General features: G+C 44.1%; 2 protein-coding genes and 1 non-coding gene across 6 annotated transcripts; 2 read left to right on the top strand and 1 right to left on the bottom strand.

Moving 5' to 3' along the window:
- Positions 1-44,894: 44,894 nt before the first annotated feature.
- Positions 44,895-44,965, bottom strand: trnag-gcc (transfer RNA glycine (anticodon GCC)). The gene has a single exon. It is a non-coding gene; the product is annotated as a tRNA-Gly (tRNA).
- Positions 44,966-45,209: 244 nt separating this feature from the next.
- Positions 45,210-49,702, top strand: LOC139247834 (dolichyl-diphosphooligosaccharide--protein glycosyltransferase subunit 4). Of its 2 annotated transcripts, XM_070871809.1 has the most exons (4): positions 45,250-45,316; positions 48,545-48,641; positions 49,176-49,322; positions 49,524-49,702. In XM_070871809.1, exon 3 carries the CDS (start codon positions 49,177-49,179, stop codon positions 49,288-49,290), a length of 114 nt encoding a protein of 37 aa, XP_070727910.1. In that variant the 5' UTR covers positions 45,250-45,316; positions 48,545-48,641; position 49,176; the 3' UTR covers positions 49,291-49,322; positions 49,524-49,702. The 2 variants fall into 2 exon arrangements, with proteins under 2 accessions (XP_070727907.1, XP_070727910.1); XM_070871806.1 differs by lacking the exon at positions 48,545-48,641 and having other exon boundaries at positions 45,210-45,316.
- Positions 49,703-66,277: 16,575 nt separating this feature from the next.
- bbs7 (Bardet-Biedl syndrome 7) lies at positions 66,278-135,186 on the top strand. 3 transcript variants are annotated; one of them, XM_070871797.1, is made up of 20 exons: positions 66,278-66,534; positions 68,165-68,352; positions 68,705-68,770; positions 69,090-69,152; positions 70,666-70,841; positions 71,276-71,462; positions 78,843-78,915; positions 79,656-79,772; positions 80,885-81,015; positions 85,200-85,284; positions 89,644-89,746; positions 97,472-97,664; positions 101,025-101,099; positions 112,314-112,379; positions 113,572-113,711; positions 119,470-119,634; positions 124,522-124,631; positions 124,732-124,835; positions 130,540-130,663; positions 133,805-135,186. In XM_070871797.1, exons 3-20 carry the CDS (start codon positions 68,729-68,731, stop codon positions 133,936-133,938), a joined length of 2,088 nt encoding a protein of 695 aa, XP_070727898.1. In that variant the 5' UTR covers positions 66,278-66,534; positions 68,165-68,352; positions 68,705-68,728; the 3' UTR covers positions 133,939-135,186. The 3 variants fall into 3 exon arrangements, with proteins under 3 accessions (XP_070727898.1, XP_070727891.1, XP_070727888.1); XM_070871790.1 differs by lacking the exon at positions 68,165-68,352 and having other exon boundaries at positions 112,317-112,379; XM_070871787.1 differs by lacking the exon at positions 68,165-68,352.
- Positions 135,187-144,179: the final 8,993 nt, after the last annotated feature.

Below are 144,179 nucleotides of genomic sequence, written 5' to 3'. Positions count from 1 at the left end.
GGCGGAGCAGAAGATTTTGGCCATCTATTGTATGTGTTTCCAAATGCCATACAGTCAAACATGAGGTAGGAAGCTCTAATCCACCTGGTGAAAGGCCTTTTCTGTGACTGAGTGGGTGTGTTTGTGCTATTGTGAAGGTGTACAACATTAAACAATTCTCCAGTGCTGGTGGCTAGGAAGTATTAGTGAATGAACCCAGTTGATTCTGGGTGAGCTAATCCAGTGGTGACTGAGTCCAGTCGTTTGGCCAGGGTCACCAGAAAATATTTCCATTTCTCACCCTAGTCACCCTTATGGCATCTCTGATTGATTTAAGGAAAGAACTTGCATTTATATAGCACCTTTCACGAGTGTAGGTTGTCCCAAAGTGCTTCACAGCCAATGAAGTACCAGTGTAAATAATATGCGTAAAAACAACTGTACTTTTAATTTCTTGGAGAGTGCCAATTCATGTAAATTGGTACAGAACTATAAGCTGTTTTGTACTTTGGAACTGTACTGTGACTGCCCAAATTCATTTTACGAAGAACCCTGACATTTAGCAGAGATGCGCTGAAATCCTGCCAGACTGATGAGTACCTAAATTCCAAAGGTGAACAGACACAATGGGGGGAATTTTAACCCCAAAAAACAGGAAGGTTTGGGTCAGGTGGGTGGTTGAAGTGTTAAAAATGTTAATCCCACCCTAACCCAGCTCCTACCTACCCACTTCTGGGTTGAACGAAGGCGGGACGGGGGTGCGGGGCGCAGCCAACGTGCTTCCAGGAGGCGGGTTGGCACTTTAAATATTATAATGTGGCTGGAAGCCTTGGATTTAACCTGCTATGCAGGTTTAATTGTGGTCGGCCAGCCGGGGTCCCCGGGCCTCGGGATTCCCGGCTGCTGCAGCAAGGAGAGGATAGTCTCGGGGTGCAATCGGCTCCCCCCCAAGCTCTCCCACCACCATCAGCCCACACTCCCCCGGGAATAGACCCCCTTCCCCAGGGGTTGGTGATCGGACTCCTCACTCTGGGGTCGGACTGCCCCCCCATCTCCGGGTTGGGGATCGGACCCCCACACCAGGATCAGAACCCCTGGGGTCTGGGATCGGGCTCCCCCTTCCCCGTAAAGTCAACCTGTAAATCAGACTGACTTCTGGATGGGGAATCTAACTGTGACATCCGGGATTCCCACGCTCTACCAGGCCCTCCTGTTCCCAGCGGGTCAAAAACGTAAAATTCAGGCCAATGTGACCCACTGTGCCACCTAAAATACTGGTACAGTCAACCCTGACATTTTTCAATTTGGTTTGTTTATTCAGTGAATGCTGTGGACATCTGAAGTGAACAAATAAGGCATTATAGTAGCTTATTTCTGGCTACTATATAAGCCCTATAGTAGTTGACTTTGTCAATTGCTGACAGGCTTTTGTCTGTTGAATTGTGCCATTTTATAAATAGAATTTGTCTATGTTTAACAGTTAAATAAGACAAACTTTTTAAACATTTTTACATTAATATTATCCTATTATATAAGTTGTTTTGAACAAAATTTCTGTTCATTTTTTAAAACCCAGCTATACCACAGTTCTTGTCGCATAGCAAGGCATCCAAAGATGGTACAGAGGAAAGCAATGAGATAATATGAGGAATAACTAGATAAATTATAGCTCTTCTACATTATTAAAAAGATGTTTCAGTGGGATACTTCAGATGATAAAGAAAGTTAACCCAGAACAATACGTTTAAGTACAAGAGAGTACACATTCAGGGTTGTGAGGAGAAAGCTTATTACAGAAATCAGGACGTATTCCTTCACAGAGATTGATCACCAGCTCGAAGAGATTGTCAGGAAAAGTGGTTGAAGCCAGGACTCGTTAAGAAACAGTTCATGTAATGGGAAAATAGTAGAGTTGGTGTCCTGGAAGGATGAAATCAAATAAATTGAAGGGTCTTCTTCATCCAAACCTATTTCACAATCAATAGCTATCTGTCATGGATGAAAACAATCAATAAAAACATTTTGATCCTATAACTTATTTTTGGAGCTCTTGTCCCATTTCATTGAATAGATTGTGTCAGATGTTGACTTCAGCTTTGTCACTTCATTATGTCTTCGCTGTAGGTGATTTTCAAATTCAGAATCCAAAACACATTTCAAAGTCTCACCAACCTAATGATTGTTTCAGTGCAATACCATTGCTGGCACACCTTGTCGTGTGTCTGTGTTGTGGGTGTTGTAATTTTAAAACAGCAAATGCACAATATTTTGTGGGACTTCAGATCCTTGATGTTAATGGCCCAATGGACAGTCACTAGTTGATTCGCAGCCCCGACCTGGACGCCCGTTTTTCGCGCCACAAAGTGCGCCTAAAAATAATTTACAGATTCTCCGGCTCCCGGCAGGTCGTTTGCAGCTCGGCGCAGCACGAGCTGTGGGGGGCAGAGCTAGGTCCCTGCGCTGAAAACAGTGTTGGGACCTCTGCACATGCGCGCTACATTGGGCGCGCATGTACAGTAGCTCTAGGCGCCCAAAACTGTGTGGGAGGGGCCCGAAGCCCGCAGCCCCTAGCCCTGGCCGAATGGCCTCACTGGGGCTGCGTGCATAAGGCTGCCTCCCACAGCCAGCTCCTGCTTCCTCCCGACCCGACCCGACCCGACTCCCGCTCTCCCCCCCACCCCCGCACTGGACCCGACCCACACCGAACCGACCTCCCTCCCACCACCCCCCCGACCCGAGCTCCCGCCCCCCCACCCCCGTCACCCGGACCCGACCCAACCTGACCTCCCTCCCCCCGCCCCCGACACGAACTGACCCGAACCGACCCCCCCACCCCCCCCCCTCCTGCCACGGACCGGACCTGACCCGATCCGATCCGACCCGCGCTCCCGGCCCCGGACCCGATCCGACCCAACGCCACCTACCTGTAAATCTGGTGCTGGGGACGGGCCCTGCCCAAAGTCTTGGGCCCGGTCGCCAGGCCCGGCCCGTTCAGCCTCCCTCCCCCTTCTCCTTTCCCCCCCACCGCTTCTCCTTTCCCCCTTCTCCTCCTCCCCCCCTTCTCCTCTCTCCCCTTCTCCTCCTCCCCCCTTCCCCTCTCTCCCCTTCTCCTCCTCCCCCCTTCCCCTTCTCCTCCCCCCCTTCCCCTTCTCCTCTCCCCCCCCTTCCTTTTCCTCCTCTCCCTTCCCCTTCTCCTCTCCCCCCTCTCCCCCTCCCCCTTCTCCTCTTCCCCCTTCTCCTCCTCCCCCCCTTCCCCTCTCCCCCCCTTTCCCCTTCTCCTCCTCCCCCCCTTCTCCCCCATCGCTCCCCCTTCCCTCCCTTCCCCTCTGCCTCCCTCCCTCCCTCCCCTCCCCCCTCCACCCCCTCCCCTCACTGTCAGAAACACAGACACAGACAGAGAGTAAGAGACACACACAGACAGACAGAGAGATAGAGACACTGACAGAGACACAATGTGGGGGGGGGCATGCCAGCACGCTGTTGGAGGGCTCCTGGTACTGCAGTCGGTAAGTAGAAAATGTTTTATTTATTGATTTAAAAAAAATTTATTTCTTATTAATTTTTTTTGATTCATTTATTGGTTGATTTATTGATGTTTTTATCATTTATTATTGATGATGGCTCTTTATTTGTAAAACTGAAGTGTTTAATGTTTGTAAACTTCCCTTTAAACCCCCCCCATTCCCTACGCCTGATTTGTAACCTACGCCTGATTTTCAAAAGTGTAGACAAGGTTTTTTCGAGCGTACAAAAATCTTCACTTACTCCATTCTAAGTTAGTTTGGAGTAAGGAGTAAGTTGTCACTGCCGAAACTTTGAAAACAGGCGTAAGTGGCCGGACACGCCCCCTTTTGAAAAAAAAATTCTGTTCCAAAGTGAAACTGTTCTAACTGACTAGAACTGGAGCAAACTAAATGTCGAGAATTTGAATTTCTAAGATACTCCGTTCTACACCAGTTGCTCCAAAAAATCAGGAGCAACTGAGGCCGAAACTTGGGCCCATACAAACTATCACTACTACTCTTTTGAAGAATTTTGTACAGTTCCTAGCCAATTCATATAGTTGGTGGTAATTTTTCAAGGCTTTTAGGGAAGTTCCTCAATATAGTGGGTGGCATTCTTAAATCTAAAAAAGCAAGAGATGCTTGGTGATGGACAAGGTGGCAAAGAAGGGTAGAAAGCCAACACAAGCTGTTGAGTAATTAATAGTAGTCTCACGTTTAAAGAAAAAGCAAGACCTTGCATTATATATCAGAAGATGTCCCAAAGTACCTCACAGCCAATTAAGTATTTTTGAAGGGTAGTCACCATTGTAATGTTGGGAACCGCAACAGCTAAGACCAGATAATCATATTTATTTTGATGGTGTCGGTTGAGGAACAAATATGACCAGGACACCTCCCCTGTTCTTCTTCATCTGGTGCTGTGGAATATTTCACCTCCGCTGAGTGGGAAATGGGGGCCTTGGTTTAATGTCTCATCCAAAAGATAGCACTTCCAACAGAGCACTCACCCAGTACTGTACTGAAGTGTGAGCCTAGATTATGCACTCAAAGGCTCTGGAGTGGGGCTTAAAACTCACAACCTTCTGACTCAGAGGCAAAAGTGCTACCATGACCCAAGACTGATACAAGTTGGACCTTCCTTACCCAGAACTCCCTTATCTGGAACCACCCCTCGTCCAGAACCATTACCGGCCACTCTGACATGACCAAATTGAAGCCCTTCCTCACTGCCGACTCCCGCAATCGCTGGCCTGACCCCACGATCCACCACCCCCACCCCATGATCTCTCTGATGCACTCCCAGCCCCAAGCCAGCCAGTCCTGATATCCTCTTGCTCAGTACCTGTACCATCCAATTTAACGTAACCACCCCTCGTCCGGAAAAATCCCTTATCCAGAAATGGCCAGTTCCCGAGGGTTCTAGATAAGGGAGGTTCAACCTGTATTATTAAACAACAAAAAACTGTCAATTTAAGACAACTATTATTAAGAAATGAGGGCACAGAGATGGCCATGACAAAGACTACTGAACATGAAATAGTGTCACAAATATTTCAAATGATGTTCCTTTAAATTCCCTAGTTTATGCTTGTGTTTAGTACAAACACAAACATTGGAATACAATAAGACACATCAGTAATATCACCTATTAGTATCTATGTGATAAACATCACTTGAACAATCATTGCTGTTCAGTAATATTTAGTTTGTTTCCTTTGTCCCAACATATTAAACTCAAATAATAACAACTCATTCATTTAATGAGTCTCAGCGCAGTCGACTTTATTAATCAGACAGCTATCTGCCCTACACAGTTTGGTGTAGAAATTCCATATTGGCCCGTTTGGGGGCGGTAACATCTGGGAGGCGTGAAACTTTGTGGCAGACACGGAAGTCGTGCTCCGCTCGATAAATTCGGGTTACCGCTCTGGAAGGAAGTGGAACGCTAAATCAAGCGCTCCACTTCCTTCCTGAGGCGGTAACGGGCGGACGCCTCAGCAGCGCTACGCACTTGGTAGCGTTGCCATGTCCGAGAGGCTCTTCCCTCAATTAAATGGAAGGGCCCACGCTGCCGACTCTGTAAAATAATGCGGTACCTACTTGGACCACCAGGGAGCGGGAGTGCTGTGCAATCAGCAGAGTGCAGGGCTAAGCGATCGCGGCCATGACCCCGCGAAGAAACCGCATCAGCAGCGGCAATGAAAAGGTGAGGTTTTTTTCAGCACTTGGCCGCCTCCCCTTTAATTTTCGCCCTGGTAGCAGCCGGCTGCCCGATACACGTTTACTAAAGCTGCCGCTGGTATCGCCCGGGGGGAGCGGGGTGAAAGCCAATTTCAGGGTGATGTGCACGGCGATGATGTCATGATCTCCGGGCGCAGGAGATTGGAGTGCAACGCCACCGCTAAACTCCTGCCCAATATGGGGGAAGTCGTTAACAGCACCGCACCCAGTCGCAAACACATTTGCCAAAGTAGCCCAATTTCTCCCCCTATGGCTCTAAAAGGTTATACTGGGATACAAACCAGTTAAATAATAGGGTTAACATCTCCACTCAACAAGCAGAGACATAAATTTCTAACAAATGCATTAAGCATTTTTACATTAGTATCCCAGGTGCAACTTATTATGGATCTGATATTTAAGTGTGGTGGGGAGGGATTAATATAGAGGCCTATAAGTAATTCTAGAAAAATTATTTGATTAAAATTTGCCATACCAATTAAACATCCTCCAGAATTTAGATATTGAGATACTGAAATTAATGGAAAAGAAAATCAGGCGGGGTGCCTAAGGGCTAGCCGATCCGCTACCTTCCGTTTTCCGCCACCCTATATAATCCACGTTATTTATCTGTGAACCTTTTTCCCTTTGGAAATGGATAATTTAGTCAGACAATTGAGATGATAGTGAATGTAATAAAAGAACAATTTTCAGAAAACAAATATTAAGGCACAATAGCATAAAATACAGAAGTACAGTAATTATTTTAAAATTTGCCAGGAACTAACCTATTACCCCCCATGTGGTAAACGATAACTCCATCACTAGGCCATTAAATAAAGTAACTTTATTTATTAAATACTGATTATGTTTCAGAATTCCTAAGATGGAAATGTCTAATTTAAATTGCGTTGGAATGGTTATTTACTGAAATGCACCTTTACATTTTGTGAATTTTACATTTTCAGGCACCGACTGCCATATGATAGAGTTAATTATGTTACTCTGTGCAATGTTGATAACTGCTTGAAGTCTAAGTTATTACTACAGCATTGGTACAGTATCTGTGTTTGTTTTGTAATATGAAACTGACTATTTCTAAAAGTCTGTATTCATGTACCTTCATAATATCCGACTGTTATATGACACAGGTCGCAGCATTAAATTTTAGAACACATGCCCTGGAGATAAGTTTTCAATAACTTTTGCATTCTCTTGCCTTTGAGAATTATGGAGTTGACACGATTCGCTACTTTTTGTTTTTCCTAATTAATTAAATCCATGGATTAAATCCTGCCTCCTTTTACAATGCCTTCTAATATACATAAAGCTTAACCATTTACATTCAAATCCAGTATTTGTGAAAAATGTTATTTTACTTTCGAGTTACTGCACATACCAGGTCCACGTTCATGTTATTCAGAACCATCATATATGTTTTTTCAGGATAGTGGTGCAATATGAGGTTGTACTTAAAGTGGATTTAAGTTCAATGATATAATTTCTATATAATTTCCTTGAAGAAATGAAATATAATAAGTAACTACTGTGTCTCCTGCAGTGAAATGGTAGGTCGTAGGTAGATATCAAAGATGCTAACAGAGCTAGTGGGTTGAATTGTTTTGTGTATTTTTTTAATGTTCCCCAGCGAGCTGTAGTCCGAAGCTGAAGTTAGTTTGGTAGTCCCATGGCTTTCTTCTCGTTTTGCTTTTCCAATTTGATTGCTTGCTGCTAGCCACATGACTGCTCGTACTGCATGGTTAGCACGGAACAATCAAAAAGGAAATAGAAGAAAAAAAGAGACTCTCATTTATAAAGCAGCCCATCACATCTCTCAGACATGTCTCAAAATGCTTCACTAAGAATAAATTGCTTTCCATGCTCTCCCAGGTAGGGTAGTTGAGGCACATACCTCAGATTCATTCAAAATACAGTAAGCTGATGGAGGAATGGCCAGATCTTGCAGAGTACAGTGTTAAGACCTTTTCCTGCACCTTTCAGCTCAAACTTTTTTTGCCTCGTAACTTGCCGGAATTGCGAGCTGATAATGGCATGGTGAGAGCAACGGGGCATCTGGGACCTTAGTGAATGGTGCAACCGACAGTGTATCTCCTTAACCAATGAGATGTAAGGATTGAGAATTCAGTCGAATCAGGTACAGGAAGAGAAATAAAGAGAGGGAAAGAAAGATTGGATTAAGTGAGAGAGAAAAAGAGACAGGAAAAATAAGAACAAATTTTAAATAAAAAATGTGACATTTTTAAAATCTCTAATAATTATTTGCTACTTGCAAGGATAAGATTGAACAGTAATACAATAACTCACTGATAGTTTACATGTAATGGGTGCTCTTATGCAGTATTCTTAGACAGTCTCTCGGAGTCGAGGATGACTTGCTTCCACACGACTATGAGTTCTCAGGTGACTGATGAGACCAATGCGGGATCTACAGTCTCTGTCACAGGTGAGGCAGGTGGGTAGAAGGGATGGGTGGGTGGGGTGCTTGGGTTGTCGAGTGCTCCTTCCGCTGTTTGCATTTGGCTTCTGCGTGCCCCTTCCCGAATGCTTCTCCTCCACTTTGAGCGGTCTTGGGCCAGGGATTCCCAGGTGTCGGTGAGGATGTTGCACTTTTTCAAGGAGGCTTTGAAACATAGAAACATAGCAAATAGGTGCAGGAGTAAGCCATTCGGCCCTTCGAGCTTGCACCACCATTCAATAAGATTATTGCTCATCATTCCTTCAGTACCCCTTTCCTGCTTTCTCTCCATACCCGTTGATCCCTTTAGCCGTAAGGGCCATATCTAACTCCCTCTTGAATATATCCAATGAACTGGCATCAACAACTCTCTGCGGTAGGTAATTCCAGAGGTTAACAACTCTCTGAGTGAAGAAGTTTCTCCTCATCTCAGTCCTAAATGGCCTACCCCTTATCCTTAGACTGTATCCCCTGGTTCTGGACTTCCCCAACATCGGGAACATTCTTCCCGCATCTAACCTGTCCAGTCCCATCAGAATCTTATAAGTTTCTATGAGATCCCCTCTCATCCTTCTAAACTCCAGTCGATCCAGTCTCTCCTCATATGTCAGTCCAGCCATCCCGGTGAACCTTCGCTGCACTCCCTCAATAGCAAGAACGTCCTTCCTCAGATTAGGAGACCAAAACTCAGCACACTATTCCAGGTGAGGCCTCACCAAGGCCCTGTACAGCTGCAGTAAGACCTCCCTGCTCCTATACTCAAATCCCCTAGCTATGAAGGCCAACATAACATTTGCCTTCTTCACTGCCTGCTGTACCTGTATGCCAACTTTCAATGACTGATGAACCATGACACCCAGCTCTTGTTGCACCTCCCCTTTTCCTAATCTGCCGCCATTCAGATAATATTCTGCCTTCGTGTTTTTGCCCCCAAAGTGGATAATCTCACATTTATCCACATTATACTGCATCTGCCATGCATTTGTCCACTCACCTAACCTGTCCAAGTCACCCTGCAGCCTCTTAGCGTCCTCCTTACAACTCACACCGCCACCCAGTTTAGTGTCATCTGTAAACTTCATCTAAATCATTAATGTATATTGTAAAGAGCTGGGGTCCCAGCACTGAGCCCTGCGGCACCCCACTAGTCACTGTCTGCCATACTGAAAAGGACCCGTTTATCCCGACTCTCTGCTTCCTGTCTGCCAACCAGTTCTCTATCCACGTCAGTAAATTACCCCCAATACCATGTGCTTTGATTTTGCACACCAATCTCTTGTGTGGGACCTTGTCAAAAGCCTTTTGAAAGTCCAAATATACCATATCGACTGGTTCTCCCTTGTCCACTCTACTAGTTACATCCTCAAAAAATTCCAGAAGATTTGACAAGAATGATTTCCCTTTCATAAATCCATGCTGACTTGGACCGATCCTGTCACTGCTTTCTATATGTGCTGTTATTTCATCTTTAATAATTGATTCCAACATTTTCCCCACTACTGATGTCAGGCTAACCGGTCTATAATTACCAATTTTCTCTCTCCCTCCTTTTTTAAAAAGTGGTGTTACATTAGCTACCCTCCAGTCCATAGGAACTGATCCAGAGTCGATAGACTGTTGGAAAATGATCACCAATGCATTCACTATTTCTATGGCCACTTCCTTAAGTACTCTGGGATGCAGACTATCAGGCCCCGGGGATTTATCGGCCTTCAATCCCATCAATTTCCTTAACATAATTTCCCGCCTAATAAAGATATCTTTTCAGTTCCACCTTCTCACTAGACCCTCGATCCCCTAGTACTTCCGGAAGGTTATTTGTGTCTTCCTTAGTGAAGACAGAACCAAAGTATTTGTTCAACTGGTCTGCCATTTCTTTGTTCCCCATTATAAATTCACCTGAATCTGTCTGCAAGGGACCTATGTTTGTCTTCACTAATCTTTTTCTCTTTACATATCTATAGAAGCTTTTGCAGTTAGTTTTTATATTTCCGGCAAGCTTCCTCTCATACTCTATTTTCCCCCTCCTAATTAAACCCTTTGTCCTCCTCCTGCGAATTCTAAATTTCTCCCAGTCCTCAGGTTTGCTGCTTTTTCTGGCTAATTTATATGCCTCTTCCTTGGATTTAACACTATCCTTAATTTTCCTTGTTAGCCACAGTTGAGCCACCTTCCCCGTTTTATTCTTACTCCAGACAGGGATGTACAATTGTTGAAGTTCATCCATGTGATCTTTAAATGTTTTCCATTGCCTATCCACCGTCAACCCTTTAAGTATCATTTGCCAGTCTATTCTAGCCAATTCACACCTCATTCCATCGAAGTTACCTTTCCTTAAGTTCAGGATCCTAGCCTCTGAATTAACTGTGTCACTCTCCATCTTAATAAAGAATTCTACCATATTATGGTCACTCTTCCCCAAGGGGCCTCGCACAAGATTGCTAATTAGTCCTTTCTCGTTACACATCACCCAGTCTAGGATGGCCAGCCTTCTAGTTAGTTCCTCGACATATTGGTCTAGAAAACCATACCTAATACAATCCAGGAAATCCTCCTCCACCGTATTGCTACCAGTTTGGTTAGCCCAATCTCTATGTAGATGAAAGTCGCCCATGATAACTGCTGAACCTTTATTGCACGCATCCCTAACTTCTTGTTTGATGCTGTCCCCAACCTCACTATTACTGTTTGGTGATTTGTACACAACTCCCACTAGCGTTTTCTGCCCTTTGGTATTCCACAGCTCCACCCATACAGATTCCACATCATCCAAGCTAATGTCCTTCCTTACTATTGAGTTAATTTCCTCTTTAACCAGCAACGCTACCCCGTCTCCTTTTCCTTTCTGTCTATCCTTCCTGAATGTTGAATACCTCTGGATGTTGAGTCCCCAGCCTTGGTCACCCTGGAGCCATGTCTCCGTAATCCCAATTATATCATGTTCGTTAATAGCTGCCTGTGCAGTTAATTCGTCCACCTTATTACGAATACTCCTCAAATTGAGGCACAGAGCCTTCAGGCTTGTCTTTTTAACACACTTTGCCCTTTTGGAATTTTGCTGTAATGTGGTCCTTTTTGATTTTTGCCTTGGGTTTCTCTGCCCTCCACTTTTGCTTTTCTTCTTTCTATCTTTTGCTTCTGCCCCCATTCTACTTCCCTCTGTCTTCCTGCATCGGTTCCCATCCCGCTGCCATATTAGTTTAACCCCTCCCCAAAAGCACTAGCAAACTAGGACATTGGTTCCGCTCCTGCCCAGGTGCAGACCGTCCGGTTTGTATGGTCCCACCTCCCCCAGAACCAGTTCCAATGTCCCAGGAATTTGAATCCCTCCCTTTTGCACCACTCCTCAAGCCACGTATTCATCTGAGCTATCCTGCGATTCCTATTTGAGGGTGTCCTTGAAGCGTTTCCTCTGCCCAACTGGGACGCTTGCCGTGTCGGAGCTCGATGTAGAGCGCTTGTTTTGGGAGTCTAGTATCGGGCATTCGGACGATGTGGCCTGTCGATCGGAGCTGATTGAGCGTGGTCAATGCTTCAATGCTGGGGAAGTTTGTGAGAACACTGACGTTGGTGCGCCTATCCTGCCAATGGATTGGTAGGATTTTACAGAGGCAGCATTGGTGGTACTTCTCTAATGCTTTGAGGTGCCTGCTGTACATAATCAATGTCTCTGAAGTGGGTATCATTACTGCTCTGTGGACCATGAGTTTGGTGCCGGGTTTGAGATCCTGGTCTTCACTCTCTTCCTCAGGTGACTGAAGGCTGCACTGGCACACTGAAGGCAGTGTTGGACTTCATCATCGATGTCTGCCCTTGTTGACATTAGGCTCTCAAGGTATGGAAAGTGGTCCTCGCTGTCCAAGGCCTCATCATGGATCTTGATAATCGGGGAGCAGTACTGTGTGGCGGGGGCAAGATGGCAGAGAACCTTTGTCTTACGGATGTTTAATGTAAGGCCCATACTCTCGTATGCTTTGGTGAAGGTGTTGACGATGGTTTGGAGTTCGTCTTCCAAGTGTGTGCAAACGCAAGCGTCGTCTGCATACTGTAATTCAATGACAGAGGATGGGACGACCTTGGATCTGACCTGGAGGTTACGGAGGTTGAACAATTTCACGTTTGTTCTTTAGATTAGCTCCACTCCAGCGGGGAGCTTATTGAGGGTGAGATGGAGCATTGCAGCAAGGAAGATTGAGAAGAGCTTTTGGTGCGATGCTTGCAAGACTCCGATCCACACGTGTATTGGGTCTGTGGTGGATTTGTTGGTCAGGATCATGGCTTGCATATCATTGTGAAGCAGGCAGAGGATAGTGACAAACTTTTGAGGGCAGCCAAATTTGAGAAGGACACTCCATAATTCCTCTCGGTTGAGTGTCAAAGGCCTTTGTGAGGTTTTTTTGTAATGGGTGTAACACCCCAATATCCTACCGATAACTAGCAGTGATCTTATAATATGCTGATCTCCTGAAACTATAAGCCAGATTTCCCCAGTTGATGCCACTCTTAATAGGCCCTATCGGTCTCCTCATCAACTAGACTTGGGTTGTATGTGAAGGTGACAAATCTGAACTGAGAGCCTCAATGAGAGCTGATCTGCACTTGAGCTTCACATATCAAAACCAGATAGCACAGACCAACCTGAACCAAACTGAGAGATCGCACAAAGAGCAGTGGCTTGGGGCACTTCTCACAGAGCACGCTGTCCTAAACTCAGCTCAGCACCAACATTTCTAAACCACTAACTGGGCTCAGACACACTAAAGGAGTTTTCATAGAATGATAGAAATTAGAGAACAGGGGAGGCCATTCAGCCTTTTCTCCTATAACTTCATTTCCCTCCAGATCCTTTCATATTTCTCCTTTTCAAATATTTATCCTATGCCCTTTTAAATTACGTTCTCAGCTCTACCCCAATAACTGCAACTCAAATAAATCTCAATTCAAGAACCTTCCTTCTCCCTTGGTTCTTCCAGTGAGAATCTTCAGTCTCCATCCCCTTGTTCCCCATTCAACCATCAGTGGGAACAAATCTTTCACTATTTATTCACAGTGAGGTTCCAGGTATCACTCACCTCTTTACTGGCTGCTCCTCTCTCGGTGCCGCTCCTACTCACCAAGTTGCTGGGGAGGGAGGGAAGGGGAGGAAAGTTTGTCAGAAAAGTGAAGAAAGGGTGGGAGAACATGTAGAAGAATAAACAGGGAGAAGAGAGCAAGGAGTAGAGGCAATAGGGGAAGATTGGCATTTGAAAGAGAAGGGCAGAGGGAGGGGAGAGATGTGGAAGGGAATTGAGGAGGGAAGAAGGAGGGAAAGGTGAGAAGGTGAAGCAGTAGGAGAGTGGAGGGAAGAGCAGGGGAGAAGAGGTAAATGAGAAAGAGGGTTGAAGGGAAGACCAGCATGAAAGAAGATTTTTCCTGTAATATTATTCAGGATTTTTTTGTATGGATTTTATCTATTTTATAGATTTGTTTGTAGTTTTGCAGATTAGAACATGGAAGACAGTAGCCAAACTATTGGGGGTTCATTTTAACCTCTTTTTGGGTTGCTGCATATGCCGGAGAAGGAAGAGCTTCTGGATGAAATATTAAAATACTTTTAACATTGTGAAAGATGCTTTGTGGTAACTTTGTGGTAGTCTTTTGCATTTCTGATGAAGAAATGAAAGATGAGCAAATGAACAAGGAGTGGGTATGCATTTGCAGTGATATGCATTGTCTAGCATCTGCAGTATTTTGCTTTTGTAGAAGTGGTATGTATTTGCTTGATTATAAACCAGATATGCTGTTTATAATCAGTCCAATGCTCTTGGAAATGGCATTTAAAAGACAATGGGAGGAAACTGTAAACCAGGATGTTTGTGAATTGCCAACAGAGCAGGGAAAATGTTTCTCAATTTTCAAAGCATTTGTCAGATTAATGTTTTGTATTTATTTCAGCCATAATTCCTATTTGCAGCATGCTTTGCATTTGCAGTGAACTCTACGACTGAAGTTTATCACATGAATACAGCATTAGTGACAGGGAAAGCATCAAAAAAATGTTGATGGTAAGCAGCAGGTTTCATTTTTCCACTGTATGTCTTCGCCTGTTATTTAACCATCTTAATTGAGTATTAAATTAAAGTTAATGCTGAACAGATGGTGGAAAAAAAACAAAAGTCCAGTGAGAGTCATTATTGTAATGACCGTAAATTGGATGAAAATAACCTTGCCAAGAATGATGGGCTAGAAAGTGGGGAGGCCTACATAAATAAAGCTCCTCCAGCATATTTTATCAAATTATTGATTGAAAAGGTGGACAAATACAGGATACATTTGATAGCCTTACAAAAAATTATCAAGAAACAACAGAAAATAGAGGAAGATAAAATAAATAAATGTAAAGATACAACCTAGAGATGAAGGCCTGATGATTTAACAACTGTCTAGAAAATACAGCAAGACAAAATTACCTTAGATTTAAGGGATTTATGGAGAAGAACTTAGAGATAATATTAATGCATGTTACAGTAGACTTTCAGATTATAGTATACAAAATTACAAAGAAGATGAAGATTGAGCCATTCACAGACAAATCAAACAATGCAAGTTTAAAGTCATAATTGTATATTCTCTACTGGACAAGTAAAACATAATGAAAGCAACAGATGTGGAAAAATTGTTTCAATGAAACACCATTTGGATAAACAAGTGTTTCTCTGCAGAAGTACAGCATCCCTATGGCCCCAAGTTTCCACATGATTTGCTCCTGATTTTTAGGAGCAACTGGTGGAGAACGGAGTATCTTAGAAATCGGAATTCTCCACATTTAGTTTTCTGCAGTTCTAGTCAGGTAGAACAGTTTCACTTTTGAACAGAATTTTTTTTTCAAAAGGGGGCGTGTCCGGCCACTGACGCCTGATTTGAAAGTTTCCACAGTGAAAACGTACTCCAAACTAACTTAGAATGGAGCAAGTGAAGATTTTTGTACGCTTGAAAATATCTTGCCTACACAGTAAAAAATCAGGCGCAGGTTACAAATTAGGCGTCCAGAACGAGGTTGGGGGGAAGGGAAGTCATTAAATTCTACAATAAATCCTTAGTTATACTTATACAAATATTATACAAATGAATGCAACCTGAATAAAAATTTATAAGCAAAGAAAAGATTAAATAAACTATGTTCCTACCTGTGTGAAAGTGCTTCAGGCAGGCCTTTCAGGCAGCGGTTTGCCGTCGGGCCCGACGGACGGCAGGGGGTGAAAGCTGTAAGAAGCCTCAGTGCTGATCATGGAAGGGCAATGTGGTTTTATTAAAAATGTAAAAAATTGAACAGCTACAAAGAATTTGAATAGTCTCAAACAAGTGCATGTGTCCCGTTTATCACAGTCTATCTTTAATTACAGAATGCACTCCCTCACCCTCACACACAGAAATATCAAGAAAATTAAAATGCAAGCCTTTGCAAGGGTTCAATAAACAAATTTTTACTTTTTCTGCAGCACTTTTTAAAATGGCCGAGTGCCAATGTTTACTTCAGACTGCGCGTGCGCGAACGCTCCAATGCGCACACGCAGGGTTGCCGGCACGAAAAAAACTCATTTAAATTGTACCCGCCCCCTCCTACTTACAAAATCGGGGCGAGTGGTAGGCACCGTCCCCTGTGCGCCGCGCCAAGCAGCCATCGAGCTGCAAAGCGCTCGAGAATAGCGCGTTTTTTTTCAGGTGCCGTTTTCGGCGCGAAAAACGGGCGCCCAGCTCGGAGGGGCGCGTGTTTTGCCGCGTGTGGAAACTTGGGGCCTTAGAGTGTAGTTATCAATCTCAGACCTGTACTAATCCAAGATAGACCAACAGTAAAACGATTCTAAACTAAGTCTGTAAAGTGTTCAGGAATGAATGAGCACTTTATAAAACAGTATTTTGCTCCTGATTGTAGCTTTCTGCACAACATCACACTGTTGCAAGACACCAAATATGAACTGGCCGAGAAGTGGAGCACGAGGCACGTGTGCAAAGAGACATATACCAAGCACCCTCCTCACTGAGCAGAGTGCAAGGTGGAAACGTTTGGATTGTACTACAACTGATACAAAGCACAAGTGATGTAAGGCATCCTCCAAGAAGTGATCCCACAATTCTTGGCTTCATTGCACTTGGAAATCAGGTTTGGGTGTGACGCACAATTTTATTTTTGATGTGCACCCTAAACTATCATGAAAGTAATAGTATGATAGCACTGATAAAAAAGTATCAGCAAAGATTTTTTTAAATCTGCCTCAATAGTAATACCCGCACGTTGGGTGGGAGAAGGTTGGGGCGGGGAGTTAAAGACTTAAATATGGTGAACAGGTTCCCAACATCCTGCTTACATGCTCACCGACTTTTTTACAGCAGCGGATATCATGACATCTGAGTTGCGGCGTGGTGAGGCAGGACACTTCATTAACATATTTAAATCGGGCTCCCACAGTGCAATTGGCAGCTCATTTTAAAATTCACAGCTGCTGCATGGGTTTCCCAGCGGTTGGAAAGCCAGGCCAGTGAAAGGGAGGTGGCAGCTACCGGCTCCACAAGGTGAATGTGCCAGGAGGGGCAGGAGTACTCCCCCACAGCCCATCGAGGTGGCCTCTGGCCTCCCCCCGCCGCAATAGCCATTCTCTCCCTCCAGCTACCTTTTGCCGTAATGGTCAATCTCCTTGCTCCTCAACCCACCTCCCCGCTGCGATGCCTGAAATGACCCATCCCCAAGGTGCCCAGGCTGTGGCCTTCTGCTGCTGGTTTTCCATCCCGGCATCGGCTAGGCTGTCGATGTGGTCGGCTGCCGGGCAGGAAATAGATCAGAAAAATGCTAATGAGGTCCTATCATTAAGTTCGGCAGGACCTCAGCATCTCCGGCGTTGCGGAGTTCTTCAGCCATTTTCGGACGTTCCTGCATTCTCCCCGTAAATATCCTGGCTATAATTTAAATACAGTTCCCAACATCCAGAATGCTTTAATATAATTTGGGAAAGGAGGACACATACTCTTTCTTCACTAAAAAATTTACCAAGCCTTGAAACTCCTTCAGAGATGACAAAAAGGTGAGCTTTCAGGAGTAGAACAAGGAACAAAACTGGCAAGGAAATCTACTCAATTCCTTTGCACAATAAATTCCCGATCACTGTTGTTGGTCCCCAAATTATTGTAAGTTGAGGCAATGTGGTATTGAGATTTTGTAGACCCTCTTACTCTATCATATCTATTACAAATCTTTTGTTTCCATTGATTCTGAAGATAAGATCGGGCCATAGAATCTTACAGCACAAAAGGAGGCCATTCTTTGCAAGTACTATCCAATTAGTCCCACTCCCCTCCTCTTCCTCCATAGCCTTGCAAATGCTCTATTACTTCAAAGTGTTTAACACCTCTATCAAATCACCCCAGGTATGCTTGTGTGTTCCAGAGTAGGGAGTTTTTCTACACGGAAAAAAAAATCTCCACTTTTCTAATGTCAACAGCCCCAATTTTTCCAAGTCTTTCTTTGTATCTGTATTTCATCATACCAGCAGCATTCTAGTGAATCTGTGCTGTAAACTCCCTATTGCCTCAACATCCTTCCTATAGCATGGAGCCCAGAACTGCACACAGTATTCCAACTGTGGTTTTACTAAGGTTTTATAATAGGTTCGCCATTGTGTCTTAACTTTTATATTCTATACTTCTTGCCATAAAACCTCATTCCATTAGCTTTCTTGGTGGCCTTATCCACTTGAGTTCCTGCTTTGAATATCTTGTGAACCTGAACCCCAAATGCCTCTGCTCTTCCACATCACCCAGCTTTTCCCTATCCAAAGTATATTTATCGCTTTAAAAGAAAATTGGACCAAAGGCGACATGAGGAAAAACAATTTTATGCAATGAGTGGTTAGGATTTGGAAATGCACAGCCTGATAGTGTGGTGGAAATAGATTCAATAGTAGCTTTCAAAAGGAAATTGGATAAATACTTGAAGGAGGAAAATTGCAGGGATATGAGGAAAGAGCCGGGAAATGGGACTAACTGGATTGCTCTTCGAAAGAACCAGCGCAGATTCAATGGGCCAAATGCCTCCTTCTGTGCTGTATTATTCTAAGAACCTCATATTTACAGACATTGTGGGTGAAATTCCCCTGTTGTGAGCCTTTGGGGGGCGCTAACAGGGCACAAAAGTGTTTTCGCTGGGGGCGGGGAAGAAAGAACGCTATCTGCAAAATCGGGCAGGAGTTAGCAGAAGCACGAATGCAGTAGTGCCACGCCCCGCTGGTAGCACCCTGGGCCACCGCACCTCTGGCAATGACGTCGTCACAGTGCGCGGCTATCCCTTTTCGCCCTGCGACAGATTATTTCAGCCCCACGCCGGAAATTGGGCAGCGCCCCATCTGGCTGCCGTGGGCAATGCCAGTGCCAGCCTAGTGTACCATTTTTTTTTTCTTCTCCGACTCACCAGTCAGGCCATTGTCCAAGGATGTCGTGGGGTCCGGGCCACGATCGTGCAGCCCAGCACTCCGTTTTGCCAGGCATAGAATGTCCGGCCTCGGAAAGCTTACTGCCTCCAAACGGGACGATAGCCATTTTCGGCTCCGTTGAATCCAATCTGCCACGTTTTTGCCCATTTCACCATCTTATCCATATCCCCTTGCAGCTTTCTTTCATCCTCTGCATTATTTACTATGCTTCCTATTTTAGTATCATCTACAAATTTGGATGTGGCTCCCTCTAGCCTTATATCCAAATCATTGATGTACACAGTGAAGAGCAGCGGTTCCAGAACAGAAGGATGGGTCAAGGAGACTCTGTAGCTAACCGTGCAGAGGCAGGAAGAAAAACGATTGCTGAAGGTGCTTTGGCTACAATTGGACAGGCAAAAGTGGAATCAATGATCTGGACAACAGCGAAGGACGTTGGAGGAGGATGGTGTGGTTGACCATTGCAGTTGTAGAGATCAAGGAGGAATAAAGCCCCATGGTCACAATTGCATTCGGAATATGGACAAACCCGTTTTCAGTTGTTTAAAAACATACATCGTAAAGATGCAAATTAAGCTAAAACACTTCACGTATTTCAGCATGTAGTTTTATGATGTTCTTTATGTAACATTATAGCATTGTTTTAATTTTGTATCCTTGAACAGCTGGCAATATAACTATTCCCCAGTTGCCATATTTATGACATGGTTACGTTGAGGACAATTTAAAGCATGGAGGTTTAAAGTATCATTACTTCAAGGTGAAAAACTTGTCAGAAATTAATCAGAACTCCCCAATGGCGCAACAGTTTTATCCAGTGTTGCAGAGTTATACAGACTAGGAAATTCCCAGGTTTGATCGCCAGTCTGTGTTACGTTAGCTCATGTTAGTTGGGGCAGCAGTATAATTGGCCTCAGCACACCTGGATTAGGAAGGAGAGATGATCAGACCAGATTTCCACTCCTAACCAGATTAGAAAGTGCGTATATACGGCGTAGGGCAAGGGCAGGATTGGGCTAGGCTGTGATGTGCCCTCACTATCAAAGCAAATGCATAAATAGGCCACTTGGAGGAGGTAGTAGAGGGTAACCACTGCATGTAGAACCTATCCCCAGATTTTACAATATTTTATAGCACACGCATACACTTTAGTCACTTTTTGATCGCCATTTTTTCAGCATTTGTATATTCCAAAAACAGGGAAAATGGAGAAAGTTACTTGGAAAAGAAGAAGGGGAAACTACTTTGGTCTATATAGCTGTATGGCTACATATCGTTATATCTAGCTATGCATATATTATACACAACACACAAACCGGTCAGGAAGTTGTAACTCTAGCAGCACTTCATAGGCAGGAAGTGAGTCACTGCACCAAATCAGATTCCAAAGTCAGAATATGATTTAAACTTACATTGTTTATTCGGCAAAATAAAATGTTATTAGAGTTTCTCATCTGGTATTATTTGCCAGCCGTGTGTGAGTTGTATTTAAGTCCACCACAGAAAGTTGTTGAGTCCAGTACGTGTGGCCCTTACGGCTAAGGGGATCAGTGGGTATGGAGAGAAGGCGGGAGTGGGGTACTGAAGTTGCATGATTAGCTATGATCATATTGAATGGCGGTGCAGGCTCGAAGGGCCGAATGGCCTACTCCTGCACCTATTTTCTTTGTTTCTATGTTTCTAGTTCCAGTGTTGTTGCTGTATGGGTGATACATGACAGATACCCTCTGAATGAAGGTATGTACTTTTGGGATCACTAGCCACTAGATGGCGTCACTGTTGGAGCCCAAGTATGAAAGGCCAGCCATTTTGTATATTAGTCACTTTGGGCCTTAATAAGCAGAGCCAAGGTCATACCTCTTGGAGTTAAACAGTACTCAGTCTAACAGTTATTGCATAGTATCAATGTCAAACTGAGTGAGTAACAGCAACCTAAAGAGAAGTAGAAATTACCTTATAGACAGTGACAGACTTTTTTTTTTAAACTGAAATATATGTGTGCTCAAGAACTTCCTCCACAGAACTCACAACACTTTGAACCCTTTGGTATCAGAATAGTTTTTCATACTAACAATTTTTCCTGGCCAGTCCAGTTTTATTGAAGAGTGCCTGTTGCAGGAATTCCTTTCAAAAAGTCTAAATAAATCATTTTCTATCTAATGTGTTACATTTGTACAGGCTTCTTGGCCATATAGAAGGAGGCCATTCGGCCCATCATATCTGTGCCAAGTCTTTGAAAGAATTGTCCAATATAGGCGTTTTCCCCATAACCATGCAAATTTGTTCTCTTCAAATACATGTCCAATTGCCTTTTGAAATATCAATAGAATCTGATTCCACCACTCTTTCAGGTAGAGTGCTCCACACCTTAACAACTCTCTGTGTAAAGAAATGTCTCCTAATTCCCCTCTATTTCTTTTGACAATTATTTTAAAATCTATGATCTCTGGTAACCAACCCATTTGCCAGGGGAAGTCGTTTCTCCCTACTTGCTCGATCAAAACTCCTCATAATTTTGAATACTTCTATTAGATCTTCCCTTAACCTCTCTGCTCTAAGGAGAACAATCCCAACTTCTTCAATCTCTTCACATAACTGAAGTCCCTCATTCCTGCTTTCATCCTGGTAAACCTTCTCTGTACCCTCACCAAGGCCTTGACATCCTTCCTAAAAAGTATGGTGTCCAGAATTGTATACAATTCTCTAGCTAAAGCCTAACCAGAGTTTTATAAAGGTTTAGCATGACTTCCGTGTATTTGTCTGCAATGCCCTATTTACAAAGGCAAATATACCATACGCTTTCTTCGCCGCCTTATTAGCTTGCCCTGCCACCTTCAATTATTTGTGAATATGCACCCCCAGGTCCCTCTGCTCTTGCCCCCCCTCAAAATTGTATCATTTAGATTATACTGCCTCTTCAGATTGTTCCTCCCGAAGTGCAGCACTTCACTTATCTGCATTAAATTGCATGTGTCTGGCTATTTCACCAGTTTGTCTATATCCTCCTGAAGTGTGTTACTGTCCTCCTCACTATTTGATACGTTGTGAAGTTTTGTATCATCTGCACACGTTGAAATTGTAGTCACTATACCCAAGTCCAGGTTATTTATAAGAAAAGCCATGCTTCTAATCCCCATCCCATGCCACGAAAAGCTGGCTCAGCAGCTGCGCAGCTTAAAGGGAACATCGGTCCCAATACTGATCCCTGGGGGGGCCCCACCGCATACTTCTCTCCAGTCAGAAGAACATCCATTCACCACTACTCTCTGCCTCCTAACACTTAGTCAATTACGCACCCAAGTTACCACCATCCCTTTAATCCCATGTGCTTCCATTTTCCGATCAAGTCTATTAAAGTGGTACTTTATCAAATGGTTTTTGAAATTCAATATATACATCTATTGCACTACCTTCATAAACCCTCGCTGTTACTTCCTCAAGAACTTGACTATCATTTTTGTTCCATCGCAGAAATTCCCTGCTTTAGTGTGTTATATTTCCCACAAACTCGTGGATCACCAACATCGGCAAATTGCACCAGAAGCCAACCTGGATTTTGTATTCCAGATGAGCGATGGGAGACTGCATATCTGGTGACTTTAATATGACTGTATCCAATGTAGGATGAACTGATTTTTTTTTTGCAGGTCCAATTGTATCTCACATTGCTTACGTAAGTGAAATTCATAAATATCTAATGCCTCCTCTACCTCTTCTGGAGCTGTCCCACCTTATTGTCCAACCATAATAGAATGCTATTGCAAGGATGGTTAAGTCCATTACTGGGGCCTTAATTGATTTACATCTGTAATGACACTGTCTCCCGGGCTCCAGCTCCAGCACGCTGCTCTCCTGTGCTTTTCCGCTCTCTCTCCAGCCGCTCACGCTTTGGTCATTGGTTCTTGACTAGTGACCACACGTATTCTGGCCTAGGGTCCTGACCTCGCTGCTGGTCCCTGCATTACCTTCTCTGGGTCCCGACCTCGCTGCAGTTCTTGACCTTCCGACCTTGCTGTTGGTCTCGACCTCCCGACCTCGCTGCTGGTCCGTACTGTACCTTCCCTGGGTCCAGGCCTCGCTGCTGGTCCGTACTGTACCTTCTCTGGGTCCAGGCCTCGCTGCTGGTCCATGCTGTACCTTCCCTAGGTCCAGGCCTCGCTGCTGGCCCATGCTGTACCTTTCCTGTGTCCTCGCCGCCCACCGATCCTCCAATCCTTGTCGCCTGCCGATTCCCGCCACCTGCCGATTCTCGCCGCCTGCGGTGCCGCATTTTTTACCGGTTTCCTCATCCCCCGCTGCCCGATGTCACCGGATTGGAGATTCTCAGTGATTGGGCTGCCGCCATCTTGGCAGCTGTAATTTATATCTATTTTATGGCCTCTTCAGGTTCCATAAGATCCTTCTTGATCCTGAAATAGATTATTTAATCTCTTGCTGTTCATTGCTCATCATGTAACGTTCGGAGGGCTTTACCACGATATGCAGGTAGCTCCATATACTAATGATAATGGCAGTTTGAGGAAATTATGCTCAGAGTCTGTCTCCAGCAAGTTTGTACGTATGACTTTTGCATCTACATTAGACTCTCATCTCTGACTTTTGTATTGGAGTTTATGTACTTATTTCTGTTGATTCACATGATATAAATTATATTCCCGGTGTACAGACAACTCAGGTCTCTCATTGTTATCTTCAATCTTGTTCACTTATAATTAACTCTGTACTCCTCTCTTCCACACAGTTTTGTATTACATCACATCTGTTTTTTTGTGCTTATCATTATGATCAAGGTAAGGGGCATTAATGCTGGGGAATGAAACAGTTTATTTTTCAGCCGCCCAGTGTATCAGCATCAAACACTCCCAAGTCAGATTTATAGGAGTGAGACTTCTTCTATCCAGCCCAATAATGTGCCTCAGCCCCAAACTTTGAAGGGGGAGCACCTAGCAAACTAGTATGCCATTATTTTCTCTATCTCTCTGAGCTGATTTCTGGGGTGCACTAGCCCCCCTGCTCTTGCTCCTGTGGTTGGTGAATCTCCCAGTACAGACTTGTCTAACTGACCCTGTAAACTACCCAGTGTGCAGACTTTCAGAGCAGTGTCTGAAAATCGGGGCACCCTTGTGGAACTTGTTCCAGTTGCTATCTTCACTTTACAGTAACGATTGAGAGCAATGATTTAAAATAGGCAAAGTGCATCTCCTCTTTAAGAGGTGCAGACTGCCTTTAAATGGCGTAATTGTTGTCTGATTTCTGCCCTCCTGCACCCCACTCCCCTGTCAGCACACTGCTAATAAACAGCGATGCTCGCAGCTCGGCAATCATAAGCAAATGAGGCACGAGCACCAATTTGGCTCGCACCTCCCGCCAACGTCATCAGGCGCATGTTGCAGTCACTATGCCCATTTTGTGTCTGTTTTCTTTGCAAGTTGAATTTATCCCCAATTATTTTGTCAAGCAAACAGACAGACAGCACAAACATCAGTTGGAACCTTTGTCTGCTTTGAGGAAAAATATTCTACTTTAAAGTACAGAGTTTATGTTAAAACTACATGAAAAATAGCAAGATACCCAAGAGTATGCAATGAGTAAGCGACAGATTAAGGATTTGAATTTATAGTATAGGTTGCACATGCAGCTTTAACAGCTGATCAGTGTCATCTGAACTGGTATGCTTACTATTGTAAAACCCATTCTTATGCATTTGCTATGTTGTGCAATGTATTTTGTCTCTCGACCTTCTCATTTCTCTCAAACCTCTGTATATAATGGAATAGTGGTAAGACATGCAGTTAACCTGCTCCAAGGCTTTTACCAATGTAATTGAAGGAATTCCATGAGATTGGTGTAGGCTGAACCTTCCAGATTTCATTCATTCCCTGAAGGAAATACTTGCCCATTGATCTGCACCTCCCCTAATGACACTACTGAGATTGAGAACTCACTATGGGAGGGTGCAAGAGCATGAACTCACATCGTATCACTCTGTGACACTGCTCACCCAAATACTTATATATAGTACATATAAAAGAACATAAGAAATAGGAACAGGAGTAGGCCATACGGCCCCTCGAGCCTGCTCCGCCATTCAATAAGATCATAGCTAATCTGATCATGGACTCAGCTCCACTTTGCTGCCCGCTCCCCATAACCCCTTATCGTTTAAGAAACTGTCTAGTTCTGTCTTAAATTTATTCAATGTCCCAGCTTCCACAGCTCTCTGAGGCAGCGAATATCACAGATTTACAACCCTCTGAGAGAAGAAATGTCTCCTCATCTCTGTTTTAAATGGGCGGCCTCATATTCTAAGAGCATGCCCTCTAGTTCTAGTCTCCCCTATCAGTGGAAACATCCTCTCTGCATCCACCTTCTCAAGCCCCCTCATAATCTTGTACGTTTCAATAAAGTCACCTCTCATTCTTCTGAATTCCAATGAGTAGAGGCCCAACCTACTCAACCATTCCTCATAAGTCAACCCCCTCATCCCCGGAATCAACCTAGTGAACCTTCTCTGAACTGCCTCCAAAGTAAGTATATCCTTTCGCAAATATGGAAACCAAAACTGCACGCAGTATTCCAGGTGTGGCCTCACCAAAACCTTGTATAGCTGTAGCAAGACTTCCCTGCTTTCATACTCCATCCCCTTTGCAATAAAGGCCAAGATGCCATTGGCTTTCCTGACTGATCACTTGCTGTATCTGCATACTGTCATTTTGTGTTTCATGCACAAGTACTCCCAGGTCCCGCTGTACTGTGGCACTTGGCAATCTTTCTCCATTTAAATAATAACTCGCTCTTTGATTTTTTTTCTGTCAAAGTGCATGACCTCACACTTTCCAACATTATACTCCATCTACCAAATTTTTGCCCACTCACTTAGCTTGTCTATGTCCTTTTGCAGATTGTTTGTGTCCTCCTCACACATTGCTTTTCCTCCCATCTTTGTATCATCAGCAAACTTGGCTACGTTACACTCAGTCCCTTCTTCCACATCGTTAATATAGATTGTAAATAATTGGGGTCCCAGCACTGATCTCTGCGATACCCCACTAGTTACTGGTTCCCAACCAGAGAATGAATCATTTATACCGACTCTATGTTCTCTGTTAGTTAGCCAATCCTCTATCCATGCTAATATATTACTGTTAGGTATGTAAACCTGTAAATACCATGTCTAACCACCAGAGGGCTTATCCCCTGGTGTCCCAAGGGATCCCACAATCCCGTGGGAGCATCTGTATATAAGGAGGCCTCACAGGCTGGAGAGGCACTCTGAGATCTGTAATAAAGGACTATGGTCACACCTTACTTTGAGCTTGCAGTATCTAGTCTGACTCTTTATTCAAGATATAACAACTGGCGATGAGATACAAATGACGAACCCCATCGCAACAATGCAGAGAACCGTGGGCATCCTGGAGAAATTTTCAGAGGGAGATAATTGGGAAACCTTCGTGGAGCGACTCGACCAATACTTCGTTGCCAACGAACTGGAAGCAGAAGCGAACGCTGCCAAACGAAGGGCGATCCTCCTCACCGTTTGCGGGGCACCAACGTATTGCCTTATGAAAAATCTGCTCACTCCAGCGAAACCCACAGACAAGTCGTACGATGAGTTGTGTACACTGGTCCGGGAGCATCTAAACTGGAAGGAAAGCGTTCTGATGGCGAGGTATCGGTTCTATATGTACAAAAGGTCTGAAGGCCAGGATGTGGCGAGCTATGTCGCCGAGCTAAGGTGCCTTTCAGGACATTGCGAATGTGAAGGACACTTGGAGCACATGTTCAGGGACTTCTTTGTATTTGGCATTGGCCATGAAGTAATACTTCGCAAACTTTTGACTGTCGAGACCCCAACCTTGGCTAAAGCCATAGCGATAGCCCAGTGACAATACTAAACAAATTTCTCAGCACACGAGTGCTGCAGCAAGTACTATGCACAAAGTAACATTGTTTTCGAATCGAAATGTATAGTGTCATGTATGTAACCATCATGCAGCGATAATCTTCATGTAACTGTAACCTTCATGCAACTCCTGTATACTGTACTTATACCCTAGAAATGCACACCCTGACCACAGGGGGTGAACTTGTGGGAGACACTCCTCACCTGGGTTTCCAGGTATAAAAGGGGAGGTTCCACCCAGGGTCAGCACTCCTTGGTCCTGGGAATAAAGGTTAAGGTCACAGAGTGACTGTGTCTGCAGTACTTGCCTCGTGTGAGTTTGTAGTACGGTGCAGGGACACCATAGTTGGCGATGAGAAACGGGAATCACCGAACCACGAGGATGGCCACCGGTAGCACAGAGGAACGTTAGTGTGGGTGAGGACTGGGACAACTTCGTGGAAAGACTCCAGCAGAGCTTTGTCACGAAGGACTGGCTGGGAGCAACTGCGGCTGTCAAGCGGAGGGCTCATCTACTGACCAGCTGCGGACCACAGACGTATGTGCTGATGAAAGACCTGCTCGCACCCCAAAAGCCAGCGGACAAGTCCTTTGAAGAGCTCAGCCAGCTGATCAGTGAGCATCTCAAGCCGGCAAGTAGCATACACATGGCCCGGCACCGGTTCTACACACACCGGCGTCGGGAGGGACAATTCATCTCGGACTTCATTGCGGACCTGCGCCGCTTGGCCAGTCTCGAAGTTCACAGATGCCTGCAGGGGGAGATGTTAAGGGAAGCTCATAGAGGCCAAGGACTTGACTTTAGAAGGGGCGGCGTTGATAGCTCAGGCCTTCATGGCAGGGGAAGAGGAGACCAAGCGAATTTATGAGCGCAGCCCTGGTCCCAACGTGGCGAGGGACCAGGGAGTTAACATTGTGAACGCGACTAGGGACCCCGCAGGCAGGCAAGGGCATTTCGAAACTGTCCAGGCAGCAACAGACTCTAGGGTGGGCCCGCAACAGGGACAATGGAAAGGGGATCGGGAATTCACGCCATCACGAGGAACAATGCGTCCCGCGATGGGACCATTAACACCCACCATCAGAGTGCTTAGAAACAACCAAATGGGCAATCAGAGAGGAATGCCTGGGAACAGTCCCTTTGTTAACAACAATCTCAGCTCATGCTGGAGATGCGGGGGTAGACATTCTGCGAAAAGCTGCAGGTTCCAGCAATATACCTGTAGGATTTGTAACGTCAGTGGACATTTAGCCAGGATGTGCAAAAAGGCTGTGGCGAGGCTAATCTGCAAGACAGAGGAACCAGACGAGGGGTCTGCAATGCAGGATGATGTCTGGGGAAAAGCTATGGATGCTGAAGTTCAGCGGGTTCATGTGGCTGACGTCCACAGCTCATACACTAAAACGCCACCCATGATGATGAAAGTTTTATTGAATGGCATCCCGGTGCGCATGGAGCTGGATACGGGAGCTAGCCAGTCACTTATGAGCGCCCAACAATTTGAGAGTCTATGGCCACACAGAGCTAGCAGCCCAAACTGGAATGCATTGACACGCAGCTACGGACATACATCAAAGAGATCATCCCAGTGCTAGGCAGTGCAAACTTGGTGGTAACACATAATGGATCACAGAACCGGCTGCCACTCTGGATCGTCCCGGGAAATGGCCCCGCGCTCTTGGGGAGGAGTTGGCTAGCCGAGATGAATTGGAAATGGGGGTGGGGGGGGGGGGGGGGGGGCGGATGTGCACGCCATTTCATCCGTGGAGCGAAGTTCATGCTCACAGGTCCTACAAAAATTCGGGTCACTGTTTCAACCCAGTGTCGGAACATTCAAGGGCACTAAAGTAGTGATACGCATCACTCCGGACGCCAGACCAGTGCACCACAAAGTCAGAGCGGTGCCTATGTGATGCGTGAGAAAATTGAAAGTGAATTGGACAGGTTGCACAGAAAGGGCATAATTTCGGCCGTTGAATTCAGCGACTGGGCAAGTCCCATCGTTCCTGTCCTTAAAGCAGATGGCTCGGTCAGGATTTGTGGCGACTACAAAGCCACCATCAACTGAGTGTCGCTGCAAGACCAATACCCACTCCCGAGAGCAGAGGACCTTTTTGCCGCGCTGGCAGGTGGCAAGCTGTTCACGAAGCTGGACCTCACTTCGGCCTACATGACTCAGGAACTGGCTGAAGAATCCAAGCTTCTGACCACCATCACGACGCACAAGGGATTATTTATCTACAACAGGTGTCCATTTAGCATTCATTCGGCGGCAGCTATCTTTCAGCGGAACATGGAAATCTTGCTCAAATCCATTCCTGGAACAATCGTATACCAAGACGACATCCTCCACAACCGAGGAACACCTCCACAACCTTGAGGAAGTGCTACGCCGACTGGACCGGGTAGGCTTGCGGCTGAAAAAGGCCAAGTGTGTGTTTTTGGCCCCAGAGGTTGAGTTTTTGGGCAGGAGGGTTGCCACAGACGGGATCCGGCCCACTGAATCAAAAATGGAGGCGATCCGCCAGGTGCCCAGGCCCGTCAACACGTCGGAGTTGCGATCGTTCCTGGGACTTTTGATCTATTTCAGGAACTTTCTGCCGAACTTAAGCACATTGTTGGAGCCGTTACACATGCTCCTGCATAAAGGTTGTAAATGGCTTTGGGGGGGACTGTCAAGAACGGGCTTTCAATAAGGCGAGGAACCTGCTGTGTTCTAACAAACTGTTGACTTTGTATGACCCCTGTAAAAAAACTGGTTTTAACGTGCGATGCATCGTCCTACGGGGTTGAATGTGTGTTGCAGCAGGGTAACGACGACGGCCAACTCCAACCGGTGGCTTATGCGTCTAGGTCACTCTCCTAGGCAGAGCGTGGATACGGCATGGTCGAGAAGGAAGCACTCACTTGTGTTTACAGTGTGAAAAAGATGCACCAGTATCTTTTCGGTAGACGGTTCAAGCTAGAGACGGACCACAAGCCGTTAACATCCCTGTTGTCCGACAGCAAGGCTGTCAATGCCAATGCGTCAGCTCGCATATAGCGATGGGCTCTCACGCTGGCTGCGTATGACTACACCATACGGCACCGGCCAGGCATCGAAAACTGCGCTGACGCGCTCAGCAGGCTCCCACTGGCCACCACCAAGGGGGCAGCGGAGCAAAGCGCTGAGATGGTCATGGCCGTTGAGGCTTTTGACACCGCAGGCTCCCCCATCACAGCCCGCCAGATCAAACTCTGGACCAACAGAGACCCCCTCCTATCCATGAAAAAGAAATGTGTCCTGACTGGGGATTGGGCTCCCGCACACAGGGCGTGCCCCGAGGAGGTCAGACCGTTTCACAGGCGGATGGATGAGCTCTCCATCCAAGCCGACTGCCTGCTATGGGGCAGCCAGGTAGTCATGCCCCAGAAAGACAGGGAAGCGTTCATCAGGGAACTCCATAGCGAGCATCGTGTTAATGAAGGCCATTGCCCAGTCACATGTATGGTGGCTGGGGATTGACTCAGACCTGGAACACTGGGTTCGCAGGTGCACGACGTGTGCCCAGCTGGGCAATGCCCCCAGGGAGGCCCCACTCAGCCCGTGGCCCTGGCCCACCAGGCTATGTTCACGTATTCACGTAGACTATGCAGGCCCGTTCATGGGGAAAATGTTCCTGATTGTTGTCGATGCATACTTGAAATGGATCGAGTGCATCATATTAAACTCGTGCACGACATCCATCACCTTGGAGAGTCTGCGTACGGTTTTCGCGACCCACGGCTTGCCGATCATCCTGGTCAGCGACAATGGCCCGTGTTTCACCAGCCATGAATTCCAGGAGTTTATGTTGGGCAATGGTATCAAACACGTCCGGACAGCGCCGTTCAAGCCGGCTTCCAATGGCCAGGCGGATCGTGCGGTCCAAGTCATAAAACAGAGCATGCTACGCATCCTAAGACCCTCCCTTCAGTACCGCCTATCGTGCCTCCTGCTGGCCTACAGGTCCCGCCTGCACTCGCCTAAAATGCGGCTGTCCCTCATTCACCCAGCCCTAGCAGACATTGTTGAGGGCAAGCGCCAGTCCCAAACCGAGTTTCAAGATCGAAACTCAAGGGGGAAGTGTATAGAAATGGATGATCCGGTATTTGTTCTTAACCATGCTTTGGGACCCAAGTGGCTTGAGGGCACAGTAATTCAGTAATTGGCAAAGGGAATAGGGTCATAGTGGTCAGACTAAACAATGGGCAGATATGCCGCAAACACTTGGACCAAGTAAAGAAATGGTTCAGCATAGACACGGAGGAACCTGAAGAAGAGCATGAGATGTCACCCACACCAGTGCCAGTGGACGAGCAACAAGGACATTCACCAGCATGCACAGTCCCTGCGGCCAGCCTGGACAGGACGGAATCACCTCAGGTGACAGAGACGTATGCCGAGGCTCAGCCACCAGAGCCACAACTGCGGCGCTCCACGAGAGAGTGTCGACCACCTGAAATACTTAACCTTTGACACAAAAAGACGTAAGGGGGGAGGTGATGTCATGTATGTAACCATCATGCAACGGTAATCTTCATGTAACTGTAACCTTCATGCAACTCCTGTATACTGTACTTATACCCTAGAAATGCACACCCAGACCACAGGGGGTGAACTTGTGGAAGACACTCCTCACCTGGGTTTCCAAGTATAAAAGGGGAGGTCCCACCCAGGGTCAGCACTCCTTGGTCCTGGGAATAAAGGTTAAGGTCACAGAGTGACTGTGTCTGCAGTACATGCCTCATGTGAGTTTGTAGTACGGTGCAGGGACACCACATATAGGGCAGGACTCACATGCCTGCAGCTGCTTGTCCGCAGATGACTCAGAGTCCACCATCAAGGGTGGTGAATACAAGGCCATCAACACCTTGTTGGCGCTGCGCGGGGCGATCATCGTTTCCATTCATGCCGCTTCAAAGGATACGTTTGCAAGGGCTATGGAACAATGGGACACCTCCAACGTATGTTCAGGTGAGCTGCAAACCCTGCTAATCCTGAAAACCACCATGTTGCAGAGGAGGTCAGATCCACGATGGATCACGACGAACCAGAGCCTCAGACCGAGGAGGCAGAGCTATATGGGGTGCACACATTTACCACAAAGTGTCCCCCGATAATGCTGAAGGTTGAATTAAATGGACTCCCGGTGTCCATGGAGCTGGACATGGGCGCAAGCCAGTCCATAATGAGCAAAAAGACTTTCGATAAATTGTGGTGCAGCAAGGCCTCAAGGTCAGTCCTGACTCCCATTGGCACTAAACTGAGAACGTACACAAAGGAACTGATTTCCGTAAACGGCAGTGCTACCATAAAGATCTCCTACGATGGAGTGGTGCACAAGTTACTCTGGGTGGTACCGGGCGATGGCCCCACACTGTTCGGCAGGAGCTGGCTGGGGAAAAATACGCTGGAACTGGGACAACGTCCGAGCGCTTTCGTCCGTCGACGACACCTCATGTGTCCAGGTACTAAAGAAGTTCCTCTCGCTGTTCAAATCAGGCATCGGGAACTTCCAAGGAGCAAAAGTGCAGATCCATTTGATTCCGGTGGCGCGACCCATCCATCACAAGGCGAGAGCGGTACCTTACATGATGAGAGAGAGCGTGGAGATCGATCTGGACAGGCTGCAACGAGAGGGCATAATTTCACCGAATGGGACAGTCCGATTGTTCCAGTCCTCAAGGGAGACGGCACTGTCAGAATCTGTGGTGATTACAAAGTAACTATCAATCGTTTCTCACTGCTAGATCAATACCCACAACCGAAGGCAGACGACCTATGTGCGACGCTGGCAGGAGGGAAAACGTTCACGAAGCTGAACTTGACCTCGGCCTACATGACGCAGGAGTTGGAGGAATCATCGAACGGCCTCACCTGCATCAATACGCACAAAGGTCTCTTCATTTAAAACAGATTCCCGTTTGGGATTCGATCGGCCGCGGCGATATTCCAGAGGAACATGGGGAGCTTGCTGAAGTCGGCCCCGTGCACCGTGGTCTTCCAGGACGACATTTGGTTACAGGTCGGGACACCGCCGAGCACCTGCAGAACCTGGAGGAGGTTCTTAGTCGGCTTAATCGTGTGGGGCTCAGGCTAAAACACTCAAAGTGTGTTTTCCTGGCGCCTGAAGTGGAGTTCCTGGGGAGAAGAATCGCGGCGGACGGCATCAGGCCCACCGATTCGAAGACGGAGGCAATCAAAAACGCACCAAGACCACAGAATGTGACGGAGCTGCAGTTGTTTCTAGGACTCCTGAACTACTTTGGTAACTTCTTACCGGGTCTTAGCACATTGTTAGAACCCCTGCACTCCTTACTGCATAAAGGAAATGAATGGGTGTGGGGTAAAAGCCAAGAAAGCTAGGAAGCTGTTATGTTCAAACAAATTGCTTATGTTGTACGATCCATGTAAGCGTTTGGTACTAGCATGTGTTGCATCGTCGTACGGGGTCAGGTGTGTATTGCAACAAGCTAATGAATTTTGTTGCTTATGCATCCAGAAGTCTGGCCGAGAGGGTCTACAGCATTTTCGAAAAAGAAGCGTTAGCATATGTTTATGGGGTAAAGAAAATGCATCAATATCTGTTCGGGCTCAAATTTGAATTGGAAACCGACCATAAGCCGCTTATATCCCTCTTTTCTGAAAGCAAGGGGGATAAATACGAATGCAACGGCTCGCATCCAGAGATGGGCGCTCACGTTGTCCGCATACAACTACGCCATCCGCCACAGGCCAGGCACAGAAAACTGTGCCGATGCTCTCAGCAGGCTGCCATTGCCCACCACAGGGATGGAGATGGCACAGCCTTCAGATTTAGTTATGATAATGGAAGCATTCGAGAATGAGCAAACACCTGTTACCGCCTGACAGACGAACCAGGACCCCTTACTGTCCTTAGTAAAAAACTGTGTGCTCCACGGGAGTTGGTCTAGTGTCCCGTTAGAGATGCAGGAAGAAATAAAGCCATACCAGTGGCGCAAAGATGAAATATCTACACAGGCAGACTATCTCCTATGGGGTAATCGGGTAGTGGTGTCAAAAAAGGGCAGGGACACTTTAATTAGTGATCTCCATAGCACCCATCCAGGCATCGTAATGATGAAAGCGATAGCCAGATCCCACGTGTGGTGGCCCGGTATTGATGCAGACTTAGAGTCCTGTGTGCACAAATGTAATGCATGTTCACAGTTAAGCTATGCACCCAGGGAGGCGCCACTAAGTTTATGGTCCTGGCCCTCCAAACCGTGGTCCAGGGTCCATTTCGACTGGGAAAAATGTTTTTAGTGGTTATATATGCATACTCTAAATGGATTGAATGTGTGATAATGTCGGCAAGCACGTCCACTGCCACCATTGAAAGCCTACGGGCCATGTTTGTCACGCACGGCCTGCCTGATGTCCTTGTAAGTGACAATGGGCCGTGCTTTACCAGTGCCGAGTTCAAGGAGTTCATGAGCCGCAATGGGATCAAACATGTCACGTTTAAACCAGCTTCCAATGGTCAGGCAGAATGAGCAGTTCAAACAATCAAGCAGAGCTTGAAAAGGGTAACTGAAGGCTCACTGCAGACTTGCTTATCCCGAGTCCTGCTCAGTTACCGCTCAAGACCCCACTCTCTCACTTGGGTCCCTCCCGCTGAATTGCTCATGAAAAGGGCACTTAAGACAAGGCTCTCGTTAGTCCACCCTGATCTACACGAACAGGTAGAGAGCAGGCGGCTTCAACAGACTACATATCATGATCGCGCAAATGTGCCACGCAAAATTGAGATAAACGATCCTGTATTTGTGTTGAACTATGGACAAGGTCCCAAGTGGCTTGCTGGCACTGTTTTGGCCAAAGAAGGGAGTAGGGTGTTTCTGGTCAAACTCTCAAATAGACTCACCTGCAGGAAACACTTGGACCAAACCAAACTCAGATTTACGGACTATCCAGAACAACCCACAATAGACTCCACCTTTTTCGACCCTCCAACACATACACAAGTGGCAACCGACCTCGCGGTTGACCACGAAGCAGCCCAGCAGGACTTACCACCCCCAGCAGCCCAGCAAGGCCAGCTGCGCAGCAGCCCAGCGAAGGCCCAACAAACGACTCACCAAAACCAGCATTTGTACCGAGACGATCAACCAGGGAAAGGAAGGCCCCAGATCGACTCACATTGTAAACAGTTACACTATTGACTTTGGCGGTGAGTGTTGTTGTGTATGTAAACCTGTAAATACCATGTCTAACCACTAGAGGGCTTGTCCCCTGGAGTCCCAAGGGATCCCACAATACCTTGGGAGCACCTGTATAGAAGGAGGCCACACAGGCTGGAGAGGCACTCTGAGATCTGTAATAAAGGACTACGGTCACACCTTACTTTGAGCTTGTAGTATCTAGACTGACTCTTTATTCAAGATATAACAATTACCCCCAATCCAGTGAACTTTTATCTTGTGCAGTAACCTTTTATGTGACACCTTGTCAAATGCCTTCTGGAAGTCCAAATACACCACATCCACTGGTTCCCCTTTATCCACCCTGTTCGTTACATCCTCAAAGAACTCCAGCAAATTTGCCAAACATGACTTCCCTTCATAAATCCATGCTGACTCTGCCTGACCGAATTTTGCTTATCCAAATGTCCTGTGACTGCTTCTTTAATAATGGACTCCAACATTTTCCCAACCACAGATGTTAGGCTAACTGGTCTATAGTTTCCTGCTTTTTAAAAATAGTGGCATTACATTTGCAGTTTTCCAACCTGGTGGGACCTCCCCAGAATCCAGGGGATTTTAGTAAATTAAAACCAATGCACCCACAATCCCTGCCGCTACTTCTCTTACGACCCTAGGATGCAAGCCATCAGGTCCAGGGAATTTATCCACCTTTTGTCCCATTATCTTACTGAGTACCACCTCCTTAGTGATTGTGATTGTGTTAAGTTCCTTTCCCCCTATAGCCCCTTGACTATCCACTGTTGGAATATTGTTAGTGTCCTCTACCGTAAAGATTGATACAAAATATTTGTTCAGAGTTTCTGCCCTCTCCATGTTCCCCATTACTAATTCCCCGGTCTCGTCCTCTAAGGGACCAACATTTACTTTAGCCACTTTTTTCCTTTTTATATGCCTATTATATACATAATTAGATAGAGTGGGTATTTCTTATTTGAGAGAGAAATTAATGAGTGTAATCGAACACTAAATTTGTATAAATATCACAAAATTCCAACTAAAGTGGTACAAAGTTTTACTTCATAGTTCCATACTGCAAAATACAATGCTTTGCATATCATAGGCAGCAATATTTAATGGAGATTTCTGAATGTGTAAAATTGTAAAATAAGATGCTAGTTTAATTTAATTATGCATCTACTGCTAAATCTGCAAATGTCACAAATCCCAATATTCTTTTTGTAAATCAAAAATTAATCTGTTCACTTGTACAGCCATTTCCAATTCATGTGTACCAGTTTTACTACCTAGGAAACATACTTTTAAAAATGTATTGGTGTTGTTGTTTTTCTCTTTACATATGGTAAATTTAACACTTTTTAGCGCAACATTGTTATATAACCCACAGGTAGAAGGTAAGAAGTGTCCCATTAAAAATGTTCCTCGTAAAACCATCCACTATAGAAATACTGAAATTTTGAAAGTAAAAGTGAATTTGTCTACACAAGCAGAGCTGTTCTAGAGCCCTTATTTATTAGGGACAAGTGCTATCACCCTGTCTTGCACTGCATAATTTAGTGTTCCCAAGTAAATTTTAAAATGGATATGTGTTGGAGTAAAGTCTAACCACTGCCCCTTGACTTTGAACAGCATGACTATCACCGAATCTGCCATCATCAACATCTTGAAGGTCGTCACTGACCAGAAACTTAACTGGACCAGCTATATACTGTGGGTCAGAGGCTAGGTATTCTGCGACAAGTGCCTCACCTCTGACTCCCCAAAATCTTTCCACCATCTACAATGCACAATTCAGGAGTGTGATGGAATACTCTCCACTTGCTTGGATGAGTGCAGCTCGAACAGCACTCAAAAAGCTCAACACCATCCAGGACAAAGCAGCCCACTTGAATGGCACCACATTCATCACTTTAAACATTCACTCCCTCCACCATCGCACACCATGGCTGCAGTGTGTACCATCTACAAGATGCACTGGCCAAGGCTTCTCCGACAACATCTCCCAAACCCACAACCTCTACCACCTGGAAGGAAAAGGGCAGCAGGCACATGGGAACACAACCAGAGAGGGAATGGATGACCAACAGGAAGAGCAGTGCAAGGAAGGTAGTGCAGGGGTCTCCTGCGGTCATCCCCTTGCAAAACAGATACAACGCTTTGGATAGTGTTGAGGAGGATGACTCATCAGGGGAGGGCAGCAGCAACCAAGTTCATGGCACCGTTGGTGGCTCTGCTGCACAGGAGAACAAAAGTGATAGGGGATTCAGTTGTAAGGGGAATAGATAGACGTTTCTGCGGCCGCAACCGAGACTCCAGGATGGTATGTTGCCTCCCTGGTGCAAGGGTCAAGGATGTCTTGGAGCGGGTGCAGGGCATTCTGAAAAGGGAGGGTGAACAGCCAGTTGTCGTGGTACATATAGGTACCAACGATATAGGTAAAAAACGGGGATGAGGTCCTACAAGATGAATTTAAGGAGCTAGGAGCTAAATTAAAAAGTAGGACCTCAAAAGTAGTAATCTCAGGATTGCTACCAGTGCCACGTGCTAGTCAGAGTAGGAATCGCAGGATAGCTCAGATGAATACGTGGCTTGAGGAGTGGTGCAGAAGGGAGGGATTCAAATTTTTAGGACATTGGAACCAGTTCTGGGGGAGGTGGGACCAGTACAAACCAGACGGTCTGCACCTGGGCAGGACCAGAACCAATGTCCTAGGGGGAGTGTTTTCTAGTGCTGTTGTGGAGGAGTTAAACTAATATGGCAGGGGGATGGGAACCTATGCAGGGAGACAGAGGGAAGTAGAATGGGGGCAGAAGCAATAGATAGAAAGAAGAAAAGTAAAAGTGGAGGGCAGAGAAACTTAAGGCAAAAAGCAAAAAGGGCCACATTACACCAAAATTCTAAAAGGGCAAAGTGTGTTAGAAAAACAAGCCTGAAGGCTCTGTGCCTCAATGCGAAGAGTATTCGGAATAAGGTGGACGAATTAACTGCGCAGATAGCAGTTAACGGGTATGATTTAATTGGCATCACGGAGACATGGCTCCAGGGTGACCAAGGCTGGGAACTCAACATCCAGGGGTATTCAACATTTAGGAAGGATAGACAGAAAGGAAATGGAGGCGGGGTGGCATTGCTGGTTAAAGAGGAAATGAATGCAATAGTAAGAAAGGACATTAGCTTGGATGATGTGGAATCGGTATGGGTGGAGCTACGGAATACCAAGGGGCAAAAACGCTCGTGGGAGTTGTGTCCCGACCACCAAACAGTAGTAGTAAGGCTGGAGACAGCATCAAACAAGAAATTAGGAATGCATGCACTAAAGGTACAGCAGTTATCATGGGTGACTTTAATCTACATATTGATTGGGCTAACCAAACTGGTAGCAATGCGGTGGAGGAGGATTTCCTGCAGTGTATTAGGGATCGTTTTCTAGGCCAGTATGTCGAGGAACCAACCAGGGAGCTGGCCATCCTAGACTGGGTGATGTGTAATGAGAAAGGACTAATTAGCAATCTTGTTGTGTGAGGCCCCTTGGGGAAGAGTGACCATAACATGGTAGAATTCTTTATTAAGATGGAGAGTGACACCATTAATTCAGAAACTAGGGTCCTGAACTTAAGGAAAGGTAACTTTGATGGTTTGAGGCGTGAATTAGCTAGAATAGACTGGCAAATGTTACTTAAAGGGTTGACGGTGGATAGGCAAACATTTAAAGATCATATGGATGAACTTCAGCAATTGTACATCCCTGTCTGGAGTAAAACTAAAACGGAAAAGGTGGCTCAACCGTGGCTAACAAGGGAAATTAAGGATAGTGTTAAATTCAAGGAAGAGGCATGTAAATTGGCCAGAAAAAAGCAACAAACCTGAGGACTGGGGGAAATTTAGAATTCAGCAGAGGAGGACAAAGGGTTTAATTAAGAGGGGAAAATAGAGTACGAGAAGAAGCTTGCCGAGAACATAAAAACTGACTGCAAAAGCTTCTATAGATATGTGAAGAGAAAAAGATTAGTGAAGACAAACATAGGTCCCTTACAGTCGGATTCAGGTGAAATTATAATGAAGAACAAGAAATGGCAGACCAATTGAACAAATACTTTGGTTCTGTCTTCACGAAGGAAGACACAAATGACCTTCCAGAAGTACCAGGGGACCAAGGGTCTGGTGAGAAGGAGGAACTGAAGGATATCCTTATTAGGCGGGAAATTGTGTTCGGGAAATTGATGGGATTGAAGGCCGCTAAATCCCCGGGGCCTGATAATCTGCATCCCAGAGTACATAAGGAAGTGGCCCTGGAAATAGTGGATGCATTGGTGATCATTTTCAATAGTCTATCGACTCTGGATCAGTTCCTATGGACTGGAGGGTAGCTAATGTAACACCACTTTTTAAAAAGGGAGGGAGAGAGAAAGCGGGTAATTATAGTCCGGTTAGCCTGACATCAGTAGTGGGGAAAATGTTGGAATCAATTATTAAAGATGAAATAGCAGTGCATTTGGAAACCAGTGACAGGTTCGGTCCAAGTCATCTTCTGGAATTTTTTGAGGATGTAACTAGTAGAGTGGACAAGGGTGAACCAGTGGATGTGATGTATTTGGACTTTCAAAAGGCTTTTGACAAGGTCCCACACAAGAGACTGGTGTGCAAAATTAAAACACATGTTATTGGGGGTAATATACTGACGTGGATAGGGAACTGGTTGGCAAACAGGAAGCAGAGAGTCGGGATAAACGGGTCCTTTTCAGAATGGCAGGCAGTGACTAGTGGAGTGCCGCAGGGCTCAGTGCTGGGACCCCAGCTCTTTAAAATATACATTAATGATTTGGATGAATGAATTGAGTGTAATATCTCCAAGTTTGCAGATGACACTAAACTGGGTGACGGCGTGAGCTGTGAGGGGGACGCTAAGAGGCTGCAGGGTGACTTGGACAGGTTAGGTGAGTGGGAAAATGCATGGCAGATGCAGTATAATGTGGATAAATGTGAGATTATCCACTTTGGGGGCAAAAACGCGAAGACAGATTTTTATCTGAATGGCGGCAGATTAGGAAAAGGGGAGGTGTAACGAGACCTGGGTGTCATGGTTCATCAGTCATTGAAAGGTGGCATACAGGTACAGCAGGCAGTGAAGAAGACAAATGGTACGTTGGCCTTCATAGCTAGGGGATGTGAGTATAGGAGCAGTTATACAGGGCCTTGGTGAGCCTCATCTGGAACATTGTGCTCAGTTTTGGTCTCCTAATCTGAGGAAGGATGTTCTTCCTATTGAGGGAGTGCAGCGAAGGTTCACCAGACTGATTCCCGGGATGGCAGGACTGCCATATGAGGAGAGACTGGATCAACTGGGCCTTTATACACTGGAGTTTAGAAGGATGAGAGGGGATCTCATAGAAACATATAAGATTCTGACGGGACGGGACAGGTTAGATGCGGGTAGAATATTCCCAATGCTGGGGAAGTTCAGAACCAGGGGACACAGTCTTAGGATAAGGGGTAGGCCATTTAGGACTGAGATAAGGAGAAACTTCTTCACTCAGAGAGTTGTTAACCTGTGGAATTCCCTGCCGCAGAGAGTTGTTGATGCCAGTTCATTGGATATATTCAAGAGGGAGTTAGATGTAGCCCTTGCGGCTAAGGGGATCAAGGTGCATGGAGAGTGTCATGTGTGTAACCTTCATGTAACTGTAACCTTCGTGTAACAACACTGCATACTATATACACCTAAGAAATGCACACCTTGACCACAGGGGGTGAACTTGTGAGAGACACTCCTAGCCTGGTCTTTCAGGTACAAAAAGGGGAAGCTCCACCCACCTTCATCACTTCTTGGTCCTGTGAATAAAGGTTACGTCACACAGTGACTTTGTCTGCAGAATGTTCCTCGTGTGAATTTATAGTAGTGTGTAAGGACACAACATTTGGCGACAAGAATCAACGACCCACGAGAATGGCCACCGGTAGCACAGAGGAACGGTACTGTGTTGGTGAGGACTGGGACGATTTCGTTGAGGGGCTCCAGCAGAGCTTTGTCACGAAGGACTGGCTGGGAGAGGCAGTGGCTGACAAGCGAAGGGCGCATCTACTGACCAGCTGTGGACCTAAGACGCACGCGCTGATGAAAGACCTGCTCGCACCCGAGAAGCCGGCGGACAAAATCTTCAAGGAGCTCAGCAAACTGATCGGTGAGCACCTCAAACCGGCGAGCAGTATACACATGACCCGACACAGATTCTATACACACTGACGTCAGGAAGGACAGAGCATACCGGACTTTGTTGCGGACGTTCGCCGCTTGGCCAGCCTCTGTAAGTTCACAGTCGTTTGCAGTGGGGAGATGTTGCAGAATATCTTCATTGAGGGATTTGGGCATGCCGGGATTTTCAGAAAGCTAATTGAGACCAAGGACTTGACCTTGGAAGCGGCGGCGTTGATGGCTCAGACCTTCATGGCGGGGGAGAAGGAAACCAAGATAATATACGCGCACAACTCTGCTCCCAACGTTGTGATGGAGCAGGGAGTTAACATTGTAAACGTGACTCAGAATCCCGCAGGCAGGCAAGGGCAATTCGACACCACCCAGGCAGTAACAGATTCTAGAGTGGGTCATCAACACAGACAATGGCAGGTTGAACGGACATTTACACCATCACAAGGGACAATACGTCCTGGGATGGGGCCATTGACACCCACTAACAGAGTGCTCAAGAGTAATTAAAGAGACAATCAGAGAGGAATGCCAGGTAACAGCCCTTTTGTTCACAACAATCTCAGCTCATGCTGAAGGTCTGGGGGCAGACATGCTGCAAAAACCTGCAGGTTCCAACAATTCATCTGTAGAAATTGTAACTTCAGTGGACATTTAGCCAGAATGTGCAGGAACCCTCAGCGAGGCTAATTTACGAGGCAGATGAACCACAAGAGGGGTCTGCGAGGCAGGGTGATGCTTGGGACACAGCAAAGGACGCTGAGGTTCAGCGGGTTCAGGTGGCAAACATCCACAGCTCATATACAAAAACGCCACCTATGATGATGAAAGTCCTATTAAACGCATGGAGCTGGACACAGGGGCCAGCCAGCCACTTATGAGTGTCCAACAATTCGAGAAACTATGGCCACTCAGAGCTAGCAGACCCAAACTAGAATGCATTGACACGCAATTACGGACGTACACCAAAGAGATCATCCCAGTGCCAGGAAGTGCAATGTTGGTGGTCACACACAATGGATCAGAGAACCGGCTGCCACTCTGGATTGTCCCGGGAAATGATCCCGCGCTTTTGGGGAGGAGCTGGCTAGTCGAGATGAACTGGAAATGGGGGGATGTGCACGCCATTTCATCTGTGGAGCAAAGTTCATGTTCATAGGTTCTACAGAAATTTGAGTCACTATTTCAACCAGGTGTCGGGACTTTCAAAGGTACCAAAGTTGTGATACACATCACCCGGACGCCAGACCAGTGCACCATAAAGCCAGAGCTGTGCCGTATGTGATGCGGGAGAAAATTGAGAGGAAGTTGGACAGGTTGCTAAGCGAGGGCATAATTTCACCCGTTGAATTCAGCGACTGAGCAAGCTCCATCGTCCCTGTCCTAAAAACGGATGGCTCAGTCAGGATCTGTGGCGACTACAAGGCCACGATCAACCGACTGTCACTACAAGACCAATACTCGCTTCTGAGAGCGGAGGATCTTTTTGCCACGCTGGCAGGCGGCAAGCTGTTCACCAAGTTGGACCTCACTTCAGCCTACATGACCCAGGAACTGGCCAAAGCATCAAAGCTACTGACCACCATCACCACGCACAAGGGGCTGTTTGTCTACAACAGGTGTCCGTTTGGCATTCGTTCAGCAGCCGCTACCTTTCAAAGGAACATGGAAAGCCTGCTCAAATCCATCCCTGGAACAATCATATTTCAGGACGACATCTTTATCACGGGTCGAGACACCGAGGAACACCTCCACAACCTGGAGGAGGTGCTACACTGATTGGACCGGGTAGGCCTGCGACTAAAGAAGTCCAAGTGTGTGTTTTTGGACCTAGAGGTCGAGTTTTTGGGCAGGAGGGTTGCCGCAGATGGGATCCGGCCTACCGAATCCAAAACGGAGGCGATCCGTCGTGCGCCCAGGCCTGGCAACACATCGGAGTTGCGTTCATTTCTGGGACTCTTGAACTATTTCGGGAACTTTCTGCCGAACATAAGCACATTGTTGGAGCCGCTACACATGCTCCTGCATAAGGGTTGCGATTGTTTTTGGGGGGACTGTCAGGAACGGCCGTTCAATCGGACGTGGAACCTACTTTGTTCTAATAAGCTATTGACTCTGTACAACCCCTGTAAGAAATTGGTTTTGACATGTGATGCATCATCCTATGGGGTTGGGTGCGTGTTGCAGCAGAGTAATGGTGAGGGCCAACTCCAACCTGTGGCTTATGCCTCCAGGTCGCTCTCCCAAGCAGAAAGGGGATATGGGATGGTTGAAAAGGAAGCACTCGCATGTGTCTACGGGGTGAAAAAGATGCACCGGTACCTTTTTGGCAGAGGTTCGAGTTCGAAACGGACCACAAGTCGTTAACATCCCTGTTGTCAGACAGCAAAGCTGTCAATGCCAATGCGTCAGCTCGCATACAGCGATGGGTTCTCACGCTGGCACGCTGGCTGCGTATGACTACACCATATGGCACCGGCCAGGCACCGAAAATTGCGCTGACATGCTCAGCAGGCTCCCACTGCCCACCACTGAGGGGGCAGCGGAGCAAAGCGCTGAGATGGCTGTCGATGCTTTTCACAGCGCAGGCTCCCCCATCACAGCCCGCCAGATCAAAACCTGGACCAACAGAGATCCCCTCCTATCCCTGATTAAGATGTGTCCTGACTGGGGATTGGGCACCCGCACACGAAGCATGCCCTGAGGAGGTCAGACCGTTTCACAGACGGATGGATGAGCTCTCCATCCACGCCGACTGCCTACTATGGGGCAGCCGAATAGTCATGCCCCAGAAGGGAAGGGAAGCATTCATCAGGGAATTCCACAGCGAGCACCCAGGCATCGTGCTAATGAAGGATATTGCCCGGTCACATATATGGTGGCCGGGAATTGACTCAGACCTGGAACACTGTGTTCGCAGGCGCACAACGTGTGCCCAGCTGGGCAATGCCCCCAGGGAGGCCCCACTCAGTCCGTGGCCCACCAAGCCATGGTCACATATTCATGTAGACTACGTGGGCCCGTTCATGGGAAAAATGTTCCTCATCGTTGTTGATGCGTACTCGAAATGGATTGAGTGCATCATATTGAATTCGTGCACGACATCCACCATTGTGGAGAGTCTGCGTGCGGTCTTTGCGACCCACGGCTTGCCGGACATCCTGGTTAGCGACAACGGCCCATGTTTCACTAGCTATGAATTCCGGGAGTTCATGTCAGATAATGGCATCAAACATGTCAGGACAGCACTGTTCAAGCCGGCTTCCAATGGCCAGGCGGAACGTGCGGTCCAAATCATAAAACAAGGCATGCTCCGGATTCAAGGACCCTCCCTTCAATGCCGCCTATCGCGCCTCCTGCTGGCCTATATGTCCCGACCGAATTCGCTCACGAGAGTCCCGCCCGCGGAACTACTAATGAAACGTACACTAAAAATTCGACTGCCCCTCATTCATCCAGTCATGTCAGACATTGTTGAGGGCAAGCGCCAGTCCCAAAATGAGTGTCATGACCGTAACTCAAAGGAGAGATGTATAGAAATCGATGACCCTGTATTTGTTCTTAATCACGCTTTGGGGCCCAAGTGGCTGACTGTAATTGGCAAAGAGGGGAATAGGGTCATAGTGGTCAGACTTAATAATGGACAGATATGCCGCAAGCATCTGGACAAAATATCTGAAAACTTTTCTCGGACAAGAGAAGCAAAAAGCAAAAAAATTGATTTTTTTTAGTAAGTGCATTTTTCTGTTTTATTCTTTGATATGTTTAAATTTAAAATGTTTTAATTAAAAAAACTTACATTCATTCCCAGTTATACTTTCCTGTGCACAAAATATGTTGTTAAAATTCGAATCTATTGTTCTTTTGATTACTTCAGGCTTTGATGTGCATATTTGATGTGTATAAAATGATTAAAACTATGAAAAAGGTTAGCTTTGCATTGGCCGGGAATCGAACCCGGGCCTCCCGCGTGGCAGGCGAGAATTCTACCACTGAACCACCAATGCATCTGATAAAATGTAGAGCAATTATATTCATAAGCGTTAGATTGAAACAGTATCACTCAGATGTATTATATTATTCACTGTTTACATCAATGATATCAAACATGATCCGTTTAGATTCACAGGAACTCGGGGCCGGACTTGGGTCTGTCTTTTTATAAGTGGCGCAGTAGTTGGGGATTAACAACTGGGTCCTGGACCACCCTCCTGACACGTGATCAGGGCCGCGGGCTCTTCGAACAGGTGCCCGAACGTGTTGACGTAATCACGTCGAATCCCACAGTGCCCCTGTTGCAGAGACGTGGCCTGAAGTCAGGGTTGGGGTGGAGTGCTGTTTACAGGCCCCTCAGTCAGGTGAGTGCGTTATTTGGGCGGGGGTAGCATTTTGTCTTTTAAGGTAGTAGCTAATCACCGAGATGCGTGTCGCCTCCTGGCACCCCCCAGAAACGCTAAAGTAGGCCATTTCTGGAGGACTGCGAGCAGAGTAATTTCCCTGCGCATCTTGGTAAAGAAAGACTTGCATTTATGTAGCGCCTTTCACGACCACTCGGCGTCTCAAAGTGCTTTACAGTCAATGAAGTACTTTTGGAGTGCAGTCACTGGGTGTTGTAATGATTAACCAATAGAATGACGAAAGGGGGCATTGAAAGGGCTACTGATTTACTGGATAACACATGTTATTGTATAACATCCTGTGATATTTTTATTGGTGTTTTTTTGTGGGTATAAGGTCCCTATTCTGTCCATCAGTCCGTGGAAAGTGTAAATCTGTGGCCATGATACCTAATGAAAAGAGTTGGAGTGAGATTCTTGTTTGATTTGAGGTATTAAGTTTGCAATAATCAAGCACAGACATTGAGTCTTGATAACTGTGCTGGGTTGTTCATTTTTTTGCCTGCATTATATGAATCACTAAAAGCTAATGGAATAATTGTACGAAAGCAAAATACTGTGGAGCTGGAAATTAGAAATAAAACACAAAATATTGGAAGTACTCAGCAGGTCAGGCAGCATCTGTGGAGAGAGAAACCAAGTTAAAGTTTCAGGTCGATTAGCTTTTGTCAGAACTGCCAGTTGATGATTCTGCTATTCCCGTGATCGGGGCCCAGGAGAGGCGTGTGTTTGGGGCTCAGAAGAGCCGAGGGCCCAGGGGCAACATAGGCCAGTCCCTACTGCGATATGTGTGCGCGAGGTCTATGCAGCAGAGCAGGTCTACAGTACTGGTTAATCCTTGCCACTGGATAAAGACCTAGCTCTGTCTAGGCATTGTGGTGGCTGATGTGCAACGATCACCACACGTTTAAAAAAAATCCACGCACAGACATCTTCCACCCTTAAATTGGAGTTCAGGACTGGAATATCGGGTCCTTCATTGAAACATCTGTGAACCCATGTGGAAGCAAGTCATCCTCATTTGAGGGACTGCCTATGATGATGATATTCCCATTTGCACATCTAGACCTGTCTTTTGTTTCTTTACTTGTCCTATTATGATCTCCTTTTGCTTTGTAGAATCATACCTTTTTTGTTGTTTAATCACTCTTGCCTTCCAGCCTAGCATGGACCTTCCCTTTTGTTCTTTTCTCATGTCCCCCTTTCCCTGCCTCTGTACTTGCTTAAAATCTGTTGCATCTCTAATTCTAACTTTTTCCAGTTCTGACAAAAGGTCATAGACCTGAAATGTTAACTATGTTTCTCTCTCCACAGGTACTGCCTGATCTGAGTATTTCCAGCATTTTTTGTTTTATTTTAATGGAATGTTGGCCTTTATCTCAAGGTCATTGGAATACAAAAGGGTGGTGGGTGGTTATTCAGTTGTATGCAGCCTTGGTCAGACCTCATCTGGAGTACTATGTTCAGTGTTGGGCATAGTATCTCAGGAAATATGTATTGGCCTTGGAGGTGGCATGGCACAGATTCACCAGAATAATACCAGACATAAGTGTTAAATTATGAGGTCAGGTTTGCATAAACATGTTGTATTCCCTGGCACTCAGATATTAGAGGGATGATCGAGGTGTTTAAAATGATGATAAAAGGATTTGATGGGGTAGATATAGAGTAATTATTTCCTCTGGTGGGGGAATCCAGAACGGGTGGCATCATTTTAAAATTAGAGCTAGCCCATTCAGGAGTGGAAATAGGAAAGGTAATGGAAATCTGGAACTCTCCCCAAAAGGCTGTGGATGCTCAGGCAATCCCACCGCAGTCAACCCTACAATGCCCTCCTTGCTTGTATCTGGGAACTGGTGCCCAAGTCAGAAGAGCTGTCCCATGGACTATTCAAGCAATACAGTACTCTTATCATATCTATCAGTCAGCAACCTAACTTCTCTGTCACTGTTCTTGGGTCTCGCCTGTCCACTGGCAGGTAGATCAAAAAGAGATGAGGGTACGGTGGTATATAGTTGAATAGGGATTCCCTGACGTTGACTTAGTCAGGACCCTATAATGTCTCATTGCTTTAATAAAACAAGACTAAGGAAACCTCATTTACATTACCACCTGACTGACAAATTAGTACTGCTCCCTGTTGAACATACTTGAAGGAAGCACAGAGGAAAGCAGGGACACAAGTGAGGGACTTTATTGTTCATCACAAATGGCTTGATATCGCTACTAACTGAGCTGGCCAAATACTTAAGGCTACCAGACTCGGCCTGCATCAGATGGTGAGAGAGCTAATGCGATTAAGTGATCTACCTGTTCCAGATATGCCTATCTGTGATAGCATTGGTAGAAGTGATTAATGCGTAGTTATTGTGAAGACATAGTGACAACATCCTCCAACGTGTAGTGTGGCAATACCGCCATGCTAAATGGAACAGATCAAAGGCAGATCTACAACCCAAGGCCGCAGCAGCATAATATCAACACATTATGTAACCTCGTGGATCTGACATGTTCCTCATTCCTCCTTCATCAAGCCAGGCGACAACCGTGGGAGGTATAGATGGGTGTGCAGGAGCAGCACCGGGTGTACCTTAGAATGTGTCCTTGCTTCCTTCTACTTGCTTCAGCTGCATACTAAACACCAAAAGGAGCAAGTGATCTCACTACCTGCACATACGATCAAGAATGGCGGACAATCAGGCAGCTAACGGAGGGAGGAGGCTCCATCAACTTCAAGATGTATGTGAGTGATGGAGACAACATGCCAAGCGAGTTCAGCCAAAAGTGTCAAATGAACAACTTAACTCTGCGTCCACCAGCAGTTCCCACCATCATAAATGCCAGTGTCCAGCTAATTTGTTTCACACCACATATTAAGTGGTTGAGTAAGCTAGGCACAGAAAAGGCTTTGACAATATTCAGATGTGCTGAAGACCCATACAACTGAATTGGACTGCCCCCACTAGGTTAAAATCCTGGAATTCCTGACCAATACCATTGTGGGAGCACCATCAACATCAGCGCTGCTGTAGTTCAAGAAGGCGGCTACCATTGTTTTAATGAGAAGCATAATACTGCAGATACTTTCTGATGCAAGGTCATCGACCTGAAAGCGTTAACTTTATTTCTCTCTCAACAGATGCTGCCTGACTGCTAAATATTTACAACATTTTCTGTTTCCTTTTAAAGGCAACTAGGGATGTGCAATAAATATGGCCTTGGCCATGTCCTGAGAACAATTTAAAAAAAATAAAAAGTCCTGGTCTGTCCTTAAGGCAGTTTGAAGGTGAGAAGCATCGCCTTCATTTGGAAAAGATGGGTGAGGGGATGCAACTGTATCAATGACAATTTGAATTGACTGTTTCTTTAGGATTTCAGGATGGTGAAATAGTGATCGCGTAATCTTGTGAAGCTAAGATTTTAGTACAGCATAATGATAGGCATATGAATGTTTTAACAATATTCACTTCACCTGTAAAAATACTCAATTGTAGATTTTTGTGAATAATATGAGTTGTATCTAAAACATGGATGAAGCTGGTGTTTACCTATATGTCTAATGGTGGTGGTAATTTGAAGCAATTAATTAATGGTATCTCACGAGGCATATTGTGTATCATTAAAACATACTGGTTTAAGTGCAATTTACTAGTGACAATACTGATTTGAACCTGGAACAAACTGCTTCTGAGGTGACCACTCTTTTTTGTTTTTATCTGCCCAACTTTGGCACCCATATATAAAAATCCCCAAATAACAGATATTTTGCTTAAGATGCACAAATATTTCTAACGTGATGTTGGTCTTATTTATCTTGCAGGATGATCACAGATGTACAGTTGGCGATCTTTGCCAACATGCTGGGAGTATCCCTTTTCCTCCTTGTTGTCCTATATCACTATGTTGCTGTTAACAACCCCAAGAAACTAGAATAATGGAATAGCACATGAGCATAATACTGGGACAGGTATTGAACCACATGTATCGAATAACCACGGGATCTTGTAAATTTGTTATGGTAATATAGGCATGAGTATGTAATGTATAGCTTCATAGGTTTTAAAATATTGGTTTGTGAATTCTTAGTATGAAATGCAACAAATCTCCAACAAGAGGCTTGCCACATTCTGTAGTACACAGGAATTATTTTAAACTTCTTGTTTTACAGTATGAAGATTAGGACCAATAACAAATTGATTACTTGAAAGATGGAAGCTAGCTTAGCAGATGAAACATGTTGCACATTGGACTTTGCAAATACCACAATAAAGAACAACTGCAATGAGTGTGTTTTGTACTGAAGAAATGTGGATTGTCAATAAATATTTGACTTGTTAAAATTGCAAACTGCATTTCTTTGTGATTCCTTTAAAATAATCTGTAGCACAAAATTGCCATAAACACTATGTAAATAGTGATGTTTGCTATCCTGCCTCCAATCAAAAGTAATAAAGTAACGGGGGTAATTTGATATGTAGTAATAACTTGCAATGTGATGGAAGATGTCACCTAAAGGCCAAGGGGGTTTTGTGCCTTCTTGCAGCTCTGATATCCAAGGTTCTGTAATATCAGTTTATGATCAGATAGCATGGTAGCATAACCCATTGCTGTAGCAATAATATTCTGGAAAAGGGATATTTACTGCTACACTTGAAATTATAGAAATTTACAGCACAGAAGGAGGCCATTCGGCCCATCGTGTCTGCCTGTCTGTAGCCTTGTAGGTTACAACACTTCCAAGTACTTATTAAATGCAATGAGAGTTTCTGCCTCTCTCATCCTTTCAGGCAGTGAGTTCCAGACCCTCACCACCCTCTGGGTGAAAAATGTTCTCAACTCCCTTCTAATCCTACCAATTACGTTAAATCTATGCCCCCTGGTTATTGACTGCTCTGCTATGGGAAATAGGTCCTTCCTATCCATTCTAACTAGGCCCCTCATAATTTTATACATCACAATTAAGTCTCCCCTCAGCCTCCTCTGTTCCAAAGAAAACAATCCCAGCCTATCCAATCTTTCCTAATAGCTAAAATTCTCAGTTCTGGCAACATCCTCGTAAATCTCCTCCTGTACCCTCTCGTGCAATCACATATTTCCTGTAATGGGGTGACCAGAATTGTACGCAGTATTCTCGCTGTGGCATAGTGTTTTATACAGTTCAAGCATAACCTCCCTGCTCTTGTATTCTATGCCTCGGCAAATAAAAGAAAGTATTCCATATGTCTCCTTAACCACTCACCTTCAGAGATCTGTGGATGTGCACTACAAAGAACCTCTGTTCCTCTACATGTCTCAGTATCCTGCCATTTATTGTGCATTCTCTTGCCTTGTTAGCCATCCCCAAATGCATTACCTCACACTTCACCGGATTGAAGTCCATTCACCACTTTCCTGCCCACCTGACCAATCCATTGATATTTTCCTGCAGTCTACAGCTTTCTTTCTCATTATCAACCACACGGTCATTTTTGTATCATCTGCAAACTTAATCATGCCCCCTACATTGAAGTCTAAATCCTAGAATTGTTACAGCACACTAGGAAGCCATTCAGCCTGTTGAGCCCGTGCCGGCATACCTCAAAAAGCAAGGGACCTAGTACTGAGCCTGTGGAACCCCACTGGAAACAGCCTTCCAGTCACAAAAACACCTATTGACATTACCCTTTGCTTCCTGCCGCTGAGCCAATTTTGGGTCCAACTTGCCACTTTCCCTTGGTTACCATGGGCTTTTACTTTACTGACCAGTCTGCCATGTGGGACCTTGTCAAAAGCTGTGCTAAAATCCATGTAGACTACATCAAATGTGCTACCCGCATCGACTCTCCTTGTTACCTCAAAAAATTCAATCAAGTTAGTCACACTCAACCTGCCCTTAATAAATCCACGCTGACTGTCCTTGATTAATCCATGCCTTTCTAAATGATGATTAATACTGTCCCTCAAAATTTTTTCAAATGATTTTCCCAGCACCGAGGTTAGGCTGACTGGCTGTAATTTCTCGGTCTATCCATTTCTCCCTTTTTTAAACAATGGTACATCGTTAGCAGTCCTCTGGCACTACACCTGTAGCTAAAGAGGATAGGAAAATGATGGTCAGAGCCTCTGCTATTGCCTCTCTTACTTCTCTTAACAGCCTGGGATACATTTCATCTGGGCCTGCTGCTTTACCTACTTTCAAAGATGCTAAACCCCTTAATACTTCCTGTCTCACTAAATCTAATATTTCACAATCTTCCTCAACTACAATGCCTGCATCATTGCTTTCTTGTGAAGACAGGTGCAAAATATTCATTTAGAACCATACCCACGTCTTCTACCTCCACACACAGGTCACCTTTTTGGTCTAATAGACCCTAATCTTAATTATCCTCTTGCTCTTTCTGTATTTATAAAACATCTTTGGGGTTTTCTTTGATATTTGCCCATATTTTTTCGTACTCTTTGCTTTCCTAATATTTTTAATTTCACCTCTGCACTTTCTATACTCCTAGGCTTTCTGTAGTATTTAACTCTCGGTACTGACATAAGCTTCCCTTTTTTTTTGCCTTGTCTTACCTTGTATGCCTCTTGACCTGCAGGGGGCTCAAGATTTGGGAGTCTCATTATTTTTCTTTGTGGGAGCATATTTGCTCTGAACCCTCAAATGCCTCCAACTACTCTTGACACAGATTTACCTTCAGATTTTCTCTGTTAGACTAGGTTATGCAATCCCATAATTGTGTGCAAACTGTTAACTGTGGTTCATAAACCTTACTCTTTACAAATGGCACAAAAAATTAATCTTTGACACATGAAATTTAAATAGTTACCTATTTTCCTTCCCTCCCCAAGGATGTTAAATTCTCCTGATTTCTTTGTGCCACTTTTCCTGCACATTTTTAGGTACATGTAAGCAAACCTGGTTTCAATCATATGATAAACCTTGTGTACATACTGGTGAAAGTAGTAAGGGAAAAATGAAACTGGATTTTTGTTTTTTCACTTGTGCATGCAAGATTTAAAAAAAATATTTGTAACTTACTGGTTGCCTTTGTCTGTCTTTCCAGTACAGGTACTTTGCTTCTCTTTGTTTCTTTTTCTGTTTTTTTTCCTTCCTTCTGTTTTGATCCTCAATCTTATTTCCCTTGGCAGCTACAATAATTGCACTTCGTGGAACCTTAATCTATATCACACACTTATTTTTCTCTGTGGCTGTTGTACGTCCCATGTGCTTTTTACCTCAATTTGTTTTTTGCAGATTGCCATCTCCACTAATATTGGGCTAAATTTTCCCCAGTGATTTGCGCCATTTTTTTGGATTAGGCTGTTTTTTTTGGCGTATTGAGTTAAATTTTTGGCCTATTTTTTTTCAAACTTTCCCCCTGCGATCTGTGCCAGCGTAACGGACTTAGTTACGATTTTTTTAGGCCAGTTTTTTTTTTCCCCTCATGTCTGCGCCGGTTTTTACAATTGTTCGCAGTTTGGCCAACATTTTTCTCCATTACATTGGCATATCTGACCACTCCCAAAAAACCTTCTGGTAAGTTAAGAAACCAGCGCACATTCACAAATCTGCGCTGAAAAGACGCCATTGTTTTTAAATCGAAGATTTTGGAGGGAGTCAAGAATATTGTCAAAATCAATAATAAAGTTCAACTTTGTTTTACCTGTCAATGTAGAAGTGTAAATTTGTTGGATTTCATAAGTTTTCTCACGCCACCACCGAACGTCTTGAAGAAGGCCTGGAGGGTTGTAGGTTTGGCCGGCAGAATTGGCTTCGTGTCTGGCCACAGCGGCTCGGGGTTCAGCTACAAAACAAGCCGGGGAGAGGAGGGCGGCGAGAGGAGAGGAGAGGAGAGGTAGCCGATCTTACGGTTTGTAGCCCGGAGAGGGAGAGGGAGCTGATCTTGCGCTTGTAGCCCGGGGAGGGAGAGAGATAGTCCATCTTGCGGCTTATAGCCTGGAGAGGGGGCGAGAGATAGCCGCTCTTACGGCTTGTAGCTCGTGGAGAGTGAGAGTGCCTGATGATAATGATGTGGAAGATGCAGGTAACGAGCAGGAGGATGATGATGACGAGGATGAGGAAGCCATGCAAGTGCCTGAGGCCAGAGCATGACTGCGGAGGAGAGTGGGCCATCGTGCTCCTTTTAACAATTGCTCAAGTCTTGCACCAGCAGCTCATCTGTGATCGCTTTACTGATGTCTGAGGGCTCAGCGACAACTATTCCACATGGTCATGTTTATTGTTTGGAGCTGTTCAGTAATTGTGTTTATGGAACATGATTCAGTTTTAATGTAAATTATATTTTATTCAGAAGTTTACAATGTACTTAGCTTTAATAAAATTATTCTTTTATCAAACTTTACTTTAATATCACTCTTTAAGATCACTTATAAACTTGTAAATTTACACAACTTACAAAAAACTTTTAATTTGAGAACAGTTACAACAGTAACAATAATAATAACAATAACAACAGCAAAGAAAGGCTGCACCCATTTCTCATCTCCCTTAGTCTAAGACCGCCTGCTGCACTTGGTCTTGGACTCTCCACCACCCCTGCCCGTATAGTAACATAGAAAATAGGGTCAGGAGTAGGCCATTCAGCCCTTCAAGCCTGCACCACCATTCAATAAGATCATGGCTGATTATTCCCTCAGTACCCCTCTCCTGCTTTTTCTCCATACCCCTTGATCCCCTTAGCTGTAAGAGCCATATCTAATTCCCTCTCTATTATATCCAATGAACTGGCATCAACAACTCTCTGCAGCAGGGAATTCCACAGATTAACAATTCTCTGAGTGAAGAAGTTTCTCCTCATCTCAATCCTAAATGGCCCACCCCTTATCTTAAGACTGTGTCCCCTGGTTCCCTAACATTGGGAACAATCTACCCACATCTAACCTGTCCCGTCCTGTCAGAATCTTGTATGTTTCTATGAGATCCCCTCTCATCCTTCTAAACTCCAATGTATAAAGGCCCAGTTGATCCAGTCTCTCCTCATATGTCAGTCCAGCCATCCCATGAATCAGTCTGGTGAACCTTCGCTGCACTCCCTCAATAGCAAGAACGTCCTTCCTCAGATTAGGAGACCAAAACTGAACACAATATTCCAGGTGAGGCCTCACCAAGGCCCTGTACAACTGCAGTAAGACCTCCCTGCTCCTATACTCAAATCCCCTAACTATGATGGCCAACATACCATTTGCCTTCCTCACCGCCTGCTGTACCTGTATGCTGACTTTCAATGACTGATGAACCATGACACCCAGGTCTCGTTGCACCTCCCCTTTTCCTATTCTGCCACCATTCAGATAATATTCTGTCTTTGCATTTTTGCCCCAAAGTGGATAACCTCATTTATCCACATTATACTGCATCTGCCATGCACTTGCCCACTCACCTAAACTGTCCAAGTCACCCTGCAGCCTCTTAGCGTCCCCCTCACAGCTCACACCGCCACCCAGTTTAGTGTCATCTGCAAACTTGGAGAGATTACACTCAATTCCTTCATCCAAATCATTAATGTATATTTTAAAGAGCTGGGGTCCCAGCACAGCCCTGCGGCACTCCACTAGTCACTGCCTGCCATTCTGAAAAGGACCCGTTTATCCCGACTCTCTGCTTCCTGTCTGCCAACCAGTTTTCTATCCACGTCAGTATATTAACCCCAATACCATGTGCTTTGATTTTGCACACCAATCTCTTGTGTGGGACCTTGTCAAAAGCCTTTTGAAAGCCCAAATACACCACATCCACTGGTTCTCCCTTGTTCACTCTACTAGTTACATCCTCAAAAAACTCCAGAAGATTTGTCAAGCATGATTTCCCCTTCATAAATCCATGCTGACTTGGACCGATCCTGTCACTGCTTTCCAAATGCGCTACTATTTCATCTTTAATAATTGATTCCAACATTTTCCCCACTACTGATGTCAGGCTAACCGGTCTATAATTACCCGCTTTCTCTCTCCCTCCCTTTTTAAAAAGTGGTGTTACATTACATTCCAGTCGATAGGAACTGATCCAGTGTCGATAGACTGTTGGAAAACGATCACCAATGCATCCACTATTTCTAGGGCCATTTCCTTAAGTACTCTGGGATGCAGATTATCAGGCCCCAGGGATTTATCGGCCTTCAATCCCATAAATTTCACGCCTAATAAGGATATCCTTCAGTTCCTCCTCCTCACTAGACCCTCGGTCCCCTAGTACTTCTGGAAGGTTATTTGTGTCTTCCTTCGTGAAGACAGAACCAAAGTATTTGTTCAACTGGTCTGCCTTTTCTTTGTTTCCCATTATAAATCCACCTGAATCCGACTGCAAGGGACCTACGTTTGTCTTCACTACTAATCTTTTTCCCTTCACATATCTATAGAAGCTTTTGCAGTCAGTTTTTATGTTCCCGGCAAGCTTCTACTCGTACTCTATTTTCCCCCTCTTAATTAAACCCTTTGTCCTCCTCTGCTGAATTCTAAATTTCTCAGTCCTCAGGTTTGCTGCTTTTTCTGGTCAATTTATATGCCTCTTCCTTGGATTTAACACTATCCTTAATTTCCCTTGTTAGCCACGGTTGAGCCACCTTCCCCGTTTTATTTTTACTCCAGACAGGGATGTACAATTGCTGAAGTTCATCCATGTGATCTTTAAATGTTTGCCATTGCCTATCCACCGTCAACCCTTGGTGGTGGCGCAGTATTTTTGGGCTTGGTACCAAGCTTATTCCTTCTAACATCTCGGGTACTGCGCACCTCTTGAGGGTCGGGGGGGCCTCAGCATCAGGCCACAAGTTGGAGGGCCCGGCTTGGGGTTCTTCAGAGGCTGGTGTGAGGATTGCAGTGAGAGTGGCAGGTGATTCTATCAATGGGTGCGGGGTCTGTGCGTGTTCCCTTGCAGCAGCTAACTCACACATGGCGTCCCTCATGCACCCTGACAGTATCTCTGCTGACTGCAACAATCCCTCCCTGATGGCCAGTACTACCTCTGACATTCCTTCACTCAATGCCAGTGTCGTGGTTTGCACTACCCCTGACATTCCCTCCCTCATGGCCAGTGATATGGTTTGCACTATCTCTGACATTCCCTCCCTCAAGGCCACTATTCCCTCACTGATGGTCCCGGTGAGTGCTGTTACTTCTCCCGACAGTCCCGCTACCTCATCACTCACCCCACTGATGGTGTCCAGGAGTGATCGGGTAAGGTCAATGCTCTCCGCACTCAATGACATCATTTGAGCCAAATCTGTTACGTCCTGCATCTCAGGAGAGCGTGGTCAAGCTCTCCTTTTCCCTCCCCACCCTGAGTGTGGCTCGTTGCATCCCACTGGGACCCGCAGCCTGGGATAGTGGTGTCCTGGGTGTGCCTCGCTGCACCCCACTACTGGGACCCACAACCTCGGAAGGTGTGAAACCATGGAATGTCCCACTAACACTCAAACCACTAGTCATGGAAGGGTCTGGCACCTCCATGAGCGGCACATACTCCATATTTACAACAGTGGGAGCTTCATCCAGCTCAGTTCACTTGCCCCCCCCTCCCCCATGTTCTTGGCCCGGAGGGTTGGATTGTAAGATGTTCTCTTCAGGCTCCTCCTCATCTGAATCTTCCGCATCATCAGGGTTGGTCTCCAGTTCTGCAAAATATAACAGAACAAGCAAATGGTTAGCAGCAGAGGAGGGGGCAGGGTGAGTGGCATGAGTAGGCTCACACATCGCAGGCCAGGCAGCGGGTTGATTTGAAGGGCCACAATGAATTTGCAGGACTTACCCTCTCCCTCGCATGTGGGCCCAGCTTGTGCAGTACTGATTTCTCCAGGCAGGACCCATCAAAGCAGTGACCCTCTCTTCCAAGGGTGCCAGTGGGTGCAGATTTGCCTGGTCTTTTCCTGTTCGAGTTCTTTCCCCTTTGTTTGTGCCACTTTCCTCTGCAAAGATGAAAATGCAACTTTTTAGAGAGGGTATCTTTCTGCTGGGTGGGACATATACAGCTGGTCACATTTACAATTGCATTGAATAAATGAAAATATTACTTACACTAACTACTTGACCAAGGTCCTGCCATTTCTTTTTACACTGGCCTCCAGATCTTGTGGTGTTCACCATTGCACAATAATCTTCTGCAAGTTGGTTCCAGCATTTCTTCATTTCTTTGGGTGGAACTTTTATGTGACCTCTGCTGGTATCCAGCTCCTGCCATCTGTTCTCAATCACAGTAACTAGTAACTAACTTCTTCCAGCAAGAAATTCTTGGTCCTTGGTCCGCGTTGCATCTTGTATTGCTCCAGCTGTGATTTTTCCAATGCTCTCACACAGCACTCCTCTCACACACACACACAACTGCCTCTTTAAAAATGGCCGATTGCCAAATCCGAGCTGTACTGGGCATGCGTGTCCATTGGAACGATGTCAAAAACGTAATTTTTTTTTCCGCGCATGTGCAGAAGGTGCGATATTATTTTTTGGCGCAGACAGCAGGCTCCACCCCTCGAGGAGACTGGACACGCTGCACGGCACCAAATTCGAATGATACATCGGGGAAACTTTGGCAAAATATTTCTGCCGCATTTCTGGCCTAGAAAACACGGTGTAACTCTGGCAATACACCAGAAAACGGGCTTGGGGAAAATTGAGCCCATCAGTTCCACGACGAGACAACTGGAAGACTGGAAGGGAAAAGAATGGGTGAAACACAGTTTCTGGAATGAGTTAGTGCTACAAGTAGCTGCAAATGACTACAACAGAGAGGAATTAAATTCCATATGTTTCATATTCTCCTATCATCTAGGCCTGATATTAAAACTATCGTATGCATTACCAAGCTATTATACACCGACGCTATCCATAATTCCAATGTAGTGATTTGCAAGGTATAACCATCAATGTTGTTACACATTATCATTATCGCCGATGTGACTGCACTTCAAAGAAAAACAATTTATTGCATGGGAAGTGATTTGACATTTCTGGGAAATTTGATGAGCTGCTCTATAATGTAAGAATATGAGTGTGTTTAGAAGGATTAGACATTGCAGGAGTTAAATGACCCTAAGCTTTTGCTAGAACAGCTATGCTGCAAAATCCACTGCTTTTGAATCCTCAGGATGATGTATAATAATTATTATTGTAAAAACTAATTGTTATTACTAGAAGAGAGGGAAAGGACAGTGAGACTTGAAGCTGCCCACACCCTTATCTCTCTTGTGGGAATGCTTTTGTAATTTGTTGAAATATGACCAAGTGATTTTACTATTTTTTGGTATTGGGCTTTCCTAGATTGCAGCTTAACAAGTTTGCTAGTCTATAGTTTTAGTACTTCAGTTTTATTTCACCCCTGTTAAAATTAGGGAAAAGGAGATGTCTAAATCGATGTTTTATTTACAATTAGAATTCTTGTCTTCAAGGTCGTGGGGTCAGTCATCAACAGAAGAAACAGAAAACAAGAACAGAAAAAGCTTATGCTACGGCTAAAAGGCAAATAAGGGAGGCCCAAGGTCTGTGCCTGGACACACAACTTGCCAGGCGCATGATTGGGTGGAATGGGGACTATGGAAGATACACGATTGGATGGATTTTTCTGCAGTTCCAGTTTTTGGGGTACATCTTCAGGGGTTGGGTCATTGGTAGCACCTTTGCCTCTGAGTCAGAAGGTTGTGGGTTCAAGTCCCACTCCAGAAACTTGAGTACAATAATATAAGCTGACACTCCAGTGCAGTACTGAGGGAGGGATATGCTGTCAGAGGTGCCGTCTTTCGAATAAGATGTCTGCTCTCTCAGATGGACATAAAAGATTCCGTGACATTATTTCGAAGAAGAGCAGGGGAGTTATACCTGGTGTCCTCGCCAATATTTATCCCTCAACCAACATCAGTATAACAAATTACCTGAGTTTGTGGAAACTTGCTGTGCACAAATTGGCTGCCGCGTTTCCTACATTACAATAGTGACTACACTTCAAAAAGTACTTTATTGGCTGTAAAGTACTTTTGGAGGTAAGGTGGTCATGAAAGATGCTATTTAAATGCAAGTGATTTTAAATTATGAAAACCAGACTCTTTTTCTGGCCACAGTGAAATTCTGGCTATTTTAAATTATGTGAGGGTCTCTAATTCTGCATGTGAGACTTCCACAAATAAAAGTTGGCAGTTTTGAATTTCCTAAATGTTTAATGATTTGAATTGGAATGTTGGGTCATTTGAGGTGATTCTGCTTGATTGTACTGGAAAATTTTGGGGTTGGAAACTTTAAAAAAAAATGCTAAAAAAGCTTAAAAATATTTGAAATTTAACTAAAATGCTGTCTTCTCTGATGAGATTTTTTTTAAAGATAATGATGTTACTAAAGATTTCTGTTGTTTTAACAGATTTTCAATTCCTAAGGATAAAAACATTTTATGCAAGTTTTAAAAGGTACAAAGACTTAGAAAAAGTTTAGTTCTTTATTGATCAGGAAAGTTTTTTTTTTAAGTTCATGTGAAATTACAGAATTGCGTCTGATGACATCTTTTAAACATATAAAGAAGTTAACCCTTTCCACTAACAGCTTTTTAAAAAAGTTCACCACTTAACTTTTGTATTGCTGAACGTAAATTTATATATTGGCATTATATTTTAAGTTTCTAAATTGACAGAAGGAAATTATGATTTGACAAATTAACCCATTGGGCTCTTAAGCACAGTCAAAATAGATTCTCGTTTTTTCTTTTAAACAGGTGACATGGTTTTCCAGACAGCATGGATGTTGATGGCGTAGCAAGAGGAACAGCAGATTTAAGAATTTATATGCAGACATCAAATATCACAGCAGGATAACGATTTGGAATTAAGACTTTAACTTTTAAATGCTTGGACTTAATGCATTCAGGGTAATTTGTTATCTTCTGAGACAGAATGTTCGAGAATGGGGGATATGGATGATACATGATTGGAGCATTTTTCCGCAGTTCCGGTTTTTGAGGTATATCCTAGGCGGTTTGGGTCATTCTCAGTGTAGAAGAACCAAGGAGGACAGATGTACAAACGTATTTGAGCGGGAGGTATGAGGAAAGGGTTATGCCTTCTACCCAAGGAGTAACAGAATAATGTAATTCTCAATTGTTCCTTGTAAACTGCTGCTTAAATACAGCATTAAGTCTCACTCGTGCTTAATTAAACATCATTAACTGTTAGCAATATGGAGTCAGCTTCGAATTATTGAATACAGTCTAAATGGACTTCAAATTTATTACAGTAAATACAAGTTCTTTCTTGCTTTACTAGCAGAAAATAAATTGTGTTGCAAACATATTTACAGAACTGTTAACAGGGAAAAGTAGTAGGGGCATTTATGATGAAAAGGAGACCCTGTGCATGATGGGCCAGAATTTCCTGAAACGATGTAACTGGCAAGTTACCTTAAATTTATGCCGTTCTTGCTATTGGCAATTTATACCAACATTTCCTGATATTTTAGTTTGCATACGACAGAACATAAAAACCAGCATAAAGCAAGTAGAAATCAGCGTAAAACAATTTGGGTCTGAGGAAAGAACGGAATTTATGCTATACTTCTTTAATTCCCTACTTGTGTTTGAAAATTAAAGTCTGATACCATCATTTAAAACTGCACAAGAGCTCACGGGGTTGGGGGTAATATATTCACATGGATAGAGGATTGGCTAACTAACAGAAAACAGGGAGTCGGGATAAATGGGTCATTTTCAGCTTGGCAAACTGTAACTAGTGGGGTGCCACAGGATTCAGTGCTGGGGCCTCAACATTATATTGATGGCTTGAATGAAAGGACCGAGTGTAATGTTGCCAAATTTGCTGATGATACAAAGATAGGTAGTAAAGCAAGTTGTGAGGAGGCCATAAAGAATCTACAAAGAGATATAGATAGGCTCAGTGAGTGGGCAAAAATTTGGCAGATGGGGTATAATGTGGGAAAATGTGAGGTTAACATCTTTGGTAGGAAAAATAAAAAAGCAAATTAGCTGCAGTACAGAGGGATCTGGGGGTTCTTGTACATGAAACACAAAAAGTTAGCATGCAGGTACAGCAAGTAATCAGGAAGGCAAATTGAATGTTGGCCTTTATTGCAAGAGGGATGGAGTATAAAAGCAGGGAAGTCCTGCTCCAACTGTACAGGGTGTTTGTAAGATCACACCTGGAATACTGCATACAGCTTTGGTCTCCTTATTTAAGGAAGGATATTCTTGCATTGGAGGCAGTTCAAATTCACTAATTTGATTCCTGAGATTAAGGGGTTGTCATATGAAGAAAGGTTGATCACGTTGGGGATATACTTATTGGAGTTTAGAAGAATGAGAGGTGATCTTATTGAAACATATGATTTGACAGGGTAGATGCAGAGAGGATGTTTCCCCTCATGGGGGAATCTAGAACTGGGGGCATAGTTTCAGAATAAGGGGTCGCCCATTTAAGACAGAAATGAAGAGGAATTTCTTCTCTAGAGGGTCGGGAATCTTTGGAATTCTCTACCCCAGGGAGCTATGGAGGCTGGGTCATTGAATATATTTAAGGTGTAGACAAATTTTTGAATGATAAGGGAATCAAAGGTTATGGGGAACATAAGAAATAGGAGCAGGAGTAGGCCATTTGGCCCCTCGAGTCTGCTCCGCCATTCAATAAGATCATGGCTGATCTGATCGTGGACTCAGCTCCACTTCCCTGCCCACTCCCCATAATCCTTTACTCCCTTACTGCTCAAAAATCTGTCCATCGCCGCCTTAATTATATTTTTTCTGTCAAAGTGGATAACCTCACATTATACTCCATCTGCCAAATTTTTGCCCATTAATATAGATTATAAATAGTTGAGGACCCAGCACCGATCCCTGCGGCACCCCACTGGTCAGTTTGCCAACCAGAAAATTACCCATTTATCCCGACTCTCTGTTTTCAATCCTCTATCCATGTTAATACATTACCCCCAACCCCGTTATTGAATGCCTTCTGGAAATCCAAATACACTACATCCACTGGTTCCTCCTTATCCACCCTGCTTGTTACATCCTCAAAGAACTCCAGCAAATTTGTCAAACATGATTTCCCTTTCATTGAAACCATGCTTACGCTGCTTGATTGAATTATGCTTTTCCAAATGTCCCGCTACTGCTTCCTTAATAATGGACTCCGGCATTTTCCCAACGACAGATGTTAGGCTAACTGGTCTATAGTTTCCTGCTTTTTGTTTGCCTTCTTTTTTAAATAGGGGAATTACATTTGCGGTTTTCCAATCCGCTGGGACCGCCCCAGAATCCAGGAAATTTTGGTAGATTACAACCAATTACAACAATGAGGGGTGGAGAAGTGAAGTTGAGGCCAGAATCAGATCAGCCATGATTTATTGAATGGCGAAGCAGGCTCGAGGGGCCAAATGGCCTACTTCTGCTCCTATTTCTTATATTCTTATGTTATGTTCTTTATTTATGCACATTAGGCACAGCAGATATAAGAAAATGCAATCATGGAAGCTTTTCAATTTTAATGTAACGTATTTGATGCCATAAAAAGGCATTCTAAGATACAGAAAATACATTGTAGGTCTCAGGAGAGAGAATTAGATATAAATTCACAACATGTTCATAATTGCAGGAAACTCCATGTCGGGCGGCTGGGGAACATAGCTATGTAGACTATTTCGGCAGATTTCTCTGTACAGAACATCAAGGAAATCTAGAAAGCGAATCTGTAAGACAGAGGAAACAGGGCTTAGTATGTAGTAAGCAAGGAGGTCTTCCTGTGCTGAATGGTATATACTTTAATGCAAGGAGTAAGAGGGGCAGGTTTGGCAGATCAATATTCCTGGCTACAGAATTTTTAGACAAGATAGAGAGGGGGCTAAAAAAGGTGTGGGGTGGGGGGGGGGTTGCAGTACTGATTAAATAAACTATTACAGCGGTGAGGAGGGATGATATGTTAGAGGGATCATCAAATGAGGCCATATGGGTCGAATTGAAAAATAAAAAGCGGGCGATAACACTGCTGGACGTGTATTATAGACTCCCAAACAGTGGGAGGGAGATAGAGGAGCAAATATGTAGACAAATTGCTGTGAAGTCCAAAAACCATAGGGTAGTAATAGTAGTGGATTTTAACTATCCAAGTATTGATTGGGACAAATTTAGTGTGAAGGGTATAGAGGGTGCGGAATTCTTAAATGCATTCAAGAGAACTTTTTTAGTCAGTATGTAGCAGGCCCAACACGAGAGGGGGCGGTCTTGGATTTAGTTTTGGGGAATGAAGCTGGGCAGGTTGAAGGGGTATTAGTGGGAGAGCACTTGGGTGCCAGTGACTATAATTCAGTCAGATTCAAGTTGGTTATGGATAAGGACAAGAATAGGCCTGAAATAAAAGTTCCGAATTGTGGAAGAACTAATTTTTCTAAGTTAAGGAATGATTTGGACTGGAAACAGCTACTTGTGGGTAAATCAGTGTTGGAACAGTGGGAGGCATTCAAGGAGGAGATCCGGAAGGCTCAGGCCAAACATGTGCCCTTAAAGAAAAGGCTGGAAAAATAATTTTAGAGCCCCCTGGATGTCTAGGGACTTACAGGGGAGGATTAAGAAAAAAAGGGACGCTTATGTCATATACCAACAGCTAAATATTTTAGAAACTTTAGGAGGAATATAGAAAATTAAGAGGCAAAATTAGAAACATACAAAACATAGAAAATAGGTGCAGGAGTAGGCCATTCGGCCCTTCGAGCCTGCACTACCATTCAATATGATCATGGCTGATCATGCAACTTCAGTACCCCATTCCTGCTTTCTTTCCATACCCCTTGATCCCTTGAGCAGTAAGGGCCACATCTAACTCCCTTTTGAATATATCTAACGAACTGGCCTCAACAACTTTCTGTGGTAGAGAATTCCACAGGTTCACAATTCTGAGTGAAGAAGTTTCTCTTCATCTCGGTCCTAAATGGCCTACCCCTTATCCTTAGACTGTGACCCTTGGTTCTGGACTTTCCCAACATTGGGAACATTCTTCCTGCATCTAACCTGTCCAATCCCGTCAGAATTTTATATGTTTCTATGAGATCCCCTTTCATTCTTCTAAATTCCAGTGAATATAAGCCTAGTCGAGCCAGTCTTTCTTCATATGTCAGTCCTGCCATCCCGGAAATCAGTCTGATGAACCTTCGCTGCACTCCCTCAATAGCAAGAATGTCCTTCCTCAGATTAGGTGTCCAAAACTGTACACAATATTCAAGATGTGGCTACACCAAGGCCCTGTACAACTGCAGTAAGACCTCCCTGCTCCTATACTCAAATCCTCTCGCTATGAAGGCCAACATGCCATTTGCCTTCTTCACCGCCTGTTGTACTTGCATGCCAACTTTCAATGACTGGTGTCCCATGACACCCAGGTCTCGTTGCACCTCCCCTTTTCCTAATCTGTCACCATTCAGATAATATTCTGCCTTCCTGTTTTTGCCACCAAAGTGGATAACCTCACATTTATCTACATTATACTGCCTATGCCATGTATTTGCCCACTCATTTAACCTGTCCAAGTCACCCTGTAGCCTCTTAGCATCCTCCTCACAGTTCACACTGCCACCCAGCTTAGTGTCATCTGCAAACTTGGAGATACTACATTCAATTCCTTTGTCTAAATCATTAATGTATATTGTAAATAGCTGGGGTCCCAGCACTGAACCTTGCAGTACCCCACTAGTCACTGACTGCCATTCTGAAAAGTACCTGTTTATTCCTACTCTTTGCTTCCTGTTTGCCAACCAGTTCTCTATCCACGTCAATACATTACCCCCAATACCATGTGCTTTAATTTTGCACACTAATCTCTTGTGTGGGACTTCGTCAAAAGTCTTTTGAAAGTCCAAATACACCATATCCACTGGTTCTCCCTTGTCCACTCTACTAGTTACATCCTCAAAAAATTCCAGAAGATTTGTCAAGCACGATATCCCTTTCATAAATCTGTGCTGATTTGGACCGATCCTGTAACTGCTTTCCAAATGTGCTGCTATTACATCTTTAATAATTGATTCCAACATTTTCCCCACTACCGATGTCAGGCTAACTAGTCTATAATTCCATGATTTCTTTCTCTCCCTCCTTTTTTAAAAAGTGGGGTTACATTAGCTACCCTCCAATCCATAGGAATTGATCTAGAGTCTATAGAATGTTGGAAAATGAGCACTAATGCATCCACTATTTCTAGGGCCACTTCCTTATGTACTCTGGGATGCAGACTATCAGGCCCAGGGGATTTATTGGCCTTCAATCCCATTAATTTCCCTAACACAATTTCCTGACTAATGAGGATTTCCTTCATTTCCTCCTTCTCGCTAGGCCTTCAGTCCCCTAGTATCTCCAGAAGGTTATTTGTGTCTTCCTTAGTGAAGACAGAACCAAAGTATTTCTTCAATTGGTCTGCCATTTCTTTGTTCCCCATTATAAATTCATCTGATTCTGACTGCAAGGGACCTACATTTGTCTTCACTAATCTTTTTCTCTTCACATATCTATAGAAGTTTTTGCGGTCAGTTTTTATGTTCCCAGCAAGCTTCCTCTCGTATTCTATTTCCCCCCTCCTAATTACACCCTTTGTCCTCCTCTGCTGAATTCTAAATTTCTCCCAGTCCTCAGATTTGCTGCTTTTTCTGGCCAATTTATATGCTTCTTCCTTGGATTTAACACTATCCCTAATTTCCCTTACGCCCGCATTTCCTCGATCTTTTGCGTTGAACCCTATTTGTTTTGATGCACGTTTCCAGGAAAATCAGGGTATTAAGGCCAGCACTTAGCTGAGACTTCAACCTCCAGCTGGAAACGCTGTAAGTGTGGGACTACCGAATCGCCCTAGTCACCTCCAGCTACCAATGAGGGGCGAGATTAAATGCCGGTGCGGCTATCCGAAGCCAATGGAATGTGGCTTTTGGAGCCGCCAAAAATCACCATAGAAACAGGATTAACGCCCTGCTGTGGATTTGATCAGAAATAGTGGTCGTTACAACGCTGTTTGTTGACTGCTCGTTTTCCCCGTTTGATGCAGCGAATGTCCAGCGGCTTCTGGGATGAGTTTTCTCTGCGGCGGTGGCTGTTTGCTGGCGCTTGGTCCCTGACATTGTTTTAAACCGGACTCGTCGTTTGATCCGCCCGATTCTGGCATTTTTCAGAAGAGACGGGCCCGGACATGGAGTTAAACTTGAATCGCGTCGACTACTTGCAGGTGGGAGACTTGACTCAGTTGTCATTGGGCTTGTGTCTGCCGGCCGGCAGGCGGGCCTACGTATAAATCCTGTGGGTGGAAACTCTGCGATCTTTAAATTAAAAAAAACACACAATCAGCGAACAACAAGCATAGCATTCCTGCGTTTCAATAAAAGGACAGAGTCTCGTAAACAACCTGATTCCAACTTGTGGATCTTCAGTTATGCCATTATTAAAAAGGCTGTGTGAAGCTATCCACCTCCTCCCCGGGCTCAGTGGGTAAATGAATTCTACAATGTACTGGTCCCAAATTTGATCCCTAGTTTGTGCCGATGTCAGCCAGGGTGATGACAAGGTCACTATAACTGGCTTCATTGACTCTGGACTTCGGAAGGAGGGAGAAGTTCCTGCTCCCGAGCAATATTCATTGGCTATTACTCAAAAATATGTGGATGAATGTTGAATGAGGGCATGAGTGGGCTCAGGCTCAATTATGAATTTCTCTATGAGTTGCTAATGTTCGCTGCTTAAGCTCAGGTATACGGAATAGCCATTGAGATGATGCATCAGAAGGAATGAAAAAGGGATAGACTTGAGGAAAACAGTTTTAAAAAGTATTATTTTCCTTTGCAGGAAATCAAATTTATTATACACTACCCTAAAAGGTGCATAAAATGCCATTGACTTTTTGTTGGATCAAATATGAACTGTATTTGTGTAATTAAATAATAGTTGTGTATTTACTAGTTATGTAAAATATGTTGTGGTCACTGGGGAGGTAAATAACTATTTCCATATGAGAGATGACTTGTAATGTCACTAGTATGTTAGCAGCATCAAAAGCGGGGACATTTATTGTATAGCTGTCTTATTGTGTCTACTTGCAAGCTCATGGTCTACAGGGCTGTAGTAATACCCGCCCTCCTGTATGGCTCAGAGACATGGACCATGTACAGTAGACATCTCAAGTCGCTGGAGAAATACCACCAACGATGTATCTGCAAGATCCTACAAATTCCCTGGGAGGACAGACGCACCAACGTTAGCGTCCTTGACCAGGCCAACATCCCAACATTGAAGCACTGACCACAGTTGATTAGCTCCACTGGGCGGGCCACATAGTTCGCACGCCAGACACAAGACTCCCAAAGCAAGTGCTTTACTCGGAACTCCTTCACGGCAAACGAGCCAAAGGTAGGCAGTGGAAACGTTACAAAGACACCCTCAAAGCCTCTCTGATAAAGTGCGACATCCCCATTGACATCTGAGAGTCCCTGGCCAAAGACCGCCCTAAGTGGAGGAAGTGCATCCGGGAGGGCGCTGAGCACCCCGAGTCGCATCACTGAGAGCATGCAGAAATCAAGCGCAGGCAGTGGAAAGAGCGTGCGGCAAACCAGTCCCACCCATCCCTTCCCTCAACGACCATCTGTCCCACCTGTGACAGAGTCCGTGGCTCTCGTATTGGACTGTTCAGCCACCAAAGAACTCACTTTAAGAGTGGAAGTAAGTCTTCCTCGATGCTGAGGGACTGCCTATGATGATGAGCTGTCATATTGTGTCTACTTAAGAACATATTATCAGCATATAGTTGATCATCTAATTTATATTGGTCAACATTGTGGCTAACCCTGCTCCCTCCACTCATTTAGATGTATCAAAGCACATGCCATTTCTGCACTAGCAGTCAAGAACTCTCCTCTAAATTCCATCATCACACAAATAGGCCACCGACTTCCTACCTCCAAAAGTTGTAATTACTGAAAGCACAAGACAAGAACTTGTCAGGAAGTTCTTCACACAAAGAATGATGAATGCATAACATGGACATTCAGTGAAGGTACTGGACAAAAAAACCTTGGAATCAGTTAAGAAACTGAATGCTGTAATGGGGGGTGCTATTATATTTTTTTGGTCGAATGAACTAAGATGGGGCAAAATGACTTCCTTATCTGTTTTGAGCTTGTGTGAATTTAGTAGAGTGTGATGGGCCAAGGTAATGTCCTTAATCTTCATTCAGTGCACTGCTGTCTTAAACTTCAAATTAAGATTCTCTGACACTGCCATGCAAAATAGTTTGATTTTGTTTTCCTTTGAGCAATCTACAGTAAGTTGTACATTCATAGATTAGATAATCAACATTTGTTTGTTAGGATAGTGCTATAATTTGTGTCCCTTTATTTTTATCCTAGGTGGGAGTGACTTCCCAAAAGACCATGAGGCTCTTGCCTGCATCAGGACGCAGAGCAACCCAAAAGGTTAATTCCCATTCAGTACACACATCAAGATATTCATTTGTTTTTCCAGTTCCAAGCATAACGGGGGAGAGAAGAGGAGAAAGAAAATTAGAGTCCTACCCTTTACTTAACACTATACAGCTTCCTCAGCAAGGATTTATTTACTGTATGTTGTGACATTATTGGAGACCAAAACTTGTACTGGAGCCAGGCGTGTTAATTTTATGTCGGCAATTCTGCACTTTTCTAGAACTATTGTGGTCTTTTTTTTAACTGTTTGGTTGGATCGTCTTTTATACTTTTCTGTCCCTTTAAAGATTTTTATTGTGTGAACTTTTAGGTTGTCATCGCAGATCATGATGGAGTGGTTACTTGTTTCGGTATTAAAAAGGGAGAGGCAATTGTAAGTATCAAGTCGAGACTAAACTTAAAGACAATCTTTAATATTTATGAGGAGATATTGTGGCAGTGAAAAGTTGGACATTTGAAATGTGCATTGTGCTTGTGCAAAGCAATGCACTCTCCCAGTGAATAGCCTGGCTGGATAAAATGCAAAAGAATATAGTTTAAAAAATGAATTTAGTAATAAAAATGGAAAATGTTGGAAATACAGTGTAGTTCTGTTAATTCAAAGGTGCCTTTTCATAGAATCATAGAATAGCACAGCACAGAAGAAGGCCATTCGGCCTATTGAGTCTGGCTCTTTCGAAGAGCAATCCAGTTAGTTCCACTCCCACACTCTTTCTCCATATCCCGGCAGTTTTTCTCCTTCAAGTAGTTATCCACCTTATCAGGCAGTGCATTCCAAATCCTAACCACTTGTTGCGTAAAAAGGTTTTTCCTCATGTCGCTTCTAGTTCTTTAGTCAATTACCTTAAACCTGTGCAGTCTGGTTATTGACCGTCCAGCCATTGGAAACAGTTTCTCTTTATTTACTCTATCTAAACCGTTCACTATTTTAAACACCTCTATTGAATCTCCTCCGCCTTCTCTGCTCGAAGGAGAACAACCCCAGCTTTTCCAGTCCTTGAAAAAAAATTAAAAATATTGAGTAATTTGAATGGAACAATTTAAATCAGCTTTTTTTGCACAATTTCAATTTGAACTAGCAGATAATTTGAATTAATTAACTTTCAATTAAGAGAAATAGACTGTACACAACAGGTCTATTAGTATCTGTGAAGAGAAAAGATGGATTAGCATTTTGGGTGTATACCCTGAGTCAGAATTGCAAAATGGAGAATAGACAAGCCTTATTGGATTGATCAAAACAAAACAGAGGGGATGGGAAGAGATATTGTTAACTGCCTCTTTGTGACAGCATACCTGACTCTTGACTTTTACCTGTTTGTAAAATATTAGTGTTTTTTTGCTCTCAGTATATGGTTTAGCTGAATAAGCTACAGTTAAAACTGAAAACAGAATTATTTTTAAATGTTATTTTATTAAATATATTGTATCTGATTATGTTCATTTACAATAGATTCTTTGACATCTTACTAGGGGTTTAGATGATGTTTGTAACATGAACATCATGCTGGCTTTTATTTTGATTATTTAGGAGTCAGTGAAGTTATCACTTCGGATGAAACATGAAAGAATCTGATTAGGATAGAATTGCTTCACTTGGAACTGGTGATGACGAGTTACTTGACTTTGGCCTGAGAAGTGATTGTGTACCATAGACTTGTAGTTTTATTTCTGTTGTAGAACGATTTTTGTTTAACTATTCTGCTTTTTCACTGTGGATGGTACAGTTGAAGTAATAGATTCTAAAAAACAGTTTATGGTGTAAATTGTACTTGAAAATAATCTTGTGTTCCAAAAAGTAAGATGCTTTAATGGAACATATTTTGATAGCTGCAAAAGTCATTCGGATTCATGGAAGTTAAATGTGCAATTTCAATTATATACAGCCAGTGTTCAAGACCTTGCCAGGACAGAAAGTTTCCAGATTGGAACTAGGAGGAGCCATTGGTACTCCACAGGAGAAAATCTTTATAAGTGTTGGCTCAGAGGTGCGAGGCTTCACGAAGAAGGGAAAGCAATTCCTGTCATTTGATACTAACCTTACTGAAAGCATTCGAGCTGTGTAAGTGATCCATGAATTGTGCCCATCTACTTTTGTTTCTTTATTCAGGTTTACTGTTTTCTGTTCCACATAGCATTCCATTGATTGGTGCCCAAGAGCTAATGGAATATAAATGCTTCCCCTCTTCCACACCCCTTCTGCCAACTAAATCCCACAACATGTTGCTTCTGAGGAAAGGATTAATTGCCCTGGAATTGGTGGAAGAGTAAAAAATATTTATCTTGCAGCCACACGCAACATGATTAAGAGTAATCTGGGCTTCACTCAGGAATTTACATTTGAAGATATGCAATAAATATAGATGGATGCTATATATAAATATGTATAATATCGTATTTTGTTTAAATTCTCCCACTAAAATAAGCATTTGCATGTCGAATTGCCTTTTTTCATCTGTTTCATATATAGGCATGACATTTTTTGATTCCTTACAGGTATGTGACTGGAGCAGACCTTTTCTTGTGTGCAAGTTATATCTATAATCACTACTGTGACTGTAAGGATCAGGACTACTACCTGTCGAGTGACAAGATCAATGATGTAATCTGCTTGCCAGTGGAAAAAGTAGGCCATATCACACCAGTACTGGCCTGCCAAGACCGGGTGCTCAGAGTTTTAAAGGTAATGTGGCAGGTTTGCATAATTTTTGACCATTTTCCCACTGATAGGATTTGGAATAGTAGTTGCTTTTAATTGTTGGGTTTTAATGCAAAGTGTATTCACATAAGATTAGGGGAAAAATGGCATTGAGATGTAGTTAAAATGGAAATGAGTGAAGCTTTGATGTTGTTTCCCCAAAGATTGTAAATGATGAGCAATTTGTTAGCATGTCTTGGCAAATGACAAACTCTTCACACCCGTTGTATTGAAAAGTCTCTGGTCCTGGGCACTCAGCTGGAGTGTCCTTGCCTCTGTCTGTGAACACAGGATGATAAAAATAGAGATACAGACAGTCAGTCAGTTAGTCAGGTTTTACATAGAAAGCTGTGAGAACAAGCTTTGGCCAGGTTTTGAAGGAGAATAATTAGGAATTATTTTGTTTGTCAAGCAAGATGACTCCGTGATGAGAGTGTAGGATAGTACATAATAAAACAGGTTAATGGCTTAATATGGCTAAAGGACTTTCATGGGTTAAGTAGTATAGGGAGCTGCACAGAGAGAAAGAGAGTGTACAGCATATGTTATAGACATCTCTCTGTCTGACAGACTGCTTGAGCCGAGTAAAATAAGACAGTTGGAAATAAATAACTGTATTTTTGCATAATTGTGTTTAGATAAAGAATCTTTCGATGAAACTATAAGTTTAAACTAGTTCAGTGGTGTTGGGGGGTGCGGTGGGGGTGGTTACCATGGATGCAGAAGAATAGTGGAAAAGTGCTGAGAAAAAGGAAGGAGTAATCCTGAATATGGGAATAGGAGATTGGACCTCGTGTCAAACAGTTTCGCACCAGACTAGTCAAGTGATATACTGCAGACCTGGACAAAAGTAGTTTTAGTCATTTTAAGGCAAAGAGAACAGCACATCATCATATACTGTGACTTAAAAGAAGTGGCTGCAGAGATAGTGCATGCATTGGTTGTAATCTACCAAAATTCCTTGGATTCTGGGGAAGTCCCAGCGGATTGGAAAACCACAAATGTAATGTCCCTATTTAAAAAAAGGAGGCAGACAGAAAGCAGGAAACTATAGTTAGCCTAATATCTGTCATTGGGAAAATGCTGGAGTCCATTATTAAGAAAGCAGTAGCAGGACATTTGAAAAAGCATAATTCAGTCAAGCAGAGTCAGCATGGCTTTAGGAAAGGGAAATCATGTTTGACAAATTTGCTGGAGTTCTTTGAGGATGTAACAAGCAGGGTAGATAAGGGGAAAGCAGTGGATGTGCTGTATTTAGATTTCCAGAAGGCATTTGATAAGGTGCCACATAAAAGGTTACTGCATAAGATAAAAGTTCACGGGGTTGGGGCAATATTTTAGCATGGATAGGGAATTGGCTAACGAACAGAAAACAGAGTTGGGATAAATGGGTCATTTTCTGGTTGGCAAACAGTAACTAGTGGGGTGCCGCAGGGATCGGTGCTGGGGCCTCAACTATTTACAATCTATATTAATGACTTGGATGAAGGGACCGTGTGTAATGTAACCAAGTTTGCTGATGATACAAAGATGGGTGGGAAAGCAAATTGTGTGGAGGACACAAAAAATCTGCAAAGGGATATAGACAGGCTAAGTGAGTGGGCAAAAATTTGGCAGATGGAGTATAATGTGGGAAAGTGTGAGGTTATCCACTTTGGCAGAAAAAAATAGAAAAGCAAATTATTATTTAAATGGAGAAAAATTGCAAAGTGCTGCAGTACAGAGGGACCTGAGGGTCCTTGTGCATGAAATACAAAAAGTTAGTAAGAAGGTACAGCAAGTAATCAGGAAGGCAAATGGAATGTTGGCCTTTATTGCAAGGGGGGATGGAGTATAAAAGCAGTGAAGTCCTGCTGCAACTGTACAGGGTATTGCTGAGGCCACACCTAGAGTACTGTGCTCAGTTTTGGTCTCCGTATTTAAGGAAGGGTATACTTGCATTGGAGGCAGTTCAGAGAAGGTTCACGAGGTTGATTCCGGAGATGAGGGGGTTGACTTATGAAGATAGGTTGAATAGGTTAGGCCTATACACATTGGAGTTCAGAAGGATGAGAGGTGATCTTATCGAAGCATAAAAGATTATGGGGCCAAGTTTCGGCCTGAGTTGCTCCTGTTTTTTTGGAGCAACTGGTTTAGAATGGAGTATCTTAGAAATTGCAATTCTCGGCATTTAGTTTGCTCCAGTTCTAGTCAGTTAGAACAGTTTCAGTTTGGAACAGATTTTTTTTTCAAAAGTGGGCGTGTCCGACCACTTACGCCCGTTTTGAAAGCTTAGGCAGTAAAAACTTACTCCAAACTAACTTAGAATGGAGTAAGTGTAGATTTTTGTACGCTCAGAAAAACCTTGTCTACACTTAGAAAATCAGGCGTCGGTTACAAATCAGGCGTAGGGAATGGTGGGGGGGGGGTGGTTTAAAGGGAAGTTTACAAACATTAAACACTTCAGTTTTACAAAAAGAGTCATCGTCAATAATAAATGATAAATACATCAATAAATCAACCAATAAATCAATCCAAAAAAATTAATAAAAAATAAATAAAAAAAAAAAAATCACTAAATAAAACATTTTCTACTGACTGACTGCAGCACCGGGAGTCCTCCAACAGCGTGCTGGGACGCCCCCCCCCCTCCCCCCGTGTGTCTCTGTCAGTGTCTCTATCTCTCTGTCTGTCTGTGTGTGTCTCTCATTCTCTGTCTGTCAGTGTCTGTGTTTCTGACAGCGAGGGGGGGTGGGGGAGAGGGGGGGAGGAGGGAGGGGGGGAGAAAAGGGAGGGAGGGAGGGGAGGGGGGAGAAAAGGGAGGGAGGGGGGAGGGGAGGGAGGGAGAAAAGGGAGGGAGGGGGGAGGGGAGGGAGGGAGAAAAGGGAGGGGGGAGGGGAGGGAGGGAGAAAAGGGAGGGAGGGAGGGGAGGGGGGGAGAAAAGGGAGGGAGGGAGAAAGGGGAGGGGGGAGAAAAGGGAGGGAGGGGAGAGAAGGAAGGGAGGGAGGGAGAGAAGGAAGGGAGGGAGGGAGGGAGGGAGAGAAGGAAGGGAGGGGAGGGGGGAGAGAAACGGGGAAGAGAGAGAGAGGGGAGAGAGAAAGAGAAAGAAAGAAAGGAGAGGGAAGCTGAACGGGCCGGGCCCGGCCGGGCCCAAGACTTCGAGCTTAGACTTACCGGTTTGACAGGTAGGTGGCGTCGGGTCGGGGAGGGGGGTCGGTCGGTCGGAGAGCGGTGGGGTGGGGGGGAGCGGAGATCGGTCGGGGGGGGGGCAGAGATCGGTCGGGAGCGGAGGTCGGTTGATGGGGGGGCGGAGGTCGGGAGTGGAGGTTGGTCGGGGCGGGCGGGGGATGGGGGGGGGGCGGTCGGGAACGGAGGGCAGTCGGGGGGAAGGTCGGGAGCGAAGGCCGGTGGGTGGGGGGCAGTCGGGAGCGGAGGGGGGGGGGAGGTCGGGAGCGTGGGAAACGGAGCTCGGGTCGGTGGGGGGGGGGGGGGCAGTCCGGTTTGGGGGGGGGGTGGTGGGAGCGGGAGTCAAGTCGGGTCGGGTCTAGTCCAGAGGAAGCAGGAGCTGGGCGTGGGAGGCAGCCTTATCGATGCAGCCCCAGTGAGGCCATTCGGCCAGGGCTAGGGGCTGCGTGCTTCAGGCCCCTCCCACACAGTTTTGGGCGCCTGGAGCTACTGCACATGCGTACCCACTGTAGCGCGCATGTGCAGAGGTCCCGGCACTGTTTTCAGCGCAGGGACCTGGCTCCGCCCCCCACAGCACGTGCTGCACCGTGCCCAGCTCCAGAGGACTTGCAGCGAGCCGGAGAATAGGTAAGTTTTTTTTAGGTGCACTTTGTGGCGCGAAAAACGGGCGTCCAGGTCGGGGCTGCGCCATTCTAGGCGCGGCCCGAAACTTGGGCCCAGTGAGAGGGCTCGATAAGGTGGATGCAGAGAAGATATTTCCACTCATTGGGGAAACCAGGACTAGGGGGCATAGTCTCAGAATAAGGAGCCACCCATTTAAAACTGAAATGAGGAGGAATTTCTTCTCTGAGGGTTGTAAATCTGTGGAATTCCCAGCCCCAGAGAGCTGTGGAGGCTGGGTCATTGAATATATTTAAGGCGGAGATACAGATTTTTGAGTGATAAGGGTTAAGGGGAGCGGCAGGGAAGTAGAGCTGAGTCCATGATCAGATCAGCCATGATCTTATTAAATGGCGGAGCAGGCTCGAGGGACCAAATGGCCTACTCCTGCTCCTATTTCTTATGTTCTTATGATCAAAAGTGAGTGTGTTTATAGAAAAAGTATCAAAGTAGGATGGGAGGTATCTTCAGTATCATCAGGAAGGGCCTAGATTTATTATGCTCCTGATTCCCGATGAATATTCTACTTGTAAGTATAATAGATGTATTTGCTTACTTGTAGTCATGTATATATTCAATAAATCTTGAAAGTTAACTTGTCTCTAGAGTCCGAGCCTTTCTTGGAACTGGAGCGGAAGTATTTACCTGGTATCAGCCCAACATGGGGAATCATTATTTTGTGTCATTGCAAAAAGTCAAATTATACAGATTGAACTAACTAGGTCCTCTACTGGTGTGTACAGTTTATGTAAATGGAGCAGCGTAATGATTTGCATATAACCTAGTTTTTCTGAGTGTTTTCTCAGTCTACCTTCAAGAAAATAGAGGCACATGGGATCATGTGTGAAATACAGAGATCTAATTTAGATCATAAGGGTGTATTATTGCTATGCTACTATATAAGCAGATATTAGCAGCATGAATATACCCTAGCATGTAAGGATGTAGGATCCATTTACAGGAGGGGCTGATGCCAAAAGGCAAACAAATATTTGTAACAAAGATCCCAGATTTGATTCCTGGTCAGTGCTTTCTCAGCCAGGGCAGTAGTCTGGATATTACAATTGTAAGTTTTTAAATGGAGTAGAGGCAGAGAGGGACATTGGAGAGTAAATATACATGGTGGAAGCATAAATAAATAAATAAAGCCTTGAAAAGGTAAACTGAAATCTTTTTTTTTTTTATCGAGGCCTAGAATTCAAAAGTATGGAGTTAATGCTGAACTTGTACAAGACCATAAGCCACAGTTGGAGTACTGAATACTGTATTGGACACCTCATTATAGGGAGGATATAAAAGTGATGGAAATGGTGGAGTTTGTGCTTTTTTTCACTAGCATTGTGAAAGTTAAGGTGTGACCTAATAGAGGAATTCTAGATTATGAAGAGTTGTAAGATAAATGGTGATAGATTGTCTCTCCTGTCTCTGGTTGGCATGATCCAATCCACTTGTTTGTGAGATAATCTTGGTGCACAAGTAATGGTCTGTCCAGTTCCTGGTAGTCTATTGAGTAGGCAACTGTGACCTTGTGCCATTTATGTGTTTCTCAAATTCAAATACGTCTATTATATTTACAAGTAGAATATCCATCGGGAATAAGGAGCATAACCAATCCGGACCCTTCCTAATCAGACTGCAAATACCTTCCATCCTATTTTTATACCTTTTCTATAACACGCCCACTTTTGGTCACCAGATATGATATAACCATAGCACCATATGCTATTCTCTTTGCCTGAAAATGACTACATTTCTCAAAAAGCAAAAGGCTATGCAAGCTCATAGTAAATATAGTACATTCCTGATAGTTTAGTAACAGTTATACTTTGATCTTGTGGAAAATGTGTATCCATCTGATCTCTGCCAAGTTCCCTATCGGAGAGGTAAACACTTTCATGCAAAAAGTTGCAAGATATGTAAGTCCAGATAATAAACGTTCTTTTGTATGGCTTAAATTTCTGTACAACAGCATAGAACAGTTTCACCGAAATGTAAGAGTATGGTAAGAAGTAGCAACATTTGTTGCAAGGATCATGAAGATTTCAACTTCAGCCCAAAACAGGCACAAAGTTGGTAGTGAGCCTGTCCAAGCCAGCTCTCACAAAAACTGTGGCCTGCCCAAGCCCACAGTTGAGAGGACCAAACCATTTTCAAGATTGGGCCCCATTCAAATTTTACTAGAAAATTGAGGGCACCGAATGGGCACTCTGCTGCAGCTCGCCAGTTTTGGACGATGAAAAATCGGCTTTTTCCAGATGTCAGCTAGCAAGTCGGGTCTGAAAAACAGAGGAACACAAACGCTCTTATTAGTGCCACAAAATCTTGAAAAATCCCTCCAAAAACTTACCTTTCTTGAGTCTTTTAAGGGCTGCTGGGTAGGCTGCTCTATGCCCGTTGCGACTGGGACTAGCATACACGGTGCATGCTCTGCCTCTTTGTATATTAAAATTGCAATTTGCATATTTAAACAGCCCCCTGACTGTTTGTTTGGGAGCACTGGGGGCCCATTTAAAGGTCTGCCTGAAAATTGAATCAAACAGGCAAATGAATGTCCAAGGTGCCTACCAATTTTCCTCTGCTGATAACTCATTTTTCAGGTGAGAAACAGGTGGCCAGCAGTTTAAAAAATCCCCCATCATGTCTGAAGTTAAAATTTACTTGAACAGGTGAAAACAATTTAAATTCAAGACACTGAAAGGTGTGGATGAACAGAGACCCCAAGAGTTCAAGTATATAATTGCCTGAAAGTGTACATAAACTGTAAAATTGTAACATTTGGGGTTTTATAAATAGGACATAGATTACAAGAGTAGAGAAGTAGTGGAGAATTTATACAAAACGTAGTTTAGCCCATAGTTAGAGTAACGTGCGTAGTTTTCAGGTCTAGAATGGACATTAAGGTAATTGAGACTGTCCAGCACAGATTTACCAGATGATGTCAGAATGGGAAATTATAGCTCTGAGGAGATATTTGAGATATTAGGACTATTTCCAGTGAAGCAGAGAAAACTAAGAGAAGTAGAGGATTTAAAAAAAAAGAGAGTTTTGATAAGACTATTTCCTTTTGTTGGAGAGTTGATAAGGGGTCATCAATTTAAAATTATAATTAAGAGAAAGAGGTTAGGAGAGATTTCTTTATACAGAATGTTTTTTGGAGCATAGATGTGTTTGATGCAGAGACATTGCTTCTCAAGGAAAATTGGATAAATATTTGAAGCAGAGATAGATACAAGGCTATGGGGAAAGAGTGGCACAGCGGGTTTTGGAATGCTTTAGTGAAAAGCATGTTCAGATGCAATGGGTTGAATCGCCTCCTGTGCTGTAAACGTATATGGTTCTATGATTAAGTTAGGTATCGTCCAGTCATGGGATTTTAATCTCTATTTGATTCTAAAGTATTGGCAAATTATAATTTGTTACATTTTCATTTTTTTCATTGAAGATTATGTGGAAGTTAGTGCATTTACAACATGTAAAATTGTTTTTGATTACTTTATGTTTAGCATATTTGACAGTCTTATATTTGCTGTATTTTACCAGGGATCTGACCTGTTGTATGAAGTGGAAGTCCCTGGAGCACCTAAAGTCCTGGCATTAAGCAACGGAAATGGGGGCAAGTATGGTGCTGGAGATTATTACTATGGTTTATCTTGCAGTGATTGTATGGCTGTGCCCATAAATTGCAAGGTCAACCACTATCCATAGTACTTTGAATGATCATTTCCAATATGCCTACAGCCACAGTGACTGATAACTGGTTGCTTTAACTCAAATTCAGTGCATAATGCTGCTGCAACTCCATTTTCAATTGGTGCACCTTATTACCACAGTCCTTTGCTTTGCCAACAATCTGAGAGGTCTAGCAGAACCATGACCTTGGCCATGACTTCTCCATGCATAACATTAACTAAATGAATGCTGTAAGAAATAACTTGCATTTATATAATGCCTCACATAGGATGTCACCAAGTGCAGAATTCCCAAATTCATGTTGTGTATAAAACCATGTGAGTGCCACATGGGCTCAAATTATTTGTCCTTACTATTTCTCTAATCACTATTTGGTCTCTAGTCATAGTGGCTAAGACCAGCATTAAATCTTTTGTGTGTGAGCAGGAGGGGGAAATATTTCAAATCGGTGCCCAATAACGATTCTTTGTAGCAACATGATCATTGCTCACTTTGTCCTGAATAGTCAGTCAGATTCTGCATTTTCTCCCAAAGGCATCTGTTATGGTTGTGACATTGAAGAAACATAATCTTTGTCTAAATCAGTTTTCTTTGTAAATGCTGTGATGTTGTTTTAGGAAGGACTATATGCTGCAATATTGACTTATTATTCAATATGGTTAGGGGACTCTGGAGAAGAGCTATTGTATGGCACATCTGATGGTAAGTTAGGACTGGTCCAGATCACAAAAAGCTCTCCAATGCATCGTTGGGAAATCTCCAATGAGAAAAAGAGGGGAGGTAAGGACTGTTTTGCATTGTTAAAGCCTTTTTGTGAGATGCTTTTTAATTGGCTTTGCCTGGATAGAGAAATGATTACATTTTTGTGTACTGTGGACATGTGGCACATCTTCCATCACTTGAGATTAGACAAGGGAACCAAAGATAATTCCCATAAGTGTGGAGACTGTTAAGAATATTACAGTTAAAGCTGGGGCAAAGCAATTGGAGACCTGATATCATACATTTAAGTTCAATATTGGGCAAGAATTGCCCAACATTAAGCATGTGTCCTTCAAAGCCTTTCATCAGCCTTTTAAAAGTGATCGTTTCATTATTGTTTTTCCTTTGCACCTTTATCCTTTTTTTAATTTTAAGTGGCTGGATGAGTTTCATGCCAATATATCCAAAGTCTAGCCCAGATTCATGTGTAACTAGATATATACATCAGCTCTGTAAGGTCCAGAACCACTTTATCTCATACATAGTAACGGTGAAATGCAGCCCTGCTCAAAATCAGTTTAAGAAAAAAAGTGGCTGATTTCCTTCAGTGGTTAATTGGGTAAATGTACTTTGGTATGGTACTGAGATCTGCAGTTATTATCATGGATTCAGTTCCTGGTTTCTGATGAGTTATATTATCTAATCCAGGATGGCATGTGGGCTATCACAGTTGCCCATGGTTTCTCTGGATCAGATAAAGAATAATTAGTAGGGTCCTGTCTGTTCCCATTTGCTGTCCAGCAAAACCTTGCTGGAGCATTAATTTATGTGCAATGCATTCAACTTGGCTGTGATATGCTGCATGGTTAATTTTTTTTAAATTACTTGTTATCGGAATGTGGGTGACGCTGGCAAAGCTACATTTGTTGCCCATTTCTAGTTGCCTGGAAAAGGTGGTGATTATGGGCCTTCCCGAACCACTGTAGTCCTTGTGATGAACATGCTCCCGCAGTGGTGTTAGGTAGGGAATTCCAGGATCTTGATTCAGTTCTTGAAGGAACTACTATATATGTCCAAATCAGGAACATAATTGGGATGGGGAAATTATAGAAATAATGGGTAAATTGCAAAGAATAATAACACTGCAGGGGAAAAAAATAGAATTAGTTTTTTTTTTGTACGGACTCCAGGTGCTCTGTGTGTTGACTACTACGATGTTCTGGGAGACGGAGTCAAAGAGCTACTTCTTGGCCGTGATGATGGAATGGTGGAAATCTATGGGTTTGATAACAACAATGAGCCTGTCCTTCGATTTGAACATGTAAGTCTTCATTGCTTGAGAGGATAAAAAGGGCACTGTAATTCAGAAATAGGTTAATTAACTCCAAAATGTGACCGCTTGAAATTACATATATAAATCCTTGTTTTAAAATGGAATCAAATCCCATTGCTGTAGTTATTTCTTTCATTGCATGGTCTTTTTCTGTCTAGTTACTGTTTGTATTTTTTCTTTCTCAGCCTTTGTGTCTCTCTTCCTTGTTGCTGCAAATGTTTTTTTTCTTTGTCTTATTGTGAATGTGCCTCTGCTGTTTTCATTCTTTTGGTGTATTTATGCCACCTGTTTGCCATGATATCTTTTGTCAGTTAAGTCTTTGAGCTTATTGATGCAACAAATTGAAAAGGGTACCTGCCATGATATCAATTTCATTACTTAAATGGCACTATCAGGAGGTGGGTTATATAGGAAAACTGTAAATCTGTGACTTAATTTGCCAATAATTTCTAACAAAAAACAAATGTCATAACATCCTAGCAGGTGTAAATAAATGAGGACAAAGTCCTCTGACGGAGAATAACACAAGTGAGAAACATTCACAGCAATTGACAGAAGAGTGAATAGCTTTATATCAATGGATGGCTTTATATCACTAGTTTAGTTCTTCTATAACCTATGCAATCCTGGTGCTGCACACTTGAGCATGTTTAGCTGAGAAAATATTTTGTCATTAACTTGTATTGTATAAGGTTGGTATAACAAGGTATGTTGAATTTCAAATGCACTGTGACATGGGTTGTTAGGTTATTGAGTTCATGATCTCTGCTATGCTGTTGGGCAGATGCTGCCTAGAGGTCAGGTACTTCCCCAAGGGCAAAGTTAAATTTGGAATGCAGGTCACCCTATGCAACTCCTGTTTGCCTTCTGATGGTCTATTACAATGAAACTGTCAGCTTTCGCTGTCATTACCCCTCTAACACTCCAGTGCAGTGCTGAGGGAGCGCTGCACTGTCGGTGGTACTGTCTTTCGGATGAGACGTTAAACCGAGGTCCCGTCTGCTCTCAAATGGACGCAAAAGATTCCATGGCATTATTTCGAAGAAGAGCAGGGGAGTTATCCCCGGTGTCCTGGCCAATATTTATCCCTCAAATCAACATAACATAAAAAAACAAATGATCTGCTAATTATCACATTGCTGTTTGTGGGAGCTTGCCTTGTGTGCAAATAGGCTGCCACGTTTTCTACATTACAACAGTGACTACACTTCAAAAAGTACTTCATTGGCTGTAAAGCACTTTGAGACATCAGGTGGTCACCAAAGGTGCTATATAAATTCAAATCTTTCTTTTTTCTTTCTCTGAAATTGACAGCAACTTCAGGATTTAGCGCACGTGCAGATAAACACGGAAATCCTGAAATCCCCCCCCCCCCCAAAGTTAAGCCTTTTTGAAAGAGGGATAACTGGGTTTTTAACGGCGTATTAATTGCCGAAAAACTGTTCAGGCCCTGAAAAACAAATTTTATATTTGTGCAATGTCAAATTTTTCCATTAATATGATTAAGAATTCCACTTAAAAAAAAAAAGTTTGTTTATGCTATTTCAGCATCTACCTTAATCCTATGTGTACGCCCCAATCTTTATTTTACTCGCTGTAAAATTTATTAAAAGTAAATTAGAATCTGTTGATTTTACTTCCTGGCTGGCTGGCTGTGAGACTTATGTGATTGGCTGCTTCGCCAACTTGTTGACATCACTGTTGCTGGACACTAGAGATTTGCTTGATTTGGCACTAGATTCAAACAAAGGTGGGGGGAGCTGAAATCGTCGCCACAGAGATCGCGAGATCTGCATGGGCAGATTTCTTCGAGGTCAGCGGCGAGCTCTGTCCCTTCGCTGCTGACTGGAAATTAATGTTTTAAATGTAGACATTTCATCAGAACTGGAAGGAATTGCAGATGAACATCATTTAAAAAGGAACAGAACATAGGTGGGGAGGGATATGGGGACAGTGCAGGAAGGTGGAAATCAGCCACGATCTTATTGAATGGAGGAGCAGGCTTGAGGGGCCAAATGGCCTACTCCTGCTCCTAGTTCTTATGCTCTTATGGGAGAAAGGTAAGGTACCCCATAATAGAGAATGCAGAGTCAGGGGATAAGTAGCAGAACGGATAGCTAGCTGACAGAAAGCAGAGAGTAGGGGTAAAAGGCAGCTATTCACAGTGGCAGAATGTGGAGTGGTGTTTCACAAGGATCAGTGCTGGGATCACTGTTGTTCACAATTTATATTAACGATTTAGACTTTGGAATCAAAAACACAATTTCTAAATTTGCAGATGACAAATTGGGGTGGGGGAGGCGGGTGGCGGATAGTCAATATTGAGAAGGACTGCAACAAATTACAGAAGGACATTAATAAACTTGCAGAATGGGCTTATAATGAAGTTAAACACAGATAAATATGAGGTATTACATTTCGGTAGGAAGAATATTATTACTTGGAGGGTGCGAGTCTAGATGGGGTAGAAGAACAAACTCATCTCGGAGTACAAATACATAAATCACTAAAAGTTGCGACACAGGTTAGCAAGGCCATAAAAAAAGTTTTTTTTTCTAGAGGTATAGAATTGTAAAATAGGAAAGTTATACTCAACCTGTATCGAAACTTGGTTAGACCACACTTATAGCACTGCGTACAGTTCTGGTCACCAAGTAAAAAGGATATAGAGGCACTGGAGAGGGTACAGAGAAGATTTACAAGGATGATACCAGAAATGCAAGGGTATGCATATCAGGAAAGGATGAACAGGCTGGGTCTCTATTCTCTTGAAAAAAGAAGACTGAGGGGTGACCCAATAGGTGTCTTTAAAATGATGAAAGGTTTTGATAGAGTGGAGAGAGAGAGAGAGAGAATGTTTCCACTTGTGGGGAAGAGCATAACTAGAGGCCATCAATATAAGGTAGTCACCAAGAAATCCAATGGGGAATTCAGAAGAAACTTCTTTACCCAAAAAGTGGTGAGAATGTGGAACTCGCTACCACAGGGAGTGGTTGAATTTAAGGTAAGACTAGACAAGCATATGAGGGAGAAGGGACCTAGAGGGTTATGCTTATAGATTTAGATGAGCAAAGACTGGAGGAGGCTTGAGTGGAGCATACACGCCGGCATAGACTGGTTGTGCTGAATGGTCTGTTTCTGTGCCGTATATTCTGGGAGAAGAAAAAAGCTGGTTGACACCAGGAGCCTTCCCCTGCTTTGCCAGTGTCTCTTGTTTCTACCTGCCTTGCACTCTACCTTAGCTATTTGCAGGTTCTGTGTCTCAAATGTTTTTAATTTCTTTCATTATGTCTCTTATTATTATCACTGCACTTCTCATTCTACTTCTTCTCTCGTGGTTGATTTTGTGTTTTTATTCCCTGCCCTTTTTGATCTGTTACTTTTTAAACACTATTTATCTGTTCTGGTGAAGTGTCTGTACCTGAAACATTAACTTAGGATGCTGACTGAACTGATGAATGTTTCTAGCATTTTCTGTTTTTGTTTACAAGATGTTGCATTATTTTGCACTATGGTGATCAGATTTTATATTTGTGATTAAAATCTGGTCACTAATGCCTCAGTGAAGAGGCAGAATTCAGTTTATTGTCTTACTGTTCCCCACCCTGTGAACTTACAATCTATACTGGGTGATCTGGGGAGATTTTCAGAAGACATAGGTATCCTCTATTCAGTAACTCACTTCCTGATCCCTGAAAGCTTCTCGACCACCTATAAGGCTCAAGTCAGCAGTGTAATGATACATTCATCACTCGTCTGGATGGATGCTGCTGCAACACTACTGAGGAAGCTCGACACCATTCAAGTCAAAGCAGTTCACTTGCTCTACACACCTGCCACTGGACTCAATATCCGGTCCTCCATCACTGGTGCACTATGGCTGCAGTATGTATAATGATGTACTCAGTTTTCCCAGCTGTTGGGACGGAAAAGAGGCAAGCAGAAGTATATTCAAGCTATTCCCATGCACTTCTTAGCATTTAGTTCAACAGCAGAAGTTGAAATGGGTTGCTTGTTAACCCTTTCTGTGGAAGGAGAGATGGATAACTAATTCAAAAGAGAACGACTTCCAAGTTATAAAAATACATCAACTTGGGGAAATAAAGAATTGTACTTTTAAATATTTATGGAGTGTTTAAAAAAAGATTTTTGTGTATAATTGCACATTCTAGGCTTTGTCCGAAAGCATCACCTCTATTCAAGGAGGATGTGTTGGAAAAGAAGGGTTTGATGAGGTTTTGACAGCCACGTATACAGGTAAGGAAATAAATAAATACATTTTCCATTGTTTTCTTTTTAGAATTGGCCATACTTTTATGAAATGAGAATTAATCTGTGGAACTCCCTCAGTGGTTCACTAGCCAAGTATATTGGCTAAAGTGGTACTGAGAGCAGAGGCATTAGGTTTTGATTATTGAAGTAACTGATTGGGCAACAGTATAATTGGCTTCAGTGTACCTGGTCGAGGGGGTTCCCACTCCTGACTCTTGTCCACTGATACTTTCTAGAAAGTATGTGTGTGTGTGAACATTAGATGAAGACAGGTTTGGGGTTTGATATGATGTTCCCAGTGATCAAATAACCTGCTGATACTCTTGACTTGGTTAACAAATGAAGATTGGCCAGGTTAAGGTCTTCATTTGTAGAGCTGCACCTTCAAATGAAGTTTGGGCAGGCTCATCCTAGTTGCAATTGGCAGGGACTGTGGCACAATGGAGATTAAACTGGCAACTTCACTTGCACTGTAATTAGAAAGGCTAGTGTGTTAGTAACACACTAAGGAGTACCTCATCTTGTTGAGCACAAAAATTAATTGCAAAATATATTCAAACATTTTAAATGAATAGAATATCAACAACAACATTTATGTAGCAGGTGAGGTGAGAGTGCTATCAAGGCAGCATTTGACCGAATGTGGCATCAAGGAGCCCCAGTAAAACTTAAGTCAATGGGAATCGGGGAGAAAATTCTCCACTGGCTGGGGTCATACCGAGCACAAAGGAAGATGGTTGTGATTGTTGGAGGTCAATCATCACAACCCCAGGACATCGCTGCAGCAATTCCTCAGGGCAGTGTCCTTGGCCCACTCTTCAGCTGCTTCATCAATGACCTTCCCTCCATCATAAGATCAGAAGTGGGGATGTTCGCTGATGACTGCACAGTATTCAGTGCCATTCGCAACTCCTCAAATAATGAAGCAGTCCATGCCCGCATGCAGCAAGACCTGGACGACATTCAGGCTTGGGCTGATAAGTGGCAAGTAACATTCACGCCACACAAGTGCCAGGCAATGACTGTCTCCAACAAGCAAGAGTCTAACCACTGCCCCTTGGCATTCAACGGTATTACCATTGCTGAATCCCCCACCATCAACATCCTGGGGCTCACCATTGACCAGAATCTTAACTGGAACAGCCACATAAACACTGGCAACAAGAGCAGGTCAGAGGCTGGGTATTCTGTGGTGGGTGTCTCGCCTCCTGACTCCCCCAAAGCCTTTCAACCATATACAAGGCGCAAGTCAAGAATTATAGAATACTCACCACTTGCTTGATTGAATGCAGCTCAAATAACACTCAAGAAACGGGATGCCATCCAGGACAAAGCTTAAACATTCACTCCCTCCACCATGGCTGCAGTGTGCACCATCTACAAGATGCACTGCGGCAACTCGCCAAGGTTTCTTCAGCAGCACCTCCCAAATGCGCAATCTCTACCGCCTAGAAGGACAAGGACAGCAGGTGCATGGGAACAGCATCACCTGCAAGTTCCCCTTCAAGTTACATACCAACCTGACTTGGAAGTATATTGGTGTTCCTTCATCATCGCTGGGTCAAAATCCTTGAGCACCCCCCTCCTAACAGCACTGTTGGGAGTACCTTCACCACACGGTCTGCAGCGGTTTAAGAAGGTGGCTCACGACCATCTTCTCAAGGGCAATAAAAGCCCACATCCCATGAATGAAAAAAAACATTTAACTTAATAATACGTCCCAAGGCGCTTCAAAGGCACGTAATCAGACATAATTTGACACCGAGCCAAAGAAGGAGTGACTAAATTAGGATGGGTGACCATTAGCTTGATCAAAGATCTAGGTTTTAAATCTAGGTTTCGCGAGTGTCTTAAAAGAGGATAGAAGCGAAGCGATTTAGGGAGGAATTTCAGAGCTTAGGGTCTAGACAGCTGAAGGCACGGCCGCCAGTGATAGGATGCCAAAAGTGGGTGATGCACAAGGGGCCAGTGTTGGAGGATGCAGCGTTCTCGGAGGGTTGTAGAGCTAGAGAAAGTTGCAGAAATAGGAAGGGGTAAGGCCATGAAGGGATTTAAACATGAGGAGGATAATTTTTTAATCGAGTAGTTAGTGGACGAGGAGCCAGTGTAGGTCAGCGAGCACAGCCGTGCAGAGCGATTGGGACTAGGTGTGAGTGAGGATATGGGCAGCCTGAGATAGTGTCCGGGGGATATGGAATCGATGACTTAAGGAATGGAGTTTGTGGCGGGGGTTCAGTCTTCCCAATGTTTAACTGCAGGAAATTATTGGCTCATGCCTGACTGGATATCAGAAAAGCAGTCGGACAACACAGAGTGGAAGGGTTGAGAGGAGGTGGTGAGATAAAAAGAAAATAAAGACTTGGATTTTATATAGCGCCTTTCACGACCACCGGATGTCTCAGAGCGCTTTACAGCCAGTGAAGTACTTTTGGAGTCTAGTCACTGTTGTAATGTAAGAAACGCGGCAGCCAAAATGCGCACAAGCAAGCTCCCACCAAAAGCAATGTGATAACCAGATAATCTGTTTTTTGTTATGTTGAATAAGGGGTAAATACAGGCCAGGACACCGGGGATAACGCCCCTGCTCTTCTTTGAAATAGTGCCATGAGATCTTTTATGTCCACTTGAGAGAGCAGATGGGGCCTCAGTTTAACGTCTCATCCAAAAGACGGCAGCTCTGACAGTGCTTCACTGGAGTGTCAGCCTAGATTTTTGTGGTCAAGTCCCTGAAGAGGCAGAGAAGGATGTTGCCAGTGTACAACAGGACTTGACAGGGTAGATGCTGGGAGGCTGTTTCCCCTGTCTGCGGAGTCTAGAGCTAGGGTTTACGGTCTCAGAATAAGGGGTCGGCCATTTACGACTGAGACGGGGAAAAATTTCTTCAGTCATGTGAATCTTTGGAATTCTCTACCTGAAAGGGCTGTTGATCCTTAGATTTTTGGTTACTAAGGTAATCAAGGGATATGGGAATAAGGCGGGAAGGTGGAATTGACGTATATTAGCCATGGGCTTATTGAATGGCGGAGCCGGCTCAAAGGGCCAATTGGCCTGTTCCTGCTCCTATTTCTTATGTTCTTACATGTGGAATCTAGCTTCCTGTCTTTGGATGATACCAAGGTGCAGCATGTAGATGAGAATAGGAGTGTGCCAAGGATAAATGCCCTCACTGCCCAGGGGTGATGCTATAGAGTGGGAAGAGAACCCATTGCAGGAAACTCTGTGGCTACAACTGAATAGGTAAGAATGGGACCCAGTTAGGGCAGTCCCACTCAGCTTGACAACAGAGGAGAGGTGTTGGAGTAGGGTGGTATGGTCAACCTTGTCAAAGGCTTCAGCCCTGAGGAGGCTGAAGAGGGATAGTACACCACATTCTGTGACTTTGGTAAGGGCTATTTCAGTGCTGTGGTCGGGCCAGAAACCAGATTGGAGATGTTCAAACGTGAAGTTGCAGGAAAGGTGGGCATGGATTTGGGAGACAACAACACATGCAAGGACTTTGGAGAGAAATGGGAGGTTGGGGATGTGGCAGTAGTTTCTAAGGACAGAGGAGTCAAGGGTTTTGAGGAGGAGGTGATGAAAGTAGATTTGAAAGGGAGGGAAGAGTTCTCTCTCCTCAGAGAATGGGAAACATGTACAATATCAGTAAGCATGGGGGCCAGAAGGGAAGTTGGGTGGTCAGCAGTTTAGTGGGAATAGGGTCGAGGCAGCAGGAGGTGGGTCTTATGGACAAGGTGATCTGGAGAGGGCATAAAGGGAAATAGCAGATAAAGTAGAAAAATATGCAGGTTCAGGCTAGGGTGGGAGGAGGGGGCTGCGAAACCTTAGGAGAAGCTTAGTGGGCAAGAGAAGGGAGGATTGCAGCAGAGGCAGTTGAACAGATGCCTCGTATGTTTCTATGAGGGTGTGCATTTTTGATCCATCTAAAACTATCTAAATTCATTCTGAAGCATTGCGTGATATCTGCCTTATAATTCCTTTTTTATAACAGTTTTGTGCTTCATCTCTTTATTCGATCAAATTAAGTATAAAATTGATGGAGAAAAAGTAGATCTACCTAACATAATCTCTTGGAAGTATGTAGTGTTTTAAAATAAATGTCATGGCTGCTGTAATGTAGGAACATTTGCTGACTTACAAAAATGACTGCTTTCATATTTTGAACTGAAACCTAGAATATTTTCGAGTGGCTGATTTATGTTGGAAGAATCTGAGTCTGAGTTAGCCTTTCTTTTCACTGCCTTGCTTGGAAAAGTAATTGTGGATGTTTACACCAGGATTGGTGATTTATGAATAGTTGATGTCTGTTGTGTTGATACTATTTTCTATTTGTATGATTGTTCATAGGTTGGGTGATGGGTCTAACAACGGAACCAGTTCAAAGAGAGGCAGGGCCTTCTGACGATGTGAAGATAAACCAGGAGTTGCAGAATAAGGTCATGAATATCAGGTCTGAAATATTCGTGTGATTTTTTTTTTTTTTACAGATGGCATCCTTTGTCGATAGTATAAAGAATATTTTAAATGCATTCAGTATGTTAAAAGAATAAAGATAGGTAAAATCTACACAAATGAAACAACACAGTAAACTCTTCTTATAATGCAATATTACATGACTCTGCTAATGTAGAGTCTCATTTGACAGAAACACAATCATTATTGGGTGCGAAGGTCAATGTACAGAAAACCAGGAGTGGAGTAATCGGGTGTGCTCATCCCCATCTCATTCTCCAATCTTCGTCCCATTGAGCGAGACTCCTTACTTGCAGCAGAGACAGCACTGTTTAACCTTATAGTTCTTGATACAATGAATTATTTATTCTCGCCAATGTACTCAAATTTCAGGTTCTCCTTAGTACAAGTGAAATAGCTCAATAAATTTTTATAAAATATCTTGCCAATTTCAGTTCCACAGGTGCTCACACCTCTCGGGCATCTTGCCTAACTGACAATTCTTTGTGTAAGCCTGAACATTGTGTATCATTGTGTATTTGACCAGGGGGATCTTGCCTGCTGAACCTGATCTTTTCCTTACTTGATATCCACATGCATGCATTTACCAACAGGAATCAATAGGCAGTAAACAGAATGTGAACCCTGACGAGGATTTTGTTTTCCATCTTCTAGCCCACTCCTTTTTAGGTGTTCATTTAGTTTTTGATTCTTTGTTTATACCTTGTAACAGAATTCCCCTTTACAGCAGTTCTGAAATTAGATACTCAGGGCCCAAGTTTCGGCCTGATTTTCTCCTGGTTTTTTTGGAGCAACTGGTTTAGAATGGAGTATCTTAGAAATTTCAATTCTCGGCATTTAGTTTGCTCCAGTTCTAGTCAGTTAGAACAGTTTCACTTTGGAACAGAATTTTTTTTTCACAAGGGGGCGTGTCCGGCCACTTACACCTGTTTTCAAAGTTTAGGTAGTGAAAACTTACTCCAAACTAACTTAGAATGGAGTAAATGAAGATTTTTGTACGCTTGGAAAAACCTTGCCTACACTTTACAAACCAGGTGTAGGTTACATATTAGGCGTAGGGAACGAGGGGTGGGGGGGAAGGGAAGTAATTAAATTCCGCAATCATTCAACAGTCATACTTAAACAAATAAAGATGCAACCTGGATAAAAATTTATAAACAAAGCAAAGATTAAATATTCCATGTTCCTACCTGTGTGAAGCAGCAGCAGCCTTCGAGCTGCGGTGCTTCAGGCAGGCCTTCCATGTTGGAGACAGGGGTGGCGTCAGTGTCTCGACGGCAGCCCAACAGCGGCAGCAAGCAGCCTTCGAGCTGCGGTGCTTCAGGCAGGCCTTCCTTCCATCAGTGGCTGGACGGCAGCCGAAGAAACAACAAGCAGCCTTCGAGCTACGAAAGGGACTAAGGCCATTCGGCCACGCGATAGGGGCGGCGTCAGTGGCTGGACGGCAGCCGAAGATACAGCAAGCAGCCTTCGAGCTGCGAAGGGGACTGAGGCCATTCGGCCACGCGATAGGGCTGCGTCAGTGGCTCGATGGCAGCCGAAGATACAGCAATCAAGCAGCCTTCGAGCTGTGAGGGGGACTGAGGCCATTTGGCCACGGGATAGGGGCATCGTCAGTGACTGGACGGCAGCAAAGACACAGCAATCAAACAGCCTTCGAGCTGTGAGGGGGACTGAGGCCATTTGGCCAAGGACAGGGAGAGGTAGCCACATAGACAGTTTTAAACTTAAATTTGCAGAATGGGTGCTGCATTGTCAACACCACGTATTATGCAATGGTTTGCCATCAATTCACTGCATAGGAGAGAATTGATTAGAGCTCACTGCACCAGGAACGTCATAGCCCATAGGTTGATGGGCAGGAGATCTTACCCACATCGACAATATCGAGCCAGGCGCTTGTACCTGGACATGAGCGAGGCTGATTGTGTCAAAAGGCTGCGTTTCCGCAGAAAAGTTATCGCTGAGATCTGTGATATGCTGAGAGCAGATTTGTAGCCCAGAAGCAGAACGCCAACTGCCCTGTCTGTTGCAGTGAAAGTAACAGCTGCACTTTCTTTCTATGCTTTGGGATCGTTTCAGGCTACAACTGGAGATGTGTGTGCCATCTCTCAATGTGCAATACATGGCTGCATTTACCAGGTCACGGCTGCACTGCATGTGCGAAGGAATTACTTCATCAATTTCCCAATGACTGCACAAGCGATCCATGAGAGGACTGTGGGCTTCTTCAGGATTGCCGGCTTCCCAAAGGTACAGGGCTGCATTGATTGTACCCACATAGCCTTGCGAGCACCTGTGGAGGATTCTGAGCAGTACCGAAATAGGAAAGGTTTCCACTCTATCAATGTGCAGCTCGTGTGTGACGACAAGCAGCACATCATGTCAGTCGATGCGCGATACCCTGGCAGCACCCACGATGCGTTCATCCTACGCGACAGCGTTATATCTGACATGTTTGAGCAGCAGCCAGAAGGGCAGAGCTGGCTACTGGGAGACAAAGGGTACGGCCTGATCACCTGGCTCATGACGCCCCTACACGTGACACGGACAGAAGCTGACCGTCAATACAACATGGCGCACATTGCGACGCGCAGCATCATTGAGAGGACCATTGACACATTGAAACAGCGATTCCGATGCCTGGACCATTCTGGAGGACAGTTGCTATACTCTCCTTAGATTGTCGGTCACTTCACTGTTGTGTGCTGCATGCTTCATAACTTAGCCATCATGAGGCAGCAGGAGCTGGTAGTGGAACCAGAAGACCTACGTGAGGGTCCAGTGCATGATGATAATATTACGGAACAGCAGGATGGATGATGACGACGATCAGGAAAGCATGCAAGTGCCTGATGCCGGAGCACGAGGTCGGATTGCTCGAGCCTTGCACCAGCAGCTCATCCGTGAATGCTTCAACTACTGATGCCTGAGGACTCTGCAACCACTTTTGCGTATGGACATGTTTATTCTTTGCAGTTGTTCCTACGTTGTGTTGTGTTAATGGAACATGAAACAGTTTTAATGAAAAAATATTTTATTGAAAAGTTAACGTCACTGTAATAAAATATTTGTTGTATCAAACTATACTTCTTAATATGACTCTTGAAGATCACTTAAAAACTTTAAGATCACTTATAAACTTGTAAAGTTACAAAAGTTACAAAACAATCTCAATGTGAAAAATCTTACACTCTTAAGATCACTTAAACTTCAAGATCACTTTTTAGGTGCAAAATTAAATAAGATACAAAATGTGAGAGCATTTACACTATAAGATCACTTAAAAACCTTAAGATCACTTATAAGTTGTAAAGTTACAAAACTTACAAAACAGTTCCAATGTGAAAAACGCTACTACAGCTTACATCAAGAACAAGAACAAAAGCAGCAAAGAAAGGCTGCAACCATGTCTTATCCATATCTCAGTGAATGTTCACTTCTTCATGGGGGTGTCATTTGATTGGCCGGGCTGTGTGCCCTTATTGCAGCAGCTACCTCACCCAGGCCCTCCCTGACGGCCTGTGCCGACACTGGCAGGCCCTCCCTGACGGCCTGTGCCGTCGATTGCACTCCCTCGGACATTCCCTCCCTAAGTTCCCGTGTCATTACTGCTATTTCTCCCGTCAGGACCGACTGCACTGACGCCACCGATGAGTGATTGGGTAAGCTCATTGGTCTCCATACCCAATGCCACAACCTGAGCCGCATCTGTTGCACGCTGCATCTCAGGAGAACGTGTCTCCAATCTCCTTCTCCTCTGCCTGGGTCTGCCTTGTGGCACCACTACACAGGAAGGCGCGAGCTGGGACTGTGGGACGCTCTGTGTTCCAGACGGCAGAACTAGAGAGAGAGACTCGGGCTGGGACGGTGGGACGCTCGGTGTTCCAGACGGCAGAACTAGAGAGAGAGGCTCGGGCTGGGACAGTGGGACGCTTGGTGTTCCAGACGACAGCACTCGAGTGCGAGCCGTGGGCTGGGATGGTGGGTGAATGGGTGTGAACTGCTCCATGATATCAGCAGCAGCACTGGGACCCGCAACGTCGGAATCAAAACCATAGAAGGTGGAACCAGAACCTATGTGAGTGGAAGGCGCAGGCTTGGACGGTAGTGCACTGACTGTAGAATGCTGCATTATACCAGCAGCACCACTGGGACCCGCAACATTGGAATCAAAACCATGGAAGGTAGAACCAAAACCTATGTTAGCCCTTGATGGGTGCTCATAAACATTAATTTGGAAGCTCTCCCCTGCAGACATTTCAGTCATCGCTGCCATCATCCAGTCTGATTCGTCCGCATCTGGTTGTACTGGTTCTTGTTCTGTACCCTCAGGATCGGCAGCAGCAGCAGCATCGTCATCATCATCATCATCATCATCAACATCATCATCATCATCATCATGTTCTGCAAAATACATCAGAACAGTCAAATGTTTAACAGCAAGGGAGGGGGCCGGATGGGTGGCATGAGTACTCTCACACATAGCAGGCTAGGCAGCAGGTTGATTTAAAGGGCCACGATGCATTTTCAGGACTTACCCTCTTCCTCGCGTGCGGGCCCAGCTTGTGCTGTACTGATTGCTTTTCTCCATGTACGACTCATCATAGCAGCTACCCTCTGTTCCAAGGATGCCAGTGGATGCAGAATGGGCGTGCCTCCTACTGTCCAAGTTGCTTCCCTTTTGTTGTGGGCCAATTTCTTCTGCAAAGAGTAAAATATAACTTTTTACAGAGTGTGTCTTTCTGCAAGATGGGACATACAGATAGTCACGTTACAATTACGATTACATTAAAAATGGAAAATATTACTTACACTCACTACTTGACCAAGGTCGTGCCAATTTTTTTTACACTGGCTTCCAGATCTCATGGTATGCACCACTGCGCAGTAATCTTCTGCAACTTGGTTCCAGCGTTTCTTCATTTCTTTTGGTGGCACTTTTATGCGACCTCTGTTGCTGGTATCTAGCTGCTGCCATCTCTGCTCAATGAGGTTGACTAATATCTCCACTTCCTCATGCAAGAAGTTCTTTGTTCTTGGTGGATGTTGTTCCATTGCTGTATTGAATTGACACACTTATTTTTCAAAACACAGTCCTTAATTTTCATGCACCAATGCAGCACCTGTTCTGCAAGTTTAGCAGCGAAAAGCTGCACTCACTGATTTCAGCAGGTGATTTATTCAACAGTGCTGCTAAAAGTACTCCTTCACACACAAAAAAAAAATCACCAAAATTAAATCACAAGCTTTTCCAGGGATCCACAAGACAAATCTTCACTTTTCCTCCAGTCCCTTTAAAAATGGGCGAGTGCCAATGTTTATTTTCCACCGCGCGCACATTCCAACGCGCACGTGTAGGGTTGCCGGCACGACGTTGCCTTATTTAAATTAGGCCCGCCCACCCCCCCCCCCCCACTGCTTGTAGAATCGGCGCGAGTGTCTGGCTCCGCCCCCCGCTGTTCTGTGCACGCCGCGCCAAGCTGCTGAAGATCTGCGAGGAGCCGGAGAATATCGGAGTTTTTTTTCGGCGCACTTTCGAGCGCAAGAAATGGGCGTCCGGGTCGGGGCTGCGCCGTTTTAGGCGCGGCCCGAAACTTGGGCCCTCAATGTGTGTAAAGCGCTTTGAGACGTCCGGTGGTCGTGAAAGGCACTATATAAATACAAGTCTTTCTTTCTAGCTGTAAACTGGCATCTTGTCACACTGTTGAACCCTGGTTTCTATAATAGTGATTTTTCATCAATGAATTTAAATTTAGGAAAGTAGGATTGAAATAACAGATTGTTGTAGAACAGTTGTGTACTGTAGAACCTCAGTTATCCAGAACTGGAGGGATGTCTTTGACTATAAATTATCAGTACTGTATTGCTGATTTCTACTATCTTCACGAGGTACAAGTAAAACAACTGAATTTAATAGCATCGGTGGCCATTCAGCCCATCAATATCTGTGCCGGTGTTTACTATAATAATCTAAAGTAAATCCCATAGATCTCTGCTTCAAACATTTATCTAGTTTTTCCTTAAAAGATGCGGTGGTCTCTGCTACATAGAGTGGCTGAGGCAATGAATTCCATGTTCCAACAACCTTTTGTGTAAATAAACTTTTGCAAACCTTACTTTCTTTGTGACAATTTTAAATTGATGACCCCTTGTCACTTACTCTCCAACCAGAAGAAATAGTCTTTTCCTATTTGTGCTCTCAAAACCCTTTATAATTTTGGAAACCTCTATTAAATCTTGTCTTAACTTTCTCTGCTCAGATCGATTTGCAGTATGTAAACAATTGGCATTAGCCACACTGAACTCTTTGAAATGTTTCAGTTAAACAGTTAGACATCTGACCTTTGTACTTCATCTGCACTTGCATTGATCCACTGGTTCTTTAAAGCATTTTATACTTTCCTTTCAGGAACAGTGCAAAATGGGATTTTTATTTGTAGAATTTTTTTTTTCTTAACTTTACAATGGTAATTTTCTGACTTTATAAATTTTAATGTTGATACTCTCACTAAATGAACTGAGGTTCTTTTCTACATCATTAAAATGTACATGGCTGGTTCTTCGCATAACAGTTGGGGTCTCTTCCAACTCAATGGGCTCAATTTTCCCTAAAGCTTTTTTTTGGTGTACTTGAATAGTTACGCCCATTTTTTGGGGGCCCAAGTGCGGCAAAAAATAATTTCTGCGTTTCCCCATTGGATTTCTTCATTTTGGCCTGGCCTAACCTGTCCTTTAGTTTTGGGGGTGGAGCCTTGATCTGCGCCAAAAAAATCAGGCTGCCATGGTAACCAGGGACACAATGCGAGCTGAGGCTACAAAGTGAAACATACAGCCAGCTGGCAATACATTAAAACACATAGCATCAATTTAAAAACAAATTGAAATGTATTGCAGCAACTTACCTCCAATGCCCCCAGCTGAAGGGCTTGCAGGTCCGGTCCGTTCCCAAATGACCTCCCTGGTCCGCCGCCCGAATCCGGCCCCCGGTCTCTCTCTGTCTGTCTGTCTGTCTGTCTGTCTGTCTGTCTGTCTGTCTCTGTGTGTCTCTCTCTCTTTCTGTCTCTCTGTCTCTGTCTCTGTCCGGGCATTTGCTGCGCTGATTTACTTACTTGCGCCGATTTTCTTAACTCCCCAGAAGGTTTTTCTGCAGAGGCCACATACGCTGGCCTAAGCAGAACTGGAGTAACTCTCAGCTGGCCAAACTTGCCTAAATGGCCAGAATTGGCATGGGTGGCAGGTTTGGTCCCTTTGGCTGAAAAAAAAAGCGAACCTAAAAAAATCATTACGCTGGTGCAAATTGATTGGGGAGACTGGTTTTTTAACTTAGGCCAAAAAAAACAGCCTGCTCAAAAACAAATGGCGCAAATCACTGGGGAAAATTGAGCCCAATGAGTACACTTTGCACGGTGGCATTTTGTTCTTTTTATGTTCTGGCACCAGACAATAGTCATGTTCAGTGATGTGGGTGATCTTCATGCCTCGAGCTGCCCTTCTGGCTTTGGTTTGACTTCTGTACCATTGTCTTCTCAAGTGCAGCTTACTTTTAGAGACAGATGGTAGCTGGTAAACTGGGGCATTTCTAACTCTGATAGTCATATAACAGATTCTGTTGTAACTTTCAGTAAAAGTGTTAATTACTCGATATCCTCTTTCTTGCCATGAACTATGAAGTTAACTATAGGATCCTCTTCTTCATTAGGGTAGAGTTGGACCAGTTACAGTTGAAGGTGCTTCAAGAACGTGAGAAGTACCAGCAGTCAGCGCAATCAAGCGGTGCAGTTTCAGCAGTGCCTGTGTTTAGTGTGAATGATAAGTTTACTCTGAATCGTGATGATGCAAGCTACAGTCTCATCATGGAAGTGCAGACAGCTATTGACAATGTGCTACTCCAGGTAAGCCATGGCTCAGTTGAAAGCACTTTGAGTCACAAGGTTTTGGTTCATGAGCACATAAATCTAGCTGTCACTCCAGTGCAGTACTGACGGCTGTCAGAGGTGCTGTCTTTTGGTATGAGACGTGAATTGGCTGGATAGAGTGGTGAGTGATACTTAAAAGGTTGACGGTGGATAGGCAATAGCAGACATTTAAAGATCACATGGATGAACTTCAACAATTGTACATCCCTATCTGGCGTAAAAATAAAACGGGGAAGGTGACTCAACCGTGGCTAACAAGGGAAATTAGGGATAGTGTTAAATCCAAGTAAGAGGCATATAAATTGGCCAGAAAAAGCAGCAAACCTGAGGACTGGGAGAAATTTAGAATCCAGCAGAGGAGGACAAAGGGTTTAATTAGGAGGGGGAAAATAGAGTATGAGAGTAAGCTTGCTGGGAACATAAAAACTGACTGCAAACACTTCTATAGATATGTGAAGAGAAAAAGATTAGTGAAGACAAATGTAGGTCCCTTGCAGTCAGAATCAGGTGAATTTATAATGGGGAACAAAGAAATGGCAGACCAATTGAACAAATACTTTGGTTCTGTCATCACTAAGGAAGACACAAATAACCTTCCGGAAATACTAGGGGACCGAGGGTCTAGTGAGAAGGAGGAACTGAAGGAAATCCTTATTAGTCAGGAAATTGTGTTAAGGAAATTGATGGGACTGAAGGTCGATTAAATCCCCAGGGCCTGATAATCTGCATCCCAGAGTACTTAAGGAAGTGGCCCTAGAAATAGTGGATGCATTGGCGGTCATTTTCCAACATTCTATAGACTCTGGATCAGTTCCTATGGATTGGAGGATAGCTAATGTAACCCCACTTTTTAAAAAAAAGGAGGGAGAGAGAAAATAGGGAATTATAGACCGGTTAGCCTGACATTGGTAGTGGGGAAAATGTTGGAATCAGTTATTAAAGATGTAATAGCAGCACATTTGGAAAGCAGTGACAGCATGGATTTATGAAAGGGAAATCATGCTTGACAAATCTTCTAGAATTTTTTGAGGATATAACTAGTAAAGTGATCAAGGGAGAACCAGTGGATGTGGTGTATTTGGACTTTCAAAAGGCTTTTGACAAGGTCCCACACAAGAGATTGGTGTGCAAAATCAAAGCACATGGGATTGGGGGTAGTGTGCTGACGTGGATTGAGAACTGGTTGGCAGACAGGAAGCAAAGAGTAGGAGTAAATGGGTACTTTTCAGAATGGCAGGCAGTGACTAGTGAGGTACCGCAAAGTTCTGTGCTGGGGCCCCAGCTGTTTACATTGTACATTAATGATTTAGATGAGGGGATTAAATGTAGTATCTCCAAATTTGTGGATGACACTAAGTTGGGTGGCAGTGTGAGCTGCGAGGAGGATGCTATGAGGCTACAGAGCGACTTGGATAGGTTAGGTGAGTGGGCAAATGCAAGGCAGATGAAGTATAATGTGGATAAAGGTGAGGTTATCCACTTTGGTCGTAAAAACAGAGAGACAGACTATTATCTGAATGGTGACAGATTAGGAAAAGGGGAGGTGCAATGAGACCTGGGTGTCATGGTACATCAGTCATTGAAGGTTGTCATGCAGGTACAGCAGGCGGTTAAGAAAGCAAATGGCATGTTGGTCTTCATAGCGAGGGGATTTGAGTACAGGGGCAGGGAATTGTTACTACAGTTGTACAGGGCCTTGGTGAGGCCACACCTGGATTATTGTGTACAGTTTTGGTCTCCTAACTTGAGGAAGGACATTCTTGCTATTGAGGGAGTGCAGCGAAGATTCACCAGACTGATTCCCGGGATAGTGGGACTGACATATCAAGAAAGACTGGATCAACTGGGCTTGTACTCCCTGGAGTTCAGAAGAATGAGAAGGGATCTCATAGAAACGTTTAAAATTCTGACGGGTTTAGACAGGTTAGATGCAGGAAGAATGTTCCCAATGTTGGGGAAGTCCAGAATCAGGGGTTACAGTCTAAGGATAAGGGGTAAGGCATTTAGGACCGAGATGAGGAGAAACTTCTTCACCCAGAGAATAGTGAACCTGTGGAATTCTCTACCACAGAAAGTTGTTGAGGCCAATTCACTAAATATATTCAAAAAGGAGTTAGATGTAGTCCTTACTACTAGGGGGATCAGGGGGTATGGCGAGAAAGCAGGAATGGGGTACTGAAGTTGCATGTTCAGCCATGAACTCATTGAATGGTGGTGCATGCTCGAAGGGCCGAATGGCCTACTCCTGCACCTATTTTCTATGTTTCTATGTACCATGACACCCAGGTCTCGTTGCACCTCCCCTTTTCCTAATCTGTCACCATTCAGATGACAGATGCAGTATAATGTAGATAAATGTGAGGTTATCCACTTTGATGGCAAAAACAGGAAGGTAAAATATTATCTGATTCCTGGGATGGCAGGACTGATTATGAAGAAAGACTGGATCGACTAGGCTTATATTCACTGGAATTTAGAAGAATGAGAGGGGATCTCATAAAAACATACAAAATTCTGACGCGATTGGACAGGTTAGATACAGGAAGAATGTTCCCGATGTTGGGTAAGTCCAGAACCAGGGGTCACAGTCTTAAGGGTAAGGGGTAAGCCATTTAGGACCGAGATGAGGAGAAACTTCTTCACTTAGAGAATTGTGAACTTGTGGAATTCTCTACCACAGAAAGTTGTTGAGGCCAGTTCATTAGATATATTCAAAAGGGAGTTAAATGTGGCCCTTACGGCTAAAGGGATCAAGGAGGGAAAGCAGGAATGGGGTACTAAAGTTGCAAAAATGATCAGCCATGATCATATTGAATAGTGGTACAGGCTCGAAGGGCCAAATGGCCTACTCCTGCATCTATTTTCTGTGTTTCTATGTTTCGGATGAGACATTAAACCGAGACCCCGTCTGCTCTCTTGGGTGAATGTAAAAGATCCCATTTTGAAAAAGAGCATGGGAGTTATCCCTGGTGTTCTGACCAATATTTATCCCTTAATCACCATCATTGAAAACACTAAAAACAGATTATCTGGTTATCATCAATTGCTGTTTGTGGGAGCTTGTTGTACGCAAACTGGTTGCCAGGTTTCCTACATTACAAAAGTGACTACACTTGAAAAGTATTTCATTGGCTGTAAAGCACTTTGGGAGGTCCTGAGGTCGTGAAAGTCGCCATATAAATGTAAGTCTTTTAAGAGCAGCTGTGAAAATCATTAGGACAATCACATGTTGCAGAGAAAACTCTAGCCATTTTTGCTTTTTTAAATGTAAACTAAAATTCATTTTTGGGCAAGCAGCTTGATAGTTTTGCCCTATTTATTTGTCTCTGTGCACAGAGTGATGTCCCAATAGATCTACTGGATGTGGACAAAAATTCAGCCGTGGTCAGCTTCAGTGGGTGTGATGCAGAGGTAAGAAGTAAATATTATTTATTGAAAAATTAGTATTTTTGAAAAATTATTTGTGCTTGTAGGAAATTGGAGCACTCAAAGAGTTTGTTTCCTTATTTACTCTGAAATGTGGTTATTTGTGGGGCCTGGCTACATGCCATATATTTCACTCAGGAATGGTCGCATAGTGGTTATGTTGCTGGACTAGTAACCTAGAGGCCTGGATTAATGATCTAGAGACCCAAGTTCAAATCCCACCATGACCGCTCTGGATTTTAAATTCAGTTAATTAAATAAATCTGGAATAAAAAGCTAGTATCAGTAATGGTGACCATGAAATTATCGGATTGAAATTTGTTGTCCTTATCTGAATGTGTGCAGCTCCAACAACACCGAAGAAGCTCGACACCAAGCAGTACAAAGCAGCAGCTTGATTGGTACCCCATCCACCACCTTAAACATTCACTCCCTCCACCACCCGCATACCGTGGCTGCAATGTGTACTATCTACAAGATGCACTGCAGCAACTCCCAAACCCGCAACCTCTACCACCTAGAAGGACAAGGGCAGCAAGTACATGGTAACAGAAAGTTGTTGAGCCCAGTTCGTTAGATATATTCAAAAGGGAGTAAGATGTGGCCCTTTCGGCTAAAGGAATCAAAGGGTATAGAGAGAAAGCAGGAATGGGGTACTGAAGTTGCATGATCAGCCATGATCATTTTGAATGGTGGTGCAGGCTCGAAGGGCCAAATGGTCTACTCCTGCACCTATTTTCTATGTTTCTGTGACACCTCAATGAGATCTCCTCTCAGCCTCCTCTGTTCCAAAGAGAACAAATCCAGCCTAACCAATCTGCCCTCATAGCTACGATTCTTCATTCCCGGCAGCATCCTCGTAAATTTCCTCTGCACCCTCTCCTGTGCAATCACGTCCTTCCTATAATGCGGCAACCAGAATTGCACGCAGTATTCCAGCTGTGGCCAAAGACTGCCCTAAGTGGAGGAAGAGCATCTGGGATGGCGCTGAGCACCTCGAGTCTCGTCGCCGAGAGCATGCAGAAAACAAGCGCAGGCAGCAGAAGGAGCGTGCGGCAAACCAGACTCTCCATCCACTCTTTCCTTCACCGACTGTAATTCCTGTATTGGTCTGTATAGTCACCTGAGAACTCACTTTTAGAGTGGAAGCAAGTCTTCCTCAATTTCGTGGGACTTCCTATGATGATGAATACAATTATACAATTTAAGCATAACCTCCCTGCTCTTGTATTCTATGCCTCGGCCAATAAAGGCAAGCATTCCGTATGCCTTCTTAATCACCTTATCCACCTGGCCTGCTACTTTCAGGGATCTGTGGACAAGCACTCTAAGGTCTCTTTGTTCATTTACACTTCTAAGTAGCCTACCGTTTAATGTGTATACCCTTTCTTTATTAGTCCTCCCCAAGTCCTCACACTTCTCCAAATTAAATTCCATTTGTCACTGTTCTCCCCAACTGACCAGTAGATTGATATCCTCCTGCAATCCATGAGTTTCCTCTTCATTATCAACCACATAGCCAATTTTAGTGTCATCTGCAAACTTCTTAATCATATCCCCTATATTTAAATCTAGATTGATGTATATCACAAAAATCAAGGGACCCAGTACTGAGCCCTGCGGAACCCCACTGTAAATATCCTTCCAGTCACAAAAACATCCATCAGCTATTATCCTTTGCTTTCTTTCTCTAAGCCAATTTTGGATCTAACTTGCTACTTTGCCCTGGATCCCATAGGCGTTTACCTTCGTGAGCAGTCTACCATGTGGGACCTTATCAAAAGCTTTGCTAAAGTCCATATATACTACATCGTATGCACTACCCTCATCGACCCTCCTGATTACCTCTTAGAAAAATTCAATCAGGTTAGTCAAACATGATCTTCCCTTAACAAATCTGTGCTGACTGTCCCTAATTAATCCTTGCCTTTCTAAATGTAGATTTATCCTGACCTTCAGGATTTTTTCCAATAATTTTCCCACCACTGAGGTTAGGCTGACAGGCCTGTAATTACTCAGCCTTTTCCTTTCTCCCTTCTTCAATAAGAGTACTACATTAGCAGTCCTCTGGTACCAAGCCCAAACCCAAAGAGGACTGGAAAATGATGGTCAAGGCCTCTGCTATTTCCTCTTTTATTTCGCTCAACAGCCTGGGATGCATTTCATTCGGGCCTGGGGACTTATCCACTTTCAAAGCTGCTAAATCCCTTAATAGCTCTGCTCTCACTATGTTTATTTCATCCAGAATTTCATACTCCTCCTCGATAGCAGTATCTGCATTGCCCCTTTCCTTTGTGAAAACAGACTCAAAGTATTCATTAAGAACCATACCAACATCTTCGGCCTCCACTGAACTTATGCTCTGTTTTCAAGATGGCGCCAGGTGCATCCTGGGTTCGATTGATTTTTTCAGGCAGGTTTCCGGGCGGACGGTAAAACAGGTGATATCACCGAATTTTCCGCCCAGGCCAATTGACGTCATCCAAACAGTGAAAACATTGGGCGGGCGCAAAGTGTAGCGCCACGGGAAAACCACCGCAGAAATTTCTGCCCGGGCGCAAAATGTTGTGCGAATCATTTAGCATCCAAAAAAAATTGTTTTTGTGCTTCGCCCAGGCAGAAAACCGGTCGCAAACCTGTCGAAAATTTAACCCATGGGGTTCAGCATCCAGGAAAGATGCTGACTGCTGCTGGTTCTACAGAGATCACCGATTATGTCTGCTGTTTGTGTACTTGACTGTCCGATCCAAAATGCAGCATCTCTGCAGAATGTGTTGAATCATTCCAAAGTCAGATTTCCCCTATCATGTCAGGAGAGACCTTAATTGGTGGTATATATATGGAATACTTTACATTTAAATCACTTTCTTCCCTCCCCGGTAATGTTCTTTTTTAATCAATTGCTGTTACTGTGGAAGTTGAAGTGATTCTATCTGAAACTGAGAATTTGCAAATCCATTGGTTGCTTGTAGTTCTTGGATATCAAGTAGAGTAAATAACTAATATGACAGTACTACAACAATTGGGAAAATAGCGGACACAATGTAGTCAAGTTCAACATAAGAGTAGAAAAAGATATTGAAGATATGGGTGCTGGACTGAGGAAAAGGAAAGTTCAACAAGGGTAAGCATTGTGTTAACCGAGCAGAAAAACTAGCAAATATTTGTTGCGTCTGCTGTGCAAAATCTGTAAAGATGAGATAGATAGGGTAGAAAATAAATATATTCCACAAGGTAAAAAAGGGTGTGCATCAAAAAATAAAGTTCCATGGTTAAGTAGGGAGATTAAAACTAAACTGAAACTTAATAGGTGGCCTGTTATAAAATGAGGGCTAACAATATTGAAGAAAATCATGAGCAATGTAGAAAGTTTAGGTGAAAAGGGAGATTAGAAGGGCTGAAAGAAGATATTAAAAAAACGACTAGTAAATAATATAGAAGATCTTTTAAAGGCATGTAATAGAATAGCTAAAAAGAGGATAGGACTGCTCAGGGATGATGGAGTAAGTCTAATTGTGGAGGATGAAGGTATGGTGGCAATATTGGCACCTGATGTATGTAGGATCACATGAGATCACCTTATGTAAATAATCTGGGCAACATTTTTAGGGGTCCAGATCACGATCCAGATCTGGATCCCTAGATGTGCCCCACTTCGATCAGACGGCAGGTCAGTACACCTGCTTTTACTTATACTGGTTTGAGACTCTTTTGGTAGGCTGGCAATGAGGAAACTCGTGGTTTAGGAGTCCCATCCCTCAGCCACATTGTCATTTATGCTGCTCCCCTAAGTGCTGGTGAAGGGTTGGACCCAGCATAACTGTTTGACACTTCTGCTACTGTACTGCCAGAAGGGACACAGATTTTCAGCCCTGTTAAATAATATTTTGCAGTGGTTTTCACAAATGATGCAGGAAGTGTGAATATAGGGTATGAAATAATTGATAGAACTAACTGGAAAATAAATTGATTCTGATTTAAAATTGGGACAATCGAGCATGTTTCCTAGGCTGTTGAAAGAGGTAAGAGAGGAAACCAATAAAGGCTTTGGTCACAATTTCTCAATCATTCTTAAATATGCAAAGTATGCTGTTGGATTGGCTATCAGATGCCTTTCTTCAAGAAAAAAGACAAGCATAAACCATGTAACTGTGGACAGTCTAACTACAGTTGGAAGAAAACTCATTGAGTGCATAATTTGAGATAAATCTAAAAATTTGCTGACAACACAAAAGTAAGGGGTTTGGCAAACAGCAAGAACTGCAAAAGGCATCAGGAAGACATAGGTAAGTGGAATGGATAGATAGTTGGCAGATCCAATTTAATGTGGATAAGTGTGGGGTATTCAATTTTGGAGGAAAAACAAGTCAATGCAGTATATACTTGAAGGGAAGACACTGGCCCTGAAATTCGTCAACTGCCACTCCTGCCCGTTTCTCAGCGGTCCTTGCTTTTTTTATCGCCCGCTACCGCTGGGGCCGATTTGGGCGGGAGATTTATCCCGGTTTTCTCAGCGGGGGCAGCAGGCAGCGGTCAGTAGCGGAAGTCCATGGTAAGTGCAGGCCTCTCGACTCGAGAAAGAGCGGAGAGGCCTGCGCATGCGCGAGATTTGGGATTTTTTTTTCTTGTGATTTTTTTTCCAATGCTGAACTCACTTTTCCTGCGATTGGCGCTGAGTGGTCAGCCGTGCATGCGCAGAAAAGCTCGGGAGTGACTTCCATCTCGACATGGATTCATTTGAAGGATCTGTATTTATTTAATGCCTTGTACACTCTCAGGACAGCCCACAGAGCTTCACATCTGATGTATTAATTTGAAGTGCTACAGAGAGTCATGGTATGGTAGCTTCCCCCAACTATGGAGTCAATTTGAACTAAATCAAACCAGCCACACAGTGCCCTGTTAATGGTGTTGGTCTCACACACTAACTCCTTTGTTACTTTAAAGCATTAGAATACGATTGTTAGAAAATGAATTGTAGTGGCCGCTTGCCTTATTGCAATCAATTTTTTTTAAAATGGCATTTCACATCACAGCAGGAGTGGATGCAACTCTGCCAATGCTATAGTGCCAGGCCTTTCACCCCACTACTACAGTGGAATATAAAAGAAAAGTGAATGTGCTACTTAAATTATTGGTGGACGTAAATTCAGTCAATGCTGGTTTCCCTTCAATTCACAGATCATTATGCAGACAATTCAATACATGGAGCACAGCCAGGAAAAACAGTCAAGTTTGTTAACTTACATGGAATAGATTTGCTCTAAGGCACTGTTTGGGAAGTTATTAGAGAGTACAAAAACAAATGGTGAGCTACTCAAAGGGTGCTCTTGATTTCTTCACTAATGGCAAAGCAGCTGTAAACATCATACATTTTTAAACAGCTATTATAACATGACTGTGAATCTTTCCCATGAGAGAAAATCAATAAAAGTTGCCTGCATGCCAGTATGAAGTCACTAGCTGAAGACCATCATATTTTAAAGAGAGAAATACTAATTGGAACATTTCCATTAAATGCAAATAATCCAAATTCAGTGCGGACAAACTGTTGTCTAAGTGGTACTGTTATCTAGTTAAATGCAGTTTCACTTCTTTAAATTAATGTTAAATATGCTGAGTAGTTAAGACTCTTGCCCTGGAGTCAGAAGATTATGGTTTTAAACCCCATTCCAGCATATAATCTCAAGTGACACTTCAGTACTGTATTAAGGGAGCTGCATTGTCAAATATGTTGTCTTTCCTCCCTCAGACACCACCACTTAAAAAGATTAACTAGTCATTTATCTCACTTGCTGTTTGTGGAATCTTACTGTGTACAAAATTGACTGCCATAAATCAAGATCGGCCAAGATCGAGGTAAGACCAGCTTTTTCAGAATGGTCTTTTTGGCAGGCGGTAAATGGATCTTAGCCGATCTTGGTGATGAAACTGGCATTTTGGGGGATTTTCCCATGGGCGGGCAGTGTGGACTACCACCAGCAGTATTTCTCTGATGAATTTACCGGTCGGCAGTAGGTGATTTTATTTTACCTAACTGGGATTTTTGGGCGGTAGCTCAGCAGTCGGGTGATGAATTGTTTGGAATACAGAGAGAGATTCAAATATCTAATTCCCTGTAAGTGCAAATTCCAGGTAAAGCCATAAAAAGGCCAGTAGCATTTTAAGTTCTATAAATGGGTGTGTAGAATACAAGAGTAAAGAAGTAATTATAGATTTATACAAAACATTGGTTAGACCACAGTACTTTGGCTCATAATTTGTTCGCAGCTGCTCCTGCTTCTCTGCCGTAACTTAGCTGAAAATGTGGCGGGAACCCCATTTTCACTGCATATCTGGCAAAGTTACAGCTGGGGTAGTTCAGAGGAACTTCCAAGCATATTTGTGGTTTTGGGCTCCCCACTATAGAAAGGATATTAAAGCAACAGAGATCTTTAAAGCATAAATTCACCAGGATGATGCAAGAGATGGGAAAATACAGTTATGAGGATGGACTTGAGATACTGCCACCATTTTCACTGGAGCAGAGAAGGCTTAGAGGAGATTTAAAATTATAAAGGGTTTCAGTAAAGTCATTCGAAAAAGACTATTTTTTCTGGTCGGCAATCGTAACAAGGGTCATTAATTATCAGTAAGTGAGTAAGAAGAAAGGTTAGTAGAAGAGCTTTGTCACAGAAGGTTGTTGAGGCAGACACCATGGTATCTTTTCAGGGAAAATTGAGTAACTATTTGAAGCAGAGGAACCTACAGGGCTGTAGGGAGAGAATGGGTCAGTGGGAATAGTTTTAGATTGTTGTAGCACAGAGTTGGCACAGATACGATGGACCAAATAGCCCCATTCTGTGCTGTAAACTTCTATGGTTGTAAGTAAAGAAGAAACATTCTCTGGAGCCTTTTCCTTAATATGAGGTTATGAAAGTTGATCAGTGAAGAAATAAAAAATGCTTAAGTTTGAAGACTTCACAAAAATAATGCTATTTTTCTTGCATCACTGTTCACACTGTTCTTGTTTAATGTAGATTTGAAAATGTGGAAATTGAAAACTTGACGTTGAGTATTATGCTGTTTGAGTGAAGTCAGTGGCCATTCTGTTCCCAGACCTCAAGCCAGCACCCTTTTAAATAATCACCATTAAAACCATTACTCATTCTCTCTCGCCCTGGCCATTCCTCTGGTATGGTTGTCATCTCTGCCCCCTTAAGTCCAAGGGATGCAGACTTGAATGGATATGGGGTGGGGTACTGAGGTTGAATGATCAGCCATGATTATATCGAAGGGCCGAATGGCCAACTCCTGCACCTATTTTATATGTTTCTATGATAGGGCGGACAATTGGTTTATCTATTCAACGCCAGATCTGGCTGAACCAGTTAAAGCACTATCGGATCCTGCACTCATCTGCCAAAACTTCACTATTTCAGGATCATCCTGGAATGTAAAGATAACCCCGGCTTCTTTTCTTTACTGCAAACTATCTTCTTAAACGCCTTCCCCCTGTCTCCTCCACTCTCCCCTCCAACAACAAGTGCGAGGAGCTCATGGACTTCTTTGTCACTAAGGTTGAGACCATCCGATCAGCTGCCTCTGCTGTTTCCCTCCCTTCCCCTAGCCCACCGGACAAAAACTTCCTGCCCTAGCCCTGAACTAGCATCTTTCTCTAGTTTGCCTCCAATCTCCCCTCATGACCTCTCCGAGCTCATCTTGTCCATGAGACCCACCTCCTGCTCCCGCGACCCTATTCCCACCAAACTGCTGACCACTTAACTTCCCTTCCTGGCTTCCATGTTAGCTGATATTATGAACTGTCCCCTCCCCATCAAATCTGCTGTCAATCACCCCTCTCAAAAAAAAAAACAACCCTTGGCCCCTCTGTCCTTGCAAACTGCCACCCCATCACCAACCTCTCTTTCATAAGAACATAAGAACATAAGAAATAGGAGCAGGAGTAGGCCATACGGCCCCTCGAGCCTGTTCCGCCATTCAATAAGATCATGGCTGATCTGATCATGGACTCAGCTCCACTTCCCTGCCCGCTCCCCATAACCCCTTATCCCCTTATCTTTAAGAAACTGTCTATTTCTGTCTTAAAATTTATTCAATGTCCCAGCTTCCACAGCTCTCTGAGGCAGCGAATTCCACAGGTTCACAACCCTCTAAGAGAAGAAATTTCTCCTCATCTCCGTTTTAAATGGGCGGCCCCTTATTCTAAGATCATGCCCTCTAGTTCTAGTCTCCCCCATCAGTGGAAACATCCTCTCTGCATCCATCTTGTCAAGCCCCCTCATAATCTTGTACGCTTTGATAAGATCACCTCTCATTCTTCTGAATTCTAATGAGCAGAGGCCCAACCTACTCAACCTTTCCTCATAAGTCAAGCCCCTCTAGTGAACCTAGTGAACCTTCTCTGAACTGCCTCCAAAGCAAGTATATCCTTTTGTAAATATGGAAACCAAAACTGCATGCAGATGTGGCCTCACCAATACCCTGTATAACTGTAGCAAGACTTCCCTGCTTTTATACTCCATCCCCTTTGCAATAAAGGCCAAGATACCATTGGCCTTCCTGATCACTTGCTGTACCTGCATACTATCCTTTTGTCTTTCATGCACAAATACCCCCAGGTCCCGCTGTACTGCAGCACTTTGCAATCTTTCTCCATTTAAATAATAACTTGCACTTTGATTTTTTTCTGCCAAAGTGACCTCACACTTTCCAACATTATACTCCATCTGCTAAATTTTTACCCGCTCACCTAGCCTGTCTTTGTCCTTTTGCAGTTTTTTTTTGTGTCCTCCTCACACATTGCTTTTCCTCCCATCTTTGTACCGTCAGCAAACTTGGCTACATTACACTTGGTCCCTTCTTCCAAGTCGTTAATATAGATTGTAAATAGTTGGGGTCCCAGCACTGATCCCTGCGGCACCCCACTAGGTACTGATTGCCAACCAGAGAATGAATCATTTATCCCGACTCTTTGTTTTCTGTTAGTTAGCTAATCCTCTATCCATGCTAATATATTACCCCCAACCCCGTGAACGTTTATCTTGTGCAGTAACCTTTTATGTGGCACCTTGTTAAATGCCTTCTGGAAGTCCAAATACACCACATCCACTTTATCCACCCTGTTCGTTACATCCTCAAAGAATTCCAGCAAATTTGTCAAACATGACTTCCCCTTCATAAATCCCTGCTGACTCTGCCTGACTGAATTTTGCTTTTCTAAATGTCCTGCTACTGCTTCTTTAATAATGGACTCCAACATTTTCCCAACCACAGATGTTAGGCTAACTGGTCTATAGTTTCCTGCTTTTTGTCTGCCTCCTTTTTTAAATAGGGGCGTTACATTTGCAGTTTTCCAATCTGCTGGGACCTCCCCAGAATCCAGGGAATTTTGGTCAATTACAACCAATGCATCCACAATCCCTGCTTCTACTTCTCTTAAGATCCTAGAATGCAAGCCATCAGGTCCAGGGGATTTATCTGCCTTTAGTCCCTCTAAGGTCCTTGAATGTGCTGTTGTCTCCCAAATCCGTGCCCATCTTTCCTGGAATCCCTTTTGAATCCCTCCAATCCGGTTTCTGCCCTTGCCACTGTACCAGAAATACTTTTATCAAAGTCACAAATTACCTCCTAAGGTACTGTGGCAAAGGTAAGCTATCCTTGCTTCGTCCTTCTCGACTTATCTGTATCCTTTGGCACGGTTAATCACACCATCCTCCTCCAACGCCTCTCCACGGTTGTCCAGCTGAGTGGGACTGCACTCACCTGATTCCATTCTTATCTTTCCAGTCGCAGCCAGAGAATCACCTGCAATTACTTTTCTTCCTGCTCCTGCATCGTTACCTCTGGTGTCCCCCAAAGATCTATCCTTGGCCCCCTCCTATTTCTCATCTACATGCTGCCTCTCGGCGATATCTGAAAACACAGCGTCAGTTTCCACACATACACTGACAACACACAGCTTTACCTCAGCACCAATTCTCTTGACCCCTCCACTGTCTCTAAATTGCCAGACTGCTTGTCCAACATCCAATATTGGATGAGAAGAAATTTCCTCCAGCTAAATATTGGGAAGACTGAAACAATTGTCTTTGGTCCCTGCCAGAAACTGCGTTCTCTAGCCACTGACTCCATCCCTCTCCCTGGCAACTGTCTGAGGCTGAACCAAACTGCTTGCATGCTTGGTGTCCTATTTTTGACAACAAAATGAGCTTCCGACCACATATCCGCGCCATCACGAAGAGCCCCTATTTCCACCTCCATAAGGTTGCTCAGCACCATCTCTGCCTCAGCTCATCTGCTGTTGCAACTCTTATCCATGCCTTTGTTACCTCGGGACTTGACTATTGCAACACACTCTTGGCCAACCTCCCACATTCTACCCTCCGTAAACTTGAACTCATCCAAAACTCTGTTGCCCATGTCCTAACTCACACCAAGTCCAGTTCACCCCTGTGCTCGCTGATCTACATTGGTTCCCGGTTAAGCTACGCCTCAATTTTAAAATTCTTATCCTTGTTTTCAAATCCCTCCATGGCCTCGCCCCTCCCTATCTCTGCAATATCCTCCAGCCCTACAACCCTCTGAGATACCTGTGCTCCTCCAATTATGGCCTCTTGAGCATCCCCAATTTTAACCTTTGGTGCCTTTAGCTGCCAAGCCCATAACTCTGGAATTCCCTCCCATAACCTCTCCACCTCTCTACCTCTCTTTCCTCTTTTAAGACATTCCTTAAAGCCTACCTCTTTGACCAAGCTGCCCTAATATCTCCTTGTGTGGCTCGGTATCAAATTTTCTTTGATAACTCTCCTGTGAAGTGCCTTGTGATGTTTTACTACGTTAAAGGCACTATATAAATACAAGTTGTTGTTATTGTTGTTTTAGTCAGCAGCCGGAAAGCATGATTACTTCCCAGGCAGAAAATCCATTTCACCTGCAAGGAGGGTTCACAGCCTCCACTTGGCATATTCTTGCATGCCACACAGAGTAGGGGGTTATTCCACTCTATGGCAATGAGTGTTTGTGCACCAGCACTCCGTTATTGTTGCATCCCTGTTTTCTTCTTTACCATGTGTGTTTAACAATCCTGTAAACTGACTTGCAATCCTGTTGTTTAAAAGTATAGCCAGGTATTGCATGACCGTACTTGTATATGTTTGTACAACCTTCACAAGTTGTGCTTTATTTTGTTTTTCACAGCAGAATGGTAATTTTCTCCTGGCGACTTATCGATGCCAAGCAAATACCACCAGGTTGGAACTAAAGGTACTATGAATTGGTAAACGATAGTTTTCTCTGACTAATGAAAAGAAGATTCCATAATTAAAGCTCATCACTACACCATTTTTGATCAAGTATTATGAAAATCCAACCAATTAGGAATCACTCCATTTTATTTCCTTTCAACTTAAATCTGTTTCACTTATCTTTTTGTATATATTGCATCTTTACATAAGCCTGATGGTGATGACCTTCGTATATCATCCAGAATTTTCCACTTTATTCTATTATTTTATGTATACTTCCCAAGCTATTAAAGCATTCACAGCTCTGTTTGCATTAGTGTTTGATACTCAAGAGGGGTTCATCTACCTTCCCTTTCCATTTTGGGTTAGAGCCAGCATTAAAATAAAACTTGTGGGAATATCTAGGCTGGGTCTACTTGTATTGTTAATGCAACTTCTCTGTTTCAAATGCTGACAGGCCTTCTGTGTAGTTCCAGAGGTTTTTATATTGCAGATTTCAGCTTTTTAACTTTTTACTTTACATCTCTTATGAATGCCATTTTTGAGAAAATATTTCGTTTCAGATGAGATGCTAAACATCTGCCTTCTCATGTGGACATAAAAGATCCCATAACACTATTCAAAGAAGAGCAGGAGAGTTCACCTTACTGTCCAAGCCAATATTTATCCCTCAACTAATGTCATTATAAGAGATTACTGTTTGTGGGGCCTTGCTGCATGCAATTTCCTACATCACAACAGTGACAAAGTACTTAATTGGTTGTAAAGCACTCTTGAACATCCTGAGGTTGTGAAAGGTGCTATATAAATGCAAGTCCTCCTTTTTGCACTCTCCATAATCTCCTTAAAGAGTCTCAAAAAATGGAAATGGGGTACATTTAATAGATTGAAATATTTCTTGGAATATTGAATTAGATTTGTTGCATAACATTTCGGGTTCAAGTAAGCAGGTTCAGATTTATATATAACCATAAAAAATACGCTTTTACCAGGATACTTGTTTCTCCAAGACTGTCTCGTGTTAACTTATGATAAGCCATTAAAAGACATGTTTACACTGAATGTGACAAAATTCTTCTCCTCAGTCCTAAAACGGTATTGGAGACTTGAGGATCAATTTGATATACCACTGTCTAGTAGTTCTAACTTTGTGATTTCAAAGGCACAGCTGAAGCCTTTCCAGAGTGTAAATTTCCTCCTCCTTTCTACAGATTCGTTCCATTGAAGGACAGCACGGAACACTACAAGCCTACATTACCCCACGTCTCCAGCCTAAAACCTGCCAAGTCCATCAGTATCAGATCAAACCGCTCTCGCTTCATCAAAGGACACATGTTATTGATCACAACAGGTAGGTTAATAAAGTGCTCAGTAGAAATGGCTGGAGTGTGAGCAGCATTGAAAGCTTTCAGCTTTTAATACCGATAAACCGCTTCCATGAGCCAGCATCTTCTCATTTGCTTAGACTTGCATTGCAGCTCTCATTGCTGCCTTATTGAAGTAGAAATTGAGTTTTCAGTATGTTTTATGAAGTATAGATTATGCTTTATGAAGTATAGCTGGCCTAGTCCAGCAGTCTGCACGAGTTCCGACCTGCGAGCACCATTGGAGCAGGCTGGGGAGCGGAAAGAGCAGCGTGGCGGCGTACCACTCCAGGGAGCAGCACGTGCTGGAGCAGGAGAGCAACTGCAGTGAAAAGGGACATCATCAAGGTCCAGGTCGGTGATTGGAGCGTGGGCAGGTACTGCAGGATCGGCGAGGTTAGGGCGAAGGAACGGCGAGGTCAGGGTGAAGAAGCGGCGAGAGATTGGAGAGGGACGTGATCGGGGCCCAGGAGAGGCGTGAGTTCGGGGCCCAGAAGAGGTGAGCGCCCAGGGGCAGCACCGGCCAGCCCACACTGCGATATGTGTGCGCACTAGGTCCGTGCAGCAGAGCTGGTCTCCAGTCGTCTTGGTTAATCCTTGCTACTGGGCCAAAACCTAGCTCTGTCAAGCCCGTGTGTGGTGGCTGGTGTGCAATGGTCCACCACACGTTTTTTTTAAAAATCCAAGCACAGGCATCTTCCACCCAAGATTTAGTTCTGTAAAATCCTAACTCTTCAGTATGAAACAACACGTGGCACCTTCTGTGACCTGAACTCTTTATTCACAGGACTCCAAAGACAGTGACCCTGCGTGGGACCTTTCTTTTTATATCTGAATGATCAGTTAAGGAGTGTCTCCCACAAGTTCACCCCTTGTTGTCAAGGTGTGCATCTAGGTTGAGTGTATATAGTAATACTGTGGTGTTACATTGTGGTTACATACATGACATCACCTCCCTCCACAAAGTCTTATTGGGATCATAGGTTTAGTCTTTCAGGTGCTCTATGCTCCCTCGTGGAGCGCCGCAGTTGGGGCTCTGGTTGTTGGACACTGACATGACTGTCTGTCACCTGTGATGATTCCGGGCTGACCGCAGGGACTGTGCATTCTTCTGATTGCTCTTGTTGCTCGTTCACTGGTGGTGTGGTGAGCTCCATCTCATGGTCTTCTTCAGGTACCTCCGTGTCAATGCTGAACCTTTTTTTTACTTGGTCCAGATGCTTACGGTATATCTGACCATTGTTGAGTTTTACCACGATGACCCTATTCCCCTCTTTGTCAATTACAGTGCCCTCAAGCCATTTGGACCCCATGGCGTGATTGAGGACGAATACAGGATCATTTATTTTTATACATCTCCCCCTCGCATTACGGTCATGGTACTCGTTTTGTGACTTGCGCTTGCCCTCAACTATATCGGTCAGGACTGGGTGAATGAGGGACAGCTGAGATTTGAGTGTCCGTTTCATTAGTAGCTCTGCGGGCGGGACCACCGTGAGTTAGTGCGGTCGGGATCTATAGGCCAGCAGGAGGCGCGATGGGCGGCATTGTAGGGAGGGCCCTTGAATCCTGAGCATACCTTGCTTAATGATTTGGACCGCACGTTCCGCCTGGCCATTGGAGGCCGGCTTGAACGGCGCAGTCCTTACGTGGTTGATGCCATTGCCCGACATAAACTCTCGGAATTCGTAGCTTGTGAAACATGGGCCATTATCACTAACCAGGATGTCCGGCAAGCCAAGGGTTGCAAAGATCACACATAGGCTTTCCATGGTGGTGGATGATGTGCATGAATTCAGAATGATGCACTCGATCCATTTCGAGTACGCATCTACCACAATAAGGAACATCTTACCCATGAACGGGCCCACGTAGTCAACATGAATGCGTGATCATGGTCTGGTGGGCCAGGGCCACGGGCTGAGCGGGGCCTCCCTGGGGGCATTACCCAGCTGGGCACACGTCGTGCACCTGCGAACACAGTGTTCCAGGTCTGAATCAATTCCAGGCCACCAAACGTGTGACAGGGCAATGGCCTTCATCAGCACAATGCCTGGGTGCTCGCTGTGGAGTTCCCTGATTAATGCCTCCCTGCCCTTCTGGGGCATAACTAACCGGCGGCCCCATAGTAGGCAGTCGGCTTGGATGGAGAGCTCATCCATCCGTCTGTGGAACGGTCTGACCTCCTCAGGGCGTACTCCGTGTGCTGGCGCCCAATCCCCAGTCAGGACACATTTCTTAATCAGGGATAGGAAGAGATCTCTGTCCAGATTTTGATCTGGTGGGCTGTGATGGGGGAGCCTGCGCTGTCAAAGGCATCGACAGCCATGACCATCTCGGCGCTTTGTTCCGCTGCCCCCTCAATGGTGGCCAGTTGAAGCCTGCTGAGCGCGTCAGCACAATTTTCAGTGCCGGGCCAATGCTGGATGGAGTAGTCATAAGCAGCCAGCGTGAGAGCCCATCGCTGTATGCGAGCTGATGCGTTGGCATTGACAGCCTTGTTGTCTGACAACAGGGATGTTAATGGCTTGTGGTCCGTCTCTAATTTAAACTTCCTACCAAATAGGTACTGATGCATTTTTTTTACACCATAGACACATGCAAGCGCTTCCTTCTCGACCATCCCATATCCGCATTCTGCGTGAGAGAGCGACCTGGAGGCATAAGCCACCGTTGTAGTTAACCCTCAGCATTGCCCTGCTGCAACACGCACCCAACCCCATAGGACGATGCATCACATGTCAGAACCAAGTTTTTACAGGGGTCGTACAGGGTCAACAACTTGTTTGAACAAAGTAGGTTTCGCGCCCGATCAAAAGCCCGTTCCTGACAGTCTCCCCAAAACCAATCACAACCCTTACGCAGGAGCACGTGTAGCAGCTCCAACAACGTGCTCAAGTTCGGCAGAAAGTTCCCAAATAGTTCAACAGTCCCAGGAATGAACGCAACTCCGATGTGTTGCAGGGCCTGGGTGTTCGTTGAATCGCCTCTGTTTTGGATTCGGTGGGCTGAATCCCATCTGCAGCAACTCTCCTGCCCAGAAACTCAACCTCAGGAGCTAAGAACAAACATTTAGACTTTTTGAGTCGCAGGCCTACCCGGTCCAGTTGGCGTAGCATCTCCTCCAGGTTGTGGAGTTGTTCCTCGGTGTCTCGACCCGTGATGAGGATGTCGTCCTGGAATACGATCGTTCCAGGAATGGATTTAAGCAGGCTTTCCATGTTTAGTTGAAAAATCGCGGCCGCTAATCGAATGCCAAACGGGCACCTGTTATAAACGAACAGCCCCTTGTGCGTGGTGATGGTGGTCAGTAGTTTAGATTCGTCGGCCAGTTTCTGGGTCATATAGGCTGAAGTGAGGTCCAACTTGGTGAACAGCTTGCCGCCTGCCAGTGTGGCGAAAAGGTCCTCCGCTCTCTGGAGCGGGTATTGATCTTGTAGGGACACCCGATTGATGGTGGCCTTGAAGTCGCCACAGATCCTGACAGAGTCATCTGCTTTTAGTACGGGAACGATGGGGCTCGCCCAGTCGCTGAATTCGACAGGCGAGATGATGCCCTCTCTCAACAGCCAATCCAGTTCGCTCTTGATCTTTTCCCGCATCACATACGGCACCGCTCTGGCTTTGTGGTGCACTCGCCTGGTGTCCGGGGTGATATGTATCACACTTTAGTGCATTTGAAAGTCCTGATGCCAGGTTGGAATAGTGAATCGAATTGTTGTAGGACTTGTGAGCACGAACTTCGCTCCACAGATGACATTGCGTGAACATCCCTCCATCTCCAGTTCATCTTGCCTAGCCAGCTCTTCCCCAACAGTGCGGGACCATTGCCCAGGACAATCCAAAGCGGTAGTCAATTCACTAACCCATTGTGTGTGACAGCCAACATTGCACTGCCTAGCACCGGAATGATTTCTTTCGTGTAAGTCCGTAATTGTGTGTCAACACGTACTAATTTGGGTCTACTGGCTTTAAGTGGCCATAGCTTCTCAAATTGCTGAACGCCCATGAGTGACTGGCTGGCCCCAGTGTCCAGCTCCATGTGTACAGGGATACCATTTAATAAAACCCTCATCATCATGGGTGGCGTTTGGTGTATGAACTGTGAATATTCGCCACATGGACCCGCTGCACCTCGGCGTCCATCGATTTGCCCCAAAGGTCATCCTGCCTCAAAGAACCCTCTTCTGGTCCATCCACCTCATATATTAGTCTGGTTGCAGGCTTCCTGCACATTCGAGCTAAGTGGCCACTGAGATTGCAGTTCCTGCAGACAAACTGTTGAAATCTGCAAGATCCAGCTGAGTGTTTTTCCCTACACCTCCAGCATGAGTTAAAGTTTTCATTGTTGGGAACAAAGGGACTATGGCCAGGCATTCCACGCTGACTGTCCCTTCGACTGCTCTTAAATACCCTATTAGTGGGTGTCAATGCCCCCATCCCGGGCCGCATTGTCCACTGTGATGGCGTGAATATCCGTTCAGCCTGCTATTGTCTCTGTTGAAGTCCTGCTCTGGGGTCTATTGCTTCAGACTGCCCCTGCCTGCCTGCGGGGCTCTGAGTCACATTAATGATGTTGACTCCCTGATCCATCCAGAATTGCGCGCGTATATTATTTTCGTCTCTTCCTCCCCCACCATGAAAGTTTGAGCCATCAATGCCGCTGCTTCCAAGGTCAAATCTTTGGTCTCAATTAATTTGCGGAAAATTCCCGCATGATCGATGCCCTCGATAAAGAAGTCCCTTAGCATCTGCCCCCTGCAGGCGTCTGTGAACTTAGAGGCTGGCCAAACGGCAGAGGTCCGCTATGAATCCGGTATGCTCTGTCCTTCATGACATCGGTGAGTGTAGAATCTGTGTCGGGCCATATGTATGCTACTCGCCAGTTTGAGGTGCTCCCCGATCAATTTGCTAAGTCCTTCAAAGGTTTTGTCCGCCGGCTTTTCAGGTGCCAGTAAGTCCTTCATGAGCGCGTAAGTCTTTGGTCCGCAGCTGGTCAAGAAATGAGCCCTTCGCTTGTCGGCCGCTGCATCCTCCAGCCAATCTTTCATAACGAAGCTTTGCTGAAGCCTCTCGACAAAATCATCAGTCTTCCCCAACACAGTATCATTCCTCTGTGCTACCGGTGGCCATTCTCGTGGGTCGTGAATTCCAGTTCTCGTCGCCAATGTAAAGTCCTTACTCTACAGTATGAAACCACACGAGGCACCTTCTGGGGACAAGGTCACTCTGTGACCTGAACTCTTTATTCACAGGACTCCAATGACAGGATTCGGAGAGCAGAACAAAGTGTCAACATACTTGAAAATGTGAATAAAATTTCACCCCCAAAATATAAATGAAGATAAGTTCAAAAGCAAGATACTTTTGTAATGTGCTGTTGTCTGATCTTAGCTGGAGCTGCAATGTCACTGCTACAGTTGGCCTCAGTGTCTTGAAGTTTGGATAGGGAGAAATTGGCCAGGGTTTGTTATATAATGACTGCTGTTGAAAGTATGCATATTTTGTGTGGTGATTGGGTAAGGACAACATCTGTTGTGACTGTGCTACCCTTACACAATTGAGTGGACTGCTGACATTCACTGTGCAGCCTCACATTTGAAAACAACATTTGATGAATTGTACCCCAGCGTATGTCACTCTTCAGAAGAAAGAGGACAATAGCAGAAAATTAGAGAGGGAATATCAATGTAACTCTCCATGGTGGTTATTTTTGTATTTTTTTCCCCCTCTTCTCTACCTCAGGCCAGTGAATACACTGACACTATCAGGACAGTTCAGCTTTGCAGAAATTCATTCCTGGGTTGTACTCTGTCTGCCTGAAGTACCAGATAAAGCTCCAGTGGGTGACAATGTCACATTTTACTTTCAGAACACATTCCTGGATACACAGTTGGAATGTTCCTACAAGTAAGAGAAATTACTACACTGTCTGGATATCATTATTGATGTGTTCGTTAATTAGTAATCTAGACAGTGAATGTTTTAATAATTCTAAATACGTGGAACATTTATTAGCCAGTGACATAATGCCTTAATTTGCCATTATGGTCTATATTTAACGCTTCAAACACAGCTTGGTCAGAAAGATATCATCAATTACATAATCTAACATGACAGCATATTATGATATTGAAGAGCACCTGTACAAAATAAACTATTTGTTTAGAACTGTCTTAGGCTGGAGTTATATGTTAATGAGCACAAGCATGAGAACATGCTGGAAGAAGTCTCATAACACAAGACTTCATAGAAAAATAGAAACATAGAAAATAGGTGCAGGAATAGGTCATTCAGCCCTTCGAGACTGTCCCACCATTCAATATGATCATGGCCAATCATGCATTTCAGTACCCCATTCCTGCTTTCTCTCCATACTCCTTGATCCCTTTAGCTGTGAGGGCCACATCTAACTCCCTTTTGAATATATCTAACAAACTGACCCCAACAACTTTCTGTGGTAGAGAATTCCACATGCTCACAACTCTGAGGGAAGAAGTTTCTCCTCATCTCAGTCGTAAATGGCTTACTCCTTATCCTTAGACTGTGACCCCCTGGTTCTGGACTTCCCCAATATCGGGAACATACTTCCTGCATCTAACCTGTCCAATCCCGTCAGAATTTTATATGTTTCTATGAGATCCCCTCTTATTCTTCTAAACTCCAGTGAATACAGGCCTAGTCGATCCAGTCTTTCTTCATATGTCAGTCCTGTCATCCCGGGCATCAGTCTGGTGAACCTTTGCTGCACTCCCTCAATAGCAAGAATGTCCTTCCTCAGATTAGGAGACCAAAATTGTACACAATATTCAAGGTGTGGCCTTACCAAGGCCCTGTACAACTGTAGTAAGACCTCCCTGCTCCTATACTCGAATCCTCTCGCTATGAAAGCCAACATGCCATTTGCCTTCTTCACCGCCTGCTGCACCTGTATGCCAACCTTCAATGACTGTTGTACCATGACACCCAGATCTCGTTGCACCTCCCCTTTTCCTAATCTGTCGCCATTCAGATAATAATCAGCCCTCCTATTTTTACCACCAAAGTGGATAACCTCACATTTATCCACATTGTACCGCATCTGCCATGCATTTGCCCACTCACTAACCTATCCAAGTCACCCTGCAGCCTCTTAGCATCTTCCTCACAGCTCACACTGCCACCCAGCTTAGTGTCATTTGCAAACTTGGAGATATTACGTTCAATTCCTTCGTCTAAATCATTAATGTATATTGTAAATAGCTGGGGTCCTAGCACTGAACCTTGCGGTACCCCACTAGTCACTGCATGCCATTCTGAAAAGGACCAGTTTATTCCTACTCTTTGCTTCCTGTCTGCCAATCAGTTCTCTATCCACGTCAGTACATTACCCCCAATGCCATGTGTTTTAATTTTGCACAAAAATCTCTTGTGTGGGAACTTGTCAAAAGCCTTTTGAAAGTCTAAATACATCACACCCACTGGCTTCCTCTTGTCCACTCTAGTAGTTACATCCTCAAAAGATTCGAGAAAATTTGTCAAGCATGATTTCCCTTTCATAAATCCATGCTGACTTGGACCGATCCTGTCACTGCCTTCCAAATGCGCTGCTATTACATCTTTAATAATTGATTCCAACATTTTCCCCATCACCGATGTCAGGCTGACCGGTCGATAATTCCCTGTTTTCTCTCTCCAACCTTTTTTAAAAAGTGGGGTTACATTAGCTACCTTTCAATCCATAGGAACTGATCCAGAGTCAAAAGAATGTTGGAAAATGACCACCAATGCATCCACTATTTCTAGGGCCATTTCCATAAGTACTCTGGGATGCAGACTATCAGGCCCTGGGGATTTATCGGCCTTCAGTCCCATCAATTTCCCTAACACAATTTGCTGACTAATGAGGATTTCCTTTAGTTCCTCCTTCTCGCTCGACCCTCGTTCCCCTAGTATTTCTGGAAAGTTATTTGTGTCTTCCTTAGTGAAGACAGAACCAAAGTATTTGTTCAATTGGTCTGCTATTTCTTTGTTCACCATTATGTCTTGAATCTTTTTGTGTACCCAAACTGTTCAGGTAATGCTTCAGACCGAAAAGGTGTTCTCAAGATGGTAGTTTTAATGTGGTAGTGTAAATTCCTGGATTCTTTTACCTCAATCTGGTTCAGTAAAATTACTGAGTCGAATACCTCTTGTGCTTTGAACAAAGCAGTCTTTATTACCGGCCAGTAAGACCTATCAGACAGAAGATATACTCTCTGGATAGAGCGTACACACTCCCTACGGATAGGTGAAGTTACATCGTAAAGCGTTAACAGTTATACAGTTTTGAAATCAGATAACAAAATACAAATGGATTGACAGTCTAACTCAGCCACTCATTAGTCAATCTATATGAGATGTTCTTCTTGAAAGCTCAAGCATTGCCTCTAAATGTTTCAATCTAATGGTGTGACTATTAACTGAGACCTTGCAATTCTGCAGATGTATTTCATGTTACAATTAGATGTTATTGGCAGGAGTAGTGACTTGAAACCTTGAGACAGACTGTTAGCTATGCTGATGTTGCACTATTTGCAATCTGACATTCTCCCAGCTATTCTTCCATGGCTTATACATTTTCATATATCCCGTTTACCTTACTGTCCTTAATTCCATATATTCCGTTCAGATATCCACAGTAGTAAGTACTGACTTCATGGCCCCTACGGACGCATACGAGGTTCGCACGTGCTCATAGGGGCCCTGCAAGTTCCGGGTTTAGGCATGCGAAGTGTTGTTGACTTGAAAAAATCTACTTTGGAAAATCTTTCTGTTCAGCAAATTTGAATAATAAATGCAGTGAATTGGTTTTTAAAAAAAAACGCTTGCATCTATGCTTTCTTCCATCTAATTGGTTTTGCTAACAAGGTTGCCCAAAGCTGTTCACCACAGGGATTTTCTTGGTGTCATTTCTGGGTCTGTTGTAGACTAATTGATAAAGATTGATTGCTTTGATAAGTCAAAAACCACATTATCATTTTTTCATGCGACCACCAGGATAGTAGAAGGCGAACTAGATGGACCATGTTTGTTTATGTTATCTTATGTGATTGGTCTTGTATTATTGAGATCAATCCTTCTCCCAGCCCAACTCTGCAGCCAGCCTTTTCATACATAAAAACGAGCGATAAAACTTAGCAATTTGTAATATTTAGTTTAGCATCTTCAACATTATACAGAAAAGATTAATACTAAAGAGCTCTGTAATGCTATAAAAAATATTTCTTATTTTCTTCTTGGGAATTATGGGCTCAAAATTGGCAAGGAGTTGCTCCGTTTTTTTTGGAATAACTTGATTTTTCTGGAGTATCTTAAAAATCCCCATTTTGCACATTCAATTTGCATCAGTGTAAGTGAGTTGGTTACGATTTTTTTAGTTTAATTTAGCTTTTCTCAAAAGGGGGCGTTACCAGTCACCTTATGCCAGTTTTGGCCATTTAGGCCACTTTGGCCAGCTAATAGTTACACCAAATCTACTTAGGCCACCGTATGTGGCCACTTCAGAAAACCCTTGCGGAGAGTTCAGAAAATCAGCGCAGATAGGTACATCAGAGGCCAGCAGAACTTAATGACTTGACTAAAGAATGTGAATAGGATCAAACAGCTACACAGGACATCACTTCGCAAAGTTAATTTACTATACAACAGAAGCATTCATGGAAGCTTAAACTACAAAAATAAAAGAAGTAAAAGATAGTTGAATTAAATTGCCCTAATCTCACAACTAATTTAAACAACTATTTATTTACAATGATTATACTGGGCCAAAATTGAGCCCATATTATCTAAATAAAGTCTACTTCAATAAATAAGATATTCTCTCAGTGTTCCTCTGTCACTTATGTTCTTCTTTCACAATAGCACTAGGTGAATAGGCTTGACAAATGGTCACCACTTTTCACAAGAGACAAAACATATTTACATAATTTTTTCAAAATATCCAGAAGTCCAGGAAAATGACAAGCCACTAAGAAAGTTCAAAAAGAGCTACAGTGCATAAAATTTCAAACCTGAGGCCAATCGCACCGGGACGCCACTCGGCCAGGGCTAGGGGCAGGCATCGGGTCCCACACACACACAGCGGCTGCAACATGCACACAGAGAGGCTGGGGGCAAGGAGCTACTGCACGTGCGCGGACACTCCATTGCGCATGTGCAGATGTTCTGGCACTATTTTCAGTGCAGGACGCTGGCTCCGTCCCTGACCCGACTGGTCACGCTGCGTGAAAACCGAGGAGAGGCCGGACAGCGGCCAAAGTGGGGAGCGATTTTTTTTCGCCGCACTTATCAACGGAGAAAAGCAGCGCATCTCCGGTAGTGCGCAGAAAAAAGGGTGGGCCAAATTTGAGCCCTATATATTGAACGCCAACTTTTTTAAATGAACTATAAACTGTTTTATTGTGCAATGGTTTTTATTTTATTATTAATTAACCATCACAAGGATATAGTGTGTGAAAACAATGTCATGTACAGTGAGGTATTTGATTAATTTAGTTACTTTTTCTGTCACCAACATTATTGGGACTTAATTAGCTATATTTGAAAATTGTTTGTTCGTACATATGTTTCAATCTTCTGACCTATAAAACTTTTATTATCTTTGTCCATGAGCAGCCCCAGGAGAAATGAACTGGGCTATGTAAAATATTTATTAAATCAGTATCGATTTGTTGCAGAATAGTAACCTTGTTCTCGGTTGAGTTACTCTGTTTGTTTGTTTTCTGATAGATTTGCTTTTGAGGATATTTAATTAGTGTATTTTGAATTTGTTTTTAGAAAAGGCGAAGGAACTTTTAAATCTGACAACATCTCTACCATTTCCATCTTGAAAGATATATTAACAAAAGAAGCTACAAAACGAAAAATCAGTCTCAGCATCTCGTATGGTGAGAACCAACCCACAATTTAATTTGGTGTCCTTTTCAGGTCCTAGAATTTCATCATTTATTAACTGTTTTTCTGAGGGGCATGTGTCTTTTTTTAAAGATGTTAATGAGGAATCGATAAACTACACGTTAAAATTGATCCATCCCAAATTGGAACATCAGTTGCTGTTAGCCAAAAAGGTTCAGCTGATCGATGCGTTGAAGGTAAGTTGCACAACTCATATAACAAACAAACTGAAAAAAAATCAGTTCATAAGCAAGTCTTTTGCGTAGCCATGCATTATAGGCTGTTCTCTTTTTTTTCTCTCGAACATGCACGCACAAACAAAATGGATGTGAGTCTAGGAGTAGTATACTGCTATAGTCTTTTCAAATGCAGTGGCAGGATTGTTCGACATTGTGTTGTATTGAACGATTCCAAAATAAAATCATTTTTGGTGATGTAGAAACTGTTCCTTTTATCAATTAAAAAAGAAATCTTAACAAATTTAGACCTGATGGCTTGCATCCTACGGTCTTAAGAGAAGTAGTGACAGGGATTGTGGATGCATTGGTTGTAATTTACCAACATTCCCTGGATTCTGGGGAGGTCCCAGCAGATTGGAAAACTGCAAATGTAACGCCCCTATTTAAAAAAGGAGTCAGACAAAAAGCAGGAAACTATAAACCAGTTAGCGTAACATCTGTGGTTGGGAAAATGTTGGAGTCCATTATTAAAGAAGCAGTAGCAGGACATTTGGAAAAGCAAAATTCGGTCAGGCAGAGTCAGCATGGATTTATGAAGGGAAAGTCATGTTTGACAAATTTGCTGGAATTCTTTGAGGATGTAACAAACAGGGTGGATAAAGGGGAACCAGTGGATGTGGTGTATTTGGACTTTCAGAAGGCATTTGACAAGGTACCACATAAAAGGTTACTCCACAAGATAAAAATTCATGGGGTGGGGATAATATATTAGCATGGATAGAGAATTGGCTAACTAACAGAAAACAGAGAGTCGGGATAAATGGTTCATTCTCGGGTTGGCAATCAGTAACTAGTGGGGTGCCACAGGGATCAGTGCTGGGACCCTAACTATTTACAATCTATATTAACGACTTGGAAGAAGGGATCGAGTGTAACGTAGTCAAGTTTGCTAATGATACAAAGATGGGAGGAAAATCAATGTGAGGAGAACACAAAAATATCTGCAAAAGGACATAGACAGGCTAAGTGAGTGGGCAAAAATTTGGCTGTTGGAAAGTGTGAGGTCATGCACTTTGGCAGAAAAAAATCAAAGAGCAAGTTATTATTTAAATGGAGAAAGATTGCAAAGTGCTGCAGTACAGCGGGACCTGGGGGTACTTGTGCATGAAACACAAAGGATAGTATGCAAGTACAACAAGTGATCAGGAAGGCCAATGGAATCTTGGCCTTTATTGCAAAGGGGTGGAGTATAAAAGCAGGGAAGTCTTGCTACAGCTATATAAGGTATTGGTGAGGCCACACCTGGAATACTCGTGCAGTTTTGGTATCCATATTTACAAAAAGATATACTTGCTTTGGAGGCAATTCAGAGAAGGTTCACTAGGTTGATTCTGGAGATGAGGGGGTTGACTTATGAGGAAAGGTTGAGTAGGTTGGGCCTCTATTCATTGAAATTCAGAAGAATGAGAGGTGATCTTAGCGAAATATATAAGATTATGAGGGTGCTTGACAAGGTGGATGCAGAGAGGATGTTTCCACTGATAGGGGCGACTAGAACTAGAGGGCATAATCTTAGAATAAGGGGCCGCCCATTTAAAACTGAGATGAGAAATTTCTTCTCTGAGGGTTGTGAATCTGTAGAATTCGCTGCCTCATAGAGCTGTGGAAGCTGGGACATTGAATAAATTTAAGATAGAAATAGACAGTTTCTTAAACGATAAGGAAATAAGGGGTTATGGGGAGCGGGCAGGGAAGTAGACCTGAGTCCATGATCGGATCAGCCATGATTTTATTAAATGGTTGAGCAGGCTCAAGGGGCCGTATGGCCTACTGCTGATCCTATTTCTTATGTTTTTATGTTAAATTATCATTTGCAAAACCAGATTAGGTTGGGCTAACTTTCCAAGACTGATTACTGGCTCTGCTAAACTCTCTGTTTAAAAAAAAAAAGAGTAGCCATATTGGACAAGAACCCACCTTTCGTAATTGAGTGTAGTTGCTCATATAAATGCACTTCCTGGAAACGAGTGCTGTGCCGAAGGCTGCTGTGTGTCCTGGAATGGGACACAAATCCCCCAGGCACTGTTTCTAACAGCACAGTAGAACTGCCCCATTTCAACTTTGGGCCTCACAGCCCCAACCACTCCATGACATCACCCCTCCGCCAGTGCAGAAAGCTGGCACTTACTCAGGAGTGTTGTGTTATTTCAATAATAGCATTGCTATCTTCTGGATGCTTGGATTAGCAAGTCTGGCAGGTTTATATTGGGATCGCCATTGGCTACATTTCAGGTACCATAAGCGTAAACTAGCACTGACACTAGTATAAAAACACCTTTTAAGGTACTAGAGAGATAAGCTTCGATCGGTTGAATAACCTTTTCTCATTTTTAACTTTCTTTTATGTTCTTATTTTTTTTCTGTTCTCTTTACCCCTCTTGTGCCTTTCTCTTCTGCCTCCTCCACATTCATGCCATCTTTCTTTTCTACCCTCTTGGGTACTTTGCACCTCACAAATCCCTACTCCACCTTTTTACTATTAGTGATATCCGGCCTCCTGTATGGTTCAGAGCTGTGGACCATATGCAGTAGACTCTTCAAATCGCTGGAGAAATACCACCAACGATGTCTTCGCAAGATCCTGCAAATCCCCTGGGAGGACAGACGCACCAACATCCGTGTTCTCGATCAGGCCAACATCCCCAGCATCGAAGCACTGACCACACTCTACCAGCTCTGTTAGGCGGGCCACATTGTGCGCATGCCCGACACAAGACTCCCAAAGCAAGCGCTCTTCTCGGAACTCCTACATGGCAAGTGAGCCCCAGGTGGGCAGAAGAAATGTTTCAAGGACACCTTTAAAGTCTCCTTGATTAAGTGCAACATCCCCACCGACACCTAGGAACACCTGGCCAAAGACCGCCCTAGGTGGAGGAAGAGCATCCGGGAGGGCGCTGAGCATCTCGAGTCTCGTCGCCGAGAGCATACAGAAAGCAAGCGCAGGCAGCGGAAGGAGCGTGCGGCAAACCAGACTCCCCACCCACCCTTTACCCCAACGACTGTCTGTTCCATCTGTGAGAGACTGTAGTTCCCGTATTGGACTGTTCAGTCACCTGAGCACTCACTTTTAGGGACCAAGTTTCCACAGGAGTTGCTCCTTTTTTTTGGAGCAATTAGTTTTTTTTGGAGTATCTTAAAAATCACAATTCTCCACATTTAGTTTGTTCCAGTTTCACTGAGTTAGTTCAGTTTCTTTTTAGTTCATTTTTTTTTCAAAAGGGGGCGTTACCAGCCACTTACGCCTGTTTTGGCCATTGAAGCAAGCTTAGACAACCAATAGTTACTCCAAACTAACTTAGCACTAAACACCTTCACAACAACATTAAAGAAGCATAAGTACATTTCAAGCACTAAGCACTAAACAAAGCAGTACATTTAAAGCACCAAGCACTAAACAAAGCACAAAAATAAGCATTCAATAACAAATAAAAAATACAAAAGAACCAAGACTTACTTTTTGTGCTTTGTAATAAGCAATTAATTAACAAATAAAAAATAGAAGGAAACCTGCACCTAAAGCACCAAGACCAAAGTAATAAGCAATCAATCAATCAATAACAAATAAAAAATAGAAGTCCTACCTTTTATGAGGAGGAGTGGGGGGAAGGGGGGAAGGAAGTGGGGGAGGAGGAGGAGGGGGTGTGGGGGGCAACATTAAATATTAAACGTCGGAGTCCCAGCCTACTCACGACTTGCCCCAATCTCTTTGCTTTCCTGCTACCCCTCCCCCTCCCCCCCCCCCCCCCCCCGAACATCTCCGAGACAGTCCCAAGGAATACTCGATGACTTCAGTCATCTTCCTTCTTGATGGTCACGTTTGCCAGCTCCTGTTCCCTTTCTTGTTTGTCTTTCTGTTCCCGGGATCTCCTGTCTCCGATGACAGACATTGCCGTCTGTTCCCTCGCAGGTCGCGGTGAGGAGCCTATTCAGCCAGGGCTAGGGGCGGTGTGCTTCGGGCCCCTCCCACACAGAATCTGGGGGCGAGGAACTACTGCACATGCATGCACACTCTAGCACGCATGTGCAGAGGTCCCGTCACTGTTTTCAGTGCCGGGACCTGGCTCCGCCCCCCGCTGGTTCTGCTGCACTCCGCCGAGTCCGAAGGAGGCCCGATGAGCGTGGAGAATACCACGGTAAGGATTAAGCGCGCTTTTTGTTCCAGAAAGTCGGCGGGCCTCACGGAGGTGCACCGTTCTAAGGGTTGGTGGAAACTTGGCCCCATAAAGTGGAAGCAAGTCTTCCTTGATTTTGAGGGACTGCCTATGATGATGATGATGCCTCTGTCTTTTTACTCTCCTGCCACCATCCCAGGCTTGAATTCTTTTTGGATAACCCTCCGTGTCTCTGAAGGGCCCATTGAGGTACTCACAGAATCATATAATTTTACAGCACAGAAGCAGGCCATTCAGCTCACCTTCCCTGTGCCGGCCCTTTGAAAGAACTATCCAATTAGACTCAGACTGGGACCTGAGGGATGCGGGGAATAGTCGGGAGACTGAGATTGGCACTCTGGAGTGGGGGGGGGGGCGCGGGGAGATTGTGACTGAAGGCGATCAGGAGATTGGGGCAGGGGGAGAGAGGGAAACTGGACAGGGCAATTGGAGCTTGGGTGGGGTGGGGGAAAAGAGGAACAGGGCTGGGCTGGGCGTGGGGCTCAGCATTTCCAGCAGAGCCAAGAGCAGCAGCAGCAGCATGGTGAGTGGGTGAAGTGCTAAGAGAGGAGCAGCCAGTGAAGGGGTGAGTGAAACCTGGGGATTTTATTCTGAGCAAATAGTGAAAGATTGTTACCAATAGTAGGTGAATGAGGAACAAAGGGACAGCGAGAATCACGAGCATCAAATGCATGGAGGAATGAAACACAGTCGGGTCGAGTATGGGCCGGCAGCGGCCCAGAGTAGTGCTGTGGATTTGGGCAAGCACTCCTGCTCCTCCATGCTCCACAGAAACGGAAGTAAAAACTTTCCCTGCCATGTCTTCAATGTCCTCCAGTAGTCCCTTTAAGGACTGCTATTTAGGTCACTGTACATCTGAAAAAACTAGTCTGAGCATGCTCCATCTAGTTTTTCATGCGTTTTGCAGAAGGGTCTTGAAACATGGGCATATCTAAAATGCTGCTGTCCGGATTCTAACCCGCACCAAGTCCCATTCACCCATCACCTCTGTGCTCACTGACCTACATTGGCCGCTGGTCCACCAATGCCTTAAATGTAAAATTTTTGACCTCTTGTTCAAATCCATTCATGGCTTCCATCCTCCTTATCTCTGTAACCTCCTCTGCGAACTCTGTGTTCCTCCAACTCTGGCCTCTTGTACATGTTGCACTCCCTTCGCCCCACATTGCCGGACATACTTTCAGCCGTTCTAGGCCATAAACTCTGGCATTCCTTTCATAATATTCTCCGTATCTCAACCTGTCTCTCCTCCTTCAAGACCTTCCTTAAAACCTATTTCCTTTAGTCATCCCTCCTAATAGCTCCTGCTTTGGTTCAGTGTCGTGTTTTGTGTGATTACACGTCTACAAAGCACCTTAGTATGTTTTCCTACATTAAAGGCATCATATAAATACAAGTTATTGTTATATTTATAGCAATAGTAGAATGTAGAGAGTCTCTGAAATTAAGTGTAATGATCTGTGTGATCAAGTGACCCATTTTCATTGCAGGAGCTGCAAGTATATGAAGGAAATGTGGATTTCCTCATACCTGAATACCGCTGCATTTTAGAGGAAGCTGATAATCTACTGGAAGAGTATAAGAAACAGCCTGCTCACTTGGAGAGATTGTATGGCAAGTACTGTAAATTAAGAGAAGGAATACTATGAAGAGTTGAAAACATACAATTATGCTGATAGATGTCTTTTCCAAGTGCGCATTACACAGCACAACCCGTGACCTTTTCCATTAATTTCAGTTCCTCCACTCCCTCTAAAAGCAACCATGCTTTCCGAGCTTCAGAATGGCTTGCACAATTAATACTTTTGAAATGATTCTTAATGGGATTGCATGTTGTAGCTGAAACATTCTCCGGTGCATCAAAGAAGCTTAGCTCCTTTGGCAGAAAACCTGTGCACTAAATTATCTCCTCCTTTGCTCCTAAAGGTGGTGACACTGGTAGGGTATGGTTCCCCAGGTGAGGGTCATTCTCCAGTACCTCTAAATATTAAATCAACAACAACTTGCATTTATAGCGCCTTTTAACATAATAAAACATCCCAAAGCGCTTCACGGGAGCGATTATCAGACAAATATTTGACTCTGAGCCACATAAGGAGATATTTGGACAGATGACCAAAAGCTCGGACAAAGACTGAGATTCTAAGGAGCGTCCGAAAGGAGGAAAGAGAGCGAGAGAGGTGGAGAGATTTATGGGGAGAATTCCAGAGCTTAGGGCCTAGGAAGCTGCGGGCATGGCCACCAATGGTGGAGCGATTAAAATCAAGATGTACAAGAGGCCAGAATTGGAAGAGCTTAGAGATCGCGAAGGCTTGTAGGGCTGGAGGAAGCTACAAAGATGGGGAGGGGCGAAGCCATGGAGGGATTTGAAAACAGGGATGAGAATTTTAAAACTGAGGTGTTGCCAGACCGGGAGTTAATGTAGATGAGTGAGTGCAGGGATGATGGGTGAACGGAATTTGGTGAGAGTTAGGATACGGGCAGCAGAGCTTTGGAAGAGCTCAAGTTTATGTAAGGTCGAAGATGGGAGGCCAGCCAGGAATGCATTGGAATAATTAAGTCTAGGGTTTCAGCAGCAGATGGGCTGAGGCAGAGTCGGGCGATGTTACGGAGGTGGAAGTAGGCAATCTTGGTGATGGAGCAGATATGTCATTGGAAGCTCATCTTGGTGTAAAATACGAACAGTCTGCTTTCAGCATCAGATAGTTACCAGGGAGAGAGCTGGATTCAGTGGCTAGGGAACGGAATTTGTGTCAGGTACCGAAGACCGAAGGCTTCGGTCTTCCCAATACTTAGCTGGAGGAAATTTCTGGTCATCTAGTACTGGATGTCGGACAATTAGCGTGACAAATCAGAGACGGTGGAGGGGTTGAGAGAAGTGGTAGTGAGGTAGAGCTGGGTGTTGTCAGCGTACATACGGAACCTAATTTGTTTACGGATGAAGTCGTCGAGGGCCAGCACGTAGATGAGAAATAGAAGGGGGCTAGGGAAAGATCCTTGGCAGACTCCAGAGGTAACCGTGCGGGAGCGGGAAGTGAAGACATTGCAGGTAATTCTCTGGCTACGACTGGATGAAACCAGGTGAGGGCAGTCCCCCCCCAGCTGGACGACGGAGCAGAGGCATTGGCGGAGGATGGTCTGGTCAACTGTGTCAAAGGCTGCAGACAGGTCGAGAAGGATGAGGAGGGATAGTTTACCATGGGCACTGTCACTGTCACATAGGATGTCATTATGACTTTGATGAGGGCCGTTTCAGTACTGTGGCAGGGCGGAAACCTAATTAGAATGATTCATCATACATGGAGTTGCGGGAAAGATAGGCACAGATTTAGGAGGCGACAACATGTTCAAGGACATAATAAATCATTATTACATGTTTGAAAGTTGTGCTTTAAACTATGGTGTTTGTGGTATCTCTAGCTCTGAGGGTATATCAATTGTAGTGAAAACGTAGGTGGTTGTGGTTGAACACCGTTTAATCCACATCCAAGGAAGACCTGATAACCCATACAAGATGTCGGGGAAGAAAATCTAGCCCAAACATGAAGTCTGCTTTGTGACAGGAATAAACTGGATAATCATCATTCTCTGTTGTGTATGTTGTTTATTCAACAAATAGTAAGTAATTTTAATTTTAAAATAATGTAGTTAATTTTTTTTATTCCTCCATTTCCTTCCCTTTCATATCCGCCTTTTCTGAAGGATGTGGCTGGGGTTAAAATTTTACAGGAATCACAGGACCTATAGTAATTCACTAAGGTGGTCATTCTTCACGTGTGAGCTCAGACAATTTGTATCAATAGGCACTTTCACTATGGATGGCATCACAACTGAACCTGATTGTGGCCTCAGCTTACATCCACACATACCCATTTATAATAGGGATCACCGAATAATGTGAGGAGCAGGAACTTTGGTCAATTCTTTTCAACCAACATCACTAAAAAGATAATCTGGTCATTATCACATTGCTGATTATAGGAGCTTTCTGTGCGCAAATTGGCTGCTGCGTTTCCTACATTACAATGACTACACTTCAATAGTACTTCATTGGTTGTAAAGCGATTTGGGACGTCCTGAGGTCATGAAAGGCGCTATATAAATGCAAGTCTTTTTTCTTTTCCCTAGCCTGAGGATATTGAGGCCAATTGTAGTGTCACACTGCCATCCCACTCCAATCAGTTAACTTAGCAGAGACAGTGTGGCCTTCCTGCTCTAAATGGGTCACCACCACACCAAGCAGTTTAATTACCCTTTGAGTCACCACGTAGACATGTTAAATTCCCTGTCTTTCAAGACTCTGAGGAAAATGAAATAGACATGTGGATACAATAAAAACAAAAATATTGTGCACTATTTAAAGGTCGATAATGAGAAGACACAGATTTAAGATGATTGTGAAAGAACCAGAGGCACATGAGGGGAAACTTTTTTATGCAACGAGTGGTTAGGATTTGGAATGCACTGCCTGATAGCATAGTGGATACAGATTCAGTAGTAGCTTTAAAAAGGGAATTGAATAAATACTTGAAAGAGAAAAAATTCCAGGGATGTGGGGGGAGAGTAGGACTAACTGAATTACTCTTCGAAAGAGCCAGCACAGATTCGTTGGGCCGAATGATGATCTGTGCTGTACTATTTCTATAATACTCGGCTTCCATTTGTTAAAGTGTAAGAGAAATGTGTAGCACTTGAACAGTAAAGTGTGAGGTGCATCTTTATGTTCATACTAATTCTTTTTTTTTTCTCATATAGGCATGATAACTGACCTCTTCATAGATAAATTCAAATTCAAAGGCACCAACGTGAAAACCAAGGTTCCTCTTTTGCTGGAGATTTTAGATAATTATGACCCTAAAAGTCTTGTGGCATTCTTTGATTCAGCCTAGAGAAACTACTCAAAGTCTGTTGAAAAACAAATGTAAAGTTCCTGACCAGGTGCTATTTTATAATAGTGAACTACTATGATTAGAAACAGTTCACTAATAATGGAACAGGCATTCAATTTTATTGAAGGCAAGAATAAACAGGAATTGATCATGATGCTGTGACGGTATTTTAGGGATAAATTTATTTCAATCGTCCGCCGTAACTTCGGCAGAAGATCTGTGTAAACCCTGGAGAAATGCTCTAAGTAGTTTTTACCTGCTTCTCTCGGTTTTCATGGATCTTTCTCCAAATTTATGGCAAATGAGTTATGTCAGTCTTTCTCCCATCTGATTTTTCACAATTTACTTATTTATATATATGTTTGCAACTTGTATTAAACGAATATTGTTTTATTTTTTCCTCCTTTTTTCTTTGAAATGTAATAATGGGCACACTGTGATTTTTCCTCATCTTCCTCTGGAGCAGCACTATTGCTTACATCTGTCATCGCTCCAAATGTGTAAAATATCTCTTGTATAGACCAGAGACCCATATACTTTGTAGGCTAACGTGTTAACCCCTGGAGTCTTACAAGTGTTTTTGCCATCTGAGAGAGCTAACGTGCACTGTTTTGAGACATACTCAATGTTTGACCTACTGGGGTAAATATGTAGATTATGGAATCACTCATTAATATCATGTACATATAATACAATAATCTTGTTGTCAATATTGTGTAATACTTGTAGGAGTATACTCGGGGGTGGGGGGAGCAGGGTTTCAACTGGGGGGATCTGCGAGAAGATTTCATGGGCCTGCCAGTGTCCAATCACTATACAGGAGAGACTATTGATGCTTATGGCAGGAAAGAAGGAGATTTGGGCATAATTTGAACGGAGACTACCAATATCTCTTATGGAGCTGCATCAAACTGCAGATACAGTGGCTGCGAACCTGCGCCAATCCCCTATATACATTATTACTGCAGTAACATTAGTTGTTGCAAACCTTTTCAACGTTACATATGTTCTTGTCCTCAAAGTTTCTATTAAATTACCAACACTAAAATCTTACCAGTTAACTTCATGTGCTAAAGAATGTGTAACAGCAATGGCCGCCTTTTCGGGACAATCTATCATAGCCTCTTGGATTACATTACATGTGGGCAGTTAGTTGCTGAACTATTTTTAAACTACTGTTCTTTCATTCCACTGCTTACAATCATTGATGCAGTGATTGTGTTGTAAATAAAATAAATTGTAAATATGGTGGTATTGAAGATATCATTAATATTAAATTGTGATACATTCAACAGATCTCCATCACAACATGTTCTTGGTTTGGTCACACCTTTCTGTTGAAAACCTGACAGAAAAATAGATGTAAGAATGTAAGAAAATATGGATCAAGAAAATACCATTTGATTGAATAGTATCACCAAATTACTGCAAATACTATTGTCTATTGCTGTGACTTGGCAGCTATTTGTAAAGATGATTATTTTAACTACAGGGGCTTGCTTCCGTCCAGATGGTCCAATGTTTGAGTGGAGTGTTCAGCAGTTTCTCGAGTATGAACAGGATATTTTGCACTTCTCTTGTCACGGAATGTAGAAGTACTGGTTACTGACATTTTCAAAGTAACATCACCATTGTCCAGTAACTCGAGGGGGGGTTCAACTGGGGGGATCTGCGAGAAGATTTCATGGGCCTGCCAGTGTCCCATCACTATACAGGAGAGATTACTGATGCTTATGGCAGGAAAGAAGGAGATTTGGGCATAATTTGAACAGAGACTACCAATACCTCTTATGGAACTGCATCAAACTGCAGATACAGTGGCTGCGAACCTGTGCCAATCTAGCACTGGTGAATCACCGCCCCGGCTTGTGTAGCATATATGCGTTTCTATAGCTACAAATGTATGAGTCTGAGGGCCGAGGAGAGGGAAGTCAGTAAATATTCAAGCATTTTAAGGGCATTAAAGGAGAATGAGACAACATTGAAAAGAGTGGTTTAGCGATGAATGGGCCAGACGCATAAAGTGAGAAGATTGGACTATTGTGAATGTTGATATTGTTGTCCTGGTGACTCCACACCCTCTTCCCCCTCCCCCTCCACATGGCTCACTGACACTCTCTGGTCAGGTTTGTTGGTGGAATTTTCACCCCCGGACGATTTAGTGTTCGTTCAGGTTGGGAAAATATTTTAGAAACACATCAGGATATTTTCTGACAGATTAAAATGCTGGTTTGCAGCTTATTCGTGTGAGTCCTGATGCAAAAAGCAAATCCATGTTGCTATTCAGCAAAGGACTTTTAATCTCAAGTGTGAGGCTGTTTTGCTTCATTGATGCAGGATCGTATAATGACTTCCGTTCTACAGGTAGAATCTAAGTTAAAAGACACAACAAAAAAACAAAATAGAGGCTGCTAATTGATTTTAACTGGTTTGAACCCCGTGATTTTAACTGTTTTACATATACTGAAGCTGTCTATTACCATTTTATAATAATTAGAATAAAGCGGCTTTTTTAAAAAGTTCAAATATTTTAAGGGCAAAGGCTATAATAATCAGGATACGTCAATATCTTCAGTCTGAGTTAATAAAATAGCTGAAGGCGTTACCACGATACCTCAGATTCAGAGTTTTATATTCATGACCATGTGCTTCTCTGACGGCCAAATAGGCCGAGTCTGGACGCTCATGTCCTTTGAGGTTTGGTATCAAAATAAAAGGAAAGTTCTGTTTCCGAAATGGAGGTCGTGGACCTGAAATTTTAGTCCAGTGCGAACGAGTGTGCACAATTGCTCCTGGTTCATTTCCTAGTAAACAAATTGTTGATGGGGTGGAGCAGACCTTGTGCAGTAAATAGGCATATACTGTAAATTTAGAATAAAAACAAACTGCTGGAAATACTCAGCAGGTCAAGCAGTGTCTGTGGAGAGAGAAACAGAGTTAACATTTCAGGCCGATGAATACAATTGTCACCCATGGTTCAGTTGGTGAGGGCAGCATATAGAGTCCTTTCCTCTCAAGTCCTTGAACAGGTTCTGACGAAAGGTCAGCGACCTGAAACATTAACTCTTTTTCTCTCTCCACAGATACTGCCTGATGTGCTGAGTATTTCCAGCATTTTCTGTTTTGAGTTCAGATTTTCAGTATCCAGTATTTTGTTTATGCAAATTTAGGACTAAATATATTCTTCTTTATGTAAGGTGTAATAGGGCCTTTAAGTGCCTTTAAAAATGCTAATAATAACTAATTGTTATACTGAAAAAGTAATTGTGTTACAGGGGTCAGTGAAATTTTTATAACACTGGAGGGGGGGCCTCTGAAGCAAAAAGGTTGAGAACCCTAGCAATAACTCACCACTGTCTAGACTCCAATGGGAAGACCAACCAATTAAGTTCGGTCTGTGGAACTGTAACCTAGCATGAGACAGTTCCGTCAAGGAAAAGAGCAGGACAAAACTTTATCACTTGTGTATTAGATGGTCAACACTATGGCGTCTTGTATCTAGCAGCCAAGTATCCCAACCAGGGAGCTTAGTAGGACTTTATTTTCCTAATGACTCCTAGCTTTGAATGATAAAGTAGCCTGATGTTTAATAATACTATTAAGATTTTTTTTTAAAGGAAAGCTACCATCTCTATGTCATTTTAATAATGTTTACCAGAACTTAGTCCTTCTACAATTCAGGAAATACATAGCCTACTGAAGGAAGGATGTTTTATGATGTTTTCTGTTAATGTGTGGCCTTGAAGATGATGCAGTATGGCACTGAACCTTATACTGAGGGGTTATTATGACACTTTTGATATCCGCATATATACAAAAACAATTCAGCTATTTTGTAATTCACAGATCTACCACATGGTGGCCACTATACCCAAATGTCAGAGGGATTTTGTACAGTTTCAACAAAAACAATCTGCTTCCTGAACAAATCTCAGTAGATCACAAGACATTTATGGATAAGGAAGGCCATTTAACCCATCTTAAATTCATCCGTACAGAGCAACCATACACTGCCTTATTGCTGTATCTAATTGTTTTTTCAATGATTCCAGAGTTTTTGCCTCCACCACTTTACCCAGAAGTCCATTCCAAATGTTGATTCTTTGTGTGAAGAAGAACTTCCTGGTATCAGTCCTAAAGTTCTCTCTTACTAGATCAAATCTGCAATCTTTTCTCCTATACCCATGGTTTCAGTGAAAGTAATATTCTGTGCCCATTTGGATGCTCTTCTGGACCGGAGTCTGTTACTTCTATCCTTTTTTCTCTCGGGCTCCCTCTACCATTCCTGCCACACAGCTATGCCATCTTTATATTTCTCTTTCAGGTGTTTCCCGCCCTGCGCGCTCCCCTCCTCACCAATCCCTAACCCAATCCATCACAATTCCTCAATCTTCCTACACTTCTGCTGCCACTGTCCCAGGCTTGAATCTTCCTCATTGTAGATGATTCCATTAAGATCCTGGCTTTAATTGAAACTTGGCTCATGGGTAGTGACACCTTGCACTTATTGAAGCCATCAGACTGACTATATTTTTCCCAGCTGCTCCACTCAAATTGCAGTGGTGGCAGTCTGTCCATTATCATCAAGTCATGCCTTGAACTTGTCCCCTATTTTTCTGACACCTTCTTCCATCCCTCTTGCCTTTCCTTTAAAATGTTTTAATTCATTCACGGGATGTGGGTGTCGCTGGCAAGGGCAGCATTTATTGCCAATCCCTAAATGCCCATGAGAAGGAGGTGGTGAGCCATGTTCTTGGACCGTTGCAGTCCCTGTCATGAAGATACTCCCACAGTGCTGCTAGGTAGGGAGTTCCAGGATTTTGATCCAGTGAAGATAAAGGAACGGCGATATATTTCCAAGTCAGGATGGTGTGTGACTTAGAGCGGAACTTGGAGGTGGTGGTACCCCCCAAGTGATTGACCTTCTAGATGGTAAAGGTCATGGGTTTGGGAGGTGCTGTCGAAGAAGCCTTGGCGAGTTGCTGCAGTGCATCTTGTAGATGGTCCACAGTGCAGCCATGGTCCACCAGTGATGGATAGGGTGCTGATCAAGCGGGCTGCTTTGTCCTGGTTCTTGAGTGTTGTTAGAGCTGCACTCACTCAGGCAAGTGGAGAGTATTACATCACACTCCTGACTTGTGCCTTGTAGATAGTGGAAAGGCGTTGGGAATCAGAAGGTGAGTCACTCACCAAAAAATCCCCAGCCTCTGACCTGCTCTTGCAGCCAGTGTTTATGTGGCTGGTCCAGTTAAGTTTTGTAACCGGTTTTTGCGGTAACTAATAGGCCCCGTCGCAATCGCCGGTTATTGTAAGTGGTTTCACCCCGCTCATAGTGAGCGCGTAAACCCCCTTACTACAAGTTCTGGACGATGGGGATTACTGAGGACAGATTTGAACACGGACAACGTTTTCGGGCTCACCCGTACAGTGTTTATTAAGGTTAACAAAACCACCCCACTTATATGCAGTAAAAGAGGTGTGTGTACATAACAGTACAGTTTACAACAGTACAACCTTGGCTTGTCCAACAAGCCCCTGTCATGCTGACTTACCACGACCGAAAGACACCTTCCCGTGAACTAAACTTTCACCGGACCCTTCCAACACTAAACCCCCTCTAGTTTGGTAAGAACATACAGACACCCCCTTTCCCAGCTAAATGATCCTGTGGGGGCGGAGGCTTGGCAATGCTCATCTAGATTGCCCTTGATCTTGCAGCTTCTTCCCGTACGTCTCAGCTACCTGGTTCCGTACCGGCCTTGCGAGTCCCAGTCTGAGTCGAAGTCCATCTGGGTTGGAAGAGCAAGGCTCAGCTCCTGTTGACGTTCCGTTGTGGTGAGGGCAGGAGAGAGAGAGCTATCAAAAACGGCTCTCTGATATATACCTCCAATACACAGATCGTTGTCTGTGTTTTAATGGACGCAGGGCCTTAGGGCATGGTTTCAAGGCTTCCTCCCAGGTTTGGATGGGTCATCCATTCAAGTCCTTTGTGGCCTCTTCCCACCTTCCGGGGCCTGGCCTCCTTGGTAACAAAAGGTGCTTCAGGTTTGATGTCTTCTTGATATGTTTTAATGGTCGGTGATGGCTTTGATCTCGTTTTGATCTCCCAGCCGATCATACTTAACAAGTTCACCTTCTCAGAAACAGTGAGTCGTTAGTCTCGTTATCCATGTCTTGGGAGTGGGTCTCTCGAGCCATTGTTCCCAAGGACAGCCCATTACCATATGCATGCAACCTGGTTTTACCATTGCTTCCCTCAAACAGCCTGTCCAGTTTTTAATAAGGGTATATCTAAAAATCCATGGAGTCTGCGCATACTGCTAAGGCCCCCTTTGATATTTCAACTTTTCCCAAACAGAAATATCATCAAAAGTTCCGTTGTCTTCTGCTGCTGTAGGCGCACTGTATGTCCCAACCAAACCATACATTTTACCCCAGGGTCCTGTATCTCACACTTTATACAATAATCACATCACAAGTTACAGGTGAATATATACAAACAGACAGTCAACTCCGGGCTATTCTTTAATCAATGCTTGCCACCGGTTTCGGTGTGTTTTACTTTGCTTTCTGCATGACAACCGGAGAAGATAAAACACCAACACACATTGAACTACTAAAATCGTGTGAGAAATCACACGAATCCATGGGGAATCTCAATATTCAGACCGATGTCCCACCATGGCAGAGAAACCAGTTCTTTTATCTCATCCCCCGTTTTCCTGCTCCGTTGCTTGAGGGTATAGAAATGCTTTTGGGAGAGTTCAACTTCCTTTATTAATTTTGTGAGGTGATCGGGCAGAGGAGGAATTTCATACCCGAACCGTGTTACGTATTGTTGCAGATCTGGTATTGTATCATTCACCGTGAGGTGTACCATGGTGGACTCTGAAATGAGAATGATGCGCTCTTGAGTCACCTGAACTTCAGTGTGGGGTTTGAAGCAGAAAGTCTTGTCGGTGACCAGGCACCAAGTATCGTTGTGTACCCGGTACTGATCCACGCTTGGCGTGACGCAGTATGTCCTTCTGCCCGCATATGCTACCTGGGGTGGAACGTGGCTTTGGGCCATCACCTACATGCTGCAATTAATGGGCTCCGCACCATCTGATTTAAACCTGTATACCGGCCGATTAAACACATTCAAATGCTGGGGACACAACACCACATGCGCGCCCCTGCTCTGGCATCCATTGAGGTCAGTGCCAGTCATGGTGTGCTCCCACTTTACAACAAACAGCGGGGCCCCATGACGTCGCACGTGCATCCCGTCCCTTAGGACGCCAATATTCTCTATTCGGTATACTGGCGCAGGCCGCGGTGATCCACTCATTACCAGCATCCGGGATACAATCCCCATTACAGTGTGGTTGGACTGACTACAGTCAACTGGAACCAGGTATACCTCTGAGGCCAGTTAGAGTTGGCACAGGCTCATTAAATTTTCGTATGGGCTGAGCACGGTGAGGTGCCGGTTGCTGACCCACGAAGGGATTCAACCTTGCTGTAGGTCCTCCAAATTACCACGCCCTTCATTCAGCAGCCATGCACCGTATAACACACATGCATCGTTTTTTTGTTGCATTCTGATCTTCCTTGATCAAACTAGTGATTGTCTGAGCGTATGCCTCCAGCTCGACTATGACTTCCTTTAAATGTATAATCATTGCTTAATCGTCCCATAACTCTGATCCCTCTAGCTCAGTATCTTTCGCAGCTGGTCCCTTAAGGATCTGCATCTGCAACTGTACATCGTCCATACTGTTGATAATGGACCTGCCCGTACTGAAGGCTGTAGCCGCATCATTAAATACCCCCCACCTATACCTCCCCAAACCAACCCGATGGTTTACAGTTAAATCGTACAGACTTTCCCGATTCACGTCCCTGTAACTTAATTCATAAAATTGTTGGAACATTTCCTTCAACAGAGCCTCATAATTTTTCCATTTCTACCGGACACCACCGGGGCAGCTGTACCCGGGTTAAATTTAGAATGACCGACGCGACTTCGTACAAGATCTTGCCGGTTGGGACTAACACTAACTCATTCCTCGGTCCCGGTGTGGTGGCGGGTCAACTAATCTGTGTTTCCTGTACCAGTGGGGCTGTGGGCAGGGGCTATCTCTCGTGTGCTACCAGTTCCGTGGAATTTACTGTGTTGGGAGAGTCTGGGATCACGCACGAGTCCATGCTCAGATCCCATCCGGTCCCAGTCCCCGGAGTCCTGCCATCACCGCAAAAAGACAATTGACACACCTGTCGGGCAGACCCGTTCCGACCCCCACATACACACGTAAATTCCCTGTTCGGTGCAGGCTAGAAGGGCTGAATGGCCTGCTCCTGCACCTATTTTCTATGTTTTTTTCTATGTTCCTCTTTCCACCACTTGTTCCAGCACACTTCCACTCCCCCCGTCATTCCCGTAATCTGTCGGTATGTGTCGTCCCCATGTCTCTCCCAGTCCGCGGATCGGTTACCCTTGGCCTGGCCCAACGTCCTTAACCACCACCACTGTCCCAAGGGAATGTGTCCCTCACATCTTAGACAGATGCGCTTCCCCTCGGTCAACCTAACCCGTGTGGCCGTGACCTGCAGCTTGGGACACAGTATGGAAGCTTCTCCATATGTGAAACCCTTGATGCCGGAGTACTGAGTTGAGTTCGATCCCAGCCAGCCTGGCCACCTTCCCTCGTGGAAGTAGGTGGCCGTTTTATCCGTGTCCCCTGTGCTACCCCCCTGTGTCATGGTAGGCCCATTCCCCCCTGTGCAGCCGAAGAGGAAGGACACCTTGGTGTCTCCTCTTTCCATGCTGCCAGTTCCGATCATCATTAAGAATAGAAGTACGATAAATTTGTTGACCATATTCCCGTTGTTCCTCCGATCTCCTTTGGTTTTCTGCTAAAACAGATGCAAAACGGTTCCGTTCTGTGAGCGGTTTTCCTCCATGGATCTGATTTTGGTTATTTGCAAGATATTTACAGTGTTCCCTGCCACAGTAACGAGCGCCCCATTTAAGACCTCTTCCATCGGGGCCTCTTGCAGCTCGCGGTTAGCGAGTAAGGAGGCATCCATAGCGCCCTCGGCCATGGGACCCAACTGCTTCTCCTTACCGCCCCATCCTTCAGGTCATCATCGTCCCACACCATGGGAGGAAGACCCATGTCCACCAGGCTCATAATCGTGCCCTGGTGCCTCTTTGTCTTTGTTTTCCCCTCCTCGGGGTTAAACAACTTGCACTGGTTTATATGAAACCATTTTGTGTGTTTCTGGAGTTTTACAGCATATACCATGGGGCTCGCCTTATCTATAAGGCCCCATGTACAGTGGCTCAGGCATACTCGGGCATAATTTCTGACCATTACCTGGTCTCCCTCCTTCCACTCGTGGGTTCTGTGGGGCTCTAGCAGCAACCGATTTTTCCAGTGCTGGCTCCCCAGGTTATTGGCTGCCTGCCAGCAAATCTGTTTTAATGTTTCGAACAGATTCTGGACAAACCTGTCCCGGTTTACCTCCCCGACCTGCGCTTCGGTGAGGACCGGTGGCAACACATAGGTTGGTTGGGGTGCGCATAATCCTCCCGGTCATGTGGGGAGTACCCTGTGCTTCTGGAGGGGCTGGCCTGGACACCCATTAATACCAGAGACAAGACCTCGTCCCATTTCTGTGGGAACGGGCTTATCTCCTTCCTCAGCCTTTCTTTTAGTGTCCGGTTCATGCGTTCCATAATCCCCGATGACTGGGAGTTGTGAGCCACATGCCACTTCCCTTGAATCCCCAAGAGTTTTAAGGTGGCCTGCATTACCTGCCCCATTGTCTGAGCAAATGGTGTAGGGGGTGGGGAACTCATCAGGGTGGGTGACCATGTACGCTACCACCGACAGTTCGGCGTGCTGAGCGCTCAGGGTGTTGGGAAGTTTAATGGCTTTCGCTATTTTAGCTGTAGGGTCATAAATTCCGCAGCCGGTGAGGCGCTCCCCCTTTACAACTGAACTGGACCGGTCTACATAAATGTCCTGGCCCGTCGGGTGTATTCCAGCCCGGAATCCTTCATCTACATCCCACACCCCTTCTATCGTACACGTGTAGGTTGTCCCTGGGTAAATCATGTTGAATGTTAGCTCTGGCTCGGTCAACCCCTGCACTCTCAAGTTCAACTGTGAGAGCAGTAATGTCCAGCGAGCAATGCGGGCACTGCTCACCATCCCATCTTTGATTCTCCCATCCAACAGCATCTGAGT

Source organism: Pristiophorus japonicus, chromosome 2, assembly GCF_044704955.1.
Source record: "Pristiophorus japonicus isolate sPriJap1 chromosome 2, sPriJap1.hap1, whole genome shotgun sequence".
NCBI classification, from domain to species: domain Eukaryota; kingdom Metazoa; phylum Chordata; class Chondrichthyes; family Pristiophoridae; genus Pristiophorus; species Pristiophorus japonicus.
The sequence above is the reverse complement of the archived record's forward strand: the minus strand, read 5'-3'. Positions and strand labels throughout refer to the sequence as shown.

Excerpts from the sequence above, each read along its gene's own strand:
- bbs7 (XM_070871787.1), top strand. The coding sequence starts at position 66,499 with ATGGAGTTAAACTTGAATCGCGTCGACTACTTGCAG. Across the intron at positions 69,153-70,665 it reads TTAAAAAGGGAGAGGCAATT|CCAGTGTTCAAGACCTTGCC; the intron begins GTAAGTATCAAG and ends AATTATATACAG. Across the intron at positions 101,100-112,313 it reads TCAGTGGGTGTGATGCAGAG|CAGAATGGTAATTTTCTCCT; the intron begins GTAAGAAGTAAA and ends TGTTTTTCACAG.
- LOC139247834 (XM_070871806.1), top strand. The coding sequence starts at position 49,177 with ATGATCACAGATGTACAGTTGGCGATCTTTGCCAACATGCTGGGAGTA.